The sequence below is a fragment of the Hippopotamus amphibius genome, chromosome 1, assembly GCF_030028045.1.
Source record: "Hippopotamus amphibius kiboko isolate mHipAmp2 chromosome 1, mHipAmp2.hap2, whole genome shotgun sequence".
Taxonomy (NCBI): domain Eukaryota; kingdom Metazoa; phylum Chordata; class Mammalia; order Artiodactyla; family Hippopotamidae; genus Hippopotamus; species Hippopotamus amphibius.
The window spans coordinates 182,640,747-182,784,925 of record NC_080186.1 but is presented as its reverse complement, the minus strand read 5'-3'; the positions used below and the strand labels follow the sequence as shown (position 1 = coordinate 182,784,925).

At 37.0% G+C, this 144,179-nt stretch overlaps 4 protein-coding genes across 9 annotated transcripts; 1 reads left to right on the top strand and 3 right to left on the bottom strand.

Moving 5' to 3' along the window:
* Positions 1-35,371: 35,371 nt before the first annotated feature.
* CDO1 (cysteine dioxygenase type 1) lies at positions 35,372-46,475 on the bottom strand. The gene is made up of 5 exons (XM_057737024.1): positions 46,076-46,475; positions 42,984-43,061; positions 41,241-41,395; positions 36,639-36,808; positions 35,372-35,769 (listed from the first exon to the last, which is right to left on the bottom strand). Exons 1-5 carry the CDS (start codon positions 46,243-46,245, stop codon positions 35,740-35,742), a joined length of 603 nt encoding a protein of 200 aa, XP_057593007.1. The 5' UTR covers positions 46,246-46,475; the 3' UTR covers positions 35,372-35,739.
* An 8,846-nt stretch (positions 46,476-55,321) lies between these two features.
* Positions 55,322-73,853, bottom strand: ATG12 (autophagy related 12). Of its 2 annotated transcripts, XM_057737035.1 has the most exons (4): positions 73,481-73,841; positions 65,940-66,076; positions 57,033-57,095; positions 55,322-56,381 (listed from the first exon to the last, which is right to left on the bottom strand). In XM_057737035.1, the coding sequence occupies exons 1-4, from the start codon at positions 73,641-73,643 to the stop codon at positions 56,322-56,324; spliced, it is 423 nt and encodes a 140-aa protein (XP_057593018.1). In that variant the 5' UTR covers positions 73,644-73,841; the 3' UTR covers positions 55,322-56,321. The 2 variants fall into 2 exon arrangements, with proteins under 2 accessions (XP_057593018.1, XP_057593029.1); XM_057737046.1 differs by lacking the exons at positions 55,322-56,381; positions 65,940-66,076 and having other exon boundaries at positions 57,034-57,095; positions 73,481-73,853.
* An 11-nt stretch (positions 73,854-73,864) lies between these two features.
* AP3S1 (adaptor related protein complex 3 subunit sigma 1) lies at positions 73,865-138,542 on the top strand. 5 transcript variants are annotated; one of them, XM_057736999.1, is made up of 7 exons: positions 73,865-74,209; positions 97,801-97,892; positions 101,296-101,407; positions 116,300-116,371; positions 128,734-128,841; positions 133,477-133,596; positions 137,824-138,542. In XM_057736999.1, exons 1-7 carry the CDS (start codon positions 74,141-74,143, stop codon positions 137,950-137,952), a joined length of 702 nt encoding a protein of 233 aa, XP_057592982.1. In that variant the 5' UTR covers positions 73,865-74,140; the 3' UTR covers positions 137,953-138,542. The 5 variants fall into 5 exon arrangements, with proteins under 5 accessions (XP_057592982.1, XP_057592984.1, XP_057592986.1 ...); XM_057737001.1 differs by lacking the exon at positions 116,300-116,371; XM_057737003.1 differs by lacking the exon at positions 133,477-133,596.
* Positions 89,680-90,675, bottom strand: LOC130854348 (heterogeneous nuclear ribonucleoprotein A1-like). The gene has a single exon (XM_057737059.1). The coding sequence runs from the start codon at positions 90,658-90,660 to the stop codon at positions 89,812-89,814; it is 849 nt and encodes a 282-aa protein (XP_057593042.1). The 5' UTR covers positions 90,661-90,675; the 3' UTR covers positions 89,680-89,811.
* Positions 138,543-144,179: the final 5,637 nt, after the last annotated feature.

Here is a 144,179-nt window from a genome sequence, read left to right as displayed (position 1 = left end):
GAACTTTCAGCCCTCCACCCTTCATGCGGGGAGAGAAGGGATGGAGGTTGAGTTAATCACCAATGGCCAACAATTTAATCAGCCATGCCTATGTGATGAAGCTTCCATAAAAACCCCTAAAGTACGGAGCTTGGAGGTCAAAGAGCTTCTGGTTTAGTGAACATGTGGAGGTGGTGGGAGGGTGGTGTGCCTGGAGAGGGCATGGAAGCTCTGTGCCCCTTCCCATAGGCAGCTCTTCCATTTAGCTGTTTCTGAGTTGTATCCTTTCATGATAAACCCATAACCTAGCATGTAAACTGTTTTTCTGAGTTCTGTGAACCATTCTAACAAATTATCAAACTGGAGGAGGAGGGGGGGCGTGGGAACTTCTGACTTATAGCCAGTCAGTAAGAAGCACAGGTGACAACTCAGACCTGCAATTGATGTCTGAAGTAAGGTGCTAGTCTTGTGGGACTGACCCCTTTAACCTGTGGGGTCTGATGCTAACACTAGGTAGATGGTGTCAGAATTGAGTTAAATTGTAGAATACCAGCTGTTGCTAGAGAATTGGTCAGTGTGAGGGAAAAAATTCAAACATTTGGTGACTAGAAGTGAAGTCTTAAGAGTGGTGTGTGTGGAGAGAAGGGAAATAGTATCGTTTTCCTTTCAATGACTAAAAACCTTCCCACACTAAAACTATGTATCTATCAGTCTAGTTCACAGAGAAATCCACATTGCCTAGGTAGGGAAGCGGAAGCCTGGCACAAAGTTGCCAGTTCCTTCATGGATTCACAGAACGTGGAACTGTCCATCTCTTGCAGCCCTCCTCCTGCCCTGCAGATCACGCATTTCAGCTCTCTGTATTGAACGACTTACAATTTCATGTTACTCTACATTTTAAGTCCTCACACATGCTCTTCCCTCTGACTGGAAAGCTTTCTCTTTCTCCAATAGTTCACCTAACTTTAACTCATCCTTCTTCTTTTCTTAATAAATATATTGATTTGTTTCCCCAGGCATTCTCTTGCTCTTTCTTTTCTCTTTTTCTTTCCCCCATATTTATCTTCTTTTTTATTCCATTTTTCTTTTTTATTCATTCGACATTACTGAATATCAACCACGTGCCAGGAAAGGCTTGGTCAACAAGACTAAGTCACTGTCCTCCTGGGACTTATAGTTTGGGGAGAAGCATAGAAATAAGTACCCCCCCAAATATATATATAATACATCATGCGATGATAAGTGCTATGAAGAAATACCTAGCAAGGTAAAGAGATTAAAAGTTGTGAACATGGGGAGCTATTTTAATCAGAGTAACTTAATTTATCTTCCTCATAGACTGTGAATACCTCAGAGTCAGACATTAGCTCATTTGCCTATGTATCTCTAGTACTTCATGTGCTTGGAACCCAGATGTTTAATAAACACTTGTTGAACAAAAGAGAGAGAATGAATACATGTATGAATGAATGAGTGTCTGTTAGATTCCAGTGTAAACCCCAGATGCCAAAACTGAGGCCCAGAGAGGTTTGATCTGCCAAAGAGCAAACAGAGAGCAAGAAATAGAAATCTTAACTCCCGAGAATGTTTACTTCAAGGACAATGCTGTTTTTACTGTGTCATATTATGCATGCCTAAAACATCTTTGTTTTAATAATGCCCCATCTGTTCCTCTTTCAGCATTTGACTGGACTTGGCTACTTGAATGGAATTCTGAGAGCTTGTTTTTCTAGTTTTTTACTCAGTCTGCATGGAAACCAGCACTGTTTACTCTTGAATAGACAAAGGGCTTCACGAAAGTCCCCACAGTATATTTGTTCACCTGGTCAAGCAGTTGGTTGATCATAAATCACAAGGATTCAAAATGCACAGCAGATCAAAGATCAGGAAAGAGTTTCCATTGAGATCCCCTAGGATGCTTTTATAGAAGAAAAATAAATTTGGCACAACAGCTCTCATACTTTTTGGCTGAGGACAACTTTACTGTGCTAAAAATCATTGAACACCCCAAACAGCTTTTGTTTATGTGAATTACATCTACTGATATTTACTGTATTCAAAATTAAAACTAAGTAATTTTTAAAATGTTTAACTTATTTTAAAGTGACAATAAAAGATGCATCATACATTAACATAAATAACGTTTTATGAAAAGTAACTATTTTTTTCAAAACAAAAATTCTGTAATGAGAAGTATAGTATTGTTTTATATTTTTTGAGGCTCTCTCTAACATCTAGCTAGCTTAACAGAGGAAGGCTAGATCCTCCTCTCTGCTTCTGTATTCAGTTTGTGGTGATTCCACTCACCATTTAGCCTCTGGAAAACTCCACTGCACATCCATGGAAAATAAGTATGAAAAAGTCAGATAACGTCTTGGTATTATTACAAAAGGCGTTTTGATCTGTGGACTCCACAAAAAGGCCTTAATGATCCCAGGGGTCCCCTGGACCACACTTGGAAAACTGCTAGTTCCAAGAGCCATAAATTTATATTGCAAAACAAGGAAAAGCAATTAAACTAGTTTTTGAGTTTTTATTCTGGAAACACATGCGTTTTCATATTCCTACAACAGAGGTCCTCAGCTTTTGGTGCATGTGCTTAGGAATCATCCAGGAGGCATATTTAAAATACTGACTCTGGGCCTCCATCCTCAAAGTTGGCTGATGTGCTAAGTTTCCACTGGGATCTAGGAATGTGCACTTTTTAACAAGTCCCCACTCTAGTTTCTCTGCCCCCATGGTAGATTGTTTGAGAAACTTGTTTTAGAAAAAAAAAGAAAAAGAAAAACTTAGTTATTTTGCAAAACGGAGACATTTCAAAGAGATGAAATTTGAAAATTTGAAATGAAAGAAAATACCTAAAACAGAGGGAGGTACCAAGAAAGGGGAGACCCATTTCTTGGGATATACATGGGCCTGTTCTGTGGTTATTCCACCAAGAATGTGTATTCTTGGGAGCACGGAGCATGTAGAATTTCCTTGTTTGCTGGATTTTACTATAGCTAAAAGTCCCTTGAAGTCATCTAAACACAGTCCTTCAGCCTACTAATAGGATATTTACTTTATATCATAAAAGTAAAAAACCAAAATGTTTTCATCTAGAAGGAGCTAAAGATATCATTAAAGCTCATAAAAATTTTTAAGAATATATAAACAAAACGAGGGCTTGGAAGATCAGTGAACATTAAGCTAGCTGCCTTTTGCTACACAGAGTGATGGCAAACTCACCATTTCATTCATTCATTTATCAAACAGTTATAAAGCTTGCAAGCTAGGTCCTGGAAATATCAGTTTATTTACCAACAGGCTCTCCCATTTCTGCGACTGGCACCACCATCTACCTATTTGTTCAGGTTGGAAACCTTTGAGCCACTTGACTTTTTTCCCTTTACACCCCACTTCTCATCTATCAACTAGTGCTATTGACTGTAACTCCAAAAGATACCTCAAACTTGCTGGCCCTTCTCTATCCCCATCACCTCCATTTTAACACAGCCAACATCATCTTTTGCCTGGACTGCTGCAACTGTTACTAACTTTTCATTCATTCATTCAATATTTACGAGGACGACTACCTGCTAAGTACCAGGAGCTTTTTATTCCTGATGACAGAGCAGGGAAACAAAACAGACAAAATCCCTGCTTTTATGGAACTTTCTTTTTAGTAATGGGAGACAGACAAAAACCCAATTATTCAAAGAAATATGGGTAAGCCAAGTAGATAATTGGTGTAGTGACAGGATTTCAAGGGGGAGGTCAGGACACATTACATTTCAGTCTTCTGGCAATTCCAGGAACAGGTCAAGCACTCATTTGCTCCCAGGGCCTCTGCACATACTATTCCCTCTGCCTGGGACTCTCTTCTCGTTCCATTTTTCAAGACTGACGCTTCCTGTCACCTCACACTATATGTTACCTTTCTCAAGAGGCTGTCCCTGATCACCTGATTTAAATTAGGTTCCTCCTCTAAGTTCCTCTTAGTAATACCTATTTATTTTCCTTCTTAGTACAAACTACAACTTGCAAATATTTATATATATATATATAACTTGTCTATTGTTTCTGCCAATATTAAACTATAAATTCCATCTCTGTTTTGTTCATCATTGAACATTTAGTCCCCATCACATAGTGGACATGTAATTCAGTCAGGGTTCTATCAAAGAACAGAATCAGTAGATTTTGTATCATATACATGTATGAGATTTATTGCAAGGGATTGGCTTATGCACTGTGAGGGCCACTGAGGCAATTCTGAAATCCGTAGGGCAGGAAGGCAGACTGGAAATTCTCAGTCAGGTGCTAAAGCTGCAGCCCACAAGCAGAATTTTTTTTTTCCTCAGGGAAACCTCAGTTTTGCTCTTGAGGTCTTTCCACTGACTGGATGATCTCTACCCAGATTGTTTAAGATAAACCCCTTGATTTAAGGTCAGCTGACTGTATATGTTAATCACATTTACAAAATACCTTCATAGCAACACCTAGATTCATATTTGATTGAATAGCTGAGTACTATAGCCTAGCCAAGCTGACACATAAAACTAACCGTCACAATGTACAAAAAATATTTATTGGATGAATGAATAAATAAATGAATGTGTTAGTGAAGGGTCCCTGCTTTCAGGTAGTAAATAGTCTAGCAAAAGAGATGAACATGCAAATAGACTATTACAAAACAGCAAGACAGGTATTTCCCTAGTGGCATAGTGGATAAGACTCCATGCTCCCAATGCAGGGGGCCTGGGTTCGATTCTTGGTCAGGGAACTAGATCCCACACGCATGCCACAACTAAGCAGCCCTGGAGCCACAACTAAGGAGCCTGCCTCCACAATTAAGGAGCCCACGTGCTGCAACTAAGGAGCCTGCCTGCTGCAACTAAGACCTGGCACAACCAAATATATATTTACAATGAACTGTTCATTTTTAAAACACAAGATTAGTATATGACTTCATTTATATTGTAAAATATTCAAGACATACATAATTATAAAACATGAACATAAAACTGGGCTGTTTCACTTCCAACCCCACACTCCCACCTTATTCCCCAGTGCTGTGTATCTCTCTAGTTCTATTTGTATGCAGTTGACTGCAAATGTTGACATATGTAATTTTTAAAATATCAAAGGGATTATGTACTATATATATTGTTTCACTATTTGTTTTATTCACTTATCAAGGTCTTGAATTTTTCAAATCCATGCGTACAGATCTACCTTATTTATTTTAGTGACTTCTTAATATTCCACAATATGGATGTGCTATATTTATTTAAACATTCCCCTGCTTATAAGCATTTAGGTTGTTTGGTTATTTTTCTCTATTACCAATGGTGCTACAGTATACATCACATCAATTAGCATGCATTTTGCTGAAAGTGATAGAAACTCTGACTCAAACTGCTTTAACAATAAGGAAATGTTTAGCTCACATAACTAGGATTTCAGAGATAAAGCAGGCTTTATTGCTGATTGATTTATTGGCTCAGAAATGCCATCATGTATCACATGCTCTTAGATTGGAAGAATTAATATTATTAAAATGGCCATACTACCCAAAGCAATCTACAGAGTGAATGCAATCCCTATCAAATTACCTATGATATTTTTCACAGAACTAGAACAAATAATCCTAAAATGTATATGGTAAAACAAAAGATCCAGAATTGCCAAAGAAATCCTGAGGAAAAAGAACAAAGCAGGAAGCATATATTGTACTACAAAGGTACAGTAGTCAAAACAGCATGGTACTGGCACAAAAACAGACATATGGATCAATGGAACAGAATAGAGAGCCCAGAAATAAATCTGCACATCTATGGTCAATTAATCTTCAACAAAAGAGGCAAGGATATACAATGGAGAAAAGACACTCTCTTCAGCAAGTGGTGCTGGGAAAGTTGGACAGTCTCATGTAAATCAATGAAATTAGAACACTCTCTCACAAAGTACACAAAAATAAAGTCAAAATGGCTTAAAGACTTAAACAAAAGACATGACACCATAAAACTCCTAGAAGAGAACATAGGCAAAACATTCTCTGATATAAAATGTAAGTATGTATTTTGGGGTCAGTCTCCCAAGGCAATAGAAACAAAACAAAAATAAACATATGTGACTTTGAATCAAACTTACAACTTTCGTACAGCAAAGGAAACCATAAACAAAACAGAAAGACAACCTACGGACTAGGAGAAAATAATTGCAAATGATGTGACTGACAAGGCTTCATTTCCAAAATATACAAACAGCTCATACAACTCAACAACAAAAACAAACAACCCAGTTGAAAAATGGGCAGAACACTTAAACAGACATTTCTCCAAAGGAAGCATACAGATGGCCAACAGGAACATGAAAAGATGCTCAACATTGCTAATTATTAGTGAAATGCAAATCAAAACTCCAATGAGGTACCACCTCAAACTGGTCAGAATGGCCATCATTAAAAAGTCTACAAATAACAAATGCTGGAGAGGGTGCAGAGAAAAGGGAACCCTCCTACACTGTTGGTGAGAATGTAAATTGGTGCGGCCACTATGGAAAACAATATGGAGGTTCCTCAAAAAAACTAAACATAGAGTTGCCATATGATCCAGCAGTTCCACTCCTGGGCATACACTCAGACAAAGCTATAATTCAAAAAGATACATGCACCCCTATGTTTATAGCAGCACTATGCACAATAGCCGAGACATGGAAACAACCTAAATGTCCACTGACATGTGAATGGATAAAGAAGATGTAGTACCTATGTACAGTGAAATGCTACTTGGCTCTAAAAAAGAATGAAATAATGCCATTTGCAGCAACGTCGGTGGACCTAGAGATTATCATACTAAGTGAAGTAGGTCGGAAACAGAAAGAAAAATTTCAGATAATATCACTTATGTATGGAATCTAAAATATGACACAAATGAACTTATCTACAAAATATAGACAGACTCACAGACATAGACAAAAGACTTCCTCTTGTCGAGGGGGAGGAATAGGGGAAGGATGGAGTGGGAGTTTGGGATTAGCAGATGCAAGCTATTATATATAGAATGGATAAACAACAAGGTCCTCCACAAAGAACTGAATATTCAGTATCCTGTGATAAACCGTAGTGGAAAAGAATATGAAAAAGAATGCATATATATGTATAACTGATTTTTATTTTGCTGCACAGCAGAAATTAAGACATTATAAATCAACTATAATAAAATAAATTAAAACAAACAAAAAATGCCATCATAGAGCCAAGTCCTTTCCATCTTGCTACCCTGCCAATCTCAGCATCCATTTCTTCCCCAAGGCTGTCTCACCTCCGGACATAAAATGACTGACAACAGTGACCAGAGCTATATGCTTTCTAATTTGCATAGCCAAATGGAAAAAGATTTGCTTCCCACAGTTCTCTTTTAAGAGTGAGAAAGACCTTTTTCAGAAAACTTTACTAAAGGTTCTTCACTTTTCACTGGCTAAATTTGCTCATCTCTGAACCAATCAATGGCAGTGAAGTTGGGATCACTCTTACACTATTCAGGCCCACCATCCGTGCTGACATCAGTTCCCCAAATTGCTCTGCAGCTTTCAAGAAGAGAAATGGAATGGATTTTGGAAAGTGAATCAAAATGTCCATGTTCTGTCACCTCACTGAACTACATCTTTGATATTTTTCTCACCTCAAGATCATAAAATTTTTTCTTTATGGTATCTTACTATTGTAAATAACATTAATATATGTTCTAACATGGAATCATCCTTGCATTCCTGAAATAAACTCTACTTGCTAATACACCAAAGAGCTTCATTTGTTAATATTTTATTTGTGCTTTTTACAGGTATGTACCCAATTGATGTTGGCCTATAATTTTGTTTGTTTGTTGTTTGTGGTGGTGGTGGTGGTATTTGAGCCTAATAGAATGAGGTAGGAAACTTTTCATCTTTATGTACGCCTGGAACACTGTCTATAGTCAGAATTAGCCCATATAAGTCTAGTCATTTGATTTGCTTTTCGATGTAGCTGAGAAGAAAAATATGTTGTGTTACAATGAAGTCTATGAATAAATACATTAAATGTGTCAAGATTTACTAATATCTATTAAAGACCTGATCATTACTTTATTTTTATTAATTCTTTATTTAAATCTTTTAAAAAACACTTTATTCTTTAGAGCCCCCTCTGCTTTCCCTCGTTTCCCTCCCTCCCTCCTCGGCGATGGACATCAGAACTTCTAGATGGGTGCTAGGTTATAAACTCTTCATCCAGATCTTCTAATCTTCAGTTTGTCCGTTCTTCTATAAAGCTTATTTAGTGAGCTTTACATTTTTCTATGATCATATTTTTAATTTCTAAGAATTTTGGAGTTTTTCATAATTGCATATCTTGTATACGAAAATATATCTGTAGTCCTCTTTTATCACACAAGAATGATTAATTATAACTATTTTGGAGTCTTTTCTATTTGTTCTCTTAACTCTGTTTCTTTGAGTGTTGGGTGTTTGGTTGAGGTTGGTGCTTCTCTTTCACAGTATTTCCTAAAGTGGTAATTCTTGGTTGTGCGCTTATCTTTGTATCTATGGCTCTGTGTATACATGTGTGTAGATTTGGCTTCTGTTTACTACGACTTGCTTCCAGGAATTGTGTGTGGGACAGAACATGTGGTCCAGAGGAGATGTCCCAGTAGCTATCTTCTATGTGAGAGGTCTTCCTGTCCCTCACTAAGTCAGCATCCCTGTGGGGCACCGCTGTGCTGTTTTATCCCCCGGGTCCATTGTGAGTGTCAAATTGCTGCTGCCACTGCTAGTGTGAGTGAGAGAATGGAGAGGGGCTGACCTGCTCAGCTGCTCTGCACAGGATTCCCTAAGTGATATCTGTGGCCTACCTCTGCTTCATTGCATCTGTTGAATGGGCTTGCAGGTTCCTGGAACTTCAGTTAGATCACAGTTACTTATAACAGATTTCCTTTCAACAACAACTATTATTCTAGAGAATTTACACATAGCATAAAGTAAAGCACATTTACATCAGTATTATTATTACAATTTGATCATCATTGAGAGACTTATGAGACTTCTTGAAACCTCTTTAAAAATGCTTTTGCTAAGGAATTCACTGGCAGTCTAGTGGTTAGGACTTTGCACTTTCATTGCCGAGGGCCCGGATTCAATCTCTGATTGGAGAACTAAGATCCCGCAACCTGCACTGCCAAAAAAAAAAAAAAAAAAAAGAGAGAGAGAGAAAAGCTTTTGCTTTATGAACTGCATAAATTGTTTTTAAAAACTTCTAAAGAAATATGAAATTCTCGGCCTGCTGTTTTAAAAAGGCAATGCTAGCCATTAATCACTTTCCTGTTGATATTTATCGATCTCTTATTTATTGGTGTATCTTTCTCTCTAGAAAGAATTATAGCTTTGAAGAGAACAAAGAGGCAAGCAAAAGCAAAATAGTTACATGCAAACTCAGATCTTACTTTAAGAACTTCTTGGTAGGAAATTATTACCATTATCAACATCAAAAAAATTAAGCACGTCCTTTAACAGAATAGATCTTAAATATCTGTATAGTTTGGGGAGATTAAATGAAAGAAAGAGAGAGAAAGGAATACCTCAATTTAATCTGATGTTTTTAAAGATACCCAGGTCAATAAAATGATCTTAATTTTTTTTAATTTTAGAAAGCAAATCTTTTTAATGTTACATATAATGTTTAATGTTAAGCTAGAATATTATATTTAAATAGGGTTGTCAGGCATCCTGTATATATGGGACAAGCTCTATCTTTAATCATGTCCTATGTTCTGTATAGACTTTTTCAGGGCACATTAAATGCCCTGTATTCAGCTTTTTTTTTCAAGAAATTACAAAAATTCATCAGAGCTATTTTTCTGCCACAGTGTTTGGTGCTTAAATCACTTAAATGGCAACACCAGCTGAAAACCATACCTCTACAAACAAACACCTGGACAATCTCTTATTGTCTCTCCTGCAGGTTTGGCTGAAGGGAGATCACAAGGGGAAACTGAGAATCAAAAATATTTACTTTTCATATTCAATTAAAGAAACCACTCTTCTTTGGCCAAATTGCCAAGTTGTGAACAAGTAACCACTATTAATTCAAGATAACTTGGTACCAGTTTATATGCTCTGAACATCAGCCAAATAGCTATAACCTCACTTCCTTAGCCCTGCGTCTGGAAACTGGCCAGTCAACAGCCTCACTCCAAGCATTTAAAAGCAAGCAAGTGAATAACAGCCTGAGCTTCTGAATGCCAGCCAATAAGTGACAAATTCCCAGTCCTGAAAGTCAGAGCTCTGTGATAGCCCAAGTTTCTATATACAACACCAATCAGCAAGTGTGTCCCTCCAGTAGCCATACTCCTGGAGGTCATGGTCAGCTGACCAACAGCCCCCCTCCTCCAGTGACCACAGCAACACAGCTAAAAGTCCTTCAGTCTCTGCACACTCTTGCTTCTGAAAGTCCACTAGTCCCTGAATGTCAAGCTTCTCAAAACCTTATGTAAAGATCAGCTCTGGTTTTGCTCATGAAAACTGTCTTACAAGTGTAGCTCTCCTTTACCGGCAAGCAGGAAGATTACCTTCTTTGTATCAGATATTGAGTTCAGTTTATTGTTGGTTGGCAACCTTGCAACCCTGTTTATAGTTCCTTATGAGTTCAGATTTGTGAGCGACCAACAGCATTGATGTGACCATAAGATTATCAAATTCAATTGTCTCAAATTTTGCAGTGATTGATAATAGCAAATTGATGATTTTTTGTGTATATTTGAAACATCAAATGCCAAAATACAAAAGTAATTTTGTGATGAATTCCCAAACAGTGGACAATTATTAAATGAGAAAAAATTTCCTCTGAAGGCTTTGTGTAATACACAATTATTAATTCAATATAAAAACTGTCAGGTATAAACCAGCATATACTAACAGCTGAACATAAGAGATGTTTAATTTCTTCAACAAGTACCAAAGAAAATGATAAAATAATAAATTTTTTGATTGAGAGAAATTCAGATGAAGATAAAATAATCGCAGCAGAAGTTATAATGGCTTTCACAGTGTATATCGACATCTGTCTTTTAGCTTGAATGTTTAAATGTACTGCTACCGGAAGAATTTTCTGATTCCAAAACTGCAAGCAAATACTCAAGTGTTGGGACAAAATCTACAGCCATAATAAGGAGTATTACAGCTGCATTTACTACTATAAGTTAGCAAAGGTCTAAAATGCTTACTAACCTTTTTGCAGCATAGCCAAAAATAATCATAATCAGAAAAAAATTTTCCTTTTGCTCCTGCAATATTTTTCTTGTGAAAAAGGCTTGCTCACAAGATCATTGTGAGTGAAATATCTGCCAGATGAGACTTCAGAAACACCAGCAGTTTTCAGCAAGGACTCTCTTACTGAGCTAGGAGTTAATGAGACCAATCATGTAGATGATGCAGATGTTTGCGTAAAGGTATAAAAAAGTTTATTCAAAGTTGAAGCAAAGCATGAGATTCCACTGGCTGTGTTGGCTGTCCTGGCTATATTCTGCTCAAATAGCATGTGATGTTCTTTCTATGGACATTGTCATGACATTGTTATGAAATTACTCTCTTACTTTAGCATTTATACTTACAACATTATAATATTTGTATTAAGCAATTTTAAAAGTTTGTGATTTTGTTGGCATTATTCAGTTCTCTCAAAAAAAAAGAAAACTGCTGGCTCTCTTTAACAAATACATTTGAAGGAATCCTCAGTTTATCACAAAGTAATTATGAAGGAAATGACCCTAAAATTCTTGTTGAGTTTTTAATAACTTGTCAAGTGAAGGCTACTTATTTCTTGCTTGTAGTTTTTAATCAATTTAACAAGAAGGTGATGCACACTGAAAGAAGAGCAAACAACATTTTTGAAGTACTCCATTGTTTAAAGGAAACTGTTGAATATGTTAAAGAAAGAATTGATGAAAAATTTCTCTCTTTCATTATCAAGGCTGTTCTTAAAAGGGGTAGTAGTACTTTTGAACAGGAAAGAAATGCCAACGTGAAGTGGACAGTTACTATGGCTCTAGTCATAACTGGGCTTTGAAATTCATTCCTTTTGAAGAATTTGATTTTTTTACTGGATGTAGCTAAACATTCTTCCAGCATGGGAACAAGTGGAATTAGGTGGCTTGTTGAAGAAGAAGGAAATAAAAATGGACAACAATGCTCTTTCATATCAGTGGACAACATTTTAAAAAGTTATTGATCAAGAGATTCAAAATAGTCTTCAAAAATAGGGAAGAAAGTTGTCATGAAAGATGGTATGTGCTACAACAAATAAACTTTGGAGAGCAATGATTAGAATTTAACTTTATGCCAGTATATGTTTAGCACACTGGCTTACAACGTTACTATTACACATGTTCTTATTGATAAATGTTAAAAATGACAAAAGAAAGAAATAAGTTGAATGTGACCACTGTAGATGATATGTTACAATGTAAATGGAAAATAGACTGTAACCACAAGGAATTTTATAAGCAAAAGTCTACAAAAATAAGGAACTGTTAAGGAGAGCCAACTCACCAGAGAAATAAAATCAAAGAAAGTGGTATATAATTTAGATGCTTATAATTTATTTCAGATAATTAACAAATACTTTTATTGTAAAGTATGTCCCATGTTGTATTTTTCATTTATTTAAATGTATATATGCCAAGGCAATTAAAAGTAAATCAAATTTAACTGGGAATTTGTTAATTCTGCAACCCTATATTTAGTTCAAATTTAAATTTTAGTAGTTTTATTTTTATGTTATAGTCATAGTTTTTAATAAATTATGGCACTTTGTATTATAATGTGCATATTATAATTTTGCTGATTTTGTGAGACCTGGAAATATTGCTTACCTTTTTATCGGGCATACAGGCTTGAGGTTATTTCAATCTTTGTTCTTATGTGGTATTATTAGCAATATTAGTTTTTTTCATTATATCATGATTTTATACAGTCTTATTGAGAGATAATTAACATACCATATAATCTACCCACTTAAAGTGTACAATTCAATGGTTTTTTTATTATATTCACCATTATGTGCAACCATGACCACAGTCAATTTTAAAACATTTTCAACACCTCAAAATAGCACCTCAAATGGCAAAAGCTATTTGCTTTTGTGCCCCATCCTCCCTTTTCACCTTACCCCTACTTGCTGCCACCCAGCTCTAAGTACCACTAATCTATATTCTCTACAGATTTGCTGATTCTGGACACCTCACATAAATGGAAGCATAGAATGTGTCATCTTTTGTAACTGGAGTCTTCCACTTAGCACAATAAATTCAAGGTTATCCATGCTATACCAAGAATTAGTATTTCACTCCTTTTTACAGTCAAATAATATTCCATTGTATGGATATATCACATTCTGTTTATTCATCAGTTGATGGATATTTCATTGTTTTCCATTTAAGTTACTTAGGACTGCAATTGCTGGGTCAAATGGAAACTCTAAGTTTAATCATTTGAGGAACTACCAGACTGTTTTCCAAAGTGGTGCCATCATTTTCCATTCCCACTGGCAGTGTATGAGGGTTCCATTTTCTCCACATTCTCATCAGCACTTGTTTTAGCTGACTTTTAGATCCTAGCCATCCTAGTGAGTGTGAGGTTGTATGTCATTGTAGTTTTACGTTGCATTTCCCTGATGACTACTGAGGTCTAACATCTTTTCATAGTTCTTGGTCATTGTAGATCTTCTTTGGAGAAATTTCTATTCAGATCATTTACTCATTTAAAAAACTGTTTTATTTGTCTCTCTATTATTGATTTGTAAGAGCTCCCTACTTATTCCAGATACAAGTCTCTTATCAGATATATGATCTGCAAATACATTTGACTCTTGAACTACTGATGGGTTAGGGACATTGACCTACCATACAGTTGAAAATCCAGGTATAATTTAGAGTCGGCTCTCCATATCCATGCTTTTGCATGGGAGAGTACATCCAGCTGTGGATCATGTAGTACTGTATAGTATTTACTATTGAAAAAAACTGCATATAAGCGGATCCACACAGTTCAAACCCATGTTGTTCAAGGGTCAAGCGAAATTTCTCTCATTCTGTGTGTCGTCTTTTTACTTTCCTGATGGTGTCCCTAGAAGCATAGATGTTTTTAACTGATTAAATTCCATTTATGTATTTTTTTCATTTGTTGCTTATGCTTTTATTGTCATACCTAAGAATCCATTGCCAAATCCAATGTACTACAGATTTACCGCTATGCTTTCCTCTAAGAATTTTAGAGATGCAGTTCTGAAATTTAGGTATTTGATCCATTTTCAATTAATTTTTGTGTATTGTATGAGGTAAGCATTCAATCTTTCTTTCTTTCTTTCTTTCTTTCTTTCTTTCTTTCTTTCTTTCTTTCTTTCTTTCTTTCTTTCTTTCTTTCCTTCTTTCTTTCCTTCTTTCTTTCTTTCTTTCTTCTTTCCATGTGGCTATCAAATTGCCCAGCACCATTTATTGAAAAGATTTCTTTTCCCATTGAATAGTCTTGGCAACGCTGTTGCAAACCACATCAGAGTCTCAGAAATATAGCGGAAGAATCCTGGGAGGAGGCCTGGATCTTGGGGCGAGAATCCCTTGAGGAGATCTGTAGATCTCCATCCTAGATGACAGACTGTGCCAATCTGCCTCCAAGTAGCCCATAGAAAACTGCTGGACACCCTGAGGCAGCTGAACAGGAGCACATTCTCCTCTTTCTCTGAGGAACAGCAGCCTTTATTTGTGAGAATAATGAGATCAGGAAGCTACTCTCTGGTCCTTGACCCAGGAAGGAGTCACAACTGGCCTTCTTGTCCATCACAGGCCCACTGCAGCCAAGACCATTGCAACTGCAGTATCACTCTGCTTAACACACCTCCATAGCTGGACTAAACCTCAGGGGCAGATGGAACCAAGAATAGACAAAGAAATTGTCTTAAGCAACCCAGCAGCCAGAAAAGAATGAAGAGCAGCCAGAACACCCAGAATTGGGTTAGCCTCTACTGTAGTCATTGCTAGAGGATACAGGAGACAACTTTAATAATAAACAAACACTCACTCAAGGAGATTCTATTACAGCATAAACAGGACTTTCTGGGCCTCAAAAGCATTATTTTGAAACTAAATAATTCAGTTAAAAAAAAGAAAGAGGAAAGATGCAACTGAGAATCCAATTAATGTGATAATCAAGCTGAAGATATAGCTCAAAACAAAGAACAAAAATTCTGGTTTAAATAAAGACTGAAGTCATCACCTTGAAAAGGTTTACTGAGTTCCTGGGAGGTTGAGAAAAATAAACAATTTATCTGTTCCTAGATACATCCTGGTGAGTTTTCTGAATTGCAAAGAAAAAGAGAAAAATTTTACACACTTCTAGACAAAAGAAAAAGTATCAAGTGCAACTGTGGAAGCCTGGGGATAGTAGAATAATATCTACAGGGTATGGGAAGAAAGGAAGGCAATCTCAAAAGCCTACACTCAGCCAAGATGCCATCCACCTCCAGAGTAAAAAGAAACCTGTTGATGAATATGGGATGATTTAGAGCATATATCCCACGTGTATCTCAGCTGAGAATACTAAGAAAGAACAGTTCAAGCTAAAGGAAGCTCAAGAGAAGATGCAAGAGTGACAAGCAATGAACCTTGACACAATATTGTTATATTTAATTAATTAATTAATTTTTGGCTGTGCCATGTGGCATGTGGGATATATTAGTTCCCCAACTGGGGATCAAACCCAATGCATTGGGAGCTCAGAGTCTTAACCACTGGACAGCCAGGGAAGTCCCATATTGTTATATTTTATATAAATAGCTTCAGAGAGGTTGCAAATGTGTACTGTCAGTGGCAAATACAGAGTCTCAAAACTGAAGACACTGACGACACATATGGCAAGTGAAAAATCTAAAAATAGTTTAGAATTAAAAATACCAAAGGATCTCAGCCAATAGGAATTGGGCACGGGTATGAAATAAGGGAATCATTTGCATCCTAAAGCTCTCCTTTAGTGAAGGAGAAAGCAAAAACATGAGGATGAGTAGAAAGGCAATAGAACCCTTTAGTATCTTGTTTTTATATAATAGTAGAAAATATCTATTTTATGAGTAGGACAAATTAGAAAACAACCTCCAGTGCAATGGAAGTGTAAGTAAGAACTAAAATGAGGGCCGTTTGCCAGGAGAATTTGGACAGAGTCTCAGTTTAATGCCCAAGGGCTCCGTTTCTTGGCTTTCAGCATCTGAACAGCTCAGTCTGAAGCCAGGATGCTTATCTGGCCTCCAGCTCAAGAACGTGAGAAAAACCTGCTTGGGAGGCACAGAGGCGGGATGCACGGACTTTGGAGTCAGTCAGCACTTGATCCCAACCAGAAGTCTGCCACTTTGCAGCTTGCCCTTATCTGTAAAAGGAGGATAAAACACACTTCCACAAGGTGGTCGTGAAATGGGGTGAAATAATATGTGAATAGGTACACAGTGCCTGGTATCAGTAGCTATGCTACAGTAGTGACTTTTATTTTTATTATTGTTCTTATTCTTTGAGGGGATGCACTCAGCCTGTGCAGATGCTCTGGAGCCCGGGGGCCTGCTGGACTCGGCTGGTTAGCCAGGGACTTTGGTTTCAACACTCTGACCCCTGTTTTAGTTCTCCCCTATGTGACTTTGCTCTGTAATTCCAAAACCACCCTCTCACGCTGAGACCCAGGACATTTCCAGGGTTAAACCTGCCTGGAGGTAGACTGGACCAGCTTTTTGGACCTCTGTTCACTTGAATCTTTGAAATATCTTTAGATGATTCTGTTGATCAGTTTCTTTACATTTTGTGAAGTGAGGATAGGGTAAAAGGGAGGCAAAAAAGATCATTTTATGACTATTATGAAAAAAATCTGAAAATTATAAGAGTTCTATATTTCCAACCACCTTGGATTTCGAAATTAAAAAAAAATTGAAGTTGGGTTTGAGCTGCCCAGACTAAAAGTGAAACCTGTAAAATTAAAAACGAAAATTTTCCCAGTTGGGACCACTGCAAATTCCTGCTGATATCTGGTCTGGGTAAAGAAAGAACATGTCAAAAAAAAAAAAAGAAAGAAAGAAAAAAGAAAAAGAAAGAACATGTCAGACTGGACTTAAAATATTGTAGATGGAAAAAAAATGTGATGGTCTTGCAAACAAGGGCTGAATTAACACGTGCAGAAAGTTTATATCTTGGAGAGAGATAAGGCATAGCAAAATAAGTAGAACTAGATTTTTCTTTATTTTAAAATTCTTTTTCAAATTCTTTTCCCATTTAGGTTATTACAGAATGTTGATCAGACTTGCCTGTGCTATACAGTAGGTCCTTGTTGGTCATCTGTTTTAAATACAGCAGTGTATACATGTCAGTCCCAAACTCCCAATCCATCCCTCCCCCCAACCCTTCCCCCCAGTAACCTTAAAGAATGAGCTTTTCATGAAGCTTTAAAACCACCTTGAATGATTTTCATGGGGATTTTTTTTTCTGAAAGAAACTAATTTGACAATTCTCTCCATCATGTGCCTGAGAATTAGACTCTAATATTTACTTCACAACAACCTATTTACCCAAGTAAACTGCATGAATCTTCTTATATGTGGAATTCTTTTTTTTAAAGTGGAGCTCATAGAAACAAGAGTAGAATAGTGGTTGCCAGTGGCTGGGGGTGAGAGAAATAGGAAGAGGCTGGTAAAAGGATACAAACTTTCACTTGTAAGGTGCATAAGGTCTGAGAAGCTAATGTACAACATGGTGACTACAGTTGATAACACTGGATTATACAACTGCAATTTGCTAAGAGAATAGAACTTAATTGTTCTCACCTCCATGCCACCCCCACCAAAATAAAAAGTAAATAAGTGAGATGATGGATGTGTTATTAACTCAATGGCGGGAATTCTTTCATAGTGTATAGATATATCAAATCACTGTATTCTACATATTAAATATACAACAATTTTACTTGTGAATTATACCTCAATAAAGTGAAAAAATTAAGTTATTAATAGAATGAAATAAATAAAGTGAATCTACATGTTGTTATCTTGGCAATTCACACAGAATTGGCTGTCCCTGTAAAGCAACTTCACTGACTGCATTCATTTTCCTCACCCCACCTCACTCATGTTTCCCTTTAGGCTATATTTCTGCTGATAGCAGTGCAATGCAGTTTGATAAGAGAATTAATATAAAGTAGATCGGCTCATAAATTCTATGTCCCTATGAAACTACCCAGAATCAAACAAGAGCCTGGCCAATGGCTCCTCTCTTCCTTGGCTTCTGTCCTTTCAAGCGCCAACTCCCAGTCCAGATCTCCCTGTCAAGATTCCTGTAGAGGCCTCTAAAATGACCTTCCTATCTTTACTTTTCTCTTTCCTCCAACCCAACTCACACCAAGAACTGGGTAAAACCTCCTAAAACCCAGGTCTGATCACATGACTCTTCTATTTGGGTCACTCTCCATTGCTTTCAGAATTAAGTCCAAAGTCCTCAGCATTTGCCCTCTGCGTTTTTCCTCAATCTTCCACTTCCACCCTGTCCTCTAGTCAAATGGGATTCACAATTTTCCTAAATAGTAAAGCCTCCTTAAATGTATGCGACACGGAAGGTTGTGAGCCTTGGCTATTGTGAGACTTTTCCTTCTACCTACAATATACTGTCTTCCATGTCTACCTGTGAAAATCGTACCTGTCCTTTAGGCAGAGCAGCTTCTCGTTCTCAATTTCCACAGTCCTTGGTTTATTTCTTTTGTGACACATCATTATTTTTTCTAAGTTTGGCATTTATCTTGTGTGTGTGTGTGATATACTCCTGTTCAAGATGGAGGCTGTGTTCTATTTGGATTTGCTGCAACTCCCCACACAGGTCTGGCACCTAAGAGGGACCAATGAATGTCTGTTGAATGAATGAAGAAATTAATTCATTTATTAAATTTGGTTTTGCCAGGGAAGACTTTCTTTCTGCAACTAATTTAACCCCAAAGTTTAGTTTCTTAATAGGGTTTTCTGAAATTTGGGCAAAGTTTACTGCATTATAGATAAAGTATTAATTATACATAAGCAGGAATAGCCAACTTTGGGACTTCCCTGGTGGTCCAGGGGTTAAGACTCCCTGCTCCCAAAGGAGGAGGCCTGGGTTCGATCCCTGGTCAGAGAACTGGATCCCGCATGCCACAACTAAGAGCCCACATGCCACAACTAAAAGATCCTGTGTGCTGCAATGAAGATTCTGCACATGGCAGCAAAGATCCTGTGTGTCCCAACTAAGACCTGGTGCAGCCAAATAAATAAATATTAAAAAAAAAAAAAAAAAAAGATTGGCCAACTTATGGGCTGCCAGTGATGACATATGTGCTACTGGCCAGGAGATGATTAGACTGGGGTGGGGACAAGTTAGTCCAAGGTCATGTAAGTACCTGTGGCTCCCAGGCTGCATTCTATAGACAAGGTGTTTGTTGCAGAGGACAGAGTACTCCCCAGGAGGTGATGATGCTGGAAAATTAGGGTACGTGCCATCGATGTCTTTCAACATGTCCAGGGAGAACAAGGATTTTTTTGTAGCATATTTTCCTTATTTATTATTTTATTTTTTTAATATTTATGTATTTATTTACTTATTTTGGCTGCACCAGGTCTTAGGTGCCACACATGGAATCTTAGTTATCTTCATTGTGGCATGTAGGATCATTTAGTTGTGGCATTTGGGCTTCTTAGTTGCGGTGTTCATGTGGGATCTAGTTCCCTCACCAGGAATCGAACCCAGGCCCCCTGCATTGGGAGCTTGGAGTCTTACCCACTGGACCACCAGGGAAGTCCCTACTTTCCTTATTTATACACATGCATAGAAAGGCTACCTCTTGATTCTTCAGTTAATGGAAGTCATCAATACCTCAGTTCTCTGGCCAAAGGAAGACCTTTGTCTGTTCCTGCCAACTTGCTGGTGCCCGCTCTTCCTAGATAGCACATGGCCATGGCTGAACATGGCACTGCTGCCTAAACTGGGGGGATACCTTTCTTGTTTGCTGCCAGTCCAAGGGCCTTCCTGCTGCGGTGGTAGCATACTGTCCTTGAACAGAGAGAAAGAACTCAGAGGAATCATCTTGTCTCGTCTTGAGAGGATACGATGTCTCTCAGAGTGAAACTGTACCTTTTAAATGCTCTGGGTGTCCTCTGGACAGTCTGTCGTCACTATCCACACAACTTGCAGATAGTTTATCAGGGCCGTCACTGTGAGGGGTGACAAGGAGGGGGAGCAGAAACTCCGGTGGAGACTGAGCAGGAGCGGGTGGGGCATTGCCCTTCTCTCATGATTAGGCTTAAACGACTCTTGAGTTGCCCCCCGGGTAAGCACTGGCTGTCACAATGCCCATGTCACCCACTCACACCTCTGGCTTTTAATACAACATTCTCCCAGAAGTCAATCCTTTTTCTCCAGCCTAATAAAGCTAGCCACCATCGATTGGGCATGAGATGGGGCAGAAAAATCCCACAAAGAAGGATTTGTGTCAAGGATTCCATCCAGAGTTTCTGGTATCATAGACACTAGAGATCAAGGGACTCTTTAAAGCCCTCTTTAAATCCTGCAGCTCGGCTTCCCTGGTAGCTCAGTGGTTAAGAATCTGCCTGCCAATGCAAGGGACAAGAGTTTGAGCCCTGGTCTGGGAAGAACCCATATGCCACGAAGCAACTAAGCCCATGTGCCACAACTACTGAGCCTGTGCTCTAGAACCTGTGAGCCACAACTACTGAGCACATGCACCGCAACTACTGAAGCCCGAGTGCCTAGAGCCTGTGCTCCGCAACAAGAGAAGCCACCGTAATAATAAGCCTGTGCACCTCAATGAAGGGTAGCTCCTGCTCTCTGCAACTACAGAAAGCCCACATGCAGCAACAAAGACCCAACACAGCCAATAAATTAAAAAAAAAAATTAAAAATTAAAAAATGAATCCTGCAGCTCAAAAAAAAAAAAAAAGAAAGAAAGAAAGAAAGAGAGAAAGGAAAGGAAAGAAAAGAAAAGACATAAAAAAAGAAAAGAAAAAGAAAAATCAGCAGTGAGGTCTCTCCCCTGCTGAACCAAAACCATTATTGGAATTCCAAGGTACAAAGTAAAAATTCAAAGCCAAGCTGGTTTGGTTGCTGAAGGAATTGGGGGCTGAGGGATAGCTGCTTAACATAGACTATTAGTCTATCCTTTACCCCTCATTGAATCTTTGGGTCTGGGGAAAATTCAAGTATCCCAAGGTTTAATGGAGCTAAGCATTTAAAAATTCCTTTATTTAAAAGATGAAGAAACCAAGGCCCCAAGAAGTTAGAAGCCCAGTACAAGCTGGTAACACAGGAAGGTCAGAAACCCAGATCTCTCAGCTGAGTATTCTTTCTATACTTCCTAGAACAGAGCCATGATAGGAAAACAAAGTCAAATGAGAAACAGACTAAAATTCAGAAGAGTCATTAAGAAATAGTTTAGATGTGTGTGTTGTAGCAGAAGAAAGTCCCAATAGTAATAAGAGTGGTGTTTCTTCAAGTGTATTCTGTAGACTTTTTGCATCAGAATATCCTGGGTTTCTAGGGAAAGTTGTTAAAGAGTGTAAATTGGTACAGCCACTATGGAGAAGAGTATGGAAGTTCCTTAAAAAACTAAAAATAGAGCTACCATATGATCCAGCAATCCCACTCCTTGGGCGTACATCTGGAAAAGAGGAAAACTCTAATTCGAAAAGATACAAGTACCCCAGTGTTCATTGCAGTACTATTTATAATAGCCAAGATATGGAAACAACCTAAGTGTCCATCAACAGATGACTGGATTAAAGAAAATGTGATATATATATATATGCACACAGGCACAATGGAGTACTATTCAGCCATAAAAAAGAATGAAATTTTGCCATTTGCAACAACAAAGATGGACTTGGATGGTATTATGCTAAGTGAAATGAGTCAGACAGGGAAAGACAAATATTGTTTGATATCACTTACATGTGGAATCTAAAAAATACAACAAACTAGTGAGTATAACAAGACACAAACAGACTCATAGGCATAGAGAACAAAGTGGTGATTACCAGTGGGGAGAGGAAAGGGGGATGAATGAGAGAGGGATTAGGGGATGAAGAGGTACAAGCAACTATGTATAAAATAAATAAGCTACTAGGATATATTGTACAGCATAGGGAATATAGCCAATATTTGATAATAACTATAAACAGAGCATAACCTTTAAAATTTGTGAATCACTGTTGTACACCTGAAACTCATATAATATTGTATATCATCTATACCTCAATTTAAAAAATTTACATTGAAATCACATATGGAAACAGCCCTAAGAAACACCAAGAACACTCTAACTCCCACCCTTCTACTGTTCCGTGACAGCACTCTAGGCTAGCATCCCCCTCTGTCTTCTCTGCAGCGGGCTCCAGGAGCAAGGAAAGGAACCGGGGCGGGGGAGAGAGAAATGGGGCTACTGCTGTTGTCACCAAGGTTGAGGAGAGCACATGCAAGGCAACAAAAATTTGCTTCAGAGGCTCATAGAATGGCAGTTGGGAAATGCACTAAGATTCAGAATCTAGAGCAACATAGAATTGATCTGAATCATGCCACAGTGCTGGAATTATTGGAAGAATCAGGAGACTCCATTATAATGTCATATAATTTCTAGTCCCTGCTTCGTGAATCTTCTACCATTCTACCTAAGGATTATACTGTCGAAAAAAATAGTAAAACGTAATCTTCTCTAACTTTTTAAAAAATTTTATATCAATTTTCATGTCTTATATTTTGCCTTTGACCAAACATTGAATTGTATATCTGCCTGAGTTAGACCTTACTCCTTTGGTGGGGTGACATCACAACAATATGTCATAGCATGATTTCCCCAAGTGTGATATACATCCACTGATATATGTGAAATTATCTTAAATGGTACATGGACAAACAATTTTTAATAGCTGATTAAAATAGTGCTTATTTTAATGTATATCAGAAAAATGTATAATTAGCAAATCAAATTCCCGATTTCATGGGAATTTTTGCTTAGGACAAGGCTAAAATAGAAGAAAGCTAAAGAAACATAATAAATCCCTAATAATAATATGGTGGGAGTCTGACATTCATGTTTCCCTGTGGAAGTTGCTCAGCTGCACTAACACTGTGGGTTCCTTTCCCCAGCCCCTCTCCACTAGGAGGCAGAGGTAGTCATCTAGAGTTTGAGAGAAGGAGCTGAGAGCATGTGCACTCTGCCCCTTCCTTGGTGTTACAGCAAGGGTGTTGCTCCTGGGGAAAGATGTGTGAAGGGAAAGGGGTTAGGGAGGAGGCCTGAAGTTTTCAGCTGGACCAGCGCCTAGATGAGTGACTAAGTGTAATCAAGGAGTGAGATATTAGCAGCCACACTTGGCTGCAGTCCTAAAGCCATATGCACCAACCAACATGATCAGTAATGCAATTGATATTTTCAGCTCTATATGTCTGACTCCTAAGAATATCGCTCAACTTGTTCCAAACTCAGGCCCGCTGACACTCCCACAGTGTGTGCTGCTATGAAAGGAACCTCAGAAACATGGGAGTATAAACTCCATGAAGGCAGTGAACACAGTTTTAGTTAATCTCTGTATCTCTAATCTCCCAGCATATCCCAGTTGTGATGACTGAGTAACAAATTATCCGCAAATATAATGGTGTAAAGCAACCATTTGTTATGTTCATAATTTTGAAAGTCATGAATTCAAATAGGGCACAGAGGGGATGGTTTTTTCCTTTGTTCTGGGATTCTCTGAAAGCTCATTTACTTACATGGCTGGCAGTTCAGGATGGCTGTTAGCTGAAGACCTCAATCCCTGTTCTCATGGGCCTCTCCATGTGATCTTTCTGCATGAGTTGTTTTGGGCTTCCTTGAAGCATGGTGACTGGGTTCCAAGAGTGAGCATGCTGAGAGAGAGAGAGAGAGTTGAGAGAGAGAGAGAGAGTTGAGAGAGAGAGAGAGATTAAGAACAGGTAGAAAGTGATAGTCTAGCCTTGGAGGTTTCCAAACATGCAGCATTACTTCTGCCACATTCCATTCACTGAACCAGGTTTGGGGAGAGGAAATAGGGTAGGTTCTGGAAGAGCATGTGGGATGCTGGAGCCATTTGAGAAAATATAATCTGCCACACAGAGTAGCAGGGTATAAGAGAAATTGTTTTCCTCTTACAAAATTTGTATAATTGCTGTTGTAAGAATATATTATAATTAGGTCATTGTTTATGATATTGTGGGTCTATATAGCCATTCCTCTGATTGTTAATCAACTCTGATTTGTCCTTTAGCATGTACATAAGGAAGGGGTTGGGGTGGGCACCAAGATGTATGACTAGCATGAGAAAGAGAATAAAACATTCAGGACACCACTGCCCTGTGGTAGAGAATATGATGGTACTTGGCCCATGGGGACAGGCTGGAATGTAGAAAACAAAAATTGAGAGGAGATGTCAGTGAAATTGCCCTAGCACAATAGTGAAGTTACTGTAGGGTCTGGATCTTCATATTAAAAAACTTTGTGTTGTGTGTAATGTTTTGTTTTTTAAGTATTTTTGGCCAATATTTTATTATGAACAATTACAAACATATAGCCTAAAATAATTTAGCCTATTTGTAATTAATCAGAATTCAATATTTGTGATCAACTACCAAATGTAAAATGGAGGGCTAGTGGGAAGCTGCCGCGTAACACAGGGAGATCAACTCCATGATGGGTGATGACTCAGAGGGCTGGGATAGGAAGGGCGGGAGGGAGTGGAGGCGGGGAGGGGATACAGGGATGTATGTATAAATACAGCTGATTCACTTTGTTGTACGGCAAAAACTGGCACAACAGTGTAAAGCAATTATATTCCAATAAGGAGCTTAAAAAAATACTTGTGTACAGATCTTTGTTGAGGTAAACATTTAAATGTATTTGTTTTAGTATGAGTTAACTTTTCTTAGTATTGACATAGCACCATGTTCAAGAGATTTGAGCTTTATCCTTGCTCAGGCCAAAGTGTTGAAGAGGGAGCAGCATTCCCCGGATCTAAGCTGGGTGGTGGCAGCAGGAATTGGAGTGGAAGCATCTCACAGAAAGGCAAGACTTGAGGGCACAGAATAAGACCTGCTTGGCCTGGTGGCCTGCCTCACCTGGGATGCTGCCCCTGCATTAGGTCCAAAAACAACCTCTCACCAGCCTGCAACTGTAACCTTAGATCACCATATCCTATTACATATGTTCATGATGAAGCTTCCAGATCCCACCAGTATGATTGTGGACCCTAGTCTTTGCAAAGCCATGCCTAGGTATTCTTTTTTTTTTTTTTTTTTTTTTTTTTGGCGCACGGGCTTAGTTGCTCCGTGGCATGTGGGATCTTCCTGGAGCAGGGATTGAACCCGTGTCCTCTGCATTGGCAGGCGGATTCTCAACCACTGCGCCACCTAGGAAGCCCCTAGGTATTCTTGAGAGCATACAGGATGCTGTCTTGTGTGTGTACAATGAACTCCCTTTGTTCCTCCTTGCTGCCTCATCTACGGATGCTGCCAATGATTCTCGAAGATTACTGGGCCTTGGGCCCATCGCTGTACCTCCAACTCTGGCCTCAGGGAGAGGACACCACAGCCCCTTTGCAGATCCAACCCAAATCTTCCTTTGATCCCTCACGGCCCCGCAAAAACTAAGTCAAAATCAACAAGACATTACTGAGGGTGTGGGCATAATGAAATGGACTGTAGGGACGTCCCTGGTTAAGAATCGACCTACCAATGCAGTGGACACAGGTTTGATCCCTGCTTCGGGAAGATCCCACATGCTGCGGAGCAACTAAGTTCGTGTGCCACAACTACTGAGCCTGCGCTCTACAGCCTGCGAACCACAACTACTGAGCCTGTGTGCTGCAAGTAACAAAGCCCAAGAGCACCTGGAGCCTGTGCTCCACAACAAGAGAAGCCACTGCACTGAGGAGCCTGCCCACCACAATGAAGAGTAGCCCCTACTCCCCATGACTAGAGAAAGCCCACGTGCAGCAACAAAGACCCAACACAGCCAAAAAAAATTAATTTAAAAAAAAAGGACTGTATATAGCAGTAGTCCCCAACATTTTTGGCACCAGGCACCAGTTTCATGGAAGACAACTTTTCCTTGGATGGGTGGGGGGAGGAGGGGTGGTTCAGGCAGGAATTCAAGCGATGGGGAGCAGCAGAGAAGCTTCGCTTTCTCACCCGCCACTCACCTCCTGCTGTGCGGCTCGGTTCCTCACAAACCAGGACCGATTCAGTCTGCGGCCCCCGGGAGGTTGGGGACCCCTGGTATATAGTACAGAGCCTCACAGTACTGCTAGATGTGGTTTCCTGAAACCTCAAGCTCAGACCTGCTCTGAAGTTCCTTAAAGGGCTGCCTCCTGCCTCCATCTGGAAGGAGCAGCCCTGCCCCCCTACAAAAGTCTTCAGACTTGTGCCACAGTTTACACTCTTCTGCTGGGGAAGAAGAAGGAATTTTTCACCCCCTTTTAGTCTGTGGCCCACCTTCCCTTTCCCTCAACCAGAATCTGCCTCTTCCCAGAATGGCTGAGAGAAAACAGACACTCCCTTCAGGAAAAGCCTGCCCCACACTGTCCCCCACCCCTGTCTCCGGATATGATCTGGTCTTCTGGCTCCAGCAGGACACCCACAACAGAAAACAGTCCAACAGAAATACCTTGCCAAAGTCTGGCATATTCCATCTGGAGAACGCCTGCAGCATGACTCCCAGCCAGTTCAGTTCCTTGCCACCATCTCCCGCAGAGTGAGGTGACCGTGACCATGAGGCTGTCTTGTCTCTCCTATAGGTCTCTGCAGCTAGTCTCCTGTGGGCCTCAGCTTGACCATACAAGCTGTATAGACAAAAGACCCACTTACTCCAAAGTAACAGCAAAGTCTGCAGAGACATAAACCTAATTTATATGACACCCAGAGCATTTAGCTTATTTATCTCAACACCTGTATAGAGATAAATGATAACACCACAGCTTTCCCAAAAGCAAAGGTATAGGGGCTCCTTGATTCCTTGATTGTATTTATGTCATTAAAAACTGTCTGGAAATACTTTCCAAGAACAAAATGTTAGTCTTTTGCAAATGTAAATTTGGAAAGCCCTAACAATTTTTAAATCATATTTTCCCCCAATTTTCTATTGTCCTCAACGTTTCTAAAAACAGCAGGGTATCCCATAACACTTATTTACCTTCTTCTACCTGTCGGAGATTTGAAGGCTTCCCATGATTAATGCATGTTAATAGGTGGTAGTTAACCACCATATTTGTTGATGATGATGTGCGTTCCGAACCTGTGGTAAGTGCCTGTTGTCTGCCAGGGACCAAGAACGACCACTAGTAGAAGCTGCCATAATGAGGAAGTGCACGTTTTCAGAAGGAGGCAAAACTAAGTGCATCTCTCAACTCCATAGTCTGCAGAGGCTCACCTGATTCCTGGGAAACAGGAGGGAAGGGGGCAGGGCACGACCCTTTAAGAAAGACAAAGCTTTTTGCGGAAACGACAGTAAACTGGTTAGAACCTACCAGAGGAAAGATGGTGGAAGATTCAACTCCCAGCAGACCTTGAGCCTCATTATACACTCATTGTAATACATTAGCATATGCTGAAGGACACGCCCACGAGCCCCATGACATTTCCAAGGCCCACCATAAAAGGCCAAAAAGTGGGTGGTGGCCTAATTCCTGGAAATCCCCACCCAGCCCATTAAAAACTAATCACTCTATATTTTGGGGTCTCTAGCCTTCTGTGGAATGTGCTTCTCCCTTGGCCGCTCTCATTTTTCCAGACGACCCCTTGCCCTGGGGCCGCTCTCGCCTTTCGAGATGAACTACATTTTGTCTATGGAATGTGTATCTCTCTAAATAAACCCACTTCTTACCTATCACTTTGTCTCACTGAATTTTTTCTCTGAGGAGGCATAAAGAACCTGAGCTTCATTAAGTCCTGAGACCAGGTGTGTGATTTCAATGAAAAGACAGTGGGTTCAAGTCCCAATCTGGGTTTTGGCTGGATTCCAGTCCCAGCCCATGGGTTCAAGTCCCAATCTGAGTTGTGTGGTTTCACCTGCGCAACACTGTCCTCTGTCCTTACACTACTTGTGCTCTTTGGCTCATGATTTGGACCTTTTCTGAGTTAGAAACCCAGGTGTTCATAGCGGATTCTTGCCCCAGGGTCAAGTGGACTACAAGTCTATGAACCTGAACCTAGTTTGAAAGAAAATCCTTTTTGACTCAGCGGCCAGGCTCTTGTCCAACACCAGAAGGTGTATTACTTTATTTTTCTGTGAATCAAATTAACTCCAACTTTTGGCAGATATTCTACCAGACTGGTGGGAAACTCACTTTTAGGTTTTTCTTGGAGGCAATTCCTTCCCCCACTCAGGATTACACAAGAAATCAGGAAGCTTATGTGCTGCTGAGAAAGTAAATACTTCTAGGCTTCAGTTTATCTTTGTAGTCACTGATAGGCTTATTGCTTCAATCTGTATGGTCCCTGCAAATATCCTGCTCTGTGTTAGTTCTGAGTCCAGCCTTTCTAAATGCACCGTGAATCCACTCTTTTCAAAATAATTCCCGGGAATGGGGCAAAAGTCCTTCTAAAAGAAACCATGTCCTTTTCCATTCAGCTACCATCCACAATCCCCACTGTACGCAGCACCTGAACACTCACCATACTCTTTTCAATTAGTTTAGGCTTTTGGAAAGAAAAAAAATTAAAAAGGTCAGGAGAGGTTGTTCTGAAGTCACTTCTTTATCCCCTGAGGCAAGAGAACTCAAAGGCAGCCAGAATTAGAAACAAACAAACAAACAAACAAAACCCCAAAGCCCAATGGCCCATATTCTTTCTGATTTCTGTAAAGTAGCAAAAACAAGACACAAATTATATTCTGCAGAAAAAAAAAAAAGAAAGAAAGAAAACCTGTCTTGCTATAACTCGATACAGCAGGAATCAGCTGGGCCCATTGAAGGGGACTCTGTCTTAGGGGCTGTCCAGTGCCTCAAGAGTCTGTTCCTATAACCTAGAGCAGAATGTGGTAAATGCTGTGTTGAAGAAAAACTAATCAGTTGACCTAAGAAAGAAATGGAAAACTTTATTCAAGCCACATATGAGGATTATACCCTGGAAACAACATCTCAGAAAGCTCAGAGAACTGTCCCACCCACTAGAAGTCAAGGCACAGTTAGGTAAGTTTTTTGAGACAGAGTGCTCAAATGACTTATTATTGAGTTTACACAATCCAGATCTAAGCCTCATCGTGGCCCCTTAAAAGATCAGGAAGAAATGTTATCTTTCCAGTTGTCTTGTTGATGCTGGGAGAATGTTGCTCTTTATGGTTGACCAGGCATTTCTGCTGACGGGGGAGGTTTGGCTGATGCATGATGCAGATACACAGTGCATAGTGGGGGGGAGAGAGGAAGCCAAAGGGCAGAGAAAATTTTTTCTGTTTAAATTTCTCTTGTCCTGCTGTAAAATGTGAGTTTTATTTCACAGTTACAAGAAAGTGAAAATGAACTTCTATGGACGCCCAAAGATGGAGAGATTCCCTCTCACCGGGGTACTTCCTGAAAGAACTGGTGTTTGAGCTGGGTCTGAGAGAGGAGTTGCTGTTACCCTCAGAAGGTAGGGTACTGGGACAGACCGCATTTTAGGCAGGAGACAGGAGAACAAAGCCAGTGAAGGTAGGAAAATGTTATTTGGCCAGAGCATGGGGAAGCCTATGATCCTAAAGGAAAGTCTGGCTCAGCTGGGGAGAGGAAGGCGGTAGTTAGAGTCGGGGATGGGCAGGAAGTATATGAGATGTGGTCGCAGCAGGAGCCGGAATGCAGTTCTAACAGACTTACACAGTTGTGTAGGTTTAGGAATGAACATTAAGAGAGGGATCTGAGTAACTCACAACGGCAATGCCAAGACTCCAACGTCCTCAGCCTTATTTTGTTCAGGCTGGGGAGGGGTCACGTTGCTGCTGGGAGGGCAGGGTCTACCAACTCCCCATAAGCCCTGAAGGGAAATGCCTGCTCCTACCTCTTAGTGACTTTTTCTGTTCACTTTTGAATATGACAGTTTTTACATATTTTGTTTTCAGCTTTGGAATTTATCTAGATTCTGGGAAAATGAAAAATCCCACTTGCCTCCTATCACATAAAGCCCTAATTCTGGTGGAAAATTTTTATTCATGAGTTAGAATCACTGGAGGATATTTAATAATTGGAGGTTTCCTTGGGGGCACACTCATGAGTCTATCTGTAAATTCCTGTCTTTGGAGGGACAGGGTGTTTTATAAGTTTCATTAGTAAGTGAAAGAAAAACAGCTAGCATTGAATTGTTTAAATTAGTGTTATCAGGGGTAAAAAGGTGATGGTGATGTAGTTGCTATGATCTTTCAGGCATTCTTTCATTCATTAATTCAACAAATATCTGTTGACCTCCTAAGTCGTAAAAATCTGTTGATTTTGTCTGCCTAGCCTCCTGTCTCCCCTTTCCCCTTTCTTCTCATAACAGAATTCTGATTTTCCTTAGTGAGCTTACAACCCCCCCCCACCACCAAACACACAATCCATTTGATTTGGTGGAACTGGTTCCACCCCTGGCTCCAGAGGCAAACAGATAACTCAGGCCAGGGCTGAACTCGTACCCTGCTGCCCATTGTGAATGGGTCAGGGATGGACATATGATGCAATCAGAGCCCACATAGCTAAATTCCTGAACTTCTATGGAAAGATTGTAAAGTGATAACCCCTTATTCTGCCAAAATTGAAATGGAAATAGTAAGCCTGGAGGTACTGGGAATCATCTTACACCACAAGGGTAGACTTCAGAGTCAGGAGATGCAGAGAGCAAGGTAAGAGTCCTGAAAAGCTGTTTGAACCCTTTGACCCCCCAGAATTGACAGTTACATGAGCTCGTTTTGTTCAAGTCAGTTGGGTCACATGTTGTCCCTTGCAACTGAGTGGGTCCTAATCAAAACAACCTGGAATACTAATAAGAAAAAAAATATCAAACTGTACACTTTCAATATATGTAGTTTATTGTATGTCAATTGTATCTCAATAAAAGTTCTTAAAGAAAAAAAAAAAAACAGCCTGGAATACTGGTCTGGTGCCTTGGGGTATAACTGTGAACATAGTCCCAAAGATTATAACCTGTGTTCTGTCAAATAAGTAGGACTAAAACACAGCTCACTCCCCACCTTTGCTATGACAGAATAATGAATTGGATCCACTTGGAGAAAATATGACTCTTTACTGTCCCATTCAGCCTGAGTACCTCCTGAGGTTTTTTTTCGTTTTTGGTTTTTAAACTATGAAGTCAGGAACCAGTTGACGGATTTCGGACAAGAAAGCCACAGAGTCACTATTGCGTTAACTTTCTGTTCCTGCTTAATAGTTTTTCTCTTCTGCCAAAGGTCAAATGTGTCCTGGGCAGAACCAATGTCTATTTTGGTTTTTCCATTACTTAGCACTGTGTCCTTGGGTACACTATTTTATCTACATTTGCCTACATGTCCCTATCTCTGAAATGGGGAGGGGAAAAATAATATCCCTGTCTCACTTTAAAGGATTTCTCTGAAGTGACAATAACATTTTTTATATATGCAAGAGTCCAATAACAATGAAAGGATAAAAATGTATGTTTAAATAGTTTAGGCAAACCTTGTCTTTATTTTGAATTGGCTGAATAGCCTTAGATAGTGGTATGCTGTCAAATATTTAACAGACTCTTGAGGTAGAGAACTACCTACTTTGATTTTTAGTATTGACAGATTGCCATAGTGTAAATATTCCCACTATGTCCAATTTTAATTTACCAATCAGCTTGTGAAACTCATCAATATCAGCTCCCATGGGGCTGTGTGAACCTGCCCTGACACAGCGCTGCTCTGGGACAGTGGTTAACCCTACCTCACCTGCCTCAGTTTCCTCAAGTATCAAAAAATTTGCTTGGTAACATGCTCACTCAAGTACATTTCATCCTCATGATTCCATGCTAGCATTATTTCATATTTATCAGTTAGATGAATCCTGCATAAACTCATTACAATCATACTTTCATTTGCTGAAAGGTGCATTGCAGTGATCTATTATTGTAATGACACTTTTTGCTTCTTATGACATGCCCAGGAGGGCTCTTGGCATGGAAGGCTAATCAATCTTCAGTTGCATTAGATTACTTTCTAGTTCTATATTTCTACCCTTCATGTACAAGAAATTTTTCTGGTTGCACTTTTAGGTAAATACACATCCCACTGTAGTATATGATATCCAGACATAAATATGTCAAGCAGATGACCATCTCCTTACGCGTCTACTTAGGCTTAAATCAGTGCTCAAAACCACATTCAGTAGATCTCAGTCTCTGAGATTCTTTACATCTCTTTGTGAATTAGGAAACAAACAAAATGCCGCTCATTCAACACCCCGGCATGTTTTCAGATAGCACACAGAGCCATAACATCTTCAATCATTCAAAAAGGTCAGTGACAAAAGCAGCAAAAAAACACACCAAACATCAGGAATGCATCAGCTCTCCTATGGAGCACAGGCAGAATCCTAAATACATCATTATTTTTCTGATGAACAGAGGGGCTTTCCTGTTTGTGATACTTAATCTCTGTGAATGTCAAACTTCTGACAGCTGGAGGCTTCACACGCACACACCTGACCAATGAACAGGCGGAAGTGGCCGAACTGAAATGTTGACATCAAGTGACCGGTTCTGCGCTAAAGGGGTCCCCTCCAGCCAGGGCAGCTTGCCATGACCTTCCACTCTTACCTCCTTTCTTGGGGCTGAGTTATCTTGGTTGTTTTGTAATAAAGGCATGTCAACTGATATTTGTGAAATGATGTCACATATACATGGTTATTCATTGCAGAATTGTTTGTAAAAGGTTGGAAATCACGTCAAAGTCCATCAGTAGAGGACTGGTACATTCATACAGTGTAATAGCAGGCAGCCAGCCATCAGTACAAAAGAATGAGGGAACCGTTTGTATTTGGATATGGAAAGATCTGCTTATAAACGCACCATATGGGCTTTAGAACGCTACTCTGTGTATAACCAATGGGGAAAAGTAAATGAGGAAACACAAGAGAGTGGTAAAACTGAGAGCCTGGGGATGGGATGCAAAAGATACTTTTCACCACATGCCTTTCACATCATTTGCATTCCCTAGGATAGGAAGTCTTACCTATTTCAATACACACACACACACACTTTTCTCCCACATACACTTCCTTTAAAGAAATAATTTATGGTGGAAAAATACATGTTTACTATTTTAACTATTCATAAATGTCCAATTCAGTCATATCAAACACATTCACAATACTGTGTACCCACCACCACTATCTATACCCAAACCATTTTCATCACCCTCAACAGAAACTCTGGACCCATTAAATTGTAACTTCCATTTCCCCCCACACCTTAGCCCCTAGTAACCTCTCATCTACATTTTTTTCACTACGAATTGGCCTTTTCTAGGTACCCCGTGTAAGTGGAACCATACATTATTTGTCCTTCTGTGTCTGGCTTATTTCACTATCCTATGTACACTTTTTAAAGAAAACATCTACCAACTAGATAAATAAAGTTGTGAGAGTTTGCAATGTCTTTCATGTCTTTAAGAAGAGAGCTGATCTTGTGAAATATGCGGACGTGCCTCAGACAAGGTAGCACCTGCCTCTGGTGATTCCTAGAAACCCCACTGCAACTTCTACAAGGTTAAGTAGTAGCCCAGCTTGCTAACACTGTCCTTGCTCAAATGTCCTTGCTCAAAAAATGAAGTGAAATAGCCATCGCTTGCTGAGAGACTTGGGAAAGCCTCACACACAGCAGAGCTCTTTAACTGGCGCCTCTAAGGGCCTTCACACAGTCCAGGAATCTCTTCTGAAATTGTGCAAATTTGTTGTGTGCTGTCCTTTCTGGAGAGTTCTTTAGCATGAGATTTCAAAGTGGTCAGTCAGAAAAACAAAAACCAAAACCGGAATGCTGTCCCTTCCCATGAAACACAGGTAAAAGGCCTTCATTAATCAACCAGTTTGTCCAAGTACATGATTAATGGACCTAGACCAAAAGATAAGTCTTTGACGTGGGCCTTGTACACGGTGCCATGAAGATTCTGACTTCTGACCAACAGAGCTGTAGGAAAGTTAAGTTTGTGGTAGCGTTACAGCGGCAGTAGAAAACCAATACAGTACCTAATTCACAAGGAAGTTTTCTGGAATTCAATTTGTTAGCACTTCTAAACAACTTATAACAATGCCTAGTATGTTGTAAGCACTTCGTAAATGTTCATATCCTTCTCAGAGGTGAGAGGAAGCACAGGTATCGAGATGTAAATAATTCTATGAGATGGTATAAACACCACAATCGAAGGCCTAACCAGAACCATCTTCAAAGGACTTTACTTTCTAAGTTCCCAGAGATAATAAATTCCAAGATTACGACAGATATTCCCAAGAAAATTGCCTAAAGTGGGGGCAGCAAACTCAAATGCACGTGTGGGCTTTGCAGGTAACATGAATAAGGGAAACAGGCAAGCCGGGGATTGCAGCAGATGGGGGAAATGGCCCCATCCAAGGGGCAGATCCCAGCCCAGTTAACTCATATCAGTGAAAATGCAATGCAGGTCCAGTCTTGCCAGATGCTTCAAAGTCCATTCCTTCTTCTGTGAAATCCCTGGTTTTGAACTGTTGAAATCCAAATCATTTTTAAACACATACAGACCCTACATACAATTTTCAGGCAAAACTGATTATGTCTATGAGATGCCCTAGGGTCAGAGACCCTCAGGTTGGTATCTCTGGCCAGTTGGTGAACACATACAAGGTAAGCTCCGTCTGAATGCAGTTTTTGGCCTTCTTATATTCTTACATCATAAAAGCATCTTTTGCAGTGCTTTTGGTAGTCTACCTAAATCTAAGAAGCCATGAATTATATGAAATTCTTATCATGTTAAAGAGAAAGACAACTTCAAGTAATGTTCAAATCCAGTTTTATTAAAGTTATTTGGCAATTCTGGCAGCAGTACAAAGTCTTTGACTGACCACTGGACATATCAGACATGAGTTTATAATTTTGGCTTGTTGTGGGTTTGGGTACATGTACCTTTCTAAATCTTCTGCCCTTCATTTCATTACCAAATGGCAAAGTGCCTTAAGTTTATCTATCTACAATATCCTATTATTTATAGAACAGGAATTTGTAAAATAAGATTGAAAAAATAAAATGCACAGATTCAAAAAATTCTCTTCAAATATTAAGAACATACAAAGTATACTGAAGACACCTACATTTAGTCCTCCAAATAACAAGGCGGGCGGTTTGATGTCTTGTTTTTATTTATTGCTAATTACAGTTCAGAGACCAAAGGGTTTCCAAAAATTATAAAGACCTTCACTGACATTCCCAGCATAGTTCCAATGGGTTTAGAGGGCAAAACAAGTGGAGCACTTGATTTGGCCTTGAAAATCACAAGCCTTTTTATCTTTAGTGGGATTTTTTTCTTCTCTAAGTAGCTCAGGGCACTATTTGCTTACTTAATGCCTTATAATTAGCATCTGCCTTATGGTCGATCTAAGTATTTGCCTTGTAAAGTATATTACCGGACAGCAAATGGTAGGAGGCCTTCCTGTCCAAGGCAAAACTTTCACCGGACCTTAAAGTAAAACCTCAGAGGGTCTGGTGCTCCTTAGTTGTTCTCCAGTGATCCTGAAGCTGTCTGTAAGAGACAAAAAAGAAAGTTGTGTAAGAATCTTTACCTGAGACATTTCTGCTTGTTCTAAGCAGTCCTGCTTCCCTAGCAGTGTATGAAAATGCAGTTGATGGCAATGGAGGCCAGTTGTTTTATTCCTGTGATAAGAGTATCTCTTGGGGATCAGAATGCAGGAAATAAACAGGCAATCACTTGAGAAAATTCTGCCCTAGCTTCTCTCAAAGGCTGTACTTTCATAAGACTGATAAGGATGTTCAGTCCTTGTTTTCATGCATTGTATATTTCTGGGCATTCCCATTACTAATTAAAGACCATTACCCTAAATGGCCAATTTATTTTAGTGATAGAAGATTGCCACAGTATATTACTGTTGGTTGCCATCACTACTCAAAGACAAAGCAACCTGACCATCAAAACAGGCAAGTTTCTCTATTTATATTATCAGAATAGGGTCTGAACTTTGCAAAGGGTAACTATGCAAGTTATTTGTGTTATCTCAGCAAATGGGACCGATGAACATTAAGTAAGTCATAGCAATAGCAGTTTCATCAATACAGTTCTCACTCTTATTTCCCTAATAAATGAAGAGAAAATATTTCGCTAGGAATAAGCATACATTTTGAAATTCTTCAATATGCAATTCTTTACATCTAATTTAAGTTTTTTTTATGAATTGAAAATATAGTCTCCAAAGTTAAAGAAAATAATAGAATATAATGGGCCTTTTCTCCAAGTTAAGGCTCATCTCATGCTCCAACTTAAGAATACTTAAAACTTAGGATATTTAAATAATATCTAGAACAAAAAAAGCAGTGCCTCAGTGTGATGCTGCCAACTCACAAAACATTTAAATCTAGGAGAAAGATTATACTTACAAATGGAGTCCTGATTCCAAATTTGCTATGGAATGTCATGGTGACTTTGCTTTTATGTCCTGTTCTTTGATCAAAGGCATGGCACGTATCAAAAGGCGGACTGTACAAGTGAAGGCTCATGGCAGGTTCTGTGTGGCTAATATTCTCTACTCGATGTAAGCCAATGGAATCTAAACAATATCCAAGAGGGATGGATAGATGAAGGAGCTTAAATGATAGCTGTAGGTAAAAATTTGGTCAATTACCCAAGATCTTAAATCAACTAATACATATGGAATTATTAGAAATTAGTTAGAATTGAACTTCCAGTTAAAGACAGTAAATGACACACACTCTGCTTTTTCCTAAAAACTCCCCTACAAACTGCAGTAAAAGAATAAAAAAGGCATCGACATACAAAGGGAAAAGAAAAAAACTTTTTTATTAAAGTTTTAAAAAAATCTTTAAAAACTTGAAAGCTTAGAAGTAGATGGATGGCTTTGCAGAGGAGAGAAAGTTAAATGCTCAGCTACCCTTGGAGATGGCCAAGAAATAACCTGGTTTATATCCTGAAACTAACAAACAGCTCAGGAACTGGCAGCACTGGTACTTCCTGAAATGCAGGTGAAGATGGGCTACAAATACAACTGGTTGAAGCCTATTTAAGTTTCATCACAAAGCCTTTTCATCATGTCTCCCTCACCTTCCCTCCACACCTGGTAGAAACCTGAGATCTATTCTTTAGAAAGAGTACAACAGATAAACTCAGGACTGGTGAATACCTGGTGAAAAACAGGTTACTTAAGTGAAAATTTACACATTAAGTGGTAACATTTTCACTTTCTTCATCACATAGCTGCCAGAATGCTGCCAGACAGGAATTTCTTCTTCAGGCAGGAGATAGGAAGTAGCTTCTCTGATAATCTATCAGCTCAAGAAAAAAGTCCTGAGGATATTGCCATTGATTGTTCCTCAAGGAAAAGCTTTACCAGATAATCCTAGAGTGAAGACCAGCTGACAAACACCATCCATGTGTGAAAGATACCAATTAACTTTTTTGTCTCTGCTTTTTAAATATTAGCACACAGTCAAGCCCCAGACATATGAGCAGAGCCTCTAGTATAAAAGAAGCCAGAGCAACCTGAAAAAAAGGCAACATGAAATAGACACTACTCAAGTGAAGGCTTAAAAAAACAAAACCAAAAACTTATCATTAATATCCTCATAGAGCTTAGAGGAAGGGAATTCCCTGGAGGTCCAGTGGTTAGGATTTGGCACTTTCACTGCTGTGGCCTAGGTTCAATCCATGGTAAGGGAACTAAGATCCCGCAAGCCGAGTGGTGAGGTCCAAAAAAAACAGAAAAAGAAAAACAAATAAAGAAAAACAAGAGATGAGGAAAGTACTATAAAAAGGACTAGAGAATAAAAAGAGAGCCTTTAGAAATATAAAGATCATAGCATAAATAAAAATCTGAATAGAAGGGTTGGAAAAAAAAAGCTGACAAAGACTCAAAGAACAAAGGACCAAAGATAGAACATAGGAAAGATTAAAAAAAAACCCCCAAACCAGAGGGCTGGTTCAGGAGGTTTAATATCTGATCAATAATAGTTTCAGATACAGACGACAACAAAATCCAAGAAATAATTTTAGAATATTTTCTTGAATTGAAGGACATGAATCTCTAGACTGTAAGAACCTTATGCTCTCCCAGGACAATTAGTGTCATGAAACAAACTGCAACACTATGATACTGGGGACAGAGAAAAGATACACAAAGAGAAGGCCCCAAAAGTTTCTAGAAACAAAAAGTAGGATTAATAGAAAGACTCAAGAATCAGAATAGTACCAAGCTTTCAACAAGAAGAATGGAAACTAAAAGACAAAAATTACCTTCATAGTTCTGAGAGAAGATGACTGCCAGGTCATGATTTCATATCCAGCTAAATTATCAATCAAGTTCCAAAGGCTGAATATAGAGATTTTTAGATATACGAGGTCTCAAAAATTTACTTTCCAAGAACCCTTTCTCATAGGGCCATTGGAGGAATACGTTCCACCAAAACAAGGGCACGAACCCAAGACAAAGCAGACGTAAGATCAGGAAACAATGGGATAAGCACCAGAAGAGTAAAGGGAAAGCCCAGATGATGTGAGGGGACCTGAGGATGAGCCCTGGCCAATCAATCCACACTGAAGGAAGTCAAAAGGCCTGGGGAGGTGCCTTCAAGAAGATTAAAATAAATAAAATATTTGATTTTTATAACTATGTTGATAAGAAATTTATACAGTAAGGAGAGAGTTGGAAGATGATCAAGGAAGGAATTCAGTGTATTAGTGTAGTTAGTAGAGGCACCTAATTTGGCCTTATGCTTCACGCTCTAGCTCCATGAGCTTGCATGACAAAGAAGAGCAAAGCCCAAAGGCAGAAGACTTTGGTTCTACTCCCAGCTAGACTGACTCCCTTTGAACAACTCAGAACTTCTAGGATCTTCTGTCTTCCTCATTAAAAAAAAATGGGGCCTAATTCTCAGATCTGCAAACTCTTTGATTCTATAGCCCACTGGTTTTATAATACACTGGCTTACTTTTGAACAAAAGTTAAACATTCTGAAGAACTGACTGCCCTTTACACAAATAACTATTTTTCTCCAATTGCAAGTGCGTTGGCCACCCAATGCAAGCAAAGATCCCACAAAAACAAGTCACCCATCCTTTAGAAGACCCCAAGGCTCATGTCTGATCCCCAATATTAGTAATCCCAGCATTATGAGGAGGAGGAGGAGGAGGAGGTCTTTGCCCTTCTTTTCCTTTATGCCAATGATGTACTCTCTGTCCCAGTAATATCGGACCTTCCTTGGTGATACTTTGGGATGCCAGCTTGGTTGAGGCAATGTTCACCTTCTGCTTATTACAATAGGTAACTTGATCTCCTTGCCCCACTCTCCCTTTCTTCCACCCTATGATGCATATTGCTATTGAATTGATCAAGATATTCCCAAACAAAATTCTGCTGACCAAAGAAAGCTCTTTCTTTAAGCTGGTCTTGGAGGTTATGGCCCTATCTTACTTTTCTCTCCTACTCCTCCTATCCAAGCCCATTCTTCCTCCCCTCCGGCTAGACTGTTCCTGCATAGTTTTCATTCTTCGTAATGGTTGTGCCTTCACCCATGCTCTTTCTTGTACTTGAAACATCCTTCCCCCATCGCTATCCATATCTAGCCCTCCTCCTGCATCTGTAAAAATCAAAGGTTAAAAGTTTGTAGCTTTTGAGTAATGCATCTACAGAAATATTTAGGTTATCCTATCCAGTATTTTACTGATTGGCAACATTTTCCATAAAAATCAGAATTTCCCACATCCATGGAAAAAGTCAGTATGATCTTGCTGGAGCTGGGTGGCCACGTTGTCCCTTTAGACAGGGAGGCTTGCACACCAGTTCCCATAGCCTATTTCCGGCCTGCATCACTCATTCACTTTACCTGCTTGGCTCCTATATAGGCTTTTGCATTGAAGACCCTTGGGAAAAAAAAATCTGAAGTGTTCTCCAAGATCTGATGTAGCTTCATAATGACTCTGTGACTCCAGCTGAAAGCAATTATTCTGAAAGTCTTTTGGCTTTATTGTGAGCAGTATCGGCAATCTTGTTCTTGGAAATCTGGTGTGCCTGCTGTATATAGCAACCCTCAAATAAGAGTTTCCTGTCACCTGAGAACTATCCCCTTTGTGTTATGTGAATGCGGGAAAAACTTCCTATACAATCTGATCTTTGTGAGTTGCATTCTTAAAGTAATGAACAAATTTAGGCCAAGTATCAAGGCCAATACTGAACTTTAAGATGTAAGCAGAAAGAACCTGCTTTGCCAGAGAAAATTTAATTTTATATGAGTGGGATAGCATCCCAACTAAGATTATGGGCTTTGGCATCAAATTCTTTGTGTTCAAATCCTGAGTGACCTTGGACAGGTTATTTAATCTTCCTATGTGTTGGCAATTTCATCTGTAAATGGGAGTAATATAAAAAGTTATAGAAGCTTTAAGGAGCTTTTTGGAAAGTTACTAAGCCCTTTAGGAACACAGATGTTAATCACTGCCTCTACTGTAGAGCATCTAGCTCTCCCATATCACATTTAGAAGAAAGAATGAATTCTTTGTAAGAGATCTAGAAATCATTGCTAAATAATGTGCTTTGTAAGGTTTCTCTTGAAAGTACTCTTTTTAAGTAAGCTGTAGCACTTCAGTAAAACAGAGACTAGCTAGCATTCTTAACCACTTTCAGAACATTTCTTTACATTTTCTAACCAAAGACTAATAATTCCAACTTGGCTTCCCACCTTTATTAAAAAACTCTACTTATGTAAATTCATGTTTGATTCCAACTGTCCTAAGACTTGGTAGGTAAATGACTCTTCAGATTAGAGTAGCATCTGCATGTGTATGTTTTTAATAAGTGATTCCAATCCACATGCAAAGCTTTAAGACAAAAACCACTGATTTTATGTCACTTCCTAAGCAAATGAAATCATGACTACACAATCCAAGTTCTATTCCACACATGTAAGCAAGCAATATTTCAGATGGGAGTTCAAGGTTTTTCCCACATGTTGTTAGAAAAACGATGTTACCGTTGATGTAGGCACACTGGTTTTCCCTCAAGATTCTTTCAGACTTCTTGATCATCTCATTGGATTTTTTGTCAGGCCACGCAAATAATGTCTCCTTTAGATTTCCCTGCAGCATCTTCAGAAAGCAGTGGGAGTCGGTGTGATCATGGATACTGCTATATATACACAAAATGACAACTGAACTCAGTAGATGGTCCGGTACCCACACCTGTAACAGTCTGTCCAGAGCTTACAGCTGCAACGGTCAAGAGGGTATCTCCCAGGCCATTTCAGCTGGATTTTTAAATTATATCAATTTACAATTCAACATTGTTCAGGGCAAAGTAATAAAATACTATGTCTTCCATATCAATTCATATAAGGGGTACAGTTTTGATCCATACCCCTATTGAACAACAGTTCATCTTTTTAAACTTTGTTGTAATACTACTTTAATAACAGAAACACAAAACCAGTAATCATTTTATCTTCTCCAAGATATATTGAATAGCTTTTAATAACTCAGTTAAGCTGGGCTAGAATTTGACTTAAAAACTACGTTAGAGAAATTTTAGGAAGGATAAAGATAATCATGTGTAATAACTGCATCAAATTGAGATGATCACGTAACAGTGTTTTTTCCCCAGGCTTTTTCTTTTTCCTCCTTCCTTTGGAGGGGACAAAAGGTATGCACATGTGTGTTACCACCTGAAAATTATCTATAAAGTATATAAAATGTGAACATTTTAGAGAGTATCTATCTGTGATTACCTCCCAATACTGATGGGAGAAAAAAAAGCAAATTGGATTTGGGGAAAGAATTTATTCCTATAATCTTAGAGTAAATAGTATTTAAATTTATTAAGTAGTATTAGCTATAGGGTTGATTAAAAAATATGAACCTGTATACGCTATAGCATTTAGTTCATATGTTGAATTCTGTTAACACATACATGTACCATAAGAACTTGTTTCCTAATTCACAGAGCCTCGTCCTACTCCTGACATATAATCTGCTTTCAAAATACTGAGAGAATGAAAACAGCTCCATTCTATACAAGTAAATAAATGTACTCTATACACCTAACTTTCCAGAATCTTGTAAATTCATGTTTCCTTTCTTGCACCAAAACGGGTCTGGAATATTGGGGTTTTTGTTTGTTTGTTTGTTTTTACCATTCTCAAAAGACGGAGAAGGATCTGCTTAAAGAGGTAACAATACCTGATTGGTAGTAAGACTTGCAAATGTATAAACTAAGGAAAAATTAAGGAACCAAGTTTCAAGAATTGGTATTAATCTAAATTGCCTTATCTTCTGTATAAAGAAAATAAACAATTAGCTTGAAATAGAAAGAAATTTTCTGAATTTGTGAATTGCTTTTCTAGCTCCAAATCTGGATGCTTTGGTCTTTGGTCTGACAATTGTTTACACACTTCAAAGTACCACAAAGGTCAAGTTTTAGCACAATTCTGTAGAAAGTTTAATTCCACAGAACACAGAGAGGTTAAATTAAGCTGGTTACTTACCACCACCTCCTTTGAATTACTAATCATTTTGGGGGCAGGTATGTCATACATGGTATATGCTAAACTCCTCATGCTAATTCCCATGAGAATTTTTGCTGGGATTAGGGGACACTGTAAACAAATAATTATAACATGTGATTTGTCAGTGCTTACAAGGCGTGTGGCCAGTCTGGCACTGTACTTTTCATACGCTGGAATAAATATTTTAATAAATACCTGAATGAATAGTTGTATTACCTGCCGTGTCCTTCACCCCAACACAGAATCATGAGATTAAATTTTCCATTTCCTTGATCCACAAGATTTCGGGTATATCTAAAAAGAACGTTTTCAGAAGTTTGAATTTGGTTGATGAGACAAACACTGGGAAAAATAAGTGTGTCATACAGTATCATTCATTTACAAATGCTAATATGTTTACCTCTAAGCAACTTTAAATTAGAAATCAAGCACAAATGAAAACATTTTTTTCACAGTTCATTCTAGACATTTTTGTATTTTGAATCATTGCATTTATAGCTGCTCAATTTTAATTAGTGGCACGGAAAAGGTAACAGAAAAAAATCAAATTCCTTGATTATCCACGTGACAGCCTCAAACTGATAAAAAGAAAAAAGTTTCTCATAGCATTTTCAAATTGCATTACTCCTCTAGGCAAGAATGTTACTATTGTCTTTTTTACCCCCCCCTCCCTATAGCTAAACCAGAATTTGAGAAACAAGGTTTCATTAAATAGCTGTTCTAGAATTCGCCTTAGTTTTACTAGAGCCCAGACACAAACAACATCCACATTCAAAAGCATCATAATGAAAAGTCCTCCACAAACAGACTGGGGGTTGACCTAAGTATCAGAACAAAAGCTACTACACTTGGAAAGTAAAATAACACTCTAAACTTTTTACAACAAGGAGAAATTAGTAACTGGTCCCTCCAAATCTCAAACCAAAACAATCACACCCACACCATCCCCCCCTCCACCCCCTCCAAAAAAGTCAACTTTAAAGTTTCTGTTGGTTCAACAGGTATTCCTTACGCCATCTAATTAACAAAGTTTTATAATTATGAAATTCATTTAAATTCGTTTTTAAGGAAATGAATCTTTATCCCATTTTGTTTGCTCTCATGGCAACTGTTCACGTGCCCCTTTCTCCCCTAGGCTGGAGGCCAGGTGCTGGCAGAGTAGGATCGCTGAGAGAGTTGATTAGTAAGTGCTTTTTAGATGTCAGTCATCCTTACTTTGGAGCCCTTTATGACCTAGCAGGGGGCTGTGCACACAAGGGGTTTAATTCACAGTAAACAGTTCCTGTACCAGGGATCCTGCCTCTCCCTCCACCAGTCCTAGGGTCAGTCCTCTTGCTTCTCTGGGGCTTCTTTCAGAGAATTTACTGCCTGGCCCACACTGGAACATATTTTGTCTTGATTCTTCTGCACTGGCCTTCCCAAGGTCAGGGATCAGTAGCAGGACACTTATTACACCCACAAAATTCTATCACATTGATTTCTGCTCTCCCATCTCCCTCCCTCCCTACTCCAACTGCCCACTCAGGACTGCACCCATTATTTTACTGAACTGTGCTTCAGAAATCTGTAGAATAGGTCAATCCAAAGGTTTCAAGTGGTTTAGAGCTTGTCAATCAAGATAAATTCAAGGCCCCTGGAAATGTCCTTGCTCTACAGATTAAAAGCCCTTACAGCCTACGCTGGTTAATTAATCTCACTTGGTCAATAATAAATCTAGGCTGAAGAAAACTATTATGGCAACTTATGTCCGCAGGAAGTTTAGCAGTGGTTTAGGATGTAGGCTTTGGAACAGTAATGCTGATTTGAATCCTGGAGCCGCTAAGGGACATCAGTATGACCTTGGCAAGTAATCCAACCTTTTCATTGCCTACTCTTCCTCACTTGTAAAGCAGGGTAAGAATGGTACCAACCTAACCGAGCTGTTGGGAGGTAATCAGTTAAAACATGTGTCAAGTGATTGGAAGAGTACTAGAGTCCATAACAAACCCTCAATTACTTGGAGCTAATTGCAAAATTAGACTCTGGCAGCTTTATTGGCAGCCACAGAAGGATAGGAACCAAAAGAATTTCCTAGAGCCACTTGCAAGTGAAAAGTAACATCCTAAGTAAACTACCCTTCTCTATTTCAAATCCTAAAGTCCAGCTGAAACAGCCCTTGCCAACAAAACTTTACCAAACACTCCGTAAATACTGAAGTAAAGTGACTAACTGAAACTGCTTCAAAGGAAAGCTTCATCTTTCCTTATTCTTCTCTTTCACCTATTCCCCTCTCCCTGCCCTCAACACAGCCAACCATTAAGACTGAAGCGCTGGCTGCCCTTCGGAAAAGAAACCCTCACCCTTCAGGGTGATTAAATTTTACTTCTCTTCCCAGACGACTGGTAGGCTGTTCCGTTTTTACTTAATCTCCAAGCCAGGGCTGCAAAGAGCAGCCTCCCAGGGCATCTCACTCAAGCACATCTGAGGAGCAGGGGTCTCTAATTTACATTCCAGACCCTCAGATCTAAGGATAAGAAAAAGCATATTGCTTGGGGGCTGAAAGAGGAGCACTCGTTTATTTCGAGAACCTGACAGTGGGTTTAAATAAATCCACAGTTCTGGAGAGTCAAATTGGTTTGGGAAAGGGGGCAGCATAAATTGAAAAAACGGCAGCTAACAACCCCAAGTTGTTATTTTATGTTAGCAAAAATGCTTGTTGGCAGACTCCTGGTTGCAGGCGACCGAAGGAGAAGTGATGGTGAATTGGTGTCGTTTAATGGTCCTCCACCATCACCCCGTTCTCCGGACAGCTGTTGGAGTTTTCTCCTGGGAGCACCCCGGGTTAGTCCAGCCAGTCCAAGCCCGAGGGCCTCCAGGCCACCGGGGGTCTCCTCGCATCTCCTCCCCGTCCGAGGCGAGCGATGGCTCAACAGGAGGGGTGAGGGTGGGCATTGCTTCCGATGCCACGGATGGGAGGAGGAGCGACGGTTCGGAAGCCGAGGGGTCGATCAACGTGAAGAGAACAGAAAACCTGCACCCGCGCGGGAGCCTGCTTCATTCTCCAGCCAGTGGAACCCACCTTCTGCCCAAAGCGCGGGGCGTCCCCCCACCCCCACCCCGGGACTCGCGGGCGAGGAGGCGCGGCTCTGGGGTGCGGCAAAGGGCCCAGAGCACTGAGAGGGTGGGCGCGGCGGATGCCCAGCAGCCGGCGCTTTAAGAGAATCAGACCCCCTCCCCCGCACTCGCTCCCACTCGGACTCGAGTCCGCGCCACTGGGCTAGGAGGCCGGCGCCGGAGAGCCTCCGTGCGCGGGGCGAGAGCGCGCTCACCTGTACTGGTCAAACTTGGCGTACACCGCCCACTCGGCGGGGTTGCTCTCGTAGGCTTCCAGGACGGCCTGCACCTCCTCCACATTGACCTCCTCGCCGGCAAAGAGCTGGTGCAGGATGCGGATCAGATCCGCCAGGGTGCGTGGCTTTAGCACCTCGGTCCGCTCCATCCCTTGCGGAACTGGCGGCGCGGGTCTCCCTGCTGGGCTGCGATGGAGGAGCTGAGCGAGCCGGGGATGAGTTCCCTAGCTGCTAGCTAGACAGTTACACACAGACACAAAGCGCCCAAATGCACGAGTGCCACAGCGTGAAGAAACCCTCAAGATACCCGCAGTGGCTGATCTGGGTAACGCCGCGCACGCACAAATCGGGACCAAACCTGCTAGGTTCAGCCTCCCCGGGCCCTTTTTAAGCTCTCGGAGTCGGCGGGAATGTACCAACGTCCCTCGGAGGGTGGGGAGAAGCTGGGAGCGATGTGAAAAGGGAGGCGGAGGCGGCGAGAGCTTGCGGGCAAGGCCCGCGCACACGGCCCTGGCGCCCTCGGCACTCCGACCCTTGCGGAAACGTTGTCTCCCGGGTCCCAGCGGTCGCGGTGGGCTTCGCGCAGTCGCTCCCCCACAGTAGCAGGGCGCCTTTTGGCCGCCCGTTCCAACCCCTCTCCCTCCTCCAACCAACCCGCCCCCGCTCCCGGAGGCTCCTTTCTGCTGCCTCCGTTCACGACGCTAGGACGTCGACAGAAGGGGTCTGGAGCAGGGGCGGGGGACACTGAGGAAGAAATGGGAAGGAAAGGAACACTTCCTTCCAACTGGAGCCGAAGGACTGTGAAGTTTGCAGAGGTTGAGGATGGATTCCATTCCCAAAGCTGGAGAACTAAACCATCGATAAAATGCTCCAAGGCTAGGTGATAGGCTATACTTAAACTACAGTTTGACAAGGGAGGCTGGGGTCTAGAGCAACACTACTGAAACAATAGAAGACAGGGTATCCCTCTTTGACTTTTAAAAGCACATTTCCTTAAAAATAGTATACTCAGTGCAAAGACATGTTTCAAGTAATGGGTCAAAGAAATGCTGATTTTTTTGACTCCTAATATGGTAATTTAAAAGGTTCTAATTAGATTATTTAAAACCTTCAATTCTAGGCTTGTGCTTGAAGGAGCCTACCGGTAATACACACAAGGAAATGCATTTCTATGTTGTGTATAGCACATAGCAAGCTTTGAGATTAACACAAACTAAGTATGAATGAAAATAAGAAAAAAGTGAAAGACAAAAGAAATGCCAATAGAGATTCCTTCTTTCTCACTATAAATGGATTCAGGGTTAGTAAAGTTCTAGACTTTTGGAAGGTTGGTCTTTGTTTTCCCTAGACTTTGTTCCAAAGTATTTATGTATATACATATGTATGTGTATATACTGTATATATTTGTTTACTAGTGCCACCTGCAGTCTTAAACATGCCTGATTAAACTGATTACACTATAAGTATTCTAACAATGTTGTCAGGAAGTAAACATGACACCTCAGTCATCATTGTTCCAAAAGGGCTGTAGGTAGAAAGCACTCCAGAAACCTACCTTTTGTGATGTGTGTTGCAAAGAGGTGGTTGAGGAAAGAGTTATGGGACAGAGTAACTTGTACTCTTTTCATCATTTACTCAAAATTTTTTATTCTCATGTTTTGTATTGTCTCTTAATTACTTCATTTCAGCTATTTTAATCCACAAATATTGGGAATGAACAACAAAAATCAAATACAAGTTTAACTTTTCTGCATTTCATAGTAGATTACTTTAAGTTTTTTCAGTTTTTTCTACTTTCTCTGACTCCTCTTGATATTCAGAGATATTCATTGCTTTTCTAAATCCTCCCCACAAAATCACAATTTCATTGATCCCCTCTATGTGGATGTCTCCCACATCTCCCTAATCTCACATGCTGAGAGCAATCTCTTAACACCTTTTAGCACCTCAAATGAAATGTACTATATTTAAAACTCCTTTCAAACATGCTTTTCATTTCCTGGAGGTTCTTTTTCTACAATGAGGCTACTGGAGCTCAGGAACCTCATCCACTAGTGCCTACCTTTCCTGCTTCATTCTCAGGCCCTTTCAACTAATAGCTAACTTTTTTAAATCTCCAGAATATCTTTTATGTTTTCCCACCTTTCTATCCCTATTGCTACTCCACTTGTTCAAGCCTCTATTCTAATTTTGGGTGCATTACTGTGCTGGCCTACTAAACTGCATTCTTTGGTTCCAGCTTTTCCCAGTGCAGATCCTTTATTCACACCCACTTATTATCCTTAAGTTCAGACTGATGATGTTTCCTGGTCAGAAATTTTCACTAACTCTTATTTCCTACACACTAGGTTTGTCATTCTGGCATTTAAAATACTCCATGCATTGGCTCTACGTTATCTTTTTCATCTTTCACCTTTATTTTTCTTCTTTTCCAAGTATGTCTTCCAGCCAAATTGTATTAGTCACTATTCCTTGTGGTTACCAAATCTATTCTTTTAAGCTTTTCCTTCTGCCTAGATACTAGAAAGACATTTCTATATGTCCAAGTCCTACCTTAAGGTCTTAGCTCAAATGCTTTCCTCTCAAATAAATTATACCTCCTCTTGAACAACTAGGGCAACAATCAGTATCTTTCTTATGGCACTTACCACTTCGCAGCAGGTATTGTCATTATTTACATGGATTATCTTGACAATGAGAACTTTTGGGATAGGCTTCATTTACATTTTATTTTTGCACGCCCTCCTCTACATCTAGCACACAGTGCTTGCCAGTGCATGAATGGTGACTTCAGTAAAAGCATATTGTTGATTGGCTAAAGTAATTCAACTACTAGTTTTTCTTTAAGCATCCTTGGGGCTGTGCGTTCAAATCTAGCAAAGACTCGTTTCTTTCCAGTTGTTTTTTTGTTTTTCTGCAAGGAACACCCATATTCTTCCCCAAAGAACTGCATGTTGTAATTTAACCCCTGTCCTTCACCACCCCCCCTCCCAAAGTGACTGACTCTACAGGCTCTACTGACATAAGTAGAATACCTACATTCAGAAAATTCGGAGGAGGTTATTCCTACTGCACTCTGCATTGCCCAAGGCAATGATCATCACATTTTAAGACAGACATTGGTATGTGGTAGATATCCAGAGAAGGGAGTTAGAATTATTAGAGGTTCAGAAACATTGGTCTATCCATCCATTCAACATATTAAGGCATGTACTACATGCCAGGCACTGCTTACAAAAGTTAAGTCTCTGCCCTCGGAGGGCTTATGTTCTAATGGGGGTGGGAGTAACTACACCAACAAATACTACACATAGTATATGTGGAGAAATGGACACACAGTACTGTATACAACATACCATGGAGAAAAATAAAGCAGGGGAAAGAAGGTTGAGGGTGGTGAGGAGGTGTCATTTTAGAGGGAGCTCAGGGGAACATTTATTTGATGAAGTGATAGTTGAGCAGGGAATAATATTAGTGACAAATGTAATTGTCTGGGGGAAGTTTCCAGGTGGAGGAAATAGTACTAGCAGAAAAGCCCTGGAATAGGAGCAGGCCTAGTGTTTGAATAACAACATAGATGAACACCAATGTGGGTGGCAAGCTGTAGAAATGGAGACTGCAGATCACACAGGACTCTGATATGGGAAGCCACTTGGAGATTTTGGGCAGGGAGCAGATAAAGGGAAGCCAATTAGCTGGCTACCATTCAAGTGAAAGATAATGGTGGCTTGGCTAGACCAGGAGAAGAGATGAAAAATGGCTGGATTCTGAACATGTTTTGGTAAAGCTGTCAGGATTTGCTGATAGACTGGAAGTGTGTTGTTAGAGAGGGGTTAATAATTAGCTAAGCAATTGGAAGGAATGGATTTGCCATGATTAAGATAGAAGAGACTTGGGAGAACTGAGGTGGGAAAGGGGGAAAAGATATGCCTTACAGATCTAGATACATATTAGAACAGGGAGGAAACAGTTTTAAGAGGCAGGGAGGGAAGCACCCACGAGCCTCCTAGATAGCTTCCTCCACAAGAGGGCAGATAGCAGAATCAAGCAGCAGCAGCAGTATTTCATCTTGTGGAACTGAAAACCACAGCCACAGAAAGACATAGAAAACGAAAAGGCAAAAGACTTTGTATCAGATGAAGGGACAAGATAAAACCCCAGAAAAACAACTAAATGAAGAGGAGATAGGCACCCTTCCAGAAAAAGAATTCAGAATAATGATAGTGAAGGTGATCCAGGACTTTGAAAAAAGACTGGATGCAAAGATCAAAAAGTTTACCAAAGACCTAGAAGAATTAAAGAACAAACAAACAGAGATATGCAATACAATAACTGAAATGAAAAATACACTAGAAGGAACCAATAGCAGATTAACTGAGGCAGAAGGGCGAATAAGTGACCTGGAAGACAGAATGGTGATCATCACTGATGTGGAAAAGAATAAAGAAAAAACAATGAAAAGAACTGAAGACAGCCTAAGGACCTCTGGGACAGCCTAAGGACCTCTGGGACAATGTTAAATGCACCAACATTCACATTATAGGGGTCCCAGAAGGAGAAGAGAGAGAGAAAGGACTTGAGAAAATACTGGAAGAGATTATAGTTGAAAACTTCCCTAACATGGGAAAGGAAATAGCTACCCAAGTGCAGGAAGCGCAGAGAGTCCCAGGCAGGATAAACCCAAGGAGAAACACGCCAAGACATATAGTAGTCAAATGGACAAAAATTAAAGACAGAGAAAAGGTATTAAAAGCAACAAGGGAAAAATGACAAATAACATACAAGGGAACTCCCATAAAGTTAACAGCTGACTTCTCAGCAGAAACTCTGCAAGCCAGAAGGGAGTGGCATGATATATTTCAAGTGATGAAAGGGAAGAACCTACAACCAAGAATCCTCTACCCAGCAAGGATCTCATTCAGATTTGATGGAGAAATCAAAAGCTTTACAGACAAGCAACAGCTAAGAGAATCCAGCACCACCAAACCAGCCTTACAACAAATGCTATAGGAACTTCTCTAAGTGGGAAACATAAGAGAAGAAAAGGACCCACAGAAACAAAAACAAAACAGTTAAGAAAATGGTAACAGGAACATACATATCGATAATTACCTTGAATGTAAATGGACTAAATGCACCAACCAAAAGACACAGACTGACTGAATGGATACAAAAACAAGACCCATATATATGCTGTCTACAAGAGACCAACTTCAGACCTAGGGACACATACAGACTGAAAGTAAGGGGATGAAAAAGATATTCCATGCAAATGGAAATCAAAAGAAAGCTGGAGTAGCAATACTCACATCAGATAAAATAGACTTTAAAATAAAAAATGTTACAAGAGACAAGAAAGGACATTACATAAAGATCAAGGGGTCTATCCAAGAAGAGGAGATAACAATTGTAAACATATATGCACTCAATATAGGAGCACCTCAATACACAAGGCAAATGCTAACAACTATGAAAGAGGAAATCGACAGTAACACAATCATAGTGGGGGACTTTAACACCCCACTTACATGAATGGACAGATCATCCACACAGAAAATCAATAAGGAAACACAAGCTTTAAATGACACAATAAATCAGCTTGATTTAATACATATCTATAGGACATTATATCCAAAAACAGCAGATTACACGTTCTTCTCAACTGCACATGGAACATTCTCCAGGATAGATCACATTTTGGGTCATAAATCAAGCGTTGGTAAATTCAAAAAAATTGAAATCGTATCAAGCATCTTTTCCGACCACAACGCTATGAGATTAGAAGTCAATTACAGGAAAAAAAAACTGTAAAAAACACAAACACATGGAGGCTAAACAATATGTTACTAAATAACCAAGAGATCACTGAAGAAATCAACGAGGAAATCAAAAAATACCTAGAGACAAATGACAATGAAAACACAATGATCCAAAGCTTACGGGATGCAGCAAAGGCAGTTCTAAGAGGGAAGTTTATAGCAATACAATCCTACCTCAAGAAACAAGAAAAATCCCAAATAATCTAATCTTACACCTAAAGAAACTAGAGAAAAAAGAGCAAACAAAACCCAAAGTCAGTAGACAAACTGGGACATTTGTAGAGACATGGATGGACCTAGAGTCTGTCATACAGAGTAAAATGAGTCAGAAAGAGACAAACAAATATTGTATGTTAACACATATATGTGGACTATAGAAAAATGGTACAAATCACCCGGTTTGCAAGGCAGAAATAGAGACACAGATATGGAGAACAAACATATGGACACAAAGTGGGGAAAGTGGGCCAGTTTGGGGGGGGAATGAATTGGGAGGTTGGGATACCAAATTGTACACTCTAAATATATGCTGTTTATTGCCTGTTAACTGTATCTCAATAAAAGTTCTTATAAAAAAAAAAGAGGCAGGGAGGAAGGCAGTAGGAAAGAGAGTTTTGTAAAGAATAAATCCACTTCAAAATGGATAGGGCTTTCCTTGTGGCTACCATTGAAGGAACCAGTAAGTTTCAGCTATATCTGCTTCATATGAGAACAGAGAAGGAACTATGGGAATTGATTTATAAGTATTCTTCTAACTCAAGATTCTAATCACACTCACATGCATACATGTTTTATCTTTCCTTCATCAACATCATATAAGAAAACAAAGGTAGGGAATTGCACACTCTCACTGATGAGGGTCCCGGTTCAACCCCTAGTCAGGGAAGATTCCACAAGCCGTGTGGCATGGCAAAAAAAGAAAAAAAAAAAAAAAAAAAGACAGGTAAATCTAATATTTGGTATCAAATATCTTTTTACTTTCTATTTCAAAAAAAATGAATTTAAACTTTCAAGAATTATTTAAATTCATACTTGACAATCTCCCTCCCAATTAGAACGAAAGTTCCAGAACAGGCATCTTATGTCTTATTCCAATGCTGAGGCCATAGTAGCCATTCTATAGGTGAATAAACAAATGGAAATTGATAGTTTCAAGGCTTTTGATAGAAATTGCCAAAATGTCCCCTAAAAATGTAATACCAATTCACATTCCACTCAGCAAGAATATGACAGGACTTATTTCCCCACAACGTTGCCAATACTGCTAATTGTTTTTAACCACTGATATTATGAGAGGTGATAATCAGCATTTTATAGTTTTTACTTGTACTTTTTACAACTAATGATGTTTAGCACTTTTCATGCTTTATTAGCCAGCTCTATTTTTATCTTTTGTGAATTGCATTTTAATGTATTTTGCCCATTTTTCAGATGGTCTTTTTTCTTATCAATTGAAATGAGCTCTTCAATTACTGCATACCAAAACCCTGTCATATGTCAAACACATTTTCATCCTCTGCCATACAAAAATTAAAAACATGCAAATTTCCTTTCTTGCTGCTTTAAGTTACATCATTCTGCAAACCACACTTAATTTCATAAACTACATACATAATGAATTACTGATTATATGTGTATAAGGAAATGTACTAAGTATTACGTCTGTGGGTACCAAATAAAACTCCCCAACAACCTATTTTCAGGGATATTAGAATGATGAAAGGGTATTGGACATGCTTATAAGGTAGTAAGTACAATAACTGCTGTAACAGTGGTAGTTTGCTGGTTCTTATGAGGGAGAGAGTATCTCCTCCTTGAGAGATTCAGATAAGCTTTATAGAAGTTAAAAAAATGAATTAGGCAGAGAGGTAGGATTTGAAGGGGTAGAGGTGTAGAAAACAGAAGAAAATACAATGCACATTCAGGGAATAGCGAATAATCCAGTGTGGGTTGAACAATTTTGAAGGAAAATACTATTTGTAAAACTAAATCTGCTGAACTGTTTTCTGAATACTTTCTTCCCATTATGTGGTCTGTAGCTGAATTCCCTTAGTGCCAAAAGCTTATTAAGTATATTATAATCCTTGGAAAATGAAGCAGAAGCTGCACAAAAGGTGATTTTCATTATCATACCTCTGAACACTGTACTCTCCTGCTTTGAGTTACACACAACTAAACCGGTTGACTAATGCTATATAATCTAAAGCATGGTCAGCATTTCTCTAATCTTAGAGTAGATGATATTAAAGGTCCCTTCAGGGTTAAAACTTCTACAAAAATCATAGATTCCAGGAAGTATTCAACCTTATTTTGAGTCCAGATAAACATTCTTAGCTTACCTTATACCCTTATACCCTAAATATGGGGAACTCATTGTGAAGTCCTTGGCATAGGCAGCTTCAAGGATGAAAGCATGACATTCTAACATATTCTATGGGTCATCTTTGCAGAGGAAGATAAAGCATGATATTACTGATGTTGATTTTCTCATAAACATAGAAAACTTTAAATATAACCTCAGGGTTCAGTTTTCCCCCCAAGCTCATTTACAATTATCAAGACAGTTTAAACCGGACATCTGCAAAAATATTCTGTGAATTGTGTTTTAGGTTCTAGTAACCAAATAACTTATGGGATCCAGGCTTACAAGTAAAAGTTGCAAAGTCAGCACAGAATAATGTTAAGTATGGTTTGAAAAAGTATAAAGTCCTATATGTTCTTAAAGGTTGTGAGTGAAGAAAACAAAGTATACATATTTAGCTAACCTCAGATTTAATAAATTAACAAATTTAAATCAAAAAAGTAATTAAGTTGATAACACAAATTCAAACTCAAGTACTTTTGACTACTTGAGTCAGTAAATAGTAAATAATCTATCATTTGAAACCTTAGCAGCAAACGTAATATACACATTTTTGTGTTATACACATTTTGTTAAATATATATGCATATAGATAAAGATATTCATATCCTTCAGTAAACTGTAAAAGCACAAAACTAGAGAACAGATATTTCCCATATTCAACTTATTGGACCTGAAAATAACATACCAGCTTTCAACATATATACTAATTTCTTACCTAGCCTTACAAAATAAATTACACAATTCAACCTGTATTATTTCAGTGCTAAATACTAGCTGTATTAATTTATTAAACAGGGACATTGTTATAAGGGGACTTAGGAATTTGTTCTTGGGCAGAAAATGAGAACTGAGCAGTGATTTCATTGCCTTAAACTGAACTGTTCCTTAGCACCCCTAATAATAATGTATGGAAGATCATTAACCATAAAGTACATTTTGGGACTTAAAGGACATAAGTGTAGTTCAAAGTCCTTTGACAAAATCATACCATTCCCATTACCTTTGAAAATAAACACTTAGAATTCTTGTACACACCTTAGATCCTGTTTGAACATTCCATTCAATTTATTGGAATTTTTTTTTAAATGCTGCACTACAAATATAATACAAAATGAAAAAAAGTTAAATCTTATTTAAAGCAATTATCAGCTTAATAACATCAGTAAAAAATGGTACTTTTAGTCATGGCATGAAATACGTATTTACTCATGGTGCACTTTTGACACTGTAAAAGTAAGGGAGGGATTAATAGCACAGTTATAACCACTGGGACTCAAGAATCATTAAATAATAGGATTGAAAAGAGATGACTCATTTGTCCAGAACGGGTAAAATTCCTTCTGTTTCCCAATAAAACAATTAAACCAAAACCACAAATTTTCTCTAAAGCAGTCTTCCAGTGTGTCAACATGTGTGCTCTCTTGGCTAGATGTCTGCTAGAAATTAGCAGGAATAGCTATTATCTTCTGCCAAAGCTGTAAAACCAAACTGCCCAACTCCTTCTGCCAGCTGGGTTGCCCTCTACCGGACTATGTAAGGTAATAAAGCCAGCAGGTCAATGCAACTTTGTTTCACAAGATAACACTGCGGACAGAAATGTAAAAAGGCATATTACATACCTCAAACAAATTGAACTCAGCCCCAAAAGCATCCTTTAGTAAATTGACAATGGGAAAAAAAAAATCAGCAGAATGCTAATTCTTCAAGTAAACAATTTCAGTCATTTTGAGAAGTGGTAAAAAAGCAGCTTTATATAATCTTAGTCTCCTTTTCAATACCTTGGAGGCAGCTCTGGAGTAATAGTTGCAGTAATGGGTATTCACTAATGTCAATCTTTTATGATGATTTGTATATTAATACAAATCACATTTTTGTAAGTCCATCTACTCTGTGAATATTTTAAATGTATAAACATGGGTCATAGTAGATACATGCTGAATTGATCACATCCACAAGCCTCTTGCCACAAGATCAAAACTCTTCAGAGCTGTTTCCTTTGTGAAGATTCATTTTAAGTTAGAATGATCTTTTCCTCTATAGTTCATCCCCATGCCTGAGATTTGCAGTAATGCAGGACCAGTTTACCATCACTGCCAAAACACTATGAAAAGAAAAAAGGCAATAAATTAAACTCAATTTTTGTTATTCATAGATGAAACTAAGAAAAAAATATGTATCATAAATATCCTCATACATGTACATATATCTATAAGGCTATTTCTCTCAAAAGATGCAAGAAACTATCGCACATTTTAGTAATCATAAATGTTTAATAAAACTTGTCCTTTAAGCATCTTAGGCATAGATAAGCATACTTATTATAATCTTGTCCCTTCTCTACATCTGACTATTATGTACGTACTATTTTCTAGTAGTGGTGCTGTAAGAATGCTGAATAAAGTCATTTTTACATAGTCTCCCTTTCAATTTCTTGAAGGAAGATCTGGATTACTGATTATATAAACAATGTAGAAGATATTACATGTAGATAAAAAAGATCTTACTTTCTGGTCATATTTCATAGTCATCTTCTGTTTGTATTATTCATCCCTTAATTCTTCAATCACTATAATTTATTGAGATCCAACTATGTTCAAGGTCTTTGAGATATCACAGAGAACAAGAAGGTAATCTTTTTTCCTTGATAGACAATTAAGAATGGCTTATCATCTCTTAAAATGATGTGAATTAATGATCATACTATAAACAGATGAGCATATTCCATGAAGAAAATAAAGCAGTAATGTTTTACCTCATAGAGGGTTCCAACTTCCTGGTCTGGGGAGGGGGCAAAGGATTGATTCACATAAATAAACTGCAAGAAAGAAGAAAATTTATGGTGATTCATTTTTAATATCCAGATGAATCTACATTTTTCTGGTCCCAATCAGCCAGCTATTTCAAATTCTTTGTCTTCAGAACGGAAGAAAGTTTCCTTAAACCCCTTCTTTCTAATTCTCATAAATTAGTAATTAGTGAGATCTTTATGAAGAGCATGCCTTTTCTCTGGAGGAGTAACAGAATTTTTGTTCCCCACTTTTTATAACTAAGAAAATTTTGTCTTTACAAATAGATTTTGAAGGTTTATCCAAGAAATTACATTACTAAAAATATCAATTTTCCCATTTATTCATAATTTAAGACAGAACTTCTCCTAACAAAATTTTATACACACAGCCACAAATCAAAACACCTAATAATTGAGATGGTGCCTTTTTCTTGAGTAAATGAAAATGACATCCATGGCTGGATTGTTTTGACCAGTACCACCTTTGAAAACTCTCAAAGGTATTGAATTTCAGGCTGACTGCCACCACTGTAAAGTCACTTGCAGCTAAATGAAGTAGAAAAAATATAACATAATTAAAACCTAATGTCCTGACAACCTTGTTTGGTAAAGGATTCATTGTTCAATGTTTCAGTTTAGTTTGTTTCTACTAAAACATTTTTAGTATTTAAAAAAATCCCTGAAGATACTGAAACAAAAGATCACAGTGTCAAAGTGACTTCTGATAGTTTTTAGAAAACAAAACATTATTTGCAGGTTAACATATTCAATTTTCCTTTGTCTATAATCAAATCCTAAGGCTAAGATTAACTGGGCTTCACATAGTCCTTAAAAATATATATATCTATCATAATATTTGGTTGATAGATATTATTTGGGACACCAGCTAGAAAAAAAGTAAATATCACTTACATTCCTCCTTCAGGCAATACAGTGTGGTGATTAAGATTAAGGGCTCTACTGAGATCTAGGTTTGAATTCTGGCTCTAAATACAAATATCTTTTCTCAAACTGCCCATGTGCTGGGAAAAAAAAAATGAGGTAGTACACAGCAAGTATAAGTACTTGGTACATGTAGACATTAGTTATACTTATTAAATTATTTAAAAATAGTTCATGCTTAAATATCAACTCATTATTAAGGCTGAGTAAGGTTCTAACAATTTCAGAAACAGAAATCAGTGTGCATTTTAATGTGAATTTACTGTGATACAGATATACTTTGTGTTTAGTTTCTGACAGTTTAACTATGAGGGAACACAGATTTTACTCTTTGGGACATTTCAAATTAGGAAAAGGGCTCTGGATGACAATTTATTTCAGCAAACAATCCCTAACTGTCTATTATGTGCTAGGAAATGCAAAAGGTTTGGCACTATGAAGATTAATATGTTCTCTCCCCTCCATAAGCAAACATACCCAAATAGATAAGAATATAGATGGGAAAAATGTATCTGACAAGATGTGTAGCACAAAGATGTGGCATTAGTTTTGCTTAGCCTTTTGGTCAGGAAAGGCTTTCTGGAAGAAAAAACTGAGGAACAAATTAGGACTTAACTAGGTGAAGAGAGTTAATAATTAGTACTTTGCAGGCAAAAGAAACAAATGTGAGATGTTGTGAGTGTTGAAGGGATAGTACAGCGGTTATAGAGAACTCAATGTATTGGGCTGGCCAAAAAGTTCATTCGTACCTTTCCTAGGATGGCTCTAGTAGCACTTAGTTGTCTTTAACTTCATTCGAAACAATTTTGTTAGATTGTATTGTGACAGCTGTCATATCAGCATGCATTAAAAAAAAAATCACAATTTGTGAACTTTTGTGTAGCCATTTTAATGTTAAATATGGAAGAAAAAAAGAAACATTTTTGGCATATTATGCTTTACTACTTCAAGAAAGGTAAAAACACAACTGAAATGCACAAAAAAGATTTGTGCAGTGTATGGAGAAGGTGCTGTGACTGATCGAATGTGCCAAAAATGGTTTGTGAAATTTCGTACTGGAGATTTCTCACTGGACCATGCTCCATGGTCAAGCAGACCAGCTGAAGTTGATAGTGATCAAATCGAGACATTGAGAACAATGAACGTTATACCACGTAGGAGATAGCAGACATACTCAAAATATCCAAATCAAGCGTTGAAAATCATTTGCACCAGCTTGGTTATGTGAATTGCTTTGATGTTTGGGCTCCACATAAGCTAAGCAAAAAAAAACCTTCTTGACCCTATTTCCACATGCATTCTTTACTTAAATGTAACGAAAACATTCTGTTTTTAAAACAAATTGTGATGGGAGATGAAAAGTGGATACTGTACAATAATGTGAAACGGAAGAGATCATGGGGCAAGCAAAATGAACCACCACCAACCACACCAAAGGCCAGTCTTCACCCAGAGAAGGTAGTGATGTGTATATGGTGGGATTGGAAGGGAGTCCTCTATGATGAGCTCCTTCCGGAAAACCAAACAATTAATTCCAACAAGTACTGCTCCCAATTAGACCAACTAAAACCATCACTCAATGAAAAGCGTCCGGAAATTAGTCAACAGAAAATGCATGATCTTCCATCAGTATAATGCAAGGCTGTATGTTTCTTTGATGATCAGGTAAAAACTGTTACAGCTTGGCTAGTAAGTTCTGATATACATCTGCTGTATTGACCAGACATTGCACCTCTGGATTTCCATTTATTTCAGTCTTTACAAAATTTTAATGGAAAAGATTTCCACTCCCTGGAAGACTGTAAAAGGCACCTGGAATAGTTCTTTGCTCAAAAAGATAAAAAGTTTTGGGAAGATGGAATTATGAAGTTGCCTGAAAAATAGCAGAAGGTAGTGGAACAAAATGGTGAATATGTTATTCAATAAAGTTCTTGGTGAAAATAAAAAAAGGTCTTTTATTTTTACTTAAAAACCAAAGAAACTGGGGCTTCCTAGGTGGCGCAGTGGTTGAGAATCCGCCTGCCAATGCAGGGGACACAGGTTCGATCCCTGCTCCAGGAAGATCCCACATGCCGTGGAGCAATTAAGCCCATGCGCCACAACTATTGAACCCATGTGCTGCAACTACTGAAGCCCATGTGCCTGGAGCCCGTGCTCCGCAACAAGAGAAGCCACAGCAATGAGGAGCCTGCGCACCACAACGAAGAGTAGCCCCCACTCACCGCAACTAAAAAGAAAGCCTGCGCACAGCAAAAAAAAAAAAAAAAAAAAAAAAAGACCCAACACAGCCAATAAAAATAAATAAATAAATTTATTTAAAAAAAAAAAAAAAAAAAAACCAAAGAAACTTTTTGGCCAACCTAATAACTCTGTAACAGGAGTTAATGGAAGTTCCATGGAGGTAAAAATCTCAACATACAATCTTTAGCTAAATGCTATCAGTTGGGAGGATAAAATTTTTAAAGTGTAATGATTTGTTTTTAAATCACTGGTCTTTTTATAGATGTCTCTTTATTTTGGTTGTTATAAACTTTCTCAAGTAGATTCTGTAGGAAGCATTCATGGGAACAGCACTCTCTGAGTTCTTGCACACTGCTAACAGTTTGTGCTCTGATTAAAAGTCAGTTCTGAAGTATATAAAATCCTTATCTCACACATTCTTTGTATCTTTGCTGTCCAAGTTTGGTGGTAACCTAATTTCCTAAGTCATGACCCTTTTCCCCTAGATGTCCAAAGGATTTTTCTTTTTATTTCATGTCCAGTAATCTTAACAGAATGCATCTTGGTGACTGTTACACAGGGTTGGTATTCTGAGGATCTTGGCACGTTTTTTCAACAAGTAGTTTCAAATCTTTTTAGAAGAAATTTCCCTTTAATTATAGTTTTAAGTATTTGTTTTGATCCTTTTGCTTTGGTTTTCTCCTTCAGGGACTCCTGTTATCTGTATGTTTCCTCTCTTTTGTTCATACTATTTGTCACTTTCTCAAATTCTTCTTACCTGTCATTCCACTCCCCTGCCCCATCCTGAGCAACCAAATACTGCAGGTTGAAGTTTCTTTTTTTAAGTTAAAAAAATTTTTATACAATTTTTAAAGGTTACTCTCCATTTACAGTTATTACAAAATACTGGCTATGTTCCCCATGTTGTACAATACATCCTGCAGCCTATCTTACATCCAACATTCTGTACATCCCACTCCTCCACCCCAATATTGTCGCACCTCCCCACCCACCACTGGAAACCACTAGTTTGTTCTCTGTATCTGTGAGTCTGTTTCTTTTTTGTTATATTCACTAGTTTGTTGTATTTTTTAAGATTCCATGTACAAGTGATATCATATAGTCTTTCTCTGACTTATTTCACTCAGCATAATGCTCTCCAAGTCCATCCATGTTGCTGCAAGTGGCAAAATTTCTTTCTTTTTTATGGCTGTGTGTATACATCTTCTATCCATTCATCTGTTGATGGATACTTAGGTTGCTTCCATCTCTTGGCAGCTGTAAATAATGCTACTATGAACATTGGGATGCACATATCTTTTCAAATTAGTGTTTTTGCTTTCTTCAGATGTATTCCCTGGAGTGGAATTGTTGGGTCATAAGGTATTTTTAGTTTTTGAAGAAACCTCCACAGTGTTTTCCACAGTGGCCGCACCAATTTCCTTTCCTACCAACAGCATACAAGGGTTCCCTTTCCTCCACATCATTGCCAACATTTGTTATTTATGTGCTTTTTGATGACAGCCATTCTGACAGGTGTGAAGCGGTATCTCCTTGTGCTTTTGATTTACATTTCCCTGATGATCAGTGATGTTGAGCATCTTTTCACGTGCCTGTTGGCCATCTGCATTTTCTGTCTGGAAAAATGTCTCTTCAGTTCTTTTGCCCATCTCATAATTGGGTTGTATGAGCTGTTTATATACATTGGATATTAATCCCTTACTGGTCACATCATTTGCAAATATATTCTCCCATTCATTAGGCTGTTTGCTTGTTTTGTGGATGGTTTTCTTTGCTATGCAAAAGCTTTGAGTTTAACTGGGTCCCATTTGTTTATTTTTGCTTTTTTTTTCTTTTACTTTAGGAGACGTATCCAAAAAAATACTGCTTCAACTTATGTCAGAGAGCGTTCTGCCTGTTTCCCTCTAGTTTTATGGTCTCCAGTCTCAAATTTAGTTATTTTTGTATATAGTGTTAGTGAATGTTCTAATTTCATTCTTTTACATGTAGCTGCCTAGTTTTCTCAGCACCACCTACTGAAGAGATTGTCTTTTCTCCCTTGTATATTGTTGTCTCCTTTGTAGATTACTTGACCATAAGTGCATTGGTTTATCTCTGGGCTCTCTATCCTGTTCCATTGATGTGTCTGTTTTTGTGCCAATACTGTACTGTTTTGATGACTATAGCCTTGTAGTATAGTTTAAAGGCAGGGTGTGTGATTCTTTCAGCTCCATTCTTCTTTCTTAATATTGTTTTGGCTATTCAGGGTCTTTAGTGTTCCCATATAAAACTTAAGAGTATTTGTTTTAGTTCTGTGAAAAATGCCATTGGTAATTTGATAGAGATTGCACTGAATTTGTATATTGCCTTGGCTAGTATAGTCATTTTAACAACACTGACTCTTCCAATCCATGAACATGGTATATCTTCCTATCTGTTTATGTTGTCTTCAGTTTCTTTCATCAGCATCTTATAGTTTTTGGAGTATAGGTCTTTTACCTCCTTAGGTAGGTTTATTCCTAGGTATAATTCTTTGATTTAAAAAATTCTTTTCTTTTTTGCCTTCTGTTCTTCTTCAGGCAATATCTGTTGTGTATTTGCTCTTATGTTCCTTCCAGTTCAGTCTCCATTTCTGAAATAACTTTTAACCTATAATTCTTTTCTTGAGCTCTGCCACTTCATTTAACTATTGCTGATTTATGTTGTTCTTTCATGTTTTGTATCATTTTCTTAGTGCCTTTTGACACTTGTTTTGACATAAGTCACAGTTATTGACCTGTCTCGTAGGCACACTTTTTTCTGGCACGCTTTCACTGCCTTTAGGGATGTTATTCTGCTATTGTGTTTCCTTCTAACACTGTGCAGGATTTGACCTTGATACTTCTCTGTTGCTTACTTGCACATGAAATTGGTTTTCTTCAACTTTTAGAATGAAATGCATTAGTGTAGTTTTTCTAACTCCACAGAGCTCCCCTACTGTTGTTTTTCATATAGTGTTGAACAGTATGTAGGTCTGCTTTCTAAGCTTTCCAGGTTGTTCCTCTCCATTTTGACCTGGTCATTCTCTTTCCTTCCTCTCTCTGCTTAAATGTGTTTCAATTCCAGAAGTTCCTCCTCAGTACGGGATCTTGTCTTGGAAGGGAGCCCAAGTCTGTTTTGAGAGCTCTTAGGGACTAGACTGCTCCAGCCCCTTCAGTCCTCCTTAGTGCAGATATATTGTAATCACCTGCTACTGGAGAGAATGAAACCCTCTCAATTTCAGCTACTATTCCTAAATCAGCCCACTGCACTTTTCAGTGAATACCTGTTAGTTATTTTCAGGTTCTCCTTTCTCAGTGCTATCAGATGCCAATCCTACTGCTTACTTTTTTCAGCACATTTGCTAACATGATGCAGATCCTGTGGTTGTTGGGGGGTATTCCTACTAACGTGAATCTTAGGGTTCATGAGGATACGTTGTCATCTAAGTTTTGTTGTAAATACACTGATCATGGGGTTTTGGTTATGGTTTCTAGGTGACTATGTTTTTGTGGGAATTCATGCCTTTTCACACCACTGCTATCTTCCCAGAATCCCCAGCCTTACTTTTTCTTCTGACGTTTATTTTGGGAAAATAATGTAGGGTACAGCTCTATGAAGCCAGAAAATGTGAGTTCTAGTTTAATCTAGAAAAGTGACAAAAAGACTACTTTTGTTCATGTTTCCTATTGCTTAAATGGGAAGAGATAATCAGTTTCATTACAAAGGTTCACAGTTGGGCCATGTGAAATTGCTGGTGTTTTTTTTGGTTAAAATGATTGATTAATGGCAATTTTACATGGTTCAACCTAATATATACTGACATCAACCAAGTCCTTTTAGCTTACTGAATATAAGCAATACAAGATGTCAAAACTCTAACATTAACATAGAACCCAGCATTGTTTCACCTTTTCTTCTATCTACAAATTTCTAGAAGTAATGCCGTAATTACTTGGTACTCCTCTGGTTACCTACCTCTCCAACTCTTCATGCTCTACCCTTAGTAGAGATAACCTCTGCTCATTTCTCTTAAGTGTACATCCATATTCCCCTTAAGTTTTCCATTTAGACTTGGACTCTAGGCAAGGTCCTCTGCTCCTCAGGTTTTAGCTACCACATGCAAGTGGATGACACTATAATATTCTTGCCCATCTCTGAAATTTAATTCAATTCTATATGACACCCTTATAAAACAGATGATTTTCTCACTCTGAGTGATCACAAATGGAGATGTTCACCTGTAAAACACAAAAATCCCCAACACCTTCCCCTTACAACTTCCTTTGGAGGAATCCCTGGCTCTATGCTATCCTTACCTCAAATAACTTCTAGTGATTAACCTATCTCGCACTACTTTTGCACCCATGACATAACTCTTTTGTGAAAGTCACTTACTGCCAAAATGTTAGAGTAGTATCTTCCTCTTCACTGATAAAAAGAAATAAATTCCAACAACCTCACTTTAATAAATTATCACTTCATTTTACCATTTCTCACTCCTGTGTTCACAAGCAACTATATGACTTCCCAATCCTTATACATAATTGTCCTTAAAAAATATTTAGTGATTCTTCAATTACCTATCCACTTATACATTATCTGTGTTAACACTGACCAAGATTGTGATCTGAAGATAAAGGCATTTTATATATCAATATAACGTGACAAAATGTCAAATACATGTAGACATTTAAATTTCTGTTGCCAAATACCAAATTAAAAGCCAGTGGCATTTAAATTTTTAATCCTAACAACCCACCACAAAACGTTTAACATGTACCATGATATAAATACAGCTGACCCTTAAAAATGAGGGGGTTGGGGCACCCACCCTCTGCACAGTCAAAAATCTGTATATACAAGGCAGATTCAACCAACTGCAGATCGTGCAGTAGTATAGTATGTATTTACTGAAAAACCCCACGTATAAGTGGACTGCCACAGTTCGAACTTATGTTGCTCAAGGGTCAACTGCATATCTCTTAGTTCTTCCACAGCACATGGCACAGGTATATTACTTACCTTGAGAAAAATGGGAAAGAAGTGACATTGATACCAGAACAAAGAAAACCCCAAAACTTTCTGTATCACTGTTCTATAATAGATTTTTCTGCATGGGCACTCAGTAACTTTTTGAGGAAAACAACCAATATGGAGGATTAAAAGAAAAAAAAAAATCAGTTCACATTGTAAAGGTAAATCTAAAATTCATTTCATTTCAGGGTTCCCCAGAGAATCCTTCAATAAAGCACAGAAATTCCACTGACAAAAGAAATAAAAGGACATGTGGCTCCATATGTATTTCTATATACAAGTTATTAATTGTTGCCTAGGAACTACAGTTCCCCCTCTGTATACCATGGGTTCTGCATTCCCCCAACAGATTGATTCAAATGTGATGGAAAATATTTGGGGAAAAAATTCCAGAAAGTTCCAAAAGCAAAACTTTAATTTGCTGTGTACTGGCAACTATTTACATAGCATTTATCTTGTATTAGATATCCTAAGTGATCTAGAAATGATTTAAAGCAAATGGGAGAATGTGTACAAATTATATGCAAATATGCCATTTTATATAAGGAACCTGAGCATCTGCAGAGGATGGTCCTAAAATCAATCCCCCTTGGATACTGAGACATGAATGTTTTGTGAATTTTTGTAAGGAAATGATCACCACTGGTTTCATACCAACTGTTCTGAAGCCACAAGTTTAAGGAACTTTTTGATGAAGTCAATGAGTCCTTGGATGGTTCGGGTTCGCTCTACAGCCCACTTCTTTGTTTTCATTATAGGAGTGTCTCCCACAGCCTTTAGCAGGATGTCAACTGTAAAGGAAAAAAAATACAGTTGACCCTGGTCAAAACAGGAATTAAGGGCATCAATGTCCACACAGTTGAAAACGTGCCTATAACTTTACACTCAGTCCTCTGGGTCCACAGTTCTGCATCTGCAGATTTAACCTACAATGAATTATGTAGTATTCTAGTATGTATTTATTGAAAAAATCCATGTGTAAGCAGACCTGCTTAACTCAAACCCATGTTGTTCAATGGGCAACTATACTGACAAGTACAATGAAATATCTAAAGGGAATTTGATATAAAAGACTTTAGAAAAACTTAAATCCTCAAACAATATACAGTTTATGTACTTAAGATACTGGAGGCATGCCCAAGATGAAAAACACAAGATATGAAAAGATTCACTTAGAATAATTTCACCTTCATCAAAACATTTAGTTTTATTGAAAAAAAAAGGGTAAACCAAAATTTCCAACAAAGATAGGGGATTGGTTAAATAAAGGATATTATATGCTATGATAAAATTTATATACTGTAGTAAAGATAAAGAGCACACACTCTGAACTCCGTGGGTTCAAAATCCTGGCTCTGCCACTTGCTAGGTATGTATATATTATCTAGATAAGCTCTTTAATCTCTCTGTACCACAGTTTCTCCACTTGTAAAATGAGGATAACAGCAGCAACCTGATAAGATTGTTATGAAGGTTAAATGAATACATATAAAGTGTTTAGGACAGTACCAGATCATAACTCACTTATTAAACCTTAAGATAATTAAGCTGCCACTAAAAATATTATAAAAGCATATTTAATAGTATGAAAAAGTTATCAAAAAGTACTAAATATAAAACAGCATATGATTTCCATTTCATTAAAACCATCACAGGCACATATTCAGATTACTGTGGAATATTCACCAAAATGAGATGTCCTAATAGGGGTATTATAGGTGATTATCACTTGATTTTGCTTGTGCTTTTTGTAACCATTAAGCTTTCTACAATAAACTTGTTAATGAAGGAAAACAAGTACTAAAACAAATCATTAAAAAAAAAATACAACTAAGGGCCAAAAAGATTTCAGAGAAATCAAAGGTTTCAATAATTCAATACACAAAGATGCAAAAAGAAAGACTATAAATTTGTCTCAAGTTACTTTACTTAAAAATAAATAAATAAATTTAAGTTCTAAACAAAGAATTAGAAAATATAAAGAATCAAATGGAACTGTAGAATATAATAACTGAAAAGTACATTAGAAGAAATCAATATTAAACTAAATGAACCAGAAAAACCAATCAGTTCTTTTGATAAAACAGTGGAAATCAGTGCCACCAAACAGAAAAAAATAGAATAAAAAGAAATGAGGATAGTTTAAGAGATTTCTGGGACAACATCAAATGTGATAATATTCACACTGTATCTCAGGAGGAGGAGAGAGAGCGCATGTGCAACTGAGAAAATATCTGAAGAGATAATAGCTTAAAATTTCCCTAACTTAGGAAAGCAAACAGTCACCCAAGTCCAGGAAGTGCAGAGAGTCCCATACAGGATCAACCCACAGAGAAATATACCATGACACATTGTAATCAAAATGACAGAAACTAAAGGTAAAGAGAAAATATTAAAAGCAACATACAAGGGAACTCCCATAAGGCTATCAGCTGATTTTTCAGCAGAAACTCTTCAGGCCAAAAGGGAGTGGCAGGATATACCTGAAGTGATGAAAGAGAAAAACTTACGCTCTACCCAGCAATATTTTTATCAGACAAAAGAGACTTTTAAATAAAGACTGTTACCAGAGACAAAAAAGCACACTATATAACAATGAAAGGATCAACCCAAGAAGATCTGACAATTGTAAATATATATGCACCCAACACAGGCGCTCCTCAATATATAAGGCAAATGTTAACAAACAGGAGTAACTGATGGTAACACAAGAGTGGGGGACTTTGACACCCCACTTACATCAATGGACAGATTATCCAGAAAGATCAATAAGGAAACAGAGGCCTTAAATGACACATGAGACTAGACAGACTTAATTGATGCCTTAATTTATAGGGCATTCCATCCAAAAGCAGCAGAAAGCAGAATACACATTTTTTATAAGTGCACATGGAACATTCTCTATGATAGATCACATGCTGCACCACAAAGCTAGCCTTGGTAAATTTAAGAAAAGTGAATTCATATCAAACATCTTTTCCAACCATAACACTATAAGGCTAGAAATCAACTATTAGAAAAAACCTGCAAGAAACTCAAACATGTGGAAGCTAAACAGTATGCTACTAAACAACCACAGGATCACTGAAGAAATCAAGGAGGAAATTAAAAATACCTAGAGATAAATGAAAATGAACACACAATGATCCAAAACCTATGGAACACAGCAAAAGCAGTTCTAATAGGAAAGTTTATAGTGATACAAGCTTGCCGCAGGAAATGAGGAAAACCTCAAATAATCTAGCCTTACATTTAAAGCAACTAGAGAAAGAAGAACAAATAAAACCTAAAGTTAATAGGAGGAAAGAAATCATAAAGATTAGAGCAAAAATAAATGAAATAGAGACAAAGAAAACAACAGAAAAGGCCAAAGAAACTAAAACTTTGTTCTTTGAAAAAAAGAAAATTGATAAACCTTTAGTCAAACTCATTAAGAAAAAAAGGGAGCAGACCCAAACCAATAAAATCAGAAACTGAAGAGAAGTTCCAACAGACACCACAAAAATACAAAGGATCATAAGAGACTACTATGAGCAACTATATGCCAATAAAATAGACAACCTAGAAGAAATGGACAAATTCTTAGAAAGGTACAATCTTCCAAGACTGAACCAGGAAGGAATAGAAAATATGAACAGACCAATTACCAGTACTAAAATTGAATCAGTAATTTAAAAGCTGGCAATAAACAAAATCCAGGACCAGAAGGCTTCATAGGTGAATTCTACCAAATATTTAGCAAAGAGTTAATACCCATCCTTCTGAAACTATTCCAAAAAGTTGCAGAGGAAGGAACACTTCCTAACTCATTCTATGAGGCCACCATCACTCTGATACCAAAACCAGAAAAAGATATCACAAAAAAAGAAAATTATAGGCCAATATCACTGATGAGTATAGGTGCAAAACTCCTCAACAAAATACTAGCAAACTGACTCCATCAATACATTAAAAGGATCATATACCATGATCAAGTGGGATTTATCCCAGGGATGTAAGGATTTTTCAATATTTGCAAATCAATCAATGTGATACAAAACTACTAGAGCTCATCAATGAATTTGGTTAAGTTGTTGGAAACAAAATTAGTGCACAGTAATCTGATGCATTTCTATACACTAACAACAAAATACCAAAAAGAGAAATTAAGGACATAATCTCATTTACCTTTCACGAAAAAGAATAAAATACATAGGAATAAACCTACTTAAGGAGGTAAAAGACCTGTATTCCAAAAACTTTAACACACTGATGAAAGAAACTGAAAAGAACACAAACAGAAAGATATACCATGTTCTTGGATTGGAAGAATCAGTGTTGTTAAAATGACTATACTACCCAAGGCAATATACAAATTCAATGCAATCTCTATCAAATTACCAATGGCATTTTTCACAGAACTAAAACAAATACTTTTAAATTTTATATGGGAACACTAAAGACCCTGAATAGCCAAAACAATCTTGAGAAAGAATGGAGCTGGAAGAATCACACTCCCTGCCTTCAGGGAGTCATCAAAACAGTACAGTATTGGCACAGACACATAGATCCATGGAACAGGATAGAGAGCCCAGAAATAAACCAATGCACTTATGGTCAAGTAATCTACTACAAAGGAGACAATATACAATGCAGAAAAGACAATCTCTTCAGTAGGTGGTGCTGGGAAAACTGGACAGCTACATGTAAAAGAATGAAATTAGAACATTCACTAACACTGTATACAAAAATAAACTCAAAATATATTAAAAACCTAAATGTAAGACTGGATACTACAAAATTCCTAGAGGAAAATATAGGCAGAACACTCTTTGCTATAAACTGCAGGAATATTTTTTGGATCAGTCTCCCAGAGTAATGGAAATAAAAGCAAGTATAAACAAATTGGACCTAATGAAAGACAAAACCTTTGGCACAGCGAAAGAGACCATAAACAAAAAGAAAAGACAGCCTATGGACTGGGAGAAAATATTTGCTAATGATACAACAGACAAGGGATTAATCTCCAAAACATACAAAGAGCTCTTACAGCCTAATATAAAAAAAAAAAAAAACCTCCTCTAAAAATGGGCAGAAGTCCTAAAATAGACAATTCTCCAAAGAAGACATATAGATGGCCAAAAGGTACATGATAGATACTCAACATTGCTAATTATTAGAGAAATGCAAATCAAAACAACAAAGAAATATTACCTCATGCCAGCCAGATTGGCCATCATTAAAAAGTCTAGAAATAATGCGGGAGAGGGTGTGGAGAAAAGGGAAGCCTCTTACACTGTGGGTGGGAATGTAAATTGCAGTCACTATGGAGAACAGTATGGAGGTTCCTTAAAAAACTAAAAATAGAGTAACCATAAAACCCTGCAATCTCACTCCTGGGCATATATCTGGAGAAAACCGAAAAAATACATGCACCCCAATGTTCATAGCAGCAGTATTTACAATAGCCAAGACATGGAAGAAACCTAAGTGGTCCATCGACAGATGGGTAAAGAAGATCATTCAGCCATAAAAAAGGACGAAATAATGTGATTTGCAGCAACATGGATAGACCCGGAGATTATCAGGTTAAGTGAAGTCAGAAAGAGAAAGACAATTACCATGTGGAATCCAAAAAAAAAAAAAGTACAAATGAATTTATTTACAAAAAAGAAATACAGTCTGTTTTGTAAACATAGAAACAAACATAGAAAATAAACTTATTGTTAGCAAAGGGGGTGGGGGGATAAATTAGGAGTTTGGGATTAACATACACACTACTATATATAACATAGATAAACAACAAAGTCCTGGTATATAGCACAGGGAATTATACTATCTTGTAATAACATATAATGGAAAAGCATCTGATATAGAACATATACATATATGTATAACTGAATTACCTTGTTTGCACACTTGAAACTAACAACATTGTGAATTAACTTCAATTTAAAAAAAATTAAAAGACATCCACAATCAAAAGAAACATTGAAAGCAGAAGCGTTCTGCTGCCCCCTACAGTCAACTCTATTCTATTACATCCTTGCTGTGCCATTCCTTGGTATTAAAAATTGGGGTTACTGAGATCAATTTACTCAAGTTTACCCCTGGAATGAAGTCACCTAGAACACATAATGCAGTTTATCTTCCTACTGAAGTTTATCTTCCTTCTTCCACTTAGTAATTCTACCCTTAGTTATCTAAGAAAAACAGATGGGAGATAACTAAGGAGATTTTGGTTAACTCACCTTCCATACCTCCCTGTCCCTGTTTCCTCAATCCCCTGGGGCTATCAGTCAGTTGCAACTGGGCATTCCAAGAAAGTGAAGCAGAAAATAGTGAGTTGTACTACTGAAGAAGAGGGCGAGGGGAAGAAGCTAGAGAGGGAAAAATATTTATTATAATTATAGCTATACTTTTTTTTTTTTTAATTCAAAAGGTGATTTGCTTATATTGTACTTCTCCAGCCTAGCTACAGGAGACTCAACTGGGTGAACATTTACAAAAATACAGATGTCTACATTAATTAAATCAGAGTCTTCTGGAAGTAGGGCCTTGACACTGGTATGTTCAAATGCTCCCTCAGGTGGTCCTAAAGTGCTGCCCAAACTAACAAGCTTGGTCTGCTTCAGTAATCTGTAGATTAAACCAAAGGTGGAACGTATGAAATATTCAATCTTTTTCCAACGGAAAAGGTCCTCAAAAAAGGATGACAATTTCAGGGTAGAAAGTCAACAGCTAGAAAGGAAGTTTTACATCAGAGAGGCTAACTCAAATGCTCACAGAAGCCAGAAGATGAAAATTCGATTTTTAAATGATGGCTAAAAATCATAAATTGTACAGACCTAAGAAAATACACCATATAACCTCAGGCCATATCTGGGTGTGGGCTGCTATTTTTTAGCCAGGGTTTTACACAATAATCTTCAGGGTCAAGTACATAGTAAATTGTTGACTAAAATTGCTAGATATTAAGACAAACCCTTTGAAAGTCTGTTTCTGCTTACAGGAAATTGGAAGGAAAGGAAACAACGCTACTATATATAAAATAGATAACTAATAAGGACCTACTGTATAGCACAGGGAACTCTACTCTGTAATACTCTGTAATAACCCACATGGAAAAAGAATCTAAAAAAGAGTGAATGAATATATATATGCATAACTGATTCACTTCGCTGCACAGCAGAAACTAACACAATATTGTAAACCAACTATACTCCAATTAAAAAAAAATCTGTAAAACTCATGGGATTTATCTGAAGAACGAATCTAGTGGTTATGTACAGAAATAATCATACGTTTTTGTTTCCCTACTGGTGCATCATGTGGAAATGACAGAAAAGATTTCCCCCAAGTGTAGAGGCAATCTCACTTAAAAGGGGAACAGTGCTGGGAGAGACAATCATCCTCCACAGCAGCAGAAAGTGAAGATGAAAGGCCATGAGATTACTGAGCACAACATGCCATACCTACACTTTAAGACTCAGGGCTGAGAAAACGATTTCATGCTTTTCTCATAGGCAACTCTACATAGAGCGCTCCACTTAGGAATTTCTGTATTTTACAATGGTGAACTAATTCTCAAGCAATAAAGGGTTGAGGACTGCCAGTTCAAGCAATGAAGTGATTCACTTACAAAGATTTCAAAACGGTGTTTTAAAAAAGGGGGGAGGGGGAGGAGGCGATGCCTATGCCTTTAGTTTTCCCTTATCAGTCTTCATACTGGGTAACATCCGTTTTTTGGTCCAAGGCGGGAATTCACACGCCTTTGGAACAAAAAACAGCGACCTAGTCGGAAGGTGTGAATTCTAATTCAGATTTGCCACCGACCATCCTTATCACCTAAGATCATTCAAGCAATTAGATCCCGCGTTAAGTAGCTGGAGCTACCAAGATCCTACAGAGCTCCCACCTTCAAAGAGCTCGCAGGCTGGCCGTTTCAAACCGAGAAGAGTACAGCGCAATAAAAGCCGTGGCACTCAGAAAACTGGGCACCACACCGCGAAGGTGCGTTCAGAGATAGCCTTCTTTCGAGACACTCAACTCAAACGTCTCAAAAGCCGAAAAGTATACTTCCTCTCTCCTGACTAGTCAAAAACCTTGTCTGGAACCGGCCCTCCTCTAAATACTGCTTCTTTATTAGCCGCCATCCCTATTCGAACACCTCAACCGCCCGCCTCTGCCCACTGTGAAAGTGCTCTGAAAATTACTTTTCTTCTTAGTGTCACCCGCAGGTTCTTCTGTTCCCGGAGAGACTGCAGCGGAAGAAGGGGGCTCCGGAGTGGCTCTTTCTGGGGAGACTTCCGTAGGTCCTTCGCCTTCAGCAGCGGTTGAGGGAGGCAGCTGCAGCGCAGACTCCGGCTCCTCAGCCATCTTGCTTGGCGAGGGGTGAGGGCGGAAGTGGTGGCTCAGTGCCTACAGTGGGCCGGCCTGACGCAGGAGAGTGACGCTAGGGAGGCGCCGTAGTAGGGGCAGGGAGAACCCAACCCACCACTGAAAGTCGGAATTGCAGGTTGGTCCTCTGTTTCGCAGTCCCCTGACCGCTGATAGAGCAATCACTGTTTCCCTCCTAGCAAGTTTCCGGAAAAAGTTGGTAGGCCATTTACCCGCGAGCCGCCGAGTGCGCAGGCGTCCCGACGCTTCGAGCTCCAGCCTGGAGCTGTTTCCGCTTCCCTTCGCACCGACCCCGCCCAGGCCCCGCCCCACCCAAGCCCCGGCCCACAGCTCGGGGGCGCGCGCGCGCGCGCGCGCGCGTGTGCGGGAGGGGGCGGGTGGGGAAGGATCGTCGGCGAGATCCTGAGGCGAGGCGAGGCTCGCGTGCCCGCCCCCGCCCTGGCCCGCTGCTCCCACCCGGTCGGCCCGGCTCAGCCATGATCAAGGCGATCCTCATCTTTAACAACCACGGGAAGCCGCGGCTCTCCAAGTTCTACCAGCCCTACGTGAGTACCCGCCACCGCCGATCCGGGCGAGGGGGAAGCGTTGGCGGCCGGCGGCGCCCTCAGGGCGACCCCCTCAGGCGCGCCGCGGCCCTTCTCGCGCCCCGGCCGCCTAGCGCTCCGGGCTGTCAGCCTCCGGGTGGGTGTGCCAGTGCCCACCTCCTTCGGCGCTCCCTTCCTGCGACGTGGCTCTGCCCCGGCGGCTCCTCCGCCCGTCTGTGGGCTGGGTGGCTTCCCGGCTGCGCGGGCGAGGCCCTGGAGACTTCGCGGCGCGGGGCCGAAGCCGGTCGACAGCCGCAGCCCACCTGCGCTCTCGAGCCCATCCCGCGTTCTCGCCTGTCTGCGGCCCGCGGCTTCTGTTAGCAGCCGAGGCAGACGGCGTGGAGCGGGTTGGTCTCGCAGCCCCACCTCCCTGCTCCCAGCCTTTCCTGGTGGACTTCTTTTCTCTTCCCCTGTGGACAGATGGGCTACTGGTTTTCGCTGTAATCCTCTTGTCGCGGAGGAACTTTGGCGTCTTGCGTTTGGAGACCTGCACGCTCAGTACAGTCTTTCCTGTAGGTTGCCATACGTGATCGACGGCCTAGTGTGACGTTCAGGTGTCTCCTTTTTAACCAAGGAGATAATTGAGGACCTAACGTTTTTCCGTGGCTTTTCGCCTAGTGGCTGCAATTTATTTACTCCTGCAATAACTTGCGAGGATTGTAGTTTGACCAGTTAGGACTGTGATGCTATACCTGAAAGTTATTTCAGCGGCTGGTTTGGCATTTTTCTACGTATGGGGTTTGCCCTAATTTATAGTTTTTCTACTACTTACGAAGAACAGTAATGTTTGTTAAGCTCTTTTAGAAGTGTCAGTATTGTTGAAAAATGCAGAAGGTTTTACGGTAGTGAAGATAAGTAATTTATCATTGTTTGAGGGAGGGTTATAGACAGATGTGCTTATCTGACGGCAAAATTCACCACTAGATAAAACAAAATTAGGCGCTCAGTGGTAGGATTAATGTAGAGATATACCTATTGTGTAGTATTGGGCATTTTGCTTAGAGCCAAAAAATGAACTTTCAATTAAATATTGAAATTGTGCCAAAGCAAACACTTTTATTTAGATAAATCCCAGATGGAAATAATTCCTGTTGTTAAAAATTAAATGTGAAAATGTCACTTTGCCTAAAATGATAATGCAGTCTGTGGAGGTGTTAGTTGAAGTGAGAAATCCTGAGCTCATTTCTCATTTCCCTAAGTAGTTTTGCTTTTGCTGGCGATAAAGAATATTTTCTACTACTCATGTTTGGTTTTAGTGCAGTATAATTTAAATTCTAATGCTCTAAGAATTCTACATCATTCTTCAATCCAGGATAAAATTCTAGTTGATTCTTCTGAGTGGAAAAAATCCCCTTGACTTTACATTGTTACCCATTTGCCTAAAATATAGTACTACACTTTATTGAAGGAATCTTTCTTTTAGCCATTTTGCTTTTGCCATCCATCTGCAGTGTAGAAACAGTATGTTCCAGTAGTGAAACAGAATTTTAAAATGTTTTCGCATATCTCCACTTAATAATTAAGCAGTATTCAAAGTAGAAGCTTTCGTGACTAATCCATAATATCAGTGTAACCACTCTTACAGTGTAGAATTTAACCATGTACAGAAAAATGTAGTGAATTTGGAAATCCTGGAATACATCTTTCTCTTGTCCAAAGATGGCAACGGAAATATCTTTTACCTGTACTCACTAGGTAGCAGTGAAGGTTAATGTGGGAGGAGACAGTTCTTGCAGCATTGGCAGCTCTGGTGTCATTTTTGGTCATTGCTAAATGACAGTGTTAGTGGGGGTAGGGCACTAAGAGATGTAAAAAGAAGAATCTAGTGGTGACTGAACATGTGAAAGTGGGGTGCCAGAAACTGTTATTAGTCTTTTATAGATTGAGTTTTGCCAATTGTATATTTTGTTACTCAGGAATAATTTAAGATTATTTATTTATTTATATATTTGCTTTCTCTGATAGATCCTAACCTGTTTGAGGACAGAAACCTTTTTCATTCATTCGATTCATTTGTTCACTCTTTATTCCATCAGTCAGTTTGTCAACAAATATTGATTTCATGCCTGCCATGTGCAGGCAGTGTTTTAAAATTCGGAGGTGAACAGATAACTTCTGCTCTTTCAACAGAGGCATAGACAAAGCTAATAAGTAGAATATATACCATGCCAGATAGTAATAAGTGCTGTGGGATATATAAAGCAGGGAAGGGTGATAGGGAATGCAAGGGTGACACTTTAAAATAGGATAGTGAGGTAAGTTTTCACTGAGAAGGTGATATTTGAGCAAAGACTTGAAAGAGATGAGAAAGCCAGCCTTGCGGGTATCTGGGGGAAGTTCTTTCCAGACAAAGGGAGCAGCAGATGCAAAGGCCCCTAGAGGGGAATGCCTGTTTGAAGAACCTGTCCTATTGGAAGAACACAAAAATGACTGGCATGGCAAAAGCAGGCTATGTAAGGAAAGAGGCATTGGAAATGATACATGTATGTATAGGGCATCAGACTTTATTCTGACTGTCTGGAATGTCCTTCCCTTCCATTGCCAAATGTCCAGATTCCAGGCTTAACTCAAACATCACTGAAGCATCCGCTGAAGCCTTTTATCTTGCTTTAAGACTCCTCTTGATTCTTAGGATTTTATTTTTATGTTTATTACGGTATACTATTATTCTGTTTCACATTCCATAATTCCTCGGGGCATCCTATAGATTCCTTAAAGGAAGGTGTCAGGTTTTAGATATGTTTGTGTTACCCCCAGCAATCAACATTAAGCCTTGAATGTGAAGAACTCCAAACATCTTTGATAAATGCATTCATCAGAGTTTCCTAGCTTGAGATGGAGTGTGGATTAGAAATGACTTCCTGAGGTTCCTTCCTATTCTTAAAATTTAGTCCTTTATTAACTAGAAGTTTTAAGAATCCATGCTTTTAGGACAGAAGTAATAATGAAATAGCTGTTACTGCAACTGTTTCTGTTTTTAGTTGAAAGAAGTCCTTAAGAAGTTTATATCTAATAAAATTGACAGTTTTGAGTTTAATTTATTAAGGGATAGCTAGGGATGTGACTGGGGTACCAGTTCTGTACTCTGATAGGATGCTGAGGTTTGAGTCCAACAATAGTGATTTGATACTGAGGAGTTTGAAAGCTGTTTAAATATTTGGCAATCAGTTTCCCTTACTGCATTGGATTTCCATTTCTCATTTATCCTTCCTCATGATACAACAAATTATATGTTCATCTTTACCCTTTAATAGTACAGATTTCCAGTTCCTGATATAATAGATTTTTAGATTTGATTGTGCCTCCAACCTGCTATTATGTATGGGACATATAAAGTGACACCAGTTTTTCTACACTGAAGTTTTTGGTTCATTCTGCTAGAGTCAGACATTAGGATTTCAAGGGTGGACTCAGAATGCATCCACTTTTGTTTTTGCCTTCTGTATTCTTGAGCTATGACTGCAGAAGTTCAAATGTTTTTCTTGGTTTGTTTTTTTAATTGATATTTAGCCACAGTGACTTGGCAGCAGTAAACTTTAGTGTTTTTGTATTTCCCTGGCAATATTTGTGTATTACTATAAATGACTAATGAGATTTACTTTTCATATGCCAGATATATTTTTACATAGCCATCAAGCAAGAAAAAAACCCATTAGTTTATGATTCTCATGTTATTAATGCACTATGGCATATTCTTTGGTGAATACCTATAATAAAATAAAAATGTTTTTCTTTTATATGAATTATCTTAGTTTTGTCTACATATATAAAAATTGTGTATGTATAAGTGTGCACACAAAGTACAAACAGGAAAATTTTCAAACTGTTACATACATGAATTGTCTCAATATTCTTATAAACTATACCTGATTATTAAGTTGTTTGTCAACCAAATGCAAGCCCTAGAAGGAACTCTGAGATTGTTCTTTCCTTTTTTTTTTTAAATTTGTTTACATAAAAAATATAAAGTGTAAGTATGTATAACATTTTTCTTTTTAAAAATCTTTAAGGAAGATGCATTGGTGTTTACTGACATCCTTTTTAGCAGCTGTTAAGGCAGTGTGGCAGATGGGATAGTTAAACTTATTTATATGATTGAGATGTAGTTGCCAACAGTTCTAAGTATTAATTAAGTTATTAACACATATTAACACATAGTATTTGACTGTTTCGTTAACAAGATAATTCAGAATTATTTGATTTCCTTCTATATGAGTTAGGATACATTTGGCTACATAAATTGGGTTTTATGTAACCTGACTCAAATTTGCTTAAAAAGAACTTTGTTAGGATACAGAATAGAAAGTACAGACTGGTAGACAAACTCCAAAATTATTTGATTCAGCAAATCAATGACTTCATCATAGATCCAGTTTGTTTCTCTTTCTCTGCCCTGCTCTTCAGAAAGTTGATATCCAAAGGCTGATTTCCTCCTTGAAATCAGTTGTAATCAATGAAATCCGCAAGGAGAGAGTGATTTGTTCCTATAATCCTGAACTGTGTCTTTCCATTCAGTCTGGTTAGTTCTACCCAAGACCAGTAACAGTTTATACTAATCAGGATCTACCCTTGCTGCTGAGGATGAGGTTGGGAACATGGAAAAAAATGGTATTCTTTTGGAAAGGTGGAAGAGAGGAGTAGATGTGGGTGGGCAAAGAACTGTCCACTGTTCCTTCTTCATTAGCTCATGTTATTTCTTTTGAATAGACTTTTTTTTTTTCCTCTGTAATTTTAGATTGCTTCTGAGGATGTTACTGTCAGGAATGGTTCTTAATAATATGTGGTTCTGAACATGTGCCACAAAAGATCTTACTTAATTCAGGGTATTCTTATACCAGTGGATCATTGAAAAATTCAAATTCTAATATAATCACAATTTTTATAGTAGTATGCTCAAAGACTTGCTTTTAAAAAAGTAAGATTAATAAACCTGTTGAAAATTGTATTGAAAAGGAGAAATAAAATGTTCACCATAACAGTGATTTTTGGTTTTGGAGAAAAGGTTATAAATAGGACAATGTTATAGTTCATTCCTCTGTCTTTGAGAACAGAGAAAGGTCTTATATAAGTGGCTGTATTATGTTTCTTTGGTAAAGTTGATTGTTAAATTATTTATTGTTTTAATTTTTAAATAAGTTTATTTATTGTGATTACATAGAACATATTTAAGTATTAAGATCACTGGGGGACTTCCGTGGTGGTCCAGTGGTTAAGACTCCAAGTTTCCAATGCAGGGGGCACAGGCTTGATCCCTGGTCAGAGAACTAAGATCCCACATGCCACAAGGCGTGGCCAAAAAAAAAAAAATCATTAAGGTAATCCTTGATTTCACCACCCATGCATAACAACTGACAGTGTATTTCTTCTTTATTTTTTCTTCCACAATATCCCAATGAAGAATATATACCTTTCGTTTGTTTGTTTATTTATTTATTTTAAAGGTTTGTTTATTTATTTATTTATTTATTTATGGCTGCGTTGGGTCTTTGTTGCTCTGCGCAGGCTTTCTCTAGTTGCAGCAAACGGGCTAGTGTTCGTTACAGTGAGTGGGCTTCTCAGTGCGGTGGCTTTTCTTGTTGCCCAGCACAGGCTCTAGGTGCGCAGGCTTCAGTAGTTGCAGCAGATGGACCCAGTAGTTGTGGCACACGAGCTTAGTTGCTCTGCGGCAACTGGGATCTTCCCAGACCAGGACTCGAACCCGTGTCGCCAGCATTGGCAGGTGGATTCTTAAACAGTGCCCCACCAGGGAAGTCCAAGTATATACCTTTTAGAGATTAATAACACAAAGAATGCATTGAAACTATTGTTGGATTTAGGGAACATTTGTGGCTTTAAGATAACCAAATATGTTAATGTCTGGCTTTTCTGTTGTTAGATGTTTAAAAATACAATAATGTATGTTAACTGAACTTTAAAAATTTACTTTTTTCTCTGTATATATCCCCCCCTCCAAAAAAAAAAAACACAGAATTGAACTTATGTAAGTAACCTGAGTGTATCAGGGCCCTTCCCTTTTTGATTCCAAAGGGAAATCTTTGCTAATTTTTGTTACAAAGTCAAAGAATTCATTCTTTAGCACTTGGAAGTTGTTTTTATACTTTTTGGGTTATGGATTTCTTCACAGTTGCTACTGAGCCAAGGTGATTCTGAGTTGTAGACCACCTAGAGGAGCCAGTCCCCTTCCAGCTTCTTGTTGTGTAAAACTCTCACATTAGGGTAAATTACACGTTTTTTCCTTGCCCATTCGGCCCTGTCAGCCTTCGCCTTACCAAATCCTTTGAACTGCAATACAGATAAACAACTTTATTTACCAAAGGATCAGGCAACTTTCAAGAATATTGCAGTGTAGGAGTAGTAAAGGCTGATATTCTAGCTATCAGGTGTTAGGTTCTTAAGACTGCAAGGGGAGGCACATCCAGACTTAGTCCTTTGAAAGTAGGAGTGGCCTTTTTGGATGCTTGACCTGTCCATTGCACTCTCCTTTCTCTCTTCCCCTGCCTATTAGCCTTCAGCAGATATTCGTTTGTTGTTTGTATGCCCTTGTTCTAAGCACCAGTAATATTGTAATGAGGAAGACTGATGTCCTTCCTGCCCTGTAAGTTTACATTCTAGTGATAGGAAATAAACAATAAACAAATTATGTAAAATTGTGATTAGTCTATGAAAAAAATGGAACAGTGTAGGGGAATAGAGAATGATGGGGAAGAAGCTATCTTAAATAAAATCATCAAGGAAAGCCTCTTTAAAAACATGACATTTGAGGAGAGAACTGAATGAGGTGAGAGAATGTTTGAGCACAGCTGAGTAAAGAATGTTTCAGGCAGAAAGAGGTTCAGGATCCCTCAGATGGGTCCAAAATTTGTGTTGAGAAATAGCAAGAGGGCACGCTGAGTGATCACAGGGAAGAGAGGCAAGAGATGAAGTCAGAGAGAAAGATAGGGACAGATATGCCTATATGCCAAATCACACAGTCTGTTCGAATCTTTTAGTCTGATGATATCCCTAACATGCTCTCCACAAGAAATGGTATTTCTCCTTGAATCCTACATGTATTTTGTACAATTGAACAATGCCTCTGGCCTCTGCAGGAGAGGCAGTAATGCTCTCCTCTGCTCAATTATTTTCTTCTCTACCTGATTTGGAGAGATAGGAGAGCTAACTCAGTGAATGAAGGTAAAGTGAGTGCTCAATTCTGTGCAACCTCTATATTAGTGAGAGCAATGATCAAGCTGGTGTCATTTCCTAAGTAACCTGTGAAGTAATAAAACGCAAGAAAAAAAGCATTTCTTTTTCTCAGACATCTCACAGCCTTAATTATAGATGAGCAACGTTTATGTGAAGCCCACTAGACCACCTCTGTTATTGTGCCAAGAAGCATTTACATCTTTCCTGTGTTGCTTGGAGCCTTGTAATTCAGGAACCAGTAGCTGTCAGTCATTGTTCTCTTTGTTACCCAAGAGGAGAAGGCTCTTTATCAGACCCATTGAATTGTTTTGATTACTGTGTGCTATCTAATTTAAGTGGGGAAGATTGCTAGTTCATCCCACCACATATACATTCTTCCATTTCCTGTTGATATATCTTGGTGTGATTGTTATGAAATAATTTTTTATGGTGATAAAACATGTAAATATGAAATTTACCATTTTAAGTAGTATATAGCTCTGTGGCATCAAGTAAATTTGCAGTGTTATGTAACCATCACTACCACCCATCTTCAGAACTTTTTCATCTTCCCTATGTGAAACTGCACACTGTTAAACACTTAACTGTGCGTTCTCCCCTTCTCCCAGCCACTGGTAATCACCATTCTACTTCTGGTCTCAATGAATTTTGCTACACTAGGAATCTCATAAAAGAGGAATCATACAATGTTTGTACTTTTATGACTGGCTTATTTTACTTAGCATGATGTCTTCAAAGGTTTAACTATGTTGTTGCATGTGTCAAAATTTCCTTCTTTTTCAAGGCTGGATAATATTCCATCGCATATATGTATGTGCCACTCATTGTTTATCCATTTATCTCTTAGTGGATGCTTGGGTTGCTTCCACTTTTTGGCTATTGTGAATAATGCTGCTACGAACATGGGTCATGGGTTATACTTCCCTACCCTACTGACTAGTGACGTTGAGCATCTTTTCATATGTTTACTGATCCTTTGTATATCTTCTTTGGAGAAATGTCTATTTAAGTACTTTGCCTATTTTATAAACTCGCTGTTTTTTTGTTGTTGAGTTGTTCTTATACATTCCGGATATCTGTCCCTTATTAGATATGTGATTTGCAAATATTTTCTCCCAATCAGTGGGTTGCTTTTTTATCCAAGGAATGTTACACTTTTTCAAAGGATAGTGTCCTTTGATGCACAAAAGTTTTTAATTTTGGTGAGGTCCACCTTATCTTTTTTTTTCCCTCGTGTGCTTTTGGTGTCATATCCAGAAAATAGTTTTTAATGACTACATAAAAGTTTGTTGTATAATGTATCATAATTTATTTAACCAGTCTTCTACTGTGGACTTTTATTTTGAATAAGGTTTTTTTTTTTAATGAAGATTGAATAAGGAAATACTTATAAAACCCGATGTATAATAAATACTTAGTACTTGTTACCTAAATTAATAATAACACTTATTACTACTTTTATTATTATTACTACTTCTTGCTACTTCCTATCCTTAGTTGGAAAATTATATAGCTTAAGGACTGTAGAACATTCCAGAGATTGTTCACAGATACTCTGTTCCCTCAGAATGAATTGTCTTCTTGTAGGCCTTGTTTTGAATTTCCTTCTTATTACAAAATACAAAGCCCTACAAGATTCTTCCAGGGAAGAGTTTCATTGGGAGATATTTTAAGGAGAAAGTTAGCTAAAAAAAACTTGCCCAGCTTTTTTTTTTTTTTTTTTTTTAAATTTTAAAGATTTACCTAACATTAAAAAAACCTTTAAGATATAATTTGTATAAAAACAGATGATTGAACTTGGTGTACCCCCCCAAAAATAATAAATAAATAAAATTATAAAAAAAAGAAAAAAGATATAATTTGTAATTCACATACTAGAAAATTTACCCATTGAAAGCGTACAATTCATAGATTTTTTTTTTTTGTATTCATGGTTGTGCAACTATCACCATAATCTAAATTTAGAACATTTTTATCAAACCAAATGAAACCTCACACCCATTAATAGCCACTCCCCAATCTATACTTCCACCAGACCCCTGGCAAGCACTAATCTATTTTCTGTGTCTTTAGATTTGCCTATTCCAGACATTTCATATAAATGAAATCATGAACTATGTAGTATTTTGTGGCTGGCTTCTTTTCACTTAGCATGATGCTTTCAAGATTCTCCCATGTTATAGCATGTTTCAGTACTGCATTCTTTTTTATGGCCAAGTAATATTTTATTGTATAGATATATCACATTTGTTTATCCCTTTATTAGTTGATGGATGTTTGAATTGTTTCTACTTTTTGGCTACTGTAAATAGCACCTGCTGTGAACATTCATGTACAAATTGTTCTCTGGACATATATTTTCATATCTTTTGGGAGCAGAATTTCTAGGTCATACGGTAACTTTATTAATTATTTAAAGAACTGCCAGACTGTTCTCCTGATCGTCTAGTCCATTTTATATTCCCATCAGCAATGTATGAAGGTTCTAATTTTCCCATATCCTCAATTTACTCTTGTTATTTTATTATTATTATATGTCTTTTTGATTCTAGCCATCCTGGTGGGTGTCACATGATATCTCATTCTGGTTTTGGTTTGTATTTTCCTAATGACAGTGATGGTGAGCATCTTTTCATGTGCTTATTGGCTACTTACATATCTTTGGAGAAAAGTCTATTCAAATCCTTAGCCAATTTTTAAGTTGGATTATATGTCTTTTTGTTGTCAAGTTTGTAAGAGTGCTTTATATACTCTGGATGCAAACACATTTCAGATATATGATTTGTAAATATTTCTTGCTGTTTTGTTGTTTTCACTTTCCTGCTGATATCATTTGCAGCACAAAGGTTTTTAGTTTTGATGTTGTCCAATTTATGTATTTTTTTCCTTGCCTGTGTGGTGTTTTTTTTGTTTGTTTGTTTGTTTGTTTTTTGGTGCATCTAAGAAAGCTTTGTCTAATCCAAGGTCATATAGGTTAGTACCTATATTTTCTTCCAAAAATTTTGTAGTTTTCTTATGCTTAGGTCTGTGATCCTTTTTGAGTTAGTTTTATGTATGATGTGAGGTAGGGATTAATGTCATTTATTTGTGTATGGCTCTCCAGTTTTCCTAGCACATTTGTGGAAAAGATTTTTCTTTTCCCATTGAATTTTCTAGGTACCTTACTCCAACTTTCCTTCCCAAATTTTACTTTGTTTTTGAGCTTCCACCATGATTCAGGCTCTCTCTTCAAATATTTCAGACTCAGTCTGTCACCTTCTCAACTGTTTGTTATTTAAATTAAATAATAAGGTTTTTGCCACTGAAAGTGGGAAACAACTTAGTATGGTAGATGTTAATTTTAGAGTGTTAATAACAGCTGTCATTTATTGAGTGGTTTCTTTCTTGTGCTAAGCTTTTCTAATACATTTTTATACATTGTGGGGGGAAATACCAGAGAGTTCAAAAAAATTAATGAAATATCTGGGCAAGTGTTAATATAGTTTCAGTTGCAGGTGCCCTCTTCCCTCCTTGTTGTTTGGGATTTAAGGGTAGCCCCGTGGTGACTGCTTGTTCTTCACACACTCAGGCTAAAGCGAAGCCTACTCATGTGTACCAAGTCTCCAGCCAGACTTCCTACTTGGGAGAGGTTGGGCCAAAAAACCACACTAACTGAATTTTTTTTGCTGAGACCTTCTTTTCATGATTCCTAAATGTTGGAGTGCTCTGAGGCTTAGTTTTCAGACTTTTTCAGACTTTTAGGGAAAAGACAGTCTTTCTCTTCCTTTTGCATTTTAATTCAAAATGAACTAATTATTATTCCTCACATAAGCTGCTGGCTTTCTTGATCCCATGCTTTGGCCCAAACTTTTCCTTCTGCCTTCAATATCATGTAACTTCATATTTGCTTTTCTCTGCATTTATGAATTTTGCCTATAAGGCCATTCCTAGATATCTGTCACTTTTCTTTGGTGATAAATCTTGCTGCTGAAAATCATGTGTTCCCCTTGACTTCTTATAGTATATTATTTGTGCTGTTCTTATGCCCGGGGTTGCCCCCTTTTATTATAAAAACATCTATTCCTTTTTGAAATATGAAAGAGGCAAGATATAGAACATGAAATAAAAATATTAAGTAGTTCATTTTATTTCTTGTTTTAAGCTCTTTGGGAAAAGAAACTGTTTCTCTTTCATCTTGGTAATTCTTGATAGTCTAACATTCAGTGGGATGAATGAATGCATTTTAAGAAAAGAATTCTTTGTTTGTGGAAGGGAGGGAAGAGGATAATGACATATTTACTGTTGATTAGAGGAAAGTTTGGGTTTTAAAATTACCTTTTATGATAGATGCATAGGAACAAGGAAGCAACATAGGGAAAGATAAACTTTTATTAGTAGGATACTGAATTTTTAAAATTTAATTTTCAGTGTGTCTTAAGAAGTATTTAAAATAATAAAAGTTGTTGCCTTTATGTAACTCTGGTTGTCTCTAGGCTGATGTAATCTAGGAGTTGTGACGGACTGAAATTTATGTATATCTTTTGACTTCTGTTATGAAACTATAGTGTTACGAAGTCCCATCAGCCTGAATCAAGCTCCAGGCTTCTTTATGAAAGCTGTTAAGTTGATTTTTAAAGAAAAGGAAATTGTCTTACATCAGCAGAGACTTGATGTGTTTTAGTCGTAACTTTGACTTTGGTTGTTTGATTAAAATTTCAAGGCTTCTTTCCAATATTGATTTTCTTAGTTGAGTATTCCTTGGTATTTTAAGAAAGATGATTCCGAGTAGCAGTCTTGAAGCTCCTATGAGAGATTCTTTTCACTGTTAGAATAGTGAAACATAATTAAGGTTTAGCATATTTAACCTGTTATTTGTTTATGAACAACAATATAATGCAAAAAGATAACTTTCCTTAAAATAAAACTCCTATAAGACCTTACACTACCATTAGAATTCTAGAGCTATTTAACAGATGGTAAGGCCTATTGATAGATATTCTAAAGTAAGTTAGTGTTAATCCATGCTTATTATGCCAGCTGTTGTTTTTAAAAGCTTTATATATATTAACTCAATCCTCACAACAACTCTGTGAGGTAGATATTGTTATTTTTGCTACAAATGAGGAAAACTCAGGCATAGAGAGGTTAAGTAACTTGTTCAGCATCATACAGTTCATAAAGACCATATTCAGGATGAAGCCCAGATAGTCTGGTTGCAGAATCCATATTCTCCCCCCTCCCTTCTTTATTTTTAGTTTGCTTATCAAAGTTATACATAAGCATAGGTTAAAGAATATAATAGTTCTGTAAGGTTTATTATGAAAAACAACATGCTCTCATTTCCCCCTTCCCATAGGTACATACTTTTTTGTAACTCAGTGTTTATTACATGTCTCTAAATAACATGCTTGCTTTATTGCCTGATTTTTCACTCATAGGCATGATTTATTGACTTCTGCTATTGAAAATGATTATTTAGCTCTTTTTTACCCCTCCACCCAACATCTGTATCCTTCCAGTTCTTACATAGTTATTTCATAATTTTGGTTACATCACTATTTGGTGTTTACATTAATTTCTTGTGTAAACACCTTCCTCAGTTGAATCATGTTGTAAATTGTGCTTAGTTTTTCCTTTTCTGACATTTCATTTTCCTTGGAGATACAGTCACCTTTTCCTTTGATCTAGTTTTTTATTTATTTATCACTAATTCATGTCTTTGCCAGTTGTCTCAGTCATGTATACCTTCTGTCAGTTTCATGTTCCTGAAGAAATCACTTATGGAATCCTTTGACTAGTGCCAATCTGGTCCTGTTTTATGGCAGTCATGTTAGGATCTTTGTTATCTTAGGTATTCCTTTTGCCTGTTCCTCTGTTGTATCTCCAGTTGCTTGATTTTTTATTACGTTACCATGTGGATACCAGGATATCCTCCAGTAACTTCTTGAGAAAGGTCATGGGAGGTAGATTTTTTTGAGACGTTGTGTATCTGAAAAGAATATAACTTTACATTGAATGCCTATAGAATTCTTGGCTGGAAATAACTTTTCCTCAGAATTTTGATGGCATTGCTCTATTACCTTTTAGTTTCCAGTATTGTTATCAAAAAGCCTGATGCAGTTCTGATTACCTATTCTTTGTATATGGTATGTTTTTACTATTCAGAAAATATGTAGACTCCTGTTTGTCTGCAGTTTCTAAAGCTTCATACACCCTTGCTATGAGTTTGTTTTCGCTAGTTGTGCTGGGTACTTGATGGGCCCTTTAATTCTGGAAATTCTTGTTTTCTTCCCTTGAAAAATTTCTGTTTTCTCTGTTCTCTTTTTGAATCTCCCTTTATTCAGCATTCCTCTGGACTGTTGTTTTTTTGTTATCCTTTCTCTCCTATTTTCTGTCTTTCTGCCCTTTGGTTCTATTTTTTGAATTATTTTCTCACTTTATTTTCTAGTCTTTCCCCTGAATTTTAAATTTTCTCCTTATATTTTTAATTTACATGAACTTTTTAAAATTTTCTGAATCTTACTGTTTTATGGTATGCTGTTCCTGTTCCAGAGTTGGATTATCTTTTCTTACCTCTCTGGTATTAATGATATATACTTAAATATTTTCTTCTCCCTACTTGGTTTGTTTCCTCTCAGTTGCTTTTCTCTCCTACTTTTGTCCTTAGTTTTTATATTAGAGCTGTCCTCAGATGTCTGCTAATCTTTGGTTGAGTTCTCCTGTGTAAAGATAGGATACTGAAAGCTAATTGGAAACTCTGAATCCATGAGTAGAAGGTGAACTTTACTTGAGACAGGCTAGGCAGTTTGGCTAGTGTAGCAATTGCAGTTGCTGTAACAACAGTCTCCCCAGTCTTAGTGCCTTAACACAATAAAAGAAGTTTATTTCTCACTCACATAAAGTCTGGTATTGGTGTTCCTGATCAGCTAGAACCTTCTTTGTGGGCATTTGTCATTCTTGAGATGGTGTCAGAGGAACTTCTGCATCTAGTTAACATGGAAGATTGTGCAGGAATTTTTGAGTGAGGCTTGGATGGTGTATTTTCTTTTTAGTTTTTTAACATTTTTAAAATTAAAAAATATTTTTTATTGAAGTATAGTTAATTTGCAGTATTGTGCCAATCTCTGCTGTACAGCAGTGACTCAGTTATATACAGATAGACATTCTCTTTTTTTGCTATTCTTTTACATTATGGTTTATCACAGGATATTGAATGTAGTTTTCTGTGCTATACAGTAGGAGCTTGTTGTTTATCCATCCTATATATAATAGTTTACATCTGCTAATCCCCAAATCCCAGTACTTCTCTCCCAAACCCCTCTTCCCCTTGGCAATCACAAGTCTGTTCTCTATGTCTGTGAGTCTGCTTCTGATTTATAGATAGGCCCATTTGTGCCATATTTTAGATTCCATACATAAATGATAGCATATGGTATTTGTCTTTCTTTTTCAGACTTCACTTAGTATGATAAGCCCTAGTTGCATCCATGTTGCTGCAAATGGCATTATTTTGTTCTTTTTTATGGCTGAGTAGTATTCCATTGTATATATGTACCACATCTTCTTTATCCATTCATATGTCAGTGGACATTTAGATTGTTTCCATGTTTTGGCTGTTGTGAATAGTGCTTCTATGAACATAGGGGTACATGTATCTTTTTGTTTTTTTGTTTTTCTGTTTTTTTTCAAGAGGGTATTAAACCGTTTATTGATTACACATGATAATGGATGATATACAAGCTTCATTCCCATCTGTAACTTTATCTGGTACCATAATTCAATTTAGATATATTGCATAGGATGTGCCAACAATCATATTAATAACCAAAAAAACTCCATGATTTTGCTTTTAAAGGTGAACTCCAGGTCACAACACAGTAACTGTCAGTTCAGCTACACCACGGTTTCTGAAGACAGTAGCGTCTCCACCAAAGCAGGTTGTAAATAAATTTCAAATGGAACCTGGCATCACCCTGAAGGAATTCTGGCTTCACACTGTTGGGGTAGTTTACCAAAATGGGTTCAGAGTAGACTAACTTTACACAGCACGTTTAAAAAAAGACACATTTATTCAGCGTCATGATCAGACTATTACATTTAGCAATCAACAGCATGGGTGCAAAAAAAAAAAAAAAAATCTACATTAAAACCCTTTGTTGGAATGCTTTACACTTTCCACAGAGCAGAAACTAAAATAACCTGTTATACAATTAGTCACAAATACAGTCCTAAAGTTTTTTCTGCCCATACATGAGTATTGCCTAAAACATGTCTTCTTTGTAGCAGCTAGGCCCTGCCACCACTGTGCTTGGCTGAGTTCACAAATCTGTTGTAACCTGTAGCTTCCCTGTCACTTCTCTGGCTCTCCTCTCCTGCTAAGCTTTGTTTCCTGGCAGTAATTAAAACCTTCTGCCACTGCCATAGCTACTGCTGCTGCTGGAACTGCCATAGCCACCTTGGTTTTGTGGTTTGGCAAAGTATTGGCCTCCACCACCATAGGGGCCAGAACTTCTGCCTCCAGAGTTTCCTCCTTTCATGGGTCCAAAATTTGAAGATTGATTGTTGTAATTGCCAAAATCTTTGTAGCTTCCAGCACCTCCAAAATTGCTTCCATCATTACCAAATCCATTATAGCCATCCCCACTGCCACCATAGCCACCACCACCACGGCTGCCACCAAAGCCACCTCGACCACTGAAGTTTCCTCCATGACCAAAGTTGTCATTCCCACCAGAACCACCTCCACAACCACCACCAAAATCTCCAGAACCACTTCGACCTCTTTGACTGGATGAAGCGCTAGCCATCTCTTGCTTAGATAGGGCTTTCCTCACTTCACAGCTGTGGCCATTCACAGTGTGGTGTTTCTGAATGACAGTCTTGTCTACGAAGTCATGATCATCAAAGGTTACGAAAGCAAAGTCTCTCTTTTTGCCACTGCCTCGGTCAGTCATGAATTCAGTCACTTCAGTTTTCCCATACTGCTCAAGATAATCTCTTAGGTGGTGTTCTTCAGTGTCTTCTTTAATGCCACCAACAGAAATCTTTTTCACCATTAAGTGGGCACCAGGTCTTTGAGAATCTTCTCTTGAGACAGCCCTCTTTGGTTCCACAACTCTTCCATCTACCTTGTGTGGCCTTGCATTCATGGCCGCATCCACCTCCTCCACAGTGGCATAGGTGACACACCCGAAGCCTCTGGAGCACTTGGTGTTCGGATCCCTCATTACCACACAGTCTGTGAGCATTCCCCATTCCTCAGAATGGCTCCTCAGACTCTCAACGGTTGTTTCAAAGCTCAAACCTCCGATGAAGAACTTCCACAATTGTTCAGGCTCTTTGGGAGACTCTGACTTAGACGTGACGGCAGTGGAGGGGGGAGACGTCAACGATGCTTTCTCAGTGGCATCCACCGGCAGAAAGCTATCTTTTTGAATTAGAGTTTTGTCTGGGTATATGCCCAGGAGTGGGATTGCTGGATCATGTGGTAATTCTATTTTTAGTTTTCTGTGGAACTTCCATACTGTTTTCCATAGTGGCTGCACCAACTCATGTTCCCACCAACAGTGTAGGAAGGTTCCCTTTTCTCCAGCATTTGTTATTTGTAGAGTTTTTAATGATGGCCATTCTGACCAGTGTGAGGTGGTACCTCATTGTAGTTTTGATTTGCATTTAAAGAAGACATACAGATGGCCAGTAAGCACATGGATAGTGTATTTTTAATAACTGGCTTATCTGGGAGGAAAGAGCTCTGTTTTGTAGTATTTGCTGCATGTTGTAAGTACTCCATTATGGTCAGTTTCATGCTACCAACATGATGTAGTGACATCATGTGACTGAATGCAGAATTGGGAAGAGATACGCACAGTTGGCTTTCAGTTGTGCCAGCTCTGGTATACCACTGCAACTACCCACCACGTCACATTGTGCAAAACTGAGTTGTATGGCTCCCCCTAAATTCAATATTCTTGAATTGTGTGCTTGGGAAGTAGGGTTTGATGAACAGAAAACAGTTTCTGCCAAAGTTGGAAACTCCTATGTCATTAACTTTAGATTTAAGTAGAGTTTCTGGAGAAGTTTATTCTAGGCTCCATCCTGGAGGGTGAAGAAGACCTGGCTGTAGGAATTCTGGGAACTAATTGAAGAAAAGAACCAGGGATTTCAGCATCTGGCTTGTTGACATTTTCTTAACCCCCCTCTTTTCAATGTGGCCAGGTATTTACTTTTATTGCAGCTCTGACAAATGACCACAAACTTAGTGACTTAAAAATGACACAAATTTTCAGGTATACCTCATTTATTGCACTTTGCTTTATTGTGCTTTACAGATACTGCATTTTTTTTAATTTTTAAAAAATTAATTAGTAATTAATTTATTGGCTGCATTGGATCTTTGTTGCTACACACAGGCTTCCTCTAGTTGTGGCAAGTGGGGGCTACTCTTCGTTGCAGTGCATGGGTTCCTCATTGCTGTGGCTTCTCTTGTTGCAGAGCATGGGCTACTAGGTGTGTGGACTTCAGTAGTTGAGGCACATGGCTCAGTAGTTGTGGCTCACCAGCTCTAAAGTGTAGGCTCAGTAGTTGTGGCTCATGGGCTTAGTTGCTCCGTGGCATGTGGGATCTTCCTGGAGCAGGGATTGAACCTGTGTCCCCTGCATTGGCAGGCGGACTCTTAACCACTGTGCCATCTAGGAAGTTCCAGTATTGCATTTTTTAACTGAAGGTTTGTGGCAACCCTGCCTCGAGTAAGTCTCTTGGCACCATTTTTTCTAACAGCATTTGCTCACTTGTGCCTCTGTGTCACATTTTGGTAATTCTCACAATATTTCAAAAGTTTTGATTATTATTTTCTTTGTTATAGTGATCTGTGATAGTGATCATTGATGTCACTGTTGTAATTGTTTTGGGGTGCCACGAACCATACACACATAAGAGAGCAAACTATGTTGTGTGTTCTGACTGCCTCACTGACCGGCCAGTCCCCATCTCTCTTCCGTTTCTTGGGCCTCCCTGTTCCCTGAGACAGAACAATATTGAAATTAGAGCAGTTAATTACCCGACAGTGGCCTCTAAGTTGTTCAGGTGAAAGGAGTCATCACATGTCTCTCACTTAAGTGAAAAGCAAGATATGATTAAGCTTAGGAAGGCATGCTGAAAGCTAAGATAGGCTGATAGCTTGGCCTCTTGCGCCTAACAGTTAGCCAAGCTGTGAATGCAAAGGAAAACTTCTTGAAGGAAATTAGAAGTGCTGTTGCAGTGAGCACACAAATGAAGAAAGTGAAACAGCCTTATTGCTGATAGGGAGAAAGTTTTAGTGCTCTGAACAGAAAGTTAGACTAGCCACAACATTCCCTTAAGCCAAAGCCTAATCCAGAGCAAGGCGCTAATTCTTCAGTTCTCTGAAGGCCGAAAGAGGTGAGGATGCTAGAGAAGAAAAGTTTGAAGCTAGCAGAGGTTGATTCATGAAGATTAAGGAAAGAAGCCTTCATAACATGAAAAAGCAAAGTGAAGCACCAAGTGCTGATGTAGAAACTACATTGTGTTATCTAGAATATCTAACTGAGGTAATGAATGAAGGTGACTATACTAAACCACAGATTTTCAGTGTGGACAAAACAGCCTTCTATTGGAAGAAGATGCCATCTAGGACATGCCTGGCTTCAATGATTCAAAGGATAGGCAGACTCTCTTGTTAGGAGCTAATGGAGCTGGTGCCTTTCAGTTAAAGCCAGTGCTCATTTACCATTCCCAAAATCCTAGGACCCTTAAGAATTATGCTAATGTTATGCTAAAATTGTGCTACTCTGCCTGTGCTCTATAAATGGAACAACAAAGGCAGATGACAGCACATCTGTTTACAACATGGTTTACTGAATTTATTTTAAGCCCACTGTTAAGACTTACTGCTCAGTGCAAAAAAAAAGATTCCTTTCAAAATATTATTGCTCACTGACAATGTAGCTGATCACCCAAGAGCTGCGATGGAGATGTGCAGTAAGATTCTTGTTATTTTCATGCTTGCTAATATAGTATCCATTTTGCAGCTCATAGATCAAGGAGTCATTTTGCCTTTCAAGTTTTCTTCTTTAAGAAATACATTTTGTACAGCTATAGCTGCCATAGATAGTGATTCCTCTGATGGATCTGGGCAAAGTCAATTGAAAACCTTCTGGGAAAGATTCACCTTTCTAGATGCCGTTAAGAACATTTATGATTCATGAGAACAGGTCATAATATTGTCATTTCCAGGAGTTTGGGAGAAGTTGATTCCAACCTTCATGGTTGGCTTGAGGGGAGGGATTCAAGACTTCAGTAGAGGAAGTAACTGCAAATGTGGTAGGAATAGCGAGAGAACTACAATTAGAAGGAGAGCCTGAAGATGTGACTGAATTGTTGCAGTCTCATGATAAAACTAACAGATGAGGATTGCTTCTTATGGATGAACAAAGAAGTGGTTTCTTGAATAGAATCTACTTCTGGTGAGGATGCTGTAAAGATTGTTATTATGACAACAAAGGACTAGAATAATTCATAAACTTAGTTGATAAAGCAGTTGCAAGGTTTGAGAGGACTAACTCCAGTTTTGAAAGAAGTTCTCTTGTGGGTTCTCCTCTTCCTTCTTTATGAAAGGAAGAGTCCATCGATGTGGCAAACTTCATTGTTGTCTTATTCTAAGAAATTGTGACCGTCACCCCAACCTTAAGCAGCCACCACCCTGATCAGTCAGCGGCCATTGAGGCAAGACCTTCTGCCAGCAAAAAGATTATGATTCATGGAAGGTTCAGACGACGGTTAGCATTTTTTAGCAATGAAGTATTTTTTAATTAAGGTACGTAAATTTTTTTTTAGACATATGCTATTGCATACTTAGTAGACTACTGGACAGCTTAAACATAACATATACTCACTGGGAAACCAAAAGATTTGTGTGACTCCTTTTGTTACAGTATTTGCCTTATTGTGTTCTGGAACCACACCTTCAGTATCTTCAATGTATGCCTTTCAGTATACTCCAGGGTATACACCACGCTTTATTTTCTTTATCCATCCACGGACACTGGTGGACACTTAGGTGGTTCCTGTATATTGGCTATTGTATATAATGCCCTAATGAACAGGGGAGTGTTTTTATCTTTTCAAATTAGTGTTTTCATTTTCTTCAGATACACACTTGGAAGTGGAATTGCTGGATCATGTGGTAGTTCTGTTTTTAATTTTTTGAGGACTCGCCATACTGGTTTTCATAGCAGCTGCACCAATTTACATTCCCACCAACAGTGCACAAGGGTTCCCTTTTCTCTACCTCCTCACCAACACTTATTTTTAGCATCTTTATAATAGCCATTCTAACAAGTGTGAAGTGATACTTCATTGTGGTTTTAGTTTGCATTTCCCTGATGGTTAGTGATGTTGAGCATCTTTTCATGTATCTTTTGGCCATCTGTATGTCTTCTTTGAAAAAATCTCTATTTAGATTTTCTGTCCTAATTTTTAAAATTGGATTGTTTGGGTTTTTTGCTGTTGAGTTGTATGAGTTCTTTATATATTTTAGATATTAACCTCTTATCAGAGATATGATTTTCAGATATTTTCTTCCATCCAATAGCCTGTTTATTTTGTTGATAGTTTTCCTTGCTATACAGAAACTTTTTAATTTGTTGTATCCAGGTCTTTTATTTTGTCTAGTCATTTTTCTACTGTGATGTTTATCTTTTTCTTACTGGCATTTAAGTGTTCTTTATATAAGCTGGATACTATTCCTTTGTCAGTTTTTATGTATTGCAGATATGTTTGTCATGTTTCTAGCTCTCAGTTCTTTTCTGATGTCATTTGAGCATTAAAAGTGCTTACTTTTGATGTGATCAGATTCACCAACCTTTTCCTTTGTGGTTATCATTGTTTGTGTCTTGTTTAAAAGTCCAACATTATTACAATGTTATAAAGATATTCTTCTGTATTATATTTTTCAAGTTGTGTAACTTCACCATTAACATTTATTTTTAATCAATCTGGGGTTGATTTTTGAGTATAATACATGAGCTAAAAGTTCATTATATTAGAACAAAAACAAAAATTTTTATCCTGGCACCATTTATGGAAATGCCCTTCTGTCCCTGCTAATCTGCAGTGAGTATTCTGTTTTAAACTAAATTACTATTCTTATGTGTGGGTGTGTTTCTGGTTCTATCAGTCAGTTTCCCTATTTCTGCACCAATATGTTATCTTAATTACTATGGCTTTATAAAAATTCTTATCTGATCAGCAGGTTCTTTTATATTCTACTTGAGAGTATCTTATTATTCTAGTCCTCTGATCTCATGTGTAAGTCATGAGATGAGTCATATTTGGAGTCATAATCAGGTTTTCAAGTATTTTCCCCCTCACCCCTGTTAGAATTTTGATTAGAATTACCTTAAGTTTTTGGAGCATTTTGGAGAGATTGAGCATCTTTGTAATATTGAATCATTCAGTCTATAAATATTGTACATTTTTTTCATTTACTTAGGTCTTCTTTAATTTTTCAGTAAAGTTTCACATTTTCTTGTGCATTTTTTTTGTTTCCTTTCTCCAGCATGGTTTTTGATGGTATCTTTTTAAAATTGCGTTTTATAACTCATACTTGCAGAAGTTTAGAATGTCAGTAGAATTTTATGTCTTTGTGTTCTTATTAAAACCTTTTATTAATTATAACACTTCTGTGTAAATTGTTAGATTTTCTGTGTGGAAAATCTTTTCATCTGTGAATAACAGTTTATCACCCCCAAATTTCTGTCATTTTATAATATTTAGTTTTGCATGTTTTTGAATTTTATACTAATGGAGTGATTGCATATCATTCTGGTACTTGCTTTTCTCCCCTGATGTAGATTGAATTGTGTAACCCCCAAATCCACATGTTGAAGCCCTGACTCTAATTTGATGGTATTTAGGATTGGGACTTTGGGAGGTGATTAGCTTTAGATGAGATTATGAGGGTGGGGCCCTCATCATGTGATTAGTGCCCTTACCAGAAGAGATACCAGAGAGCCTGTTCTTGCTGTTTCTCTCCATGAGGACAGGTAAGGACACAATAAAAAGGTGATTGTCTTCAATCCAAGAAGAGATCACTCACCAGAAACCAACTATGCTGGCATCTCAGTCTTGAACCTCTAGCCTCCAGAATTGTGAGAAAATCAATTTCTGTTAGTTAAGCTATCAGTCTGTGGGGTTTTTTTAGTGGCAGCTTGAGCTATGGTAACTCCTTTTTTTCCAAATTAAATTTTTGAGAATCATTCATATTGATGTTTATAATTTAGTTATTTAATTTTTATTTCTTATTAGATTCCATTTTATAAGCATACCATAATTTATATGATTGGTGGACATTTGGGTTATTTTCAGCTTTTTGTTGTAATGGTGCCTTTATGAAGTCTTCTATGTGTTTCTTGATATACAAGTTAAGAATTTATTATGCATGTGTAGTTGCCAATATACTATTGTTTTTGACCTTCAAAAACAATAGTTTCATATGGGTTAGCATTGTACCTAGGAATGGAGTGCTGGATTATAAAACTTTTTGCCCAAGTGGTTATACCACTTACCTTCCCAGTGGTAGGATGAGAGTTTCTTTGACTCCATATCTTTGGCAACATTTGATATTGTAATAATTTTACATTTTTGCTAATATGGTACATGTGGAGTTATCTCATTGTTACTTTAATTCTGTTTCACTTCATTAGTAGAGGTTTAGCATCTTTTCATTTGTTTATGGACCATCATATTTTCTTTCCAGAGAAATTCTTATTCATGATTTTGCCCAGTTTTCTATTGCAGTGTTTGAGAAGCTCTTTCCTACTGAGATATGAATTGCTTGGTGAATTTAATAAATATTTATTGAGTCAATTCTTGTTTTTAGGCTGTGCTTATACAAAGATGAGTAAGTGGATAGACTCTTACCTGTTTGCATTTAGTTAAACTTACTTAATTGGAAGCTCCAAACTTCTGTGCTTTCTTCCAATAAAATATAGATTAGCTACATCAATTGTTTATAACTTTGTCTCTTTGTTTCTGTTTACTCACTTGTAAAACAATGGGCTTTGACTAGTTAATATCTAGTGTCCCTTTTACTGGTGTCTATTATTCATGTGTCATATTTTTCTTGTTGGTTTTTGAAGCTGAGAAATAAGTTTTACTATACTGGTAAACTATAAAGTCCTGATTTTCATTTTGTTTTTAATTAAAAAATGTTGGATTTTGTTTCTATTTAGATATGATAGATAAGTTCTCCAAGGACCACACTCTTAGATGAATTTCTCAGACAGATATTACTACCTTTTATTTTTTAAATTCTTATAAAGCTGTTAAGCCTGGAAATTCAGTCCTAACATATATGAATTATTCTTTCTCAGAGTGAAGATACACAACAGCAGATCATCAGGGAGACATTCCATTTGGTATCTAAGAGAGATGAAAATGTTTGTAATTTCCTAGAAGGAGGATTGTAAGTAAAGCATTTCATGGACATTTCTAATCTTTGACTATATGAGTAAAATATACAGTGTTTAATCGTTTTATTGAAAAATTTCCTAATTTGATTAATTAGATTAGGGGAATTAATTGTCTCTTATGTTAGCTATAAATCTAACAAATAATTTTTTGAAGCTATTTAATCTTTTTCTTTTAAAAATTTTATAAAGGGGGACTTCCTAGGTGGCACAGTGGTTAAGAATCTGCCTGTCAATGCAGGGGACATGGGTTCGATCCCTGCCCCAGGAAGATCCCATATGCCAAGGAGCAACTAAGCCCGTGAGCCACAACTATTGAGCATGTGTGCCGCAACTACTGAAGCCCTCACGCCTAGAGCCCATGAACTGCAATAAGAGAAGCACCACAATGAAGAGTAGCCCCCTCTCGCCACAACTAGAGAAAGCCCATATGCAGCAGCCAATAAAGAAAAAAAAAAAAAAATTTTATAAAGGCATTTTATATAAAGGCAGTATGTTCATATGGCAAAAAATCAAACATTACACAGAAGTATAAAATGTAAACTAAGTCTTCTTGCTCCAGCTTTAGTCCTTCTTCTGTTTCTTGTGTATCCTTCTAGAAAATTAATCTTGCATTAACATATAAAAGTATAACCTTAAAAATTTTTACTTGCGGGATCACACATATATGCTGGTTTTTGTGTTGCTTGTTTGCACTTATATTTTGAAAAGCTTTGCAAATAAACTCACCTAGAGCAATCTCGTTTTTTTTTTAGGACTACAGAGTACTTCTTAGGGTGAATGGACCTGTTTTCATAAAAATTTAGATAGCATCCTTTATTTTGTATTATGAACAATTTCTAAAGTCTGCTTTTCAAATATGTGTGTCTAGATAAATAGATTTGAATTCAGCTAGCAGTTTTCTATTTTTAAATGTATAAATAAAAATTTCTTTAAATTAGTTTGCCAACTGTTATAAATATTTTTAAATTAATGGGTTTCACGAAGACAATTTCTTCTCAAAAGTTTCATAAATGTTCCTTCCCGTGTTTATATATTTAATTTCTAAACAAGATATTTCCTCATTGACAATTCAAAACCTAAACTTTAGCTGAACCTTATGAATTATCAGAGATTAGTCAGAGAAACCTACACTTTATTTTTGAGGTATATGATGATGCATATTATGAAAAATAGTTTTCATAATAGAGAATTCACTCTTACCTGACCATAGATTACTTTTTATAATGTAGAAAGTTTACTTGCGTTTCTTAAAAGAGTATATCATGCTGCACTTAAATTTGCAAATACACACCTATGAATTGTAAATTTTGCTGTTAACGTGAGGCCTCCAATTTAAAAGTTGAGATAGGTGTACCTGCTTTCTGTTTTTATATTTTAATTGTACATTACTTATTTCTCTTAAATGTCTGTGGTTCAGTTTTGTTCGCCATTACCATCATTTCCATTTATCTCAGCCTCTTAATCTTCTAATCTCATAGGAAATTTATCACCCAGCACAGTGCACTGCGTGTGATACATGTACAGGAAATTGATCTAACCAGGGCACTGTTTGAACTAGAAAGTATGACTTTAATTTGTGATTAGTCTTTTCTAACCTTATAAAAAGTAGAAAGCAAATATTGCATCAGAGATGAGGCTACACATCTGCTTTAGTCCTAGTTTTGTTACTAACAAGCTGATTTAGGTCACTTAACTTCTTTGTACCTTAGTTTTCTCCTCTTATGTTAAATAAGATATCTGGACTAAGGATTTCTAAAATTCTGTGGTTTTTATATCACGTATTGCATTCTGTACAAGAATTTGAATCAGCATTGTACTGTAGTTTAAAGATGAAATTATAACAAAGCATATACTTATAGTAATATTTTTGTTTTCTTTTAATAATTTTAATTGCCATTTTGAAACTTATAGTTTTCAAAAGTTTGGTTGTCTTTTAAAGCAGAGACAAACAAAAATTTAAGATAATCACTAAATAGCAGATTCAGGATGAAGTAAAGACTGCTGTTTGTGCTCTTTTTGTCCCTTTCAAGGAACAGTTGCAGTGATAGTCTATATATACAACTCAGGGAATCTTTAAAATGCTTGTACATATTTTTAGGTTGCATATCTTTTCTAGGTAGTTTTTAATTCTTGTCAAAGATCATTTTCACTTTTGGTATTAAAGGATATAAAGTAATAAAAAATAATGAATGTATACTTAGAGAAGTTTATACAAAACTTGTGAATTTAGTATCACTTTTACTGAGTAAGAAATAGGGACTTTTCCTGGAAGTCCCAGTTGAAGACTCCGTGCTTCAGCTGCAGGTGACATGGGTTCAATCCCTGGTCAGAAACTAAGATCCCACATACCCCATGGTGTGGCCGGAAAAAAAAAAGAAAAAAAGAAATGTGTTATTTTCCCGTGTCTTGTTTGAATGTTCATTTAGCTCTGATTACTTTTAGCCTTGAATTTTGTATTTTGTTAGTGTTAAAGAGTCTTTTGAGAAGGTGAACGAATTGTTGTAAACTTAACTGTGGAATAGCTAGACTATATTTAGAAAAATGAAAGGTGTTTGTAATGATTCCTGAATTATTATATTTAAAATGCTGAAACTCCAGTCAGTATAAATAAAAATATTTGGCAAAAGAATCGAGTATCTCTTAGCTAAGTTTTCTTGCATTTATATTCCAAAACAAAATGTGCTTTTGGAGAAGATCTTGATGGTAAGTCTGTCCAAAACTTAAGAAGAAATGTCATTCTTTTTTTTTTTTCCTAGTTGATAATTAGTATTAAGCTGTGTAACTTACTGTGACCTATGGAGTTAAATCTAGTAAGCATTTAAAAATGCCCTATGATCTCATTTCCACCTGCTTCTCTGACCTAATTGCTTACTAATCTTTCATTGATCACAGGCTTTCTTTTTCTTTCTTGAACATAGATATTTCGTTCTTGCCTTTTTATTACCTATGCCTGAAATGTTCTTCTGTAAATTTTTTCATGGCAGATTCCTTATCATTAGATCTCAGCCTAAACATCAACTCTTTTTAACACCCAATTGGAAGTAGCAAATCCATCAATGTGACATCATCCTATTTTGATTCTCTAAGTAGTATCTTCCACTCTGATAATTTTTTCTTGTTTGTTTTTTGCTCCTTATCTACTCTCAGTGCCTGGCACATAGTAAGTACTCAGTAAATAATTGAAAGAATGAATGAATGAACTGAAATTAAGCACCAGCATCTTTTACTTGACTTCTCTGAAGAAAACAACCATCTTGTTCACTTGAATTCTATGTCATTAAATGTTACCATTCATTTTATAGAAGGTTTTAAACAAATTGTCAGTTTGCTTATGCTAATGAAAATGTTTTTCATTTTGTTCCTATAACATTCCAATTGTTTTGTTTTGTTATTTAGATTAATTGGAGGATCTGACAACAAACTGATTTATAGACATTATGCAACATTATATTTTGTCTTCTGTGTGGATTCTTCAGAAAGTGAACTTGGCATTTTAGATCTAATTCAAGTAAGTTAATACTTGCCTCTTACCATCTTAAACAACAGTTTTGGCATTTCTATTTTTTAAATTTTTGTTCTAAATTTTCTAAAATGATGTTTTATTTGGTAAGAAAATAAAATGTTCCATAGTAGATGTTGGGTGGGTAAAAGAGGGATGAGGGATGTAGAAGCACATAGATTAATTTAATCTGATTAAGGCTAACTACAACTAATTTCCTCAAGCCCTTTTTTCCTGTTCATGTAAGTCACAAGAAGCCCAGTACTCATGGGTCTTTTACCATATGTATCCAGGTCTAACCCCCAAACCCGCCCCTTTCTATCTTCTGAAAATCTTTCATAATGTCCCTGGAACTCAAGGTCAGTCATCAGCAAATTCCTCCTTATCTTCAACCTCTTCTGTTAATATTACCTTCACCTTTTTTACTGTAAGTTAAATCTGGTTTTCCTGATGACACTACCTGCCACCTCTCAAGTAGTAGCAGTTTTCTCTTTTGCTTTCTTCCTGTCATTGAGCCTGGAGGGTGTTCTCTTTGCTTCTCATTACTTTTTCCAGACCTTTTTCTCTTCTGAAACATCTCCAGATTTTGTCTCATGTTATCAAACTATACCACCTTCTACCCATTCTGTTGCAATAATCACTCATTCCCACTCTCTATTCATTGGAGATTTTGTTGAAAACTTTCAATGGTCTGAGATTTTACTCTACGTGCAAGCTAACAAGTTAACTACCATGGCTTCATGGATGCTGACAAAAGATGGGAGATTTCTGGGCCTGAAACAAGGGACTTTATTACTAACGGCAAAAGCAGTAGCCAAAGTGGCAGCATTTGCTTACACTAGTTATTCAACTTCCATTTCCTAAAGTGTGACTTGATAAGGTGCAAGTAAGACCTGCATACACAGTGGATTGTATTATAGGAGAGGAAGCTCAAGCTTAGGGAACTGGAATCTTTTATAGTGGACACTAAGTATGTCTGCCCATGTTCTGGAGGAAGAAGTATCTTCCAAGCAAAGTAAACCCACTCTTTGTTTTGGAGGGAAACACTGCCTATTTTCCAAGGCTGTTGGCTATACAAGCATGCTTGAAAAGTTAATCCACAATAAAGGCCGTCAGTACCTCTGTTCACATGATGTACAGGAATGGAAGACCCATGGAGAATTGTCTCCTAACAGATTTTAGTTCTTAGTTCAGTGACATTCATTCCAGTACTACTTGAGTTATAATTCTTGGTTATTTCAGCGTTCATGTGGATAATTCATTCAGTATTCTGGTATCTTCAAATTGGAATTCCTCTTCTCCAGTGAATTTTGCACGTTACCCTACTTCACTACTCATTTCTAGACCTTGTTTTTATCCAGACTTCAGTCCCTCCACCATTTCAATTTTGCAGTTTCCACTCTCTGCTACTATCTCTTACCTTTTCATATCACAGTTTCTATTACTCCAACAATTATTTGAGCCTATTGGGAGCCTTCAGTCCTTTGTTTTGTTTTGTTTTGGGTTTTTTTTTAGAGAATAAAAGTATTTATTGACAATTTTCTAGCTATAGTTATGCATTTTTTTAACTGTTCAATGTTTATTGATAGATAAATGGCAGCTTTAGAAAAATAGACATGTTTATATCCAGAATCCTGTATTCTCTTCCTGTGTTCCTTATATCTTTTCAGTGTGTCTTTGGGACCTTCTGTCTTTTAAATTTATCTTTTTCTCACTATCGCTGATCCTCCTGATGTCTTACTTTCCTTGCCCAGCTTAAATTCCATGGTCTTTCATGATAATCATAGGCTTGGATACAGCTCTTTGCCTGTACCCACACATCTGAACATACTTAGAGAAAGAAAAGATAACCATACATGCTGGCCTTACTTTAAATTCATGATCCCTGACCTCAGTGAGTCCTTAATGCTACACAGTAATCATATTATATTTCCCTGGTTATTCTACTCTCCCACACTCCTAGACAACTGCTGATACATATTCCTCCCTTTTCAAACCTCTAGCACTTCTAGCATATAAAGCTTCCTACTTCGCTAGGCAATCAGAAGCAATCAGAAGGGAACTTCTGCAGACTCTATCTGTGTCCTTGTACTCTGCTCTGTTCTGTAAGAGATGAATGAACTTTGCTCCTAAGGCCAGCTCACCCATTATACACTAGTTTACTTCCTCCTCATTGCTCTAGCATTTTTCTCTCTTCTGTATCACTTTTTTCCTCTCTTCTAGATCATTCCCGCTAGTCTATAATATGTTAATATGTTCTTACATCTTAAAAAAAAAAAATCCTGTCCCTACTTCCTTCTCCAGCTACTGCCTCACTTCTTTCCTTCCCATTATAGCAAAACATTTAAAAAACGTTTTCTGTACGCATTGTCTCAAATTTTTCCTCTCTCATTCTTTCTTGAACACATTCCAGTCAGGTTTTTCAGCTCTACTGTTGCTGAATCCATAGGTTCTCATCAGTCCTCCCTTATTTGATTAAGATTGTTTATTACTCTCTTCTTCATGAAATATCTTCCTCACTTGGCTTCTAGGATGCCTTACTTGCCTGGTTTACATCCTGCTACTTAGTTGCTTCATTTTAGTTTCTTGATCTCTCTTTCGTCTTCTTTTTTGGCACATCCTGTTGAGTATACAGAATCCACTTACTGCTCTCTGCACTGCCTCCACATTGGTCCATGCCGCCATTAGCTCTTGCCTGGATTATTTCAGTACTTTTCTGACTCATCTTTCTGCTTCCATTGTCTTTTCCTTCTTGTCTTTTCTTTGTAAAACAGCCAGAGTGATACTATTCAAATATGTTGCATTTTTCAGTTTTCTATTTTGAGTTCTTCAGTGGCTTCCCTTCCCACTCAGAGTAAAAACCAAATTCCTTATGAATGACCCATGAGGCCTCACATGATCTGACTCCCTTCCCCCTACACTATTACTTAATCTTACTTCATTTTTTACTCTTTTCCTCTTCGCTCCACCACACTGGCTTCCTTGTTCCTCAGATATACCAGGCATGCTTTTACCTCAGAGCCTTTGTACTCGCTGATCTTTCTACGAAGATTATTCTCCCATCATTGATTATTTTGATACTGTTGCTGATTCTAATGGGTATGATAGAATGGTTTTTATATTTCAGAAGGGAGATATGAGGGGAGTTCTCAAAAAACAAATATCCTACATCACATCTGAAGTAAATTCTATCATGTATTTGTGGAAAGTGGAAAGTATGTCTTGTCTTTTGCAAAATTTTTTAGCCAGTACTATTTGAAATGTTGGTAATTTGTGCTGATATTAAATAAGATACAGAAAAAAGAATTTCAGGAGACTTATATTATCTTCCCATTTCTAATGTAGGCTTGAGCTGTTTTTATAAGAAGATCCTATTGAGTTATTACATGTTGATCTATCATGTCACAAAAAAAAACTTTCTGTAATTTACCTTACAGGGATGAATTCTGTCACTATCTTGGACATGTTGGAAGTTCTGTAGTTGCTGTCTTTCTTCTCTGGTTATCACAGATCATTAAATACTTCAGAGGGAGTTCTGAGCATACAAAAGTCAGTCACTTTAAAAACATTGGTTGAGTGAACAAAGATGAAAGGGAGTAGCTTATTGTTTCTGCTTCTGTTTCATGAAACAGTTATTCGCTTACTTAGAACTAATTTTCTTGCTTTGTCCATCCTCTAGTTTTGAGAAAGGCAAGGGTAATGTAAGTAAAAGTGGAAAATTATGAATCAAGAGAGTTTAGACCAAAATCTTTTGATTTTGTATTTTCTTTAGAGAATGGGTCAAGAAAACTTAATAAACATAAACATGTGATGACTAAACACATTTCATTTTGGTTTTTTGAATATTAAAAATGATGCAATTCAAATGATCATTGGAAGCCTATATTTTTATGCAATGATTTTGTGTTTCTAAGGTATGCATCTGTTGTCCCAGATTTGACTTTTTTCTAATATAAAATCTGAGAGAAGGAATTGTTAGTAAATTCCATGTGGAATTTATACCAATGTGTCACCAAGTTGAATAATCAGCTTCTGTTTTTTTGTTTGTTTGTTTGTTTTAATTCTTTGTTAGTTGGGAGAAAAATGTGAGCTTTTTTTGTTTCTGGTGTGTACTATTTAGTGTGATATTGACTGCAGTATAAGTTAGTTTTAGAGTTGATAGCTGACCTTTTTTGAAGTCCTTTCTGTTGTAGCATATCTTCATTAGAAGTGTTAAAATATTTACAGAGTGAGAAAAGAAGTTCATTAAATATTAATGTTGGTTGTTTGAGTTATTTATAAGCAGTCATATTGTCCTCAATTAATTTGGTATGCCATGCTGATGATAGAGGCATAAAAATTCATTGGATAATTCCAAATTTTGTAATAGTTTTCTGTATCACATGTAGCAATTATATCAGCATCAGCCTTGTTCAGTTATAGTTAGGAAAAAATTGAGAACTAACAGCTAAATTTTTCTTTAGGTTTAGAAAGGTGTGTTTTAACGATGGTGTTAGAATACGAATATAAACTAGAGCTCTTATGTATATAGTACTGTAGTACTGTAGTACTGAGTGTTAGGCTGACTTTTGTGAAGTTATCTTACTTATTGCTAGTAATGTTAATTTAGTATGATGTCGAGCAAGTCATTTAATGTTTATAAACCTTGAATTTTTTTCACTTGTAAGGTATGCCTGTTTCAGTATGCTGCCTATAGACCTCATGAGTTGTTAGAAATATCATTGAATTAAAGCAAGCTAGTAGTAGTTAAAACCATTCAGGCCCTGCTTTGTACTGGTTGTATCACTTTCGGCAAGTTATTTAACCTCTTTGACCCTGATTTTGCTCATCTGCAAAATGGGGGTAATAATAATAATATCAACTCATAGAATAGGTGAAAGTATTAAAAAAAAAAAAGATAGTGTATGTGAAGACTGTCGCTAAATGACCTGTAGTAGTCAGTGGTTTTTAGCTAACATTAACATTACAGCATATATTTCTAAGGAAGGCATATAAAGTATTATTTCATTAGTACTCAAACTGAATTGGGTGAAGAAGTTCTTTTATTTTTCTTTGCATTTTTTACAAGAATTTGTGAATCTTTTTATCCTATATGCTCTTTGATGGCTTAGGAGGAATTCTGCATTGTGAAGGAATTACGTGATGATAGGATTAATTGAGGAAGTTTGTAAACCAAGAATACTTAAGTGAAGAAAGATCCCCCGATCTTCCCACTGTTGCGTAGGAAACTGCACCAACGTAGATACTACTAAACATAGACTAGTGTGCCAGTGAAGGCCTCATCCCTCCCACCCCACATCAGTGTTCTCTTTTATTATGAAGGTAGGCTTCATTGAAAGCATCCTTGTCAGTGGGGTGGCATATACATTACATTACTTAACCTTTGAGCTATACGTGTTTAGGTGCCACCTGTTTTTAAGAATTGTCTGGGAAAACTAGCTGACCGGCTCTTGAGGACTTTGGGAAGTTGCAGCTCCCCTGTGGCGGGGGGGGGCGGGGTGGAGGTTGATTGGGATAAACCCCTGGTCCCATGGAGAGATGGGTTCTCATGCAGTTCCTCCTGCTGGAACAAGAGGGAGCCCTGGCCCAATTCTTTTATTTTCTGGGCAATCCAGAGTGAATGCCTAGGATCATTTTAGGAAGATTCTGCTTGCTACACCATACTATGTTACCGGAGTATTAAAAATTTCTGTTTTTAATAAGCTTTGTTTCTTATATATATAGGAAACCAAAAAATAGCTCTGTGAACAATTTGAATCGGATACTGTTAGAGCGATTCAGCATTCCTAAAATCCTTTTAGGAATCTTATGTTCATTGTTGAAAAGCCTGATTTACAATAATTAGAAATGTAATAATTCACTTTTTAGTTATTTATGTTGCTGTTTCTTCATGATAAACCCAGGTATCAAATCTGATGATACTTACTATTCTAATTTACATGTTTTGTTGACCTCTCAGCAGTCCTCTTGGGAGGCATTATAGTGTCATAGTTGGTGACTGGAGTTAGATGGTATGGTTTCAGTATTGACTGTGTCATCTAACAGTTCTATAACTTTGAGCAAATTACTTAGTCTTATCCATCCCCAGTTTTCTTGTCTGTAAATGCTGATATTCATACTTGCCTTGTCAGTGTTGTTATAAGAATTGGAGCTAATGTATATCAAGCAGTCAGCACAGGGCCTAGAATATAGCAGACAATTGTTATTACTTTATAGAGGTGAGGAAAGTATTTTGGAACTTAAGTACTTAAAGTCAGAATTTTGGAGCTGGAAGTAACTTAAAATTTATTTTTTGCCCTTCAAAACTAGGTTTGAGAGAGAGAAGAACTCAGCTTATGTTGGTATTTTTCTTTGAATTAAGGTGAATTCCTTATTTCCCAGTGTAGAATAGTAGGCTTCAAGGAGAGATTGGATATAGAGGAGAATAGTGCCTTTTGAGCTTGATTTTTCAAAATTTTTTTTTCTTTAAAAATTTTAAAAACTTTTTACATTGGAATTATTTCAGACCTACAAAGAGTGGCAAATATAATACAAAGAATTTTTGCATGCCATATCTTCATCCAGATTCTTCAAATAAAACATTTTCCATAACCTCAAGTAGGTAATTAATATCAGGAAATTTACATTGATAGAATACTGTTATCTAACCTGCAGACCTTATTCAAAATTTGCCAGTTGTCACATTAATGTAATTTTTCTTGTTCAGAATTCAATTCAGGTCACATATTATGTTAGTTTTCCTGTTTTCCCCAGCCTCCTTTACTCTGTAATAGTTATTCATCTTTGTCTTCCATTCATTTCATGTCTTTTGTACGTTGATCCTTTGAAGAGTACTAGCCAGTTATTTTGTAGAGTATTCTTAGCTAGGTTTGATGTTTCTTAATGATTAAATTCAGGTTATGTATTTTTGAAAACCACAAGTGACGTTATGCCCTTCTCCATGCATCATTTTCAGAGATACATGATGTCATTTTTTATTTTTTTTAATTTTTTTAAAAATTTATTTATTTTTTGGCTGCATTGGGTCTTGGTTGCTGTGCATGGGCTTTCTCTAGTTGTGGCGAGCAGGGGCTACTCTTCATTGTGGTGCACAGGCTCCTCACTGTGGTGGCTTCTCTTGTTGAGCACAGGCTCTAGGCACCTGGACTTCAGTAGTTGTGGCACACAGGCTTAGTTGCTCCGCGGCATGTGGGATCTTCCTGAAGCAGGGATTGAACCCATGTCCCCTGCATTGGCAGGTGGATTCCTAACCACTGTGCAACCAGGGAGTCCCTGGTCATTAGTTTTAGCATCTGTTGATGATTCCTGCCTGAAAAGAATTATTGGTGGTGTTTGCCAAATGGTGATTTTTCCATCATGATTTCCATATTTATTAGTTGATATTCTGTAAAGAAAAGCTAAGATTTTTATTCATTTTATTTTGTTTTAAGTCAGTGCTCAAAAATACCAATTGTACCATATTCAGTTATACACAGAAGAGTATCTTTGAAGGCCAAATACCATTAAAAAAATCGACTTTTGCTTAGAAGTTTAAATGGAGTTCTAACAATTGATGTCAATGTAACTTTTTAAAATGTTCTCAGAGTAGCTTCTATCACTGAAAGAAATAATTCAGAGGCTACTCTCATTTTTAAAGTTAATATTTGATATATTAGCCTTACAAATTCAAAACCCTACTTCTGCCTTAGACTTCTAAATCCAACATACAAATCATATTAAGTCACTTTAATGGAGAGACTACAATGTAATTAAATTTCCTATAGTAAAAGCAGTCTTTGTTTTGCACAATATTGTGTTAATTTGGGTTATGGAAGTATGGAAAATTTTTGCTTTATACTTCTCTGTATTTTCCAAATTTTCTAAATAATCACCTCTTATTACATTATAAATAAAGGAATATTATTGTTGGAGGGAGTATACTTAATAAATAAGAATGTGGGTTCTGCAGTGAGACTTTCTGGATTTTTTTTAAGTCTTTATTGAATTTGTTACAATATTGCTTCTGTTTTACGTTTTGGTTTTTTGGCCATGAGGCATGTGGGATTTTTGGTCCCCATCCAGGGATCAAACCCATACCTCCTGCACTGGAAGACGAAGTCTTAACCACTGGACCGCCAGGGAAGTCCCCTTTTTTGTTTTTGTTTTTTAAGTGTACAATTTGATTTTTTTTTCTTATTAATAATGTATATATGGCAATCCCAATCTCCCAATTCATCCCACCCCAACTTCCTCCCCCAACCTTGGCTTCCCCCCTTGGTGTCCATATGTTTGTTCTGTATATCTGTGTCTCTGTTTCTGCCTTACAAATGAGTTGATATGTACCATTTTTCTAGATTCTGCATACATGCGTTAACATATGATATTTGTTTTTCTCTTTCTGACTTACTTCACTCTGTATGACAGTCTCTAGGTCCATCCATGTCTCTACAAAAGTCCCAGTTTCATTATGGCTGAGTAATATTCCATTGTATATACATACCACATCTTCTTTATGCATTCATCTATTGATGGACATTTAGGTTGCCTCCACGACCTGGCTATTGTAAATAGTGCTGCAATGAACGTTGGGGTGCATGTGTCTTTTCGAATTATGGTTTTCTCTGGGTATATGCCCAGTAGTGAGATTTCTGGGTCATATGGTAATTCCATTTTTAGTTTTTAAGGAACCTCCATGCTGTTCTCCCTAGTGGCTGTATCAATTTATGTTCCCACCAGCAGTGCAAGAGCATTCCCTTTTCTCCAAACCCTCTCCAGCATTTACTGTTTGTAGATTTTCTGATGATGCCCATTCTCACTGGTGTGAGGTGATACCTCATTGTAGTTTTGATTTGCATTTCTCTAATAATTAGTGATGTAGAGCAGCTTTTCGTGTACCTCTTGGCCATCCGTATGTCTTCTTTGGAGAAATGCCTGTTTAGGTCTTCTGCCCATTTTTGGATTGGGTTGTTTGTTTCTTTGATATTGAGCTGCATGAACTGTTTATATATTTTGGAGATTAATCCTTTGTCTGTTGATTCATTTGCAAGTATTTTTTCCCTTTCTGAGGGTTGTCTTTTCGTCTTGTTTATAGTTTCCTTTGCTGTGCAAAAGCTTTGAAGTTTCATTAGGTCCCACTTGTTTATTTTTGTTTTTATTTCCATTACTCTATGAGGTGGGTCAAAAGAGATCTTGCTGTGATTTATGTCTAAGAGTGTTCTTCCTGTGTTTTCCTCTAAGAGTTTTATAGTGAGACTTTCTGGATTTTAATCAGGACTTTCCTACCTAACTGTGCTAGTAGTTAGTTAACTTTTTGCTTTAAATTACTCTTCTGCAGATGGTTGATAAGAAATACCTGCCTTATGGGATTACTGTGAAGGATTAAATAAAATAATCTATTTAAAGCACTTGGAACAATAGAAATGCCATAATAGTACATACTCAATAAGTGCTAACTGTTATCATTGTTAACATTTAATTTTTTTTTAATTTTTGTTTTTAAAAAAACAGAAATCACACAGTAAGAATCATTGAGTTCTTTAAGAACTCTTAAAGAATCATTGTGACATGAATATAGAAGACAGTCCTTTCATCAACTCCTAATTTTTTCATATTGAAGTCAAGAGTTTAATATGTCTAAATTAACTGGTACATAGTAAATGCACAATAAATGTCACTATTTTTACTGATAGAAAAATATCCATCATCATTTGCACATTAGTGTCTACATCAGGATTAGTGGAAATCCCATACAGAATCCAGTCATATGCTGACTTAAGTGCTATTTTCACACCTTAAACACAGTAATTTAAAGATTCTGAATATTACATGCAACAGTGCTATATTCATGGTTGTTCTTCAAAGGTAATTGATCTGATTTTAAGTTCAGTCTGTCTTCCCTAGCTTTGTTGGTACATTTTTAGTGGTATTTTTTAATTATTTACTTGAGCTAAGCCACTATCTCTCTTGAACACCTTGCTGCTGCCTGAAAAAATTTTTTTTAGATTTCTTGGCATATTCTTAATTTTATGCCTCCTGTTCTTGGGCTTAAGACTTTTCCTGTTTTACAACATGCCAATTTTACATTTAGTATTTTATTTAATTTTATAGATTAGAAACAGTATGATCAATTCCTTCTGAAATTTAGCAGAAGTTCCCAAACCCCGAAAGAAATTGTTTTGTTTTGTTTTTTTAACCTAGAAACTTTAAAGGAGGGTCTGCCAAATAAGTAATATAATATTGCTTATTTTATGGCATTTATTTTATCTAGTGCACATTTTTATTTCTAATCTGTATATAGTATTTTAATACTAGCTAACATTTATTGAGATACTGTTCTAAGTAAGCCCTTTATATTTATTCATTTAATCACTAAAACAACTCTATGGCATAGGCACCATTATTATGCCCAAATGAAGCTTAGAGTTAAATAACTTGCCCTAGATTTCATAGTTAAAGGCTAAGTTGGAATTTTAGTTGAGTACTAAGTATTCTTAAGTACTCAGCTGCCTTGTAATAGATTCCTATTACCCTTTGGACCCAGGCATATAGATTTGTAATTAAAGATAAAGGAAACACAAGAAAGTTCTGTTGATAGAAGGGCACAGGGAAGGGAGACTCTGTTTATATGTGGATGTGGCATTTTAAAAAATATTTTTATCTTTTATATTTATTTTTGGAAAACTATGTAATTATTAAAATGAAGGAAAACTTAAAATATTATTTTTAGTAAATTAAAAATAATTTTTCTCCGACCAGCCTTTGAATTCCCAAGGTCAGATATTAATGAGTAGCTGCTTAGTAAATAAGTTATATTGAAATTGACTTTAAACTTTTATCACTTAAAAATGAGGGTGCCATTTACCATGTCACTTCTAGTTTTAGCTTTCTCTATATCTTTCTCTTTGTGAAATACAATACCACAGCAACTTTATTATTTTTCAGTTGTTCTGGCTAAAACCCCCAAAGCCCATTAATTTGTTTTTCTTAATTTCTTAACTTCAGTTTGTAGATTATTAGTTTTGTATTGACCTTGTCCGTGTAACAGATCAGCAGTGTATATCTGCCTTGGGGCTCTAGATTTTAATTATGTTAAGTAGTTCTTGCTAACTCAAAAGAAAATTAATAGAGAGTTTTTTGAAGCAGATTTTTAATTTTTCAACCAAACTTAGCATTTGAATGCCTTAAATCTTAATTCTTCCTAAGTTAAGAACATGTAGTTATAATGATATTTTGCTTTTTTAAAAAATATTTACATTTTTCATAGGTGATATTGTTCTGGTTTAAATATTGACACCCTTTTTTCTTTCTAAGTTAATAAGCATATCTCAAAGGTTTGGCAACCACAGTATGTAGTTACCTTGCTTTTATATCAGTGTTTATTAGCAGAGTTAGACTTTCCTATTTCTGTTTTAATTTTGTAATCATATGTTTTGAATAACCAGATAAATAGTACTGGCTTTTGTTTAGTAGATGTGTTTTGGTCAGTGTTGGGTACTTTAAATTATTTAACTGAATCTTTAAGATAATCCAGAAAAGTAGGTAATTGTATAATTATTTTATAGTTGTGATATTTGGAGGAGTTAAGTGATGCTTAGGTTCACATAGCTAGGTAGTAGCTAAGTAGGAATTTGAAGCCAGGTCTTTCTGGTTTCCTCACTACTTTGCTATACTGCCTCTATAGACAGCTCATATTTTTTACACTCTGTAGTTTACCAGTGGCACATTCATTGCTGCCAAGAAATTTTTTTGTTTCTCTGTCTAGTATAGTCTACACATTCATTGGGTTTCATTGATCCTTCATAAGTAATACATAAATAGAGGGAAACTATTTAGACAGCATTTTCACTAAGATAGTCCTCTTCTGATGGTTAAAAAAGAATGACTATAGTATATGTGTAATCAAACCAGTGGATCTGGAAAAAGTAAATGTGAAAAAATAAAGGCATACTGGAAACTTTATTCTGAATAATAAGTTTAATAATGATTTTTAAATTAAGAAAGACCACCTCACATCATGTACAAAAATTAATTCCAGATAGATTTGGTCCAAACATGAAAAATAAAACCATGAAGCTTTTGTTTTCTTCTGCAAGAATATCTTCCTGACCTTGCTGTAAGCAAAAATTTCTTAAAGTGGGCAAAAAAAGAGATTGACCATAAAGGGAAAAAGCAGATAAGTTGGACTGCATTGAAATTTAAAACTTCTGTTCTTTTAAAAACATCATTAGGAGAATGAAAAGACAAGTCAAAGAGTGGGCAAAGATATCTGTAATATGTATATAAGACAACTGTATCTAGAATATGTAAAGAATTTATACACATCAATAAGAAAGGGACAGATAATGAGCAGAAGTCTTAGAAAAATAAGCAGAAGTCTTGAACAGACATCATGAAAAAGGATATCAAAATGGCTGGTAAATATGAAATGGTGGTCAGTCTCCTTAGGCATCAGGGAAATATAAATGAATATGGTACAATGACAGACCACCACACATTCATAAGAATGGCTAAAATTAAAAGATTGACAACATAAAGTGCTGACAAGGATGTGGCACTGTGGGAACTCCCATATACTACTACTTGGATTGTACATTTTTTTAATTGTTTTGAAAATCCATTGCGAATTGCTTTGAAAACCTATCTGCTCTATGGCCCAGTGATTCTACTCTAGGTATACATTCAGTAGATATGTGTTTGTATGTTCACTAAAAGAGTTACATAAGAATGTTCTCAGCAGTACTTACTAATTGTAATGGCCCCATACTGGAAATAACCCAAATTTCTGTTGACAGTGGAATAGATAAATACTTTTGGTATATCTCTGCAATAGCATACTGTATAACGACAAGAATGAATGAACTATTTATTATGTAGCAAAACAAATGAATTTCATAAAAATAACAGGAGAAGCAGGAAGCCTGCTGTTTAGATTTTACTCTGTCCAGTAGGATCACCTATGAATACAGCGACCATACATTTCAGTTTGCTTGGAAAGTCCTGGTTTATATCTGTTGTTGCAGGTTGTTTTTATAGTACAATAACATTGCATACTATTATTATAACATAATAATTAATAGCTAGTCTCTTTTACTCTTAATACCCCCCAGTTCGGGTGATAAAGTTATCATCATTCTATTTGTGAAAATTACTATTGAGAAGGGTAGTGGGTACAGAAATAGTGATAGAATAGTGACAACTATGCAAAATGGGATTTAAGAGATGAATTTTTGAAAGTTTGTATCAGAAGTCCCCAAAGCCATCTCAGTGATTTGCTAGGTTTCACAGGAGTCAGGAGTTGCTATGCTTTTGGTTAGAGTTTATTACAGTCAAAGGATACAGAGTAAAACCCTCAAAGGCACATGAGGGGAAGTTTGGAGGAAACCGGGTGCAAGTTTCCAGGTGTTGTCCCTTTCTACTGGAGTCACACAAGATGTGCTTAATTCCCCCAGAAGTGATATGTGGTGACATGTGCAAAGTGTTCCCAACTAGGGAAGCTCACCTGGGTTTCCAGGAGTTTTTATTGGGGGTCAGTCGTATAGGCATGTGACACCTCTGTGACTGACCTTGGTTGCTTAAGCTCCAGGACCTCAGAGAAAAAAATATGTTCATTGTAAATCACATTGTTAGCATAAACTATCTGCTCATGCTGGTACAATGTGGCCCAGGACCTCAGGCATGCAGAAACACTCTTATCAGACAGAAAGGCTCAGAACTCAGTTCCCAGAAGTAGTGAAAGGCTAGTCTAAAAACAGGCCATTTTGGAGAATGTGTAGGGATTGAACAACCCGAGCTAACTGAGCTAGCCCTTTCCCACATAAGGTCATACAAGGTATTATTCGAGCCAGAGTTTGAGTCCAGGTAAATCTGATTCCAAAGTCCATGCTTTTTTCATAAGTTTAATTTTTAGTGATCTTTTATACCAATTTGCTAATTAAAACTTACTGGCTGTATTAGATGTGGTTGAGATTTGGACTGTGCCCATCTAGCTTGATAGATACTTACGACAAGCTTTCTTTTTTCCTCATATGAAGACAGGGAGCCTGATTTGAGTATTTTTCAGTAATTTTGTAAGTAATGGTGCTAACAATTTTTAGTTCTTGGTAATTTTCAGTGAAGTTTATTTTGTTTATTGTATTTCATCTATTAATATATTTTTTAAATTTTTAATTATTTTTAATTTTGCTATTAATTTTTTTTTGGGGGGGGTACACCAGGTCCAATCATCTGTTTTTATACACATATCCCCGTACTCCCTCCCTTCCTTGACTCCCCCCCCCTCGGGTCCCCCCCACCCTCCCCGCCCCAGTCCTCTAAGGCATCTTCCATCCTCGAGTTGGACTCCCTTTGTTATACAATAACTTCCCACTGACTATTTTACAGTTGGTAGTATATATATGTCTGTGCTACTCTCTCGCTTCGTCTCAGCTTCCCCTTCACCCCTCGCCCCCTCCCATACCTCGAGTTCTCCAGTCCATTCTCTGTATCTACATCCTTGTTCTTGTCACTGAGTTCCTCAGTACCATTTTTAGATTCCGTATATGTGAGTTAGCATACAATATTTGTCTTTCTCTTTCTGACTTACTTCACTTTGTATGACAGACTGTAGGTCCAACCACCTCATTACATATAGCTCCATCTCATCCCTTTTTATAGCTGAGTAATATTCCATTGTATATATATGCCACATCTTCTTTATCCATTCATTTGTTGATGGGGATCTATTAATATATTGAAAAATAGTTTAGATGAAAAGTCTATAATTATTCTTTTTGCACTTAATACAGTTTTTAATTTAAAAAAAGAAATATGATAATAAAGTTAGAAGTTTTAGTTCATAATTAAGAATTGTCTGCCTTGTAGATAATAGATTTGATTGAACTTATACAGTTCTCAAAAGCTTTTAACCTTTTTTCTTCTCTGTAGGTATTTGTGGAAACTTTAGACAAGTGTTTTGAAAACGTCTGTGAACTGGATTTAATTTTCCATGTAGATAAGGTACAGTTTCTACATTATCAAATTTTCTAAGCTTTTTATCTTAGAAAAATGTTAATTTGTACTTGTCTAAGTAAAAATAGATTTAGTAATACTATTTTTATTCCTTTATTCAATTCATAATTTATATTTACTATGAGCCAGGCAGTATGCTTAGTGAAGAAGATTCAGACCCTGGCCTAGAAGAATTCACATCTAGAGGAGGAAAATGGGAATGGAGGAAATTATATTTAAACTGGATTTTTTTAAGGATTAGTAGATATTTCACAGACAGAAAAGGAGAGGATGGCTCTACAGGCAGAGATACAAAATATATGCTTTTTTAAAACAAGTTTTTATTGGCATTATTGTTGCTTTATTTGTTCATTGGTGGGGGGCGGCGGGGGGCACAAGATAATTTTTTCCTGCATTAAGGATGCTGGATTGGTAGGTGGGAGATTAAAGACAAGGAAATCAATGAGAAGTCTGTTGTAGTAGTCCAGAAAGAAATGAACTAAGGCAGTAGAGTAGGGATGAAAGAAAGTAGAATTTATAGGACTTGATGGCCTATTGAAAGTTGAGAGGAAGGAAGAATGACTGAAATTCTGTAGCCACTGTTACTGGGTATTGGGGATAGGAAATTTATGAGGAGGAGATTCTACTTCTACTATATATAGATTTTTTTTCTCTCTAAGTTCATATAATGTAACAGATTGTTTTGAATGGTTAAGCTATTGAATAAAATTGTCTGGAAATAATCTGAAAATTTTAGTAAAAAATTGTGATTTTTAAAAATCAGCTTTATTGAAGTGTAATTAACACATTAAAATTCAACAGCTTTAAGCATACATTTTACTGAGTTTTGGCAAAATGCATTTAGTTATATAACCACTACCACAGTCAAGATATAGCACAAGAAATGCGTTTTATTATTTGTGAACATCAAAAGAATGCATTTACAATTAGCCAGTCCTTTAGATCATATTTCTCATTTACTAAATGATTTAATTTCATGGATTGACTCATTTTGGATAGAGAACTTAAACTTGATATTTTTAAGAGAATTTTTTTAGTATTCTGTTGCTTTTTTCTATTGTCTATCTTATGCTATTCACACTTAACAAAGACTCCTGTTATTTTTTAGGCATTAGGGGTCATAGTATTCTAAAGTATGTTTTAGTAGTACATGGTTAAAATGTTTGAAATTATATTTTTAAAATGACTGCTCAAAGATTATTAGCTTATACGTTATATCTAGCAATTTTTTGAGAAAATTGAGGATTCTGTTGTAAAATATTGCAGTAAGAGTAAAGTTGTCATATTTGTAGCAGAGAATAAATAAAAGTTTTCCTTAGTAGGAAAATTAAGCTCTGCATATATACAACTTGCATACATGATACGCAATGTTTTTAAAACTTCTATTTTACATTAATATACATTCATTTTAGAAAAATCAGAAAGTACAAGTAAGAGGAAAATAATTAGAAGCCATCTCAATTTCAGAGATTGCCTAGTATTAAAATATAAATTGAGGCACATTAAAATTTTTAAGAGTTTATTTGAGTAAAAATTGAATCAAATTGGTCAGCACCAAATCGGAAGTGATTAGGAGCACTCCACCGACAGGGGCTAGGGGAAAGACGTTTTTTAGAGAATGGGCAGAAGCAGAGGAAGGGAATTATCTAATTGGCTGTTGCTTAAGCAGTTGCATTATTTGGAAAGCCAAGTTGGCTGTTTGTGATTGGTTGTTCTTAGGTTTTGATTTCTTAACCTTGAGGCATTTTAGGCTTAGGTTTTGCTTTGCTTACATAGGCTTCTAATGTATTAGAACCACCTCAGTCTAATTGCTTCCTTGTTTGATTAACACTAGTGTTAACATTTTAGAGTATGTATTTCTAGATGCTTTTGTACAAATGAGTACAGAAACAAATGTCTTTAAAAAAACAAAAATAGTATCATATATGTAGTGCATATAGCCTGTTCATTTCACACAATGGTGTATCACTGTTTTGGAACCTGCCAAAATTAGCTGTGCCTCTTCTTTCTGGCCTAAGCGCTTGTTTTAACTTTTTTTCAATGCAATGAGAAAAAACTTCAGTATATCAGGAGTTAGAGGCCGGTCAAATAGACATTTCCTGTCCCTGTACTCTCTGTCTAAAACAATGCTAGTCTTGTTTTCAGCCCTTTTATGAAAGTAGGCTTGTTTTCAACTTTCAAGCCGCTTTGGACCTTCCAACAGTCAGGGATCTCCTAAATAGCTCAGCTCATTTCTTCTTAGGGGCAAATACAGAGAGTCTTGTATACAGTCCTCTGTGTGCTGTTATACCACACTTGGATAGAGGAAAGGAGGCAGTTGTAAAGAATACCCCTTTGTTATCAGTCAGGATGGGCTAGTTTATGCTGCAATAACAAATATCAGAGTATTTCTAATTCATGCAGTATGTTTATCATGTCAAACATGCTGTCACTCTGGGATCCAGAGTGACAAAGTTCCCAGTATCTGGAAAATCATCAGGTTTTATGTCAAAGAGAAAAGAGTTTTCGTGGGTAAATTTATCTGCTTTTCAAGGTATCAGAGTGATAGTTTTGCCAAATGTTTTGCCACTACAAACAGGGATCACTAACTTTATAGCCTCCAATACAATAGTTTCCATGTTGCCCAGTGCCCACTCCTAAGTCAGTGTCTTTTCCTTCATTGTGACTGTTATCACTTTCTCATTACAGACCTTTTAGTACTAATTTCTGTATCAGTCACATAAGCTAATATTTGTAGCATCCCCTGTGCAAAATTGATTTGGATGTAGAGACTGAAGATACCACATGTACACCGAGAGGATCTGATCTGTAAAGGTTTATCACTCACATAATAAGCTTTTGGGGGGAGAACAAGGAACAGTGACTATCTCAGGGTTTTATGTGGTTAGGGAGTGGGACTGGGATGCAGGTTTCCACATGCAGACCAGGTCTTGCATAATTTGAACTTTCTGCCCGTGCAAAGGAAGGAGCACTTTCTTATCAACTTGCCTAGATGTGGGCAGAAGAGGAAGGGAGAGCAGTGGGGTTTGAAAGCTGTCAGCAGGCAGACATCAAAAATGGAGTCAGGGGGCTTCCCTGGTGGCCCAGTGGTTAAGAATCCACCTGCCAATGCAGGGGACATGGGTTCGAGCCCTGGGCTGGGAAGATTCCCACATGCCGCGGAGCAGCTAAGCCCACGTGCCGCAACTACTGAGCATGCACACCTAGAGTCCGTGTTCCACAATAAGCCACAACGATGAGAAGCCTATGCACCGCAACGAAGAGTAGCCCCTGCTCGCCACAACTAGAGGAAGCCTGTGCGCAGTGATGAAGACCCAACGCAGCCAAAAATAAATAAGTAAATGAAATAATAAAATAAATCTTTAAAAAAATGGAGTCAGACTTTATTACAGATGAGTTATGCTTTGGTAATAACACCTAAAATATTAGTAACTTTGTTTATTTCTTACTTATACTACATGATCTTTTGTGGTTTTACTGGGAAGGTCTGCTTATGTGCCCCACTGTGTTACCTGCCCATTTCCTGAACACCATGGCTTTAATTGGGCAGCCCCAGGTTGTCGCCACTATTGCAGCACAGCATCAAATCCCAGGGCAAAGATGAGAGAGCTAAAGATTTATAAAGAGCTTGGTTTGGACTATGTATGACTTTGACATTGACAGCTATAAATGTGCTCTGTCTACTCCTCCCTACGCCCCCCCCATCACCCAAAAGAGGGAGATCTGATTGGAGGCCTCAGTGTCTTTCCTACCCTTCAGGCCAGGAGAATGAAGAATTAAGAGCAGAGTGATTTCCTCTAGCTCAGTCGCTCTTAAGGAGTTTGATAGCCTATGCTTAAACCTCAGGACACAGAGTGAGAGTCTCCTTTTCCTTTCACCAACTGAAAAAATCTAACTGTTAAGAGTATCTCAGCAACCACGGAAGCTGGAAGATGTTGTGTTGAAAGAAAATAATTGCCAAACAGTAGTTCTAAATTTAGCAAAAATGTCTTTCAAGATTATGGATGAAATAAATTCATTGTTAGAGAAATAATGAGAGAATTTGCAATCAGCAAGCCTTCGGACTAAAGGAAATTCTAAAGAGGGTAATTTACACAGAAAGAAATCTGAAATATAAGGAGTGAGTTGAAGAGGGAAGAAGAGCAAAGAAAGAAGTAAATTTGTGGGTAAGGATAAAAGAATGTTGACTGTTAAAGTGACTTATGAGATTAAAATGAAAAAAAAATTTGTATCATTAAAATGTCAACAATAATATAAGCCAGGAGTATTCTAGGCTCTTTTAATGAGCATTCGTGACTCTTATGCTAAGCAGCCTTTAAAAAGGATTTCTGTATAATCAACCCAAAATATAGAATAGCAAGTAGAACAGCTTTCCACTTTTTCAGACTTGAATATTTTGAATTTTCAGATTTGAGACATTTGTATTCACTGTGAGTATAAAATGCATTGTGTAACTAAATAGAGTTACTCTTGTTTATTTCTTTACTTATTTACTTATTTATTCTTGTTTTTTGTTTGGCCACACCATGCAGGTTGCAGGATCTTAGTTCCCTGACAAGGGATCGAACCCATTCCCCCTGCAATGGAAGCACAGCATCCTAACCACTGGACCGCCAGGGAATTCCCTTACCTATTACTTTAAATTACTATACCCCTGTTGCTTTCCATTGGCCAGAAATTAACAGATGTCTTCATTATTATTAGCATATTATAGTATGTTAAAGCATGTTATATACTTTCCCTTTCTATTTTGTATTGAAAATTTTTTCAAAATTTTGATGGGCTAACAGTATACTCTTAAATTCCTTTCAGAATTATTTTCATAATTGTCATACTTTAGACTTTTCTTTCAGGATATAATAAAGAAGAGAGAAGTTTTTGTGCAGATTGTGCTCTTTAGCAGCAGAACCTGCTCAACTGCTTCAACTTCAGGATAATATTAACCACATACCTGTAGAACCGATTATTTCCTTAGCAAACACTTTCTTCAGGTTAATGATATTATCAGGTAAAAGCTTTGATTTATGTAACACTTTTATATGTCAGCTATCCTGTTGGAGAATAATTATACAAAAATTTAATATATTTTTAGATTTAATGAAGTTCTGATAAATATATTTTGAGAAGATGTATTTCTGAAGCTAAGCTTTTTTTTTTTAATGTTGGTGATGACTCCAGTAAAACCCAGAGACATCCATTTTCTTATTTAAATTTTTTCATTATAGCTTTTACTTATAAATACCTGTGGAGCTGAAGCATGACAAGAAAATATCATACTTCATTGATTTTAAAATGCTGATTTTCTTTCACATTTTAACATTTTTGAGATTGGTATAATTTACAGTTCTATAGCTTGTCCTAATTTAATTGGCAGCATTTTTCCTTTTCAGTGGTATGGAAAGTAATGATGTTTTCAATGATCAATTGTACTTACATTTGAAGAAATATCAAAATGTGAAGTGTGATTTATTTAGACCATTTAGAATTATAAATACAGGCATTAATAGATTAGGTACATTATTTAAATTTTTTTGACAAACATGTATTAACATTTTATTATCAAATTAGTACGAGTATGATCCACAGAAGTATGTAAATGGAAATTTTCTAACGTATTTTAAATAATGTGTCATTTCATTATAATTGGCTATTCTGTCTTAATAATAGAAAAAATCATGTCTTACAGTATTATAGTTTTTAGAGTAGACTTTTATAACTGCTTTGCCTCCCCTTTGCCCCCTTTTAAAACTCCTGTTCAGTTTTCTTTTGCAAGAGGAAAAGAGGGAGTTGTTCCTCGCAAAACAGATTTTACAAAATATTTATTGAGTGCTTAACACTTTGCAGAGTTATGTGAAGATTATATCCTTACCCTAGTCCTCAAGTAGTTCACAGTTGTTTTAGGAAGATATGTGATATCTGTCTGCCTGTGTCTGTGTCTTTGTCTGTCTGTCTCACAGACACACACCATTAACATTACAGTGTTATTCATATATTTTATTATTTTAAAATTACAATAATAATACTTATCTTTCTTTAGAAACAAAGAAGTCAAATAATACTGAAGGCTATATGATTAAACATGAAAATTCTTCTTGTCCCCCTCCTTATACCTCCTCACTCCTACCCCACACTGCTTCCCTGAAGTAATTTCTCTTAATAGTTTGGCTAGGTAGGCTTCCAGACTTTCTTTCTATATGTTTTCAAAGATATGCATAGTTCCCTTGGTTCAGTGAGTGATTAAGTATGTTTTTATTTCACGTAATGTTCTATGCCTTGCTTTATAAATTTCGTCTCTCTTTAGATCCTTCCCTATCAATATATATGTATCAGCTTTATTCTTAAGTGAAATAGTGTATAGAATGTATATGCCACATTTTACTTGACCACCCCTGTAGTAAGATATTAATGTAGTCAAATTAAAAGATGTTTGGTGCAGAGGACCTCATTTCTAGCATAAATTATAGCAAAGTAGCTTTTATGCTTTGAAAACAAGTGACAATCCATAGAAAGGACTCTGTGTAATTAGACCTCCTTTCATTTCTTTGTTTTTAGATGCTTGGTTCTGCCTGTTTGGCTTGTAACTGTTAAAAAGTGAAATGTGGGACTTCCCTGGCAGTCCAGTGGTGAACACTTTGAGCTCCCAATGCAGGGGGTACGGATTCGATCCCTGATTGGGGAACTAAGATCCCACGTGCCGGGCAGCGTGGCCAAAAAAAAAAAAAGTAAAAAGTGAAATATGTTTGTTTTAGTCTTCGTTTACTCTCCAGTGATTATGTAGGCTTTACTCAAGCAAGATGCTGCTGTCTGTAAGCACTATATGTAAATATTTAATAAATATGGTTTACTGATAGAGGTAGTTAAACTGTTAAGTACAAAAAATGCCATGTTCTTTTAACTTTTGAATTTTAAGATAATTGAGATACAAATGATTTTGAAGAAAAAAAGTGTTGGCATCTAATAAATATTAGAACAACATGCATACTGTTTTATAAATAATAATAAAATAATATAGAGGCCACTTAATCTTATATGTTACAATAGTTTTAAGCAAAAGTCTCAGGTTGCACTGACACATAAAAAGAGTTATTGTTTAACAAAGTGGCATGTTTATCTTCAAACAAACAAACTGTAAAAGAAAGCTGAGTCTCCTTTCTTCCTTAGTCTTCCAGTCCCATTCTTTAGATAACTACTGTCTATTAAAAAATATTTGTAGCACATTATACACCTATTGGAATGGCAAAATCCAGAACACTGACAAAGCCAAATGCTGGTAAGGATATGAAGCAACAGGAATTCTCATTCATTTCTGGTGGGAATGCAAAATGGTACAGTCACTTTGGAAGGCAGTTTGGCGATTTCTTAAAAAACTAAACATACTTTTACCATACAATCCAGCAATCGTGCTCCTTGGTATTTACCCAAAAGAGTTGAAGACTTATGTCCATACAAAAGCCTGCACATAGATGTTTATAGCAGCTCTTTTCATAGTTGCCAAAACTTGAAAGCAACCAAGATGTCCTTCAGTAGGTAAATGGATAAACACGCTGTGTTATATTCAGTCAATGGAATTTTATTCAGTGCTGAAGATAAATGAACTATCAAACTATGAAAAGACATTGAGGAGCCTTAAAATACATATTACTAAGTGCGAGAAACCAATCAGAAAAGGCTATGTACTGTATGATTCCAACTATATGACATTCTGAAAAAGGCAAACTATGCATATACTGAAAAGATTGGTGGTTGTCAGGGGTGGGGAGGGAGAGGGATGGGTGAATAGGTGGAGCATAGAGGATATTTAGGGTACTCCTTGTGATACCATAATGATACATATATATATATATATATATATATCATATTTGTCCAAACCCATAGAATGTACAACACCAAAAGAGAGCTGGGAGGTAGACTATGACTTTGGGTGATGATGATGTATCGGTGTAGGTTCATCAGTTGTAACAACTTTACCACTCTTGTAGGCTGTGCATGTCAGAGGCCAGGGCTGTATGTATAGGAAAATCTCTGTACCTTCCTCTTAATTTTGTTGTGAACCTAAAACTGCTCTTAAAAAAAAGTTGTTGTTTTTTTTTAATTATTTACATGCCTTTCCAGAATTTTTCTGGGTATATCTAAGTGTGTGTATGTGTGTAGTTTTTGTAGTTTATCTTAATGGGACCATGTTATAGATATCATTCTATTCCTCTCATTTGTTCATTTGATAACTTACCTATATTTCTGAGGAATCTGCGTATTTCTCTCATTTTTAGGTGTGTGATAATTAAAAGGGCAGATTCACTGTTTTAGGTTTGAATTTTTCTTTACTCTTACCAACAGTTTCATTGATCATTCTTGTATATATATCTGGCTCCAGTAACTTTTATTTTATTAATTCACATGCTCATTTTCTCTTGCCTCTTAACTTTCAATTCAATCTTTATTTTTTTTTGTAGGACTGTGGGAATAATGTGTACATTAGATATACATACACACTCATATAACAAGTATTAGCATAACATGTTTTCTTGAAGGATATATAAGATACAATTAACTGTGATTATCTTTGGATAGAGGGACCTAATAACAGAAGCAGAGGGTGGTAGAAACTATTTTTATATGAAGGTTTCTGTATGGCTTATATAGTGTTTTTAAAAAGGTAGAAATGAAATTTAGAAGTTACGGTCTATGTACAGAAAAAGCTGTGTGGTTGGGTAGATAGGGCACATATTTTTTTTAAAAAAGGCAAAAATACATTGTTAATGTGGTATTTGCCACTTTTTAAACACTTAAATACCTATAAAAATTCATAAGAGAGAGTGAAAACTCATTGAACTTTTAGGTGAACATCAAAGCAGTTTAGTAGTTGAGTTGTATTATAAGCATATTGTTACCCATTTATTTCCATAAAAATTTGTTTTAAGTAAAATTTATAAAACAAAATACTGAAATATGTCAACCATATGAGTTAGGGCTAAGCTAAAAGTGGAGCTTTTATCATCCTCTTTCTCTTATTTAAGCCAGCAAAAGTTCTTCTCAGTTCTTGGAACATGAATTTTTCTATCACTAGACATGTTTACCTTCTAAATTTCCCCTCCTCATGTGACATAGCTTACATTGGACACCATAACCTGGATAGTATTGGAGTAGCCTCCCAATTAATAGTTCTCATTCTCACACTGTTTATCTCCTTGAATTTCTACATAACATATAGTACCTCCTCACTGAGATTACAGTCTTTAGGCATTTATTATCTTTATAATAAGTGAGATTATGTTTAAGAATTTAGCTCACAGTCCCTTTATTTGTGTTTTCCATCTCTTCTGGATCTGAATTTGCTTTCTTAGGAATTATTTTTACTTTAAGGAAAAATTTACATACATTCTTAGAATTTCTTGCATACAGCCCACATTTGTAGGCTGCTTAAATTTGATACCTCTAAAGTTGGTAGATGTTTCAGTATAACTGAAATCTATGGTTTCCACCAGTCTAGTGCTTGTGTTCTGAGATATTTCAAAAGGCAGTAGTATAGTGTATGTAGGGATGAACCAATAAGAAAGCCTGAGCAAAATGGGGGTAGTGGAGTTGCTACCCTTCTATCAGCATTATGTCATGCTATCTCATGAGAATTTGTTTTAAAAAGAAAAGAGGAATTTCCATTGCTTAAAACAGAAGTTTTAATGAATCTCTGTCCCCTGGCCATGGCCTTTCTCTCTGAACACTTTTTATGCATACAGTAGCTGTTAGCTATTATAAGGTAATTTTATTTTATCACCTAGATATCTTCTTGACCTTTAATTGAATTTTCATAGATTATGACTAAAAAGTAATTTGCTATATCAATTTCATTTATTATTGCTAACAGAAGAAGGCTAAGTATTAGATTTGGATCACTCAGATTTAGGTTTGAGTCATTGATTTGCCACCTATTAGCTTATGTGTCTGAAGTAAGCTTGTTTATTCTCTCAGCTGTAACAAAGGTTAATGTGAGAATTAAATCAGATACTGTAAGTGCAGCATCAAAACAGTTTTAATAAGTGGTACCTAGTAACAGAAAGGATAGTAGTAGAAGTGATGATATTTAGCACTGTTTTTTAAAGCCAGTTGTAGCTTCTGGTTTTATTTTGTTTGCTAAGGACAAGTAATTTCTATAATTCTTCACAATTGGTATGTGAGGTGTCCATCTTTCCAAAATTAAACATTAGTAAGTAATGATAGGATGTTTTAAAAATCATGAATACATTTGCATGAAATCTGGATAGTATAATTATATATTTAATTTTTAAAAGTTTTTGTTTAAAAATCCTATGAGCTCATGCAGCTCAATATCAAAAAAGCAAACAACCCAATCCAAAAATGGGCGGAAGACCTAAATAGACATTTCTCCAAAGAAGACATGCAGATGGCTAACAAACACATGAAAAGATGTTCAACATCACTAATCATTAGAGAAATGCAAGTGAAAGCTACGATGAGGTATCACATCACACTGGTCAGAATGGCCATCATCAAAAAATCTAAAAACAATAAATGGAGAGGGTGTGGAGAAAAGGGAACCCTCCTGTGCTGTTGGTGGGAATGTAAATTGGTAAAGCCATTATGGAAAACAGTATGGAGGTTCCTTAAAAAAATAAAAATAGAACTACCATATGACCCAGCAATCCCACTACTGGGCATATACCCTAAGAAAATCATAATCCAAAAAGAAACATGCACCACAATGTTCATTGCAGCACTATTTACAGTAGCCAGGACATGGAAGCAACTGAAATGCCCATCAACAGATGAATGGATAAAGAAGATGTGGCACATATATACAATGGAATATTAGCCATGAGAATGAATGAAATTGAGTTATTTATAGTGAGGTGGATGGACCTAGAGTCTGTCATACATAGTGAAGTAAGCCAGCCAGAAGAGAAAAACATACCGTATGCTAATGCATATATATGGAATGTAAAAAAATGGTACTGATGAACCCAGTGGCAGGGCAAGAATAAAGATGCAGATGCAGAGAACGGACTTGAGGACACAGGGCTGGGGGGGAGCAGGGGGCGAAGGGGAAGCTGGAACAAAGTGAGAGAGTAGCATTGACATATATACACCACCAAATGTGGAATAGATAGCTAGTGGGAAGCTGCTGCATAACACAGGGAGATCAATTCGATGATTGGTGGTAACTTAGAGGGGTGAGATAGGGAGGGTGGGAAGGAATCGCAGGAGGGAGGGGATATGGGGATATATGTATAAATGCAGCTGATTGACTGTGTTGTACAGCAGAAACTGGCACAACAGTGTAAAGCAATTATATTCCAATAAAGAGCTTAAAAAAATCCTATTAGGTACTGTGCTATGGTACTTCACATGAATTTATGTCATTTTTATGATAATGCCATGAGGTGCCCATACTATTCTACTTCTCTTTTACAGAGAAGGTAACAGAGAGGTCAAGTAACTAACTTCTGAAAGGCGTACAACTAGTAAGTGGTAGAGTCAGTATTTATATCTATCTGATTTCAGAGTCTCCATTCTTAATGCTGCCACATTATTTTTTTAAAATTATAGCACAGTGTACAGTTCTGTGACACTTACTTCAGATTTGAATTGGTGATTTTTGATTCAGTAATTATCTTATGACAAAACACCTGAGTTAGTTTTTCTCCCCAATGGAAAATGTTATTTTTTGTCATTTTTAAGATGTATTTGGTCATAAAAAATCTGAGTAATTAGATATATATGCTTTGGGGTAAAAGCATTGTTTCTGTATATTATAGGTATAATGTAATATTATACCTATACCTAAATATAATATAGGTATAATATTATACCTATACCTGTACCTAAATATAATATAGGTATAATATTATATCATACCTATAATATAAAGAAACTTTTACTTCATTTTAAATCTAGAGCTTGTAGTAATGCCACATAGCCTCATTGAGTACTTTGAGAGTAAAACAACTTAATAATTATTGACTAAGAACCTGATGTAAAAGGCCCTTATTGGTCATTTTTTTAGCATTAATCTTGATACTATAATCATGGTAGATAATGTTTATTGATGATTTACTTTGTGGCCTTCCATGGTAGCTGACCTCACTTAATCTTTTCAGCAATCTATGAAGGAGATACTGTTATCTTTTTACAGCTCATTAAACTAAGATTTAAAGAGGTTTGTATAATTGCTCAAGGCTTCACATTAGTGACATAAGTGTATTATGAGCCCTCACTCCAAATTATTTTTATTTACAGCTCGTAAAAGAGACACAGCAGTATTTGAAAGAAAAATTACTTGGAATCATGAAATGTTCTTAATAGTGGGCTTTATGAATGTGTATTATATTTTCCTTTAGGTTCACAATATTCTTGCAGAAATGGTGATGGGGGGAATGGTACTGGAGACCAACATGAATGAGATTGTTACACAAATTGATGCACAAAATAAACTGGAGAAATCTGAGGTAAGAATGGAAAGTGCTCTAGTTAATGAAGGTAGTAAGCATGATCATAAATTATGCATGATTTGTAGCTTTCACTGTTTGTCCTTCAGTATCACCCTTTAGGTACAGCTGGTATGCTTTTTCAGTTTTAAAACGAAATGAAATATACACATTTTAGTATGTTAAATGTTCTGTGACCACTATCCATCAGATAGTTTTGTGTATTCTTTTAGCTACAGTTGTAATTGCTTTGGGTAATGAATAAAATTCCCAATTCTTATTGCTTAAAAAAGAAACTATGAATAATGGAATCAATATTTGTTATTAAACCATAGTCATTAATTATCAAGAAAGTCTTAGAACTGGTTTCTAAAGATATATAAATTTAGTGTTTTATAAAACTATTTCTGAAAAAGGAAAGGAGAGAAAATGGAGTTCTCATAAGGAAGTAATGTTGTGATAGGTGTTTAGTAGGCCTGAGTGCACATTGAAAGAAGAAATTCAATGCTCTAATCTTTTAATTCTTGATCCTTCCCAAAGGTTACTGACGAATTAACTAAATCATATATTTCATACAGTGATACATGTATTCAAGGCTTTTATTGCATTCTAGAAGAGAAAGATTTGGTTAGTTATATACAGCTAACTTTGTGCTGTTACATTGAGTGAATGAGGACCAACTAGCAGCTTGGCCTTGTGTAAAACTCTACTTTAGAATTGTATGACTCTTCCCTCAATAACAGGGCTGAGTCAGTAACAGGTGCTGTAGCTGAGTCACTAAAGTTTATATTATTTTGGTTGTTTCTTACTGCTATAGCAGAAATTTAGAAAAATGAATAGTCTTGCTATCTCATTCAACGCTATACATGTTTGAGGATACTCTTACCTTTGATATTTATAGTCATAACTCAGAGTTAGAAAACTAATTTTATTTATAATTATTAGTACAGGTATTTGATTGAGGTAAAGTAAATGTTACTATAAAAGCAGAAAGATATTAAAAATATGCTAGCATTAATTTACAACAGGTGAGTTCTGAAGAATTTTTATTTTGTTGGCTCTTTAAAGGATCAGCTTAAAATGCTGTGCTCATTGGAACTGAATGAAACACAGGATGGTGGATAAATCTGAAACCTGAGTGTTAGAAACAGTTGAAGTTTTGTATAAAAACATTTTCCAGTGTTCTATTTTAAATTAAAATAGTCCTGCATTTCTCCTTATCTCAATTTATCATCCTTCTTGGTTTCCCAAAGGAGAGGCTTGTAATGGGAAAGAGCTTAAAATTATGACTCTTTTAAGTAATTGTATATATTTTGTGGGTTCTACAGCCGATTTTTAAAATACTGGTTTTTGAAAAGGGAAAACAAACTAGATTAATAGAGAATATTTTGTTTTAGGACAAGGAAAAGGGCTCAGAATATTTAGTAGAGTTGACTTGCAGTGTATTGTTCAGTATGGCAAAAGATTTACCATAAACTCTAAGCTATAGTTTTTAAAGTCTTAAAATGATAACTTGAAACTTATGTAATCTGTTAAACCTTGCTTTACAAAACTATGGATATAGATTTTAAATGCCAAGAGACAGCCAGTGATACAATCCATTAATAATTAGTCTAAAATGAGTGGATATGTGGTAATTTGTGAATTCTGTGTAATCATCTGTAAAAATATAAAATCTCTTGTCTGGAATTTTCACATTTCCAGGTATTTAACTCCTTTCCTTTGGTGGTGCCCTTCCCCCCACCCCCACCCCCCTTTCCACCTTAGTTTGCTATATATAATACTGACAGAAGTCATGAAGGACCTATAATAATTACATAATGGATATTTGCTTTTTGATTGTCCGGTAAAACTTTGTTAATGAGCCAGGTTTTTTTAACCTATAAAGAGCAGTAAAATACAGAATTTACATTTTTCAGTGCAAACAGTTATGAGACTATCACAACTTAAAAAAACGTCCTTTCACAGAAACAATGGTATTTAAAATGGTTTTGAATACTGGTGAATACTTTTGTTTTTCATCCACTGACCATCTTTTAACATGTATAATCAATTGTTATCTGCTACCAAATTACTTTTTCTTTTTCTCCTTTACAAGAAAGTATGTTTTAAATCTGATGGATAAACTAACATTAAATGTTTATCAAGTGTTTCTCTATATGTGATGTCTGCTAATATTTTCCTCATAAAGTAGGATTTTGAGTCATAGTGAAGTCATTTAGTTCTGATCATACTTTAAGAAATTGCATTGAAATAATGTTGACTTTTATGTAATTTTTCAGTAATTTTCATATATTTTAAGTATGTTTGGAAAGCTACCAGCTTTATTCCAGACACAGTGAAATGTCAAAAGTTTTCATATGGGTTCCATTTCCACGTTATTTAAACTGGTTATATCTACCAAATATGTGACTGCAGAATAATCTGAAATTATTTGAAAGCAAGCTATATGCTTTTATTAATCTTACTCTTACAAAATTTTAGTTAAAATGTATTATGTAAGCAGAAACAAAGAAAATCAGAAAGTTCAGAATACCATAATTGATGAAAAGACCTGTTTATCATATTTTAAAAATTAATCTAAGTAATGTTTAGAATATCATTTATCTTTTAAAAAGCCTGGATATAATTAAGATACAGCTTTTAAAATATAACATGGGTGTATCAAGGTGCCTTTATTTTGTCAGAAATCAAAGATTTTATTATTTTATCTTAAAAATAGTGTATTTCCCAGTAACAGTCAAAAGTGAACCAGTTTAATTCCCGTTACCTAGACAGGTAGGAGCAAAGATCACCCAGATCTTTAAAGAGATAAGCAAAGATATGCTCTGAATATATTTTCATCTATCCTGTTTTGATAGATAAATGGTTTACTGGAACATTGGGATCTTGGGAAAGGAGGGTTTAAACTGGGAGGTTGGTGGGATCTGGGGCAAGTTTAAGAGGCACTCAGGAATCTTGCCTAGGAGTAAAAGGACTCCCTGGGGGTGGAGGTAGAGGGGTGGGGTTGGGGAGACTTGTTAGCTTTTATGTATTTCACGTGATTTTCAAGATGAATAAATGGGTCTGAATTTAGTCACTACTTTTTAAAAGTCAGTCTTCTTTTTTCTGAACATCCTGATCTTTCTAGCTCTTTCCATTCTTCTCTCTTACAGACCTTTATCTTTCAATCTCCCAGACAGGACAGGTAGACAAGGTATTGCTGACTTTGAGAAAAATGTACTTTAACAAAGGGAAAGCAAAATGATGTCAAAGGCAATTAATTATTTAGGCCAGACTCAAAAATTCTTTGTGTTAATGAACCCATATAGTCCCTGTAGCCTATTTTCCATTCTAGTTTCTCCTTGTAGTTTATTCATCTTTTATTGGACTTAGTGTATTTTACTAGTATATCATTGATGTCATGTTTGTTCTGTTTTGTCTGCCTGCATTGTAAAAGGAAAGTTTAAATGTTTTTGTTCTTTTTTTTAAACATTGTCATTTAACTGACAAATTACACTTGTAGAAATGACAATTTACTTTGTATATAAATTAGAGTTTATTTTGAGCATCATACGGCAGAACCAATGTTAATTTAACTCTCACAGATATTTTTCCCCCATCTTTCTAAATTAGGATTCTTACATAAAATTGTCTGCTGGGTTTTGGAAGCTGTGAATTTAAAAACCAAAAGCTGACCCTTTAAAGATTTGCATACAAAGTGGAAACCTGTAAAGGCTTAGAACAGTGACTGCTAAATAGTCCCTTTCCCCCACGTAATGGTTTTCAGTTCCAAAGCCTTAACAGAATTGCTTTTACAGTTTTGAATAACAGGTGAATATTAAAAGTGGCCAACAAAAAGTAAGACCACAAATCTTCTAAAATCGAAATAAATGCTCTAAAACATGGAATTAAATATATTGACTGAAATAAAATGGATTTCCACTGTAGCAACCTTCTCGTATCCAAACATATCATAATAAAACTCAATAAGATATTGTAAATCTTGAAGAGTTTTGAAAAGCATATTGGCAAAAGTTGGAAATGTTTTAAATAGACCCCTAACCCTACAAAGACTAAATTTTCTCTGCTATTTCTTGTGCATTTTTTACACCGTAAGTTACCTGTGTGAATTACTCTTTAAACATTTCCATGTAGAGATGGTGGTAAACAACTTTTTTGTACAAAACCATTTCAGAAAAATGAAAATGTTATATACCTCCATTTAAAAATTTCAAAATGAAAATACTTTATTGAGTCCCATGCAGGGAAAAAAATGTATAAACTTGTTAACAAGTTAGATTAGCCACTTTAGTAATTAGAAAAATGCCACTGAGAATTTGGCATTACTCTTTAGACACTAAATTACTACTTTTTGGATGTGTTTAGAAGCAGCAACACACAGGTGGCTTTACAGTTTCTTATCGTGAGTTTGTGGGCTATGCATCATGAAGCTTGGGACACCACTTTTGGACCCTGGATCTGTATTACTTTATCCCAAGAATAGAAAGTACATCATGGTCTCATTTACTCTATTGATCTCGGTCACTGCTAGTTTCTATATTCCAGTCTTTATGTTCAGTTGCTTTTTCTAACAAAGAACCATTAATCACTTGGGTCTTATAACTTCCATCACTAAAACTAGTAATTTGTTCTTTTTTTCTTTTTTAAATCAAGTATCAAAGAATAGAGAACAAGAAAAGTGGCCCTAAGATACAGATGTTGGAAAGTCAGCTTATGAGTTGGTTCTTCCCCACTACTTTGACATGCACAGTTACTCTCTTCTTCAAAATTATGGTGAGGACCCTTGAGGTCACTTGTAAGGGTAAAAACTATTTATATTAAATCTATAAATGGCATCAGCCTACTATATTTATTTCACAGAGGTAAATCCTATGCTAGAAATTAAAACTATGATTTAAGATTACATAGAATGACTAGTACTGAAAGGTTTAAAATTTTTTAAATCTCATTTTGATAAAAATTTTCATAAAATGCCATAGTTCTTGCTCACTAGAGGACTGTCATCAACATTTCTAACCTGTTTATAATTGCAGTATTAAAACACTGCCTTTAAAGCAAAGAGCAAGCCTGTCCCAGTTTAAAAGTTATTCTGCCTTAACTTCAGAAAATAAAATATTGACATTTTCTATTCTGATCAAAAACATGCTTTCAAAATCTGCCATTATTTTGTTAATGATTTTGAGTCTGAAACCATTTAATACTGTGTTTATTAATGTTGATGTTCTTTCACTTTGCTGTTAGGTCAAAATTATGAATGTGCATATAGCAACTTCCAGCAGGATGGGTGGGTAAAGGTTTTAGTATCTACAGATTATTCCAACTACCATCTTATTATGCTATATTTCAAGCTTGAAAAAATATTTTAAGATGGTAGGATATTTTATGTGTTAGATGAAATAAATATCTAAGTTCTTTCCTTTTCCCTTGGAGAAAGCTAATTGCTTATTGCATGAGGAAAAGGGAGCCTTCAGATTCTTCGAAATATGTTTTAGTAATGCTGCTTTTTCAGTTTTGCCTGCACATATTTTGTTTATTTTTGGGTCTGGCAATTTAAAAACAAAATCAAAAACAAATCATATCCATCCATTACTATCTTTGTGATTCAAGTGCTTGAAATTTCTGAGAGTATGTCTGTATAAGTCTTCTATCTGTTTGGCCTCATTTTGGTATACTTGCAGACTTCATTTTGTTTTCTTTCTCTTAATTCTGTTAATTTATTTAATCTCATGGGAGAGAAAACATGACCATTCTTTTATATACTGTATTTCATTCTTCCATCTGACTCATACTCTTAACTGCTTTGGATTCATGTATTTGTTTTTGTTAGTAAAGTTGCTGCAGTTTACCTGCCATGGTGGTGCTTGAGTATAACAACGTAGATGGAAACAAGTTATTTCTCCAGTAGGGTTTCATTCTTTTTATTTCTGCTTTATGTCAACTGTGTAATCTTAAATCTCTAAGAACTATGTTGTACTGTCAGAAGTATCTTATTTTTACATTTTCAATTGTACATGCTACTAACAAGTCTGGTAAACTTAATTTCTGTAAATTTTAGTGTTCAAAAAAATTGTGTTCAGCAAAAGTTATCTTGTTTTGAGTATATCTTACTAAAAAAATATCTTAACTAAGATGAAAGTTCGTTTATACCTTTGTGTAGGCAAACTGATTTCCTAATGGCAAATTACATTTTATTCTTTAATAAAAATGTTTCAGACTTCACATTCATGGAAGACTGAAACTGAGATGTGTTTTATAGCAGTTCTGTTGTTAACTATCTGAGTGACATGAAGTCTTTTTTTTTTTTAAGCCCTGAGTTTTTGTGTATAAACATTGACAGCTCATCTAAGCATCTGCTTACTGGTCAACAGTCCTTCCCATATTTTTCTTTACATTTTATATTCTGCAGAATCTGATTTCTTAAGATGTTAGTTTAATTAAAACTTATCTGAAGTACACATTACAGTTTTTAAATTTCTTTTCATTTAAATTTGTGACATACTACACAAAAGTATTGAACATGCTTGAGAAATAATTTGATTCTCTTAATTCATTTGCGTGTTCTGAGTAGTTACCATCCTTTGCATGTCTATGGCTTGCTGCTTATGTTTAGAGGAATTGTAGTTTGTTGACTTAGAACCTTCTTTAGGTTTTACATAATATGAATTTGGCACATATATGCTATTTAAATCAATCTGTATATTGACTTTGTGTATTCTCATTAGCAGCTAACAGTCAACACCATCTGTGGTCACAAAGAAATGACAATCTAATGAAATTTAACAAGATGCAGTTTTATTCTTTAGCTGCTCATGGTACAGGGTATTATGGAAAAGAAGGCTTCTTGATAATGACATTTAATATTAAAAAAACATTTTTTACTACTTATAAATGTTAACCATAGCATCCAGTAAATCAGAGAGACACACACACCCACCCCTTACCTTTTCTCTCTCTTTTTCTCAATAATAAAATCCTCTAATAATTCATGCCTTTTAAAATATTTATAGTTAAACACCTTGTCAGTACTTTTCTATAGTCTACTCATAATTAGCACCCTGTATAGAAATTCCAAAGTAGAAATAGTGGCAAATTGATTTTTTAATTAGAAAAATTATAAAATCCTTCTACCTGGAAAAATGATACTAGTTCCAGGTTGTCTGTAATTTTGTAAGGTAATTTTTGTTCCCTTGGCAAACAGCATATTTCCTAGTAAAAGGAACCTCTTTGAATTAGAGTCTTCTCTGATTCTAAACCATTCTAAATTTTGGTAGCTAAACACTGAAGTTGAAAAGATCAAGTTAAAGATCCTTTTGAATATGATTCATGCTATCCTAAATAATATTCATCTGTATCTCCAACATCTTTTGGGGGGCAGTTGGAGAGAAGTGGGGTATAACAAAAACTGCATTGCTTCAGGTAGGTATAAATGTAGAGGTCAATCAAATTTTTAGTTATACATCAAAAACAACTAATCTCCATTAAAAAAGTTGAATTCTCCAGCCCTTTCAGTCTTTAATTGGGTATGGAGTTTTTCATCCATATCACCCTTATCATTGCCTGTGTGGACCATATATATCATTAATACTACTTTACTGATTTTTCTATTATTTCCAATTCTAACTTGATAATCCATGGCTTTTATTTCATTGCTTAACAGTGTTTGTATCCTTTATTCAGCAAATAGTTTACACTGGCCTATTTTGTATCAGTCAAGATTTTTCTCAGGTAACAGCTTTATTATTATTTTTTAATTAACAAAAGAGGTAGGAGTACATAAGAGAAAAAAACTAAATTACAAAAAGGGACATTAAAACTATTCTTTCTAATTACATGGTCATTGTCTCATATATGTAATGTAAGCAAGTAGATGATTTGTTTTTGTTACTTAATTGCTTTTGTGCAAGATAGTGTATGGCACTGACTTCACATGTGTTTGTTGGCTTTATTATATAACCTGAATAAAAATTGATGAAATCTAATTGGTATATAAATTAAACCTTAAAAATATGAAGACTGTTGACATAGCTGTTTGAGAAAAGTGATATATATGCATTTTTTTTTTATCTTTAGGCATATTTTCTCCAAAAATTATTTCACAAATTATAAATTTTCCTACTAAGATCAAAGCCAAATATCATGCTCTAATGGTATTGGAAATTTTAAAATTCATTTATTTATATATATATATATATCCTACCTTTTGCATTTATGCTATTCTTTCTCTAAATTTGTATATTATAAACTGAACATATGTTGAATCCACTTTATATGACAAAATATTTTTAATCGTTATGTTTTTACTAATGCATTGAAGGGTTGGATTGATCCTCTTCTTGCAGTTTCATTTTTAGGCAGAACCATTCGTTCTCTTTGGATTGAGGCTTCACTTTAAAAGCCTGATTTTTTTTTTTTAATGTTCTAGAACTTTTCTAGAAAAGTTTAGAAGAGCCTCTACAATTAAAAAAAAATTTTTAAAAACCTTATTGTTTTGAAATGTTTTAAGGGTTTAGCCCTGAGAAACTAAACAAACATGATTTATTACTTTCAGTTTTTATTTCACAGCATATATTAATAATAAATGACAGTTTGAAAGCAGAAACCCAAAATCCATCACAATTGTTGCAAGAGATGTCTAAGAAAACTAATGTAAAATATGCTTCATGCTTATATCATAAGTCAGTTAAGTCAAGATATAGGGGAAGATCTAGCTTTGTCATTTGAATATTGTGTGTGATGTTTCCGTAGTACAGGTTAATTTGTATTTAAATCTTTACATTGTTATCATTGCATGTATTCACTGTATGTTTTAATGTGTCAACTGTTTTCTCTTTATAGATTAGTATTTAGAAGTAACCATTCCATATCAATTCAAACTACCATCTGGTCTCTCAGCTTGTTATATGAAAATCTTTTATCATTGTCCTCCAGTTTTAGTGTTTTTTGATGAGCTACACCTGAGTTTGTACATTTTCTTTTTCTTTTATTTGCTTCTGTATACAGGCTGGCTTAGCAGGAGCTCCAGCCCGTGCTGTATCAGCTGTAAAGAATATGAATCTTCCTGAGATCCCAAGAAATATTAACATTGGTGACATCAGTATAAAAGTGCCAAACCTGCCCTCTTTTAAATAAAAAATTTAAAAGGCCACTCCCAGGTAAAATCCAGGGGGAAAAGTCATCTAAGTTTACCATGCAGTTGTTTACCAAAAATAGAGGAGGAGAGTCTTAACTTTTGCTCTTGGATTTAAGTCAAGGTACTGTATAGAAGTTATGTAAAATCAGTATGAAAGTTCAATGTTGCTTTTCTTGCTCAGTGATTTTGAAGAAATTGAGTAGTTTCAGTGTGATTTTTTTCTTTATTTTCTAAACTGCATTCCTATGGCCACCTAAGGCATGCCTCTGTGTATGGGCTACTACAGTATTTTGAAAAGTGTTTGGGACATTTCTTTAAATTATGTACAACCCAAAATGTTGGTGTTTTGTATGGATCACAAGTGCAGCATTCCTTAATTCCTTCTGTTATTTGTCACAATTGTTATTTAAAGAACAAAGTATGTATTGCATGAAAACATTATGACCTTTTTCTCTTAGTTTAAATAAACTCCAAGGTAACTGGACTTCTAAAGCACCGTTCTGTTTGCCTGATACCTACTTTAGCAATAATTTTTTTTACAACCCTCTGACTCAACGAAGTAAATAAAAGTATATTTTATCACTGTTAAGCAGCTGTTAATGTTGATTTATTTAGTTTATACTTATATTTTTAATGTTCAGAAACTCATTATTCTAAAACTCAGTTATTTCACAAGTCAAGAGTAGTGTATCTCGTAGTATATTGTGTAGGATGAGATCTGGAGTGGGAGATGACAAATCTTTTTCTAAACTCTATATTGAAAAATTGCAAAATATAGTTTATACACATAGGTTTTAAGTCTTGCATCTGATCCCTTCTTGCTGAGATGATGAAAAATAATTTCATAGCAAATATTTAGTTGGTTTTGAAAACAAAACCCTTTGGGGCCCCACTTGTTTCATCCCAAAGTCAAAGCTAAACGGTTTTCTTAAGTCCTGATACTCTCATATTCTGGTTTCTCATAATTTGCCCACATTTTATTTGGTCTTATCTTGTGATCCATGAGTGGGGTTCCTCTTCCAGTTAGTCTAAGGTTTTCCTTATAGTTCTAGTCCTCCCTCCCCAAATGTTCTTTTTTGAAACATTTCCTTAGATGTGTGGCATATATAAATTTTACTCCAAGCTCTGGGGTGTAAGAAAAGCCACTATTTTTTCTTAATAAAATGAATCTGACTCTAAGCCCCATCCTGTTGAGGCATCAGGAAATTCAGTCTGTGATTATTTGGATTTCCATCAGTTCAGAAATGTGTAAAAGTCCTAGAGGAAGGTCACACAAAGCAGAACATTCAGGGAGGTGCCTGGTCTTCAGTCATTTTACAAATGTGCCAGATGAACAAGTCCCTGTTCTCATGGACATGTATACAGTACCACACTTTTTTCTTCCCCCCCCCCCCTTTTTTTTTTGGTGGGGGGGGCGATGGGATGGATTATGGGAAGATTTAAGTTTGAGTTTAGTTAAGATGTACCAAAATTAGGGAAATTTCTGGGCTAGATCATACTTTAACCTCAAGAAATAGTCTAAAGGGTCTCATCTCTTACTATATTCTCTTATGAAAAAGAAAACCCAATTATGTGCAAATGACAGAAATAGGCAAGTCATAGAAAACTAAATCTCAGTGACCACTAAATATGTAGAGATGCTTAATCTCACTAGTAGCCAGGAAATGCAAGTTTAAAGGACACTTAGATTTTATTTTCACCTGTCATATTAGCAAAAATTAGGAGGGGTGACAATATCCAGTGCTGGAGAGGATGTGAGGAATGAGAACTGTCATATATTGCTGGTGGGAACATAATTTAATGTAACTTAAAAAAAAATATGCCAAGTTCTGTGAAAATTTTTAAAAATTAAAAATACACATATCATACATACCCTGTGACTCACTTTGGGGACTCTATTCTTTTAGCATTCCTGGAATTCTTTATATACAAAGGTAATTATTTCATCAACTTTTTAAAGCAAAAGAAGAAGAAGAAGAAGAAGAAAAACCTGGAGATATCTTAAACACCCACCAGTGAGGAAATGGTTGAATAAATTATGGTGACTACCATACTAGTTGTAATAGCAAAAGATTGGAATGACCCAAATGGCCATTAGAAGATTGGTTGAAAAGCTGGATTACATCAACATTATGGAGTCCTATGAAGCTATCAAAATGTGAAATATCTCTCTATAGTGCTAAAAATTGATCCCTAGAGTATAATGTTAAGTGAAAAAAATCAAGATGGAAAAAACCATATATGATGTGTGTATTAGGGTTCTCCAGAACCAGTAGGATCTGTGTGTGTGTGTGTGAGAGAGATAACATTAACATTTAACTCAGTAGACTGAGTACAGCAGATTGCTCTACCTAACGTGGGTGGGCCTCATCCAATCAGTTGAAGGCCTGCATAGAATAAAAGGGCTGATCCTTGTCCAAGTAAGAAGAAATTCCTCCTGCCTAACTGCCTTCAAACTGGGATGTTGTCTTTTTCCTGCCTTCAGTCTTGAACTGAAACATGGGTTCATCCTGGGTCTCAAGCCTGCCAGCCTTCAGACTGGAACTATACCATCAGCTCTTCTGGTTTTCCAGCCTTCGGATTTGGACTGGAACTACACCTTAGGCTCTCTGGGTCTCTAGCTTGTCAACTCACCCTGCAGACCTTGGGACTTAGAGGCTTCCATAATCACATGGGCCCATTCCTTACAATAAGTCTCTTTAAATAAAATCATCATGTTGGTAATATTTTTTAAATAAAAAATTTATTATAAAACTCAAAGCTCATGTCCTAGCTTGAAGGCAGTCAGGCAGGAAGAATTTCTCTTATAATTGAATGAGGGTCAGCCTTATACGTCTATTCATGTCTTCAACTGATTGGGTGAGGCCCATCCACATTAGTGAGGGCAATCTGCTTTCTCAGTTTACTGATTTAAATGTTAATCTCAATCAAAAACATCCTCACAGAAACACCCAGAATATTTCACCAAATGTCTGGACACCCACATGGCCCAGTTAAGTTGACACATAAAAGTAACCATCACAATATGCTACCAGTTATCTAAGAAAAAGGAAGAATGAGTGGTGTGTGTGGTGTATGTACTTTTAAATGAAAGGATAAACCATATATATGTATATACAGACAGACACACACACACATATATATAATATATATATTATATATATAATGTGAAGGAGGAAACAGGGCAGAGGTGTGGGGATAGAAGCTGGACATCTTGAAATGTACCTTGTTTTGAAACCATGTAGGACTTCCCTGGTGGCACAGTGGTTAAGAATCCTCCTGCCAATGCAGGGGACACGAGTTCGAGCCCTGGTCTGGGAAAATTCCACATGCGTTGGAGCAACTAAGCTTGTGTGCCACAATTACTGAGCCTGCACTCTAGAGCCCGTGAGCCACAACTACTGAGCCCACGTGCTGCAGCTACTGAAGCCTGCGTGCCTAGAGCCCATGCTCAGCAGTAAGAGCAGCCACCTCACTGAGAAGCCCATGCACCACAACTAGAGAAACCTGCATGCAGCAACGAAGACCCAATGCAGCCCAAAATAAATAAATCTATAAAAAATATTTTATATAATTAGTAATCAAACAAATTTTAAAAAAGTAACCCCTAAAAATTAAAAGCAAAGCCAATAAATTGAACTTTGTGATGAGTTGGCAGCATAATCACCCAAAGGGGAACTGCTTCACATGACTTTAAAACTCTTGACTATACACCACTAAAGACAAAAAAGACCTTCCCTGCTTCCCTCCCCCCCCCCCCAATTAAATCGTTTTCTGTAATCCTGGTATTGGTGATATTTTAAAATTCTAAGGTTGTGCATGTGGACTGTGGGGTAAAGCAGAGGAGAAAGTGCCTCAGTACCTGTAGTAGATGCTCTGGCATGCATCCTTTAGGACCGAAGCACTTATTTCCTCAGCTGCTGGCAGTATTGGTGACTAAGAGCAGTCAGCTGAGTTGCTGAGAATTGTCACCAGCCGAAGGGAGCTACTTCACCTGAAGTCATGACTCCTCTCCAAAGACATCCTACATCCAAGTTATAAAAGCGCAACCCACCTGGCTAAGGCAGGACAATTCGGAAGGGCCATCCCAACTCCAGTGCTACCCATGGGATCAGCTAAGGCCTTTGTCATAACTGCATTGCAATTTAACTCTTCCCTCTGACTCATTCTACTTCATTTAGACTTTAGGCTCTGATCCCAATGGCATATCACAGTGATTGGCTTGCATCCAAATGTCTATCTCAGTCTGGTTTCAGGGAAGCCTGTCTAAGACAGTTATAGCCAAAAATGGTCTGAGGAAGCAGATTCTAAAATGAGATTTTGGAACTGTACCACCCACTGGCAGGCTGGCAACAGAAGACCCTGTTACTGGTGGCAGATGGAGCATGGTTCACCACCAGCATGCCATAGCAATGTAATTGTTGAAACTTTCACTGATGGTGAACTGGGAATGACTTGGTAGGGACAGTGTCTCAGGCATTTGAAAAATTCAAGGGAACTAGTAATTATGAAGAGTATGGAATTGGACGGCTATTTTTGCAGGCAGTCAATCCATTAGAGAAATGCTGAGGGTGATTAATTACCAGTTAAAGGCTATGTATGAAGGCCAGAAGGCCTTCTTGACAGCATATAAAAAGACTTTCATCTCTTGCAGCTGGAGGACAAAAAAAGCTGAGGATCAGGCCCAGGACTTAATTGTAAGATTGGCAAAGTTCAAGAGAAGATTGGATTCCAGCCTCATCATGTCTGCTGAGCCAAGGTCAGGGACAAAAATCTTGGATACGGACCTACAGAAGTAGCCCACTTCTTCCCATTAAGCTGCCACTCACTCCCATCCCTATCCTTGCTTGAAGAGGTTGCAGAAGCTTCTGCCTTGCTGGATAACATGCACCTTCCTCAGGATTTGCCTTACCTGCTCTGATCACCAAACCAATAACTAGGGTCAAGACACAACGTAATTGGGCCAGGGAAGTGCTAGGCATGTCAAAGTTGTTGCAGAATCTTGCCAAAATAAACCTAGAAGAGCCAAAAGAATATATATGGGCCTGGATCCTGAGGGTCCTGGCTTAAGGGGAAAGGAACATAAAATTGGATGAGGGAGAGTGTTCTCTATGTAAGCTCTCCAATGATAGAACATTTAACACTCTGGCAGAGACTGGGAAGATAGTGCTTATACACTGCTAGGGTAGTTCTTGGAAGCTTGGAGAAAGGCTGAGTCACTTTGCTTGGCCCAGCTAAGTGAAGCATAACAGAACATCCAAGCAGACAAGGGGAGAAGAGATTACAAACCTTTGAGAAGTGTGTGAGCTAAAGTGAATATACTGTGTAAGGCAAGACAGCCCGGAAGTTCCTCCATTTACCAAAGCAATAAGGAATATGCTGTTTATAGGGACACTGGCATCATTTAGATGCTCTGTAGTAGATGTCTTCTGAAGACCAGGGCTGATGGTAGGAAATGCTGTTACACAACCGGGTGCCCTGATAACTGTGGGGATGATGAGATCATGAAATAGTATATGCCAGGTTGTGGCACTTAATCAGCAGGGGCAAAGTGGGTTAATTATCTTACTGAACTGCAGGGTCAGAGTGGCAGCCAGAGGTCCTGATCTGCAGAGAGCTATAGAGTTGGTTAACGGAGCGAGGCTTCAGTAGGTACAAGATAGATGGTCAGCCAGTAAGGGTGTTGCCCAATCTATATAATCAAAAGAAATGAAAAATGGATGATCAGGAGGTTGAGAGCAGCCACCAGAATAAAAAGTCATTACTCTTGTTCCAGTTTGTGGACCTGAGCCAGTTCTGACCCAGAATCTGTTGATTGACAGACCAAATCTCCAGGAGGCAGGAACCTGCGCACCATGGGAAGTGCATAATATTAATGATTTTCCCACTACTTCCTCAAAGGGACTTACTTGGATAACCATTCACTGGGAAATGGAAAATACCCAACCTTTTGAGGATTATTGGGCACAGTTTCCAAGTTGACACTGAGAACTAGGAACCAGATATCATCATTTGATCCCTGTCCCCATTACAGTGGGAGCATGTAGAGGCTAAGTAATAAATTTAGTCCTGGCTCAGGTATAGCTCAGGTATAGCTCATAGCAAGTCTGCCAGGTCTACAAATCCACTTATTGGTCATTTTCTCCCATTCCTGAATGTAACTGGCATAGACAGTTATCTGTGGGATAAGAGCTATTATAGAAAGGAAGACTTAAGTGGAAGGTTT

Bases quoted from the DNA above. Each gene is read 5' to 3' on its own strand.
- CDO1 (XM_057737024.1), bottom strand. From the start codon at position 46,245: ATGGAGCGGACCGAGGTGCTAAAGCCACGCACCCTGGCGGATCTGATC. The intron at 36,809-41,240 runs GTAACATCGTTT...GATATTGTTTAG, and splicing joins CCAGTGTGCCTACATCAACG to ATTCCATTGGCTTACATCGA. The intron at 35,770-36,638 runs GTAAGTATAATC...TGTCTCTTACAG, and splicing joins TTGGAATCAGGACTCCATTT to ACAGCTTCAGGATCACTGGA.
- ATG12 (XM_057737035.1), bottom strand. From the start codon at position 73,643: ATGGCTGAGGAGCCGGAGTCTGCGCTGCAGCTGCCTCCCTCAACCGCT. The intron at 66,077-73,480 runs GTAATTTTCAGA...TTTCCTTTACAG, and splicing joins GGGTGACACTAAGAAGAAAA to TTGACATCCTGCTAAAGGCT. The intron at 56,382-57,032 runs GTAAAACATTAC...TTCTTTTCATAG, and splicing joins AAGTTGGAACCCTCTATGAG to TGTTTTGGCAGTGATGGTAA.
- AP3S1 (XM_057736999.1), top strand. From the start codon at position 74,141: ATGATCAAGGCGATCCTCATCTTTAACAACCACGGGAAGCCGCGGCTC. The intron at 101,408-116,299 runs GTAAGTTAATAC...TCTTCTCTGTAG, and splicing joins GCATTTTAGATCTAATTCAA to GTATTTGTGGAAACTTTAGA. The intron at 133,597-137,823 runs GTGAGGACCCTT...TTCTGTATACAG, and splicing joins CTCTCTTCTTCAAAATTATG to GCTGGCTTAGCAGGAGCTCC.
- LOC130854348 (XM_057737059.1), bottom strand. From the start codon at position 90,660: ATGCTCACAGACTGTGTGGTAATGAGGGATCCGAACACCAAGTGCTCC.